A 139,508-nucleotide genomic window follows, 5' to 3' on the forward strand; every position below is an offset into this window, starting at 1 on the left:
AAACAGTGCAGTTGTAATTGCATTGTTCTTCTTTAATCCGAACAGTTGCCCAGCCAACACGTGTTTCGTCAGGAAAAGTACGCCACGACTTCTTCAGGGCTTCTGGCAACACTGAAAAGATATTTAATGGCCTCCTCTCTGCCGGCTGTAATTCAGCGACTCCAAGACGAATAGTTGACACTGTAGATCTCTTTGTTTTTAGGCCGGATTTGGCCCCGGGAATTCCCGTCCTGTGTCCAGTGCTATTACCTGGAGCACCAACCTTGGACATTCTCTATATTTTCTTTGCATATCTCGCTTTATTTAAGATCTTTGATCACAGGCCAGACTCGGCCCCGTGAATTTCCTGCTCTGCGACCAGTGCACTTATCTGGAGCACCCCCTGGTGCAATATTTCTTCATTACCGTTAGGATACTCGCCGTATGTAAGCCCTGAGTGTAATGCTCCCATATCGTGTGAATTATTCGATTTGAAATAAAGACTTTTGAAACACTATACCGATTCACTGGACTCCATTACCTGGTGCACACTCACCCTTCGCTACACTTAGGATCTGGAACACAGAGGCATCACTTGACGGCTGGTGATGGGGCTTGTAGAGCTGGACCTTTACTATATATGAAACTAGCGTGAGGTGCAGAAATAACAGTCTGCCGTTCAAGTTTCTTTCTTGTTGTACTGGTTTGAACTGGACTATGCATGGGGGCACGAAAGGTGCCCGTCATGCAAACTGAGTGGCACTGACAAGCGCACTCACCCTACCCCAATTCTCTAAATCCTGTCTGAGAGGAGGGCCCACCTCCCTGTGACAGGAGGACTATTGTTCTGCCTTCCTCTTCTCAAGCTTGGCCCAGCAGGAGAAGGGCAGATTCATGTCTCTCGTTGGCAGCAACCATTTTGTGCTGTCCGGGTGAGGAAGTCTGGTACCGGGAGCACTAAGAGCCTAAAGGAGGGCTCTTTCAGTGCTTGGAATCATACCTCCCACTCCGTTTATGGTGTGGGGTATGATTCCAACATGTTTGATACCAACCGATTGGATTAATTGCAGCCGTTTTCGAGATGGTCATCGCGTAATTATGTGGTCCCCCTTTATATAGTATGGACTCTGTAGGCTGTAGGGTTGTCCTGCTCATGCAGGGGCACCCTCACACTTAGAACCAAGCACCCTCACTTCAGGATTGATAAGGTCTGCTATAGGGGTGACATAGGTTTTAAGCGCAGTGACCCTAGATATAGGAAATATATATCTTTAGTAAGTGGTGCTAGCACCAGCTTACACAGGCTGCAATGGGAGGCCTGTAGTTCCATTTTGAATGGTCTCCCATGGGAGGCATAATGCATGCTTGAGCCCATGGGGGACCGCTGGGGCATCTATGCCCTGGGTACCTTAGTACCATATACTAGGGACTGATTAGGGTACCGCAGTATCCAATCTGGGATGTACCTAAGTACTGAACATAACTATTTAAGAGAGAAAGCAGATAGACTGGGCCTCTGATTAGCAGGATCCCAGTCAGACTAGTCAAAAACCAACATAGCACCATGCAAAAAGTGGAGGTAACCGTGCAGAAGGATCCCACCTTCCTACATTGAACCTTTACAAGGGTCACTGAACCAGAATCCTTTCTATAATACCTTCCGTCACAGCCCTACCAGAACTTCACAAGATGCTCTTACAACAAGCAGGGACAAGCTCTTGTTCCAGGATGTTGATATATGATCTGTTGGTCCTTGGTGCAAATGTAGAAGAGCACGACATGGCTTTAGAATCAGAGGTATCTGGCTTAAAAACCACTGGGGTGACATCGATCATTCTGTGAATGACTTAGGTCATAGAGTATAGGACACACCGTCATCGAGCCCACAGAGTGCCTACTGAAAATGATTGTGAGGCTCCCCGCCCTGAAAAGTAAGTGAATTGGAGATCTTTCTTGTGGTTCCAGTTTCTAAATCCCGTTTATTCACCACTTCACCAACATCACAGGTCTCACTCAAGAAAAATTAGGAATTTATGTAGGACCTCAAGACCTGAATGCTCAACCAAAAGGGGAACAGGCAGCATGATCCGACAGCGCCTCAAGACCCTCAACGGTGAAGCAGCCAGACTCTACAAATCCTGATTGATTGATTGATTGATTGATAAGTATGAGAAAGCATTTCATCTCCTGAAGGAAAATATTGTGTAGCCAAACCTTTTAGACTACTTGGCATTATCAATAGGATTATGGCAATGAAACACGCTTGTGGTCATGGTCTAAGCGTAGCTCTACTACAGGTAAGTAGGGCACGTGAAGAAAGAGTAGCCATGCATGTTCGAGATGAAAGGCATTTTCCCAAACTTGCCTTTGTGATAACGGATTTCCAATCAAATTGTCCCAAGAGACAATTGGTGGAGAAAGCGATCTTCCAGAAAGTCATCTAATTATTTTAAACAATTTTATTTATACATCCACAGAGAATTGAGGGCTCAGGTTCATGAACCAGAAATCAAAATGTACACATACGACATCTACATCTTTAAATAGCACAATCTTTCATTCAATCACATACCTGGCAAATTTGTACCTAAACAATTTTAGGTGCCCTAAGATCAGGTCATGTTTCGCCATGAACATCTGAGGTCGATGCAGATGATATCCCACTCATGCGTGATCGTTGGAGTATGAATGCTACGCGTGCTCATTGGACCTCCCTTATATGTCCTTTCATGATTAAATTTATATTTTAAATGGTAACCAAACATTTTTGACTTTGTGCATGCCATCATGTGCGATAGCTGTTAGTATTTTGATTGTCTAAATGATCCAGATTTTGAACCACACAACATGCAGGGGGGGTACGTTTTGGCTTCCAAACCTGGGCCCTGGACAGTCTGGCATCAAAGAGCCTGGTGTAAGTAGTTTGCTCACAGATGTTGTAAGGCGATAAATGTAGTACCCTTACAACAATTTTGCAGTTTCTAGAGCAGAGGTCTTCAAACTGTGGGGGCCGCAGATTTAATTTGCATGGGGTTTCAAATGAGTCTGCAGTTACTTGTCAAAGAAGATATCCCGGAAGTGGGCCAGGCCCTTGCAAACAACAGTGTGGGAGCTGTGCCACTGAGTGCCATGGGGCAGTGAGTGTGCAGGCAGGGTCAAAGATGTTGATAAAAAGATGTAAATATCGCGCATTTTATTGTTGTTTTTCACCTTCCGGTAACTTTATATAAAATAAAACGCATGCACCTCAAATGAAAATATGTAAGATAAACTAATGAAAGGCATAAATGCTTGTTTACCTTATGAAACCTCAGCTGGCTAATGCAATCACTGCAAAGGTCTGTGTGTGTGTGTAGCCAGAGAGTCACAGGATAAAAGCATGATCGGTGCAGTGAGGAATAGTGACTTGTTCATTTATAGCGCTGCAGGGTCTCAGCCTGTGACAGAAAGCACTGTGAATGTCATTATTTTACATTTGTCTTACACATTATAAAACAGGCTGCTGCAAAATAGTGTTTATGATAAAAACAAGTGCTTTAAAAATATGCACGTTAGTAATAAGCATTCAGACTATTTTAGTGCATTTTTTAAATATGTGTCCATTAACAGGGCACATTCCTTTTAATGGACACATATATTGCCTCTCAAAAAGAATAAAATATTTGTCACCGCGAAGCTTAAAGTGACTCCATTAATTAAAACCTATACGGCCTCCAGACAAGCCTTTATATTTGGTGATTACTAGGCCCGGGTGGTGAACTGAGCGCTGTTTGCGGAGTTTGCAGAGTTTTTGCCACTCTGCAGAGCTCTAAAAAACTTAGCGGAGAGGATTTTTTTCTTCGCTCGTGTTTGCCAATGTTAAGTTGGTGAGCGGGAGTGAGGAAATTCTTTCTCAAGACCACCTCCTGGAGAGGTTTCCCTACCCGGCGGTCGTTGATGGTCCCTGCCACTCGCGTTGAGGAACCTGGCGCTCCAAAAGAACTTCTACTTGAGTGGCAGAAAGAGGCAGAGCCCTCTTGCGCTGTGCATGGAGCTGTTCGTGCTGATTTTACTGTGCGGAACAAACACCCACCGCTAAACATCAGCGCAAACGACAGGATGTAAACACTCCATCGCTTGTGAAATCTCCGAGTAGCATGGCGGAGTTTTTTGGTCACTTCACGGAGTTCCACATAGAGTAACTCCGTGAACACCGCCCAGGTCAAGTGATTACCAAATGCACACATTTATATTTCGACAGCAGGAGCCCTGGTGAGAAGGTATGTTTCTTCTTTAGCGCTCTATCTCTCTCTGCTCCACACAGAAAAGGAGCCCGTTCCCCTACCCTCAGTGAGAGGCCACCGGGCCCCCGTTATGGCAGTTTTACTATGAAAAAGTATTCAGAGTGCATTTTCCTTGCTAACATTAGGGCCCAGGTCACCATTGCTGTGCATGGAACGGGGCCCAAACAACGGGTGCAGGTGTGTGTGGGGGGGATGATGTGTTTTTTTTGTTTGTTTGCTTGTGTTTTTACACACAATGGCAGAAAGCCTGCTTTGGGCTTCTGGCCTAGAAGTAATGGCCCCGTTGAGTGGGCAGAGTCGACAGCCTGCTGCACAGAGCTGCATGGATCATTTGTGCTGCAGCTGCAACAGAGACCGGGGGCACAGTAGTATAGTTGCAATACCCCTATTGTTAGTGCTGCTTCATAAAACATGGACCCAATGGGGGGTTGTTCTCAATTTGCTTTTGCCTGAACCTGTCTGACCTCCAGCCCAATGTCGTGACTGTGATAACTTATAACTATTGTTTGGTTGAAGACCGAATTGTTCTGTACATGATTCTCTGTCTAATAATTCCCCGCCTGCATATAGGTTGCCCAGTCTCATAGGACCCCCATAGCTCCATCCCTGAGATCCAACGTCTGAAAGCCCTGGTAGAAAATCACAATTATTGACGATTGGTTTCATGGGGTGCGGGAATGTGGTGGTTTTCTTTCTCCTTGTGAGGATGTTCCAATCCACGAGCGACGCCACGATCGAGGCAAGGGTGCCCGCTTCAGAAGGTCAACGGTTATGGGATCACCATAGCCAATGGGACAAGGGCGTAAGATTGCTCGGCTGCAACCTATGGAATTGTGGCAGGATGGCAATACCAGTCAAGTGTGGGGCGGAGCTGGACTGCATTTATATAGCTGTTGGCATTAAGCAGTCCCACCCCTCCGTTTGCTGTCTTTTTGTGGAACATTTACCTTGGCACCCAGGGAGACTCGTTTTTCCAAATCATCCAAAGTAGTAATTGTCATTTTTATAAAATGTACACGGTAGCCCCTCTAACACATAAAGAGTCAGGGAATAAAGCTAATTTTGATACTAGCCACTCGGACCAACCGCATGATCCCTCACTTCCCCCGCCTGTACAGGCCTTTATGCCAGACTTCTGGTAAAGGTGGTAAGTGTCTTCCCCCTGCCTTGTTAGGTAGACCCCCAGGTACTGCTCATGCTTATCATCCCCTTTGACCCCTAGACACCACTTTGCTTACGTTTCCTTTGAATCCTGAGACTTCTGTAAATTTGCCCAATTCCCGCAACAATGCTGGAATTTACGACTCCGCTTCTGTACGGAAGCATGATGTCACAGCAAAAAGGCCCGTTTTGCATTCTCTCTAAGTATGATTCCTTTAATAATATAATTATTCTTATTCTTTTCGACCAGGGGTCCCATTGACGAGGTGAATATCAACAGAGACAGAGGGCTCTCTTGTTCAGGGCTCTAGGCAGTGGTATTACCGAATCCTAACTTGTGCCACGGGATTTTTAAATCAAGTCAAGCTTTGTCCTACTGCAGTTTTTACGATAACTTTCGGCATGACTCTCCAATCTTCTCTGACAAGACCTTCTCTACATCTAGCAAAAGATGAAATATGTGTTCTTTCTTCCCCAGTATTGAATAGATTGTAGGCAAGTCTGGTGTAGTCAGTTGTATGTCTGTTGTTGATCAACTCTGATAGTTCTTCTGAAAGGAGTGAAGTCCATATGTCCAGACATGCCACGAGCATACATGTAAAACTGTGTATAATTACATTTAATACGGCTGTGGGCCTACATGATCCGCTTTCGATGGGTCTTTACCAACCTCCAGTATCAATGAAATGTTGAAATCTGTCATGGTGTTTATTGACTTTCCTGTCTGCAGAAAAGTGTTAAAGGCCATGGGTATAGGATGTGCCATCAGGTCTGAGTTTAATCCTTATGGACAGACACAGACTGGCCACCTGCACCTGGTATTTTGCTACTTTTAAGATTTTTAATTTCCATTTTAAATTCATCAGTGGCTATGGGTTCAACTATGAGGAAAAGTCAAAATTCCTTCCACCTGGGATTGACAGACTGTACAAAGACTAGGTGGTCTTGGGAGATCTCGGCAGGCCTGCTCGGGGCTCTATTGGGGTCTCTGCAAGACCAAGGAGGTTGTTCAGGAATCATCGGGTATCTGGGGGGCTTTCATGGTCTTCTGCGGGGCTAGAGGGGGATCGCACAGACCTTGGAGGGGGCAGGAGTCCTCTGCGTGGATTCATATGGTCTGTGTAGGCCACCATGGGCATGAGGCCTTCAAGCGCTCTGCACCGAACTCAGAAGTTCTCTTGAACCAGGACTGCGGGGTTTGGATAACGGGGGGTGTACTCTCTGGGATCTAGTGGTCTTTTCAGGGCTTCATGGGGGTCTGCGTGGCTTCAGAGGGTCTTTGTAGGTCTTCAGGTGCCTGTGGCTGTCTTCAACGGATCAGTGCAGGACTCAGGAGTTCTCTGAAGTCAAGACTTCTGACCAGATCTATCAAGGTTGTGCATGAACTTGCACCACGCAAGTTAACGCAAAGGTGACGTAAAACCTACGTGAGATTTATCAAGCCAGGCAAGGCCACCTTGCGAGGCCCTACATGGCTTGATAAATCTAGATGAATGCAATGCTGTGCAAATCGCTGCCATCCGTTACCCTGCATTAGGGAGGTGTTCATGGCTGGAGCATGGGTGTTGCCACGCATCCATCCATGGATTTTGGAGTATTTCCAGATTTACCATTAGTGGTGGACCTGTGAATGCATCACAATGCTGCACCTTCCCAGGAGAGGCTTTACTAGGAGAAATATATGTATTGCTCTTCGTTTTTACTCTTTCTATGTGCGGTGCTGCATTGTGCAGTACCACACATAGAAAGAGGTGGTGCTGCATTGTGCAGCACCACATGTAGAAAGAGGTGGTGCTGCATTGTGCAGCACCACATGTAGAAAGAGGTGGTGCTGCATTGTGCAGCACCACACGTAGAAAGAGGTGGTGCTGCATTGTGCAGCACCACACGTAGAAAGAGGTGGTGTTGCATTGTGCAGCATCACACGTAGAAAGAGGTGGTGCTGCATTGTGCAGCACCACACGTAGAAAGAGGTGGTGCTGCATTGTGCAGCATCACACATAGAAAGAGGTGGTGCTGCATTGTGCAGCACCACACGTAGAAAGAGGTGGTGCTGCATTGTGCAGCACCACACGTAGAAAGAGGTGGTGCTGCATTGTGCAGCACCCGTAGAAAGAGGTGGTGCTGCATTGTGCAGCACCACACGTAGAAAGAGGTGGTGCTGCATTGTGCAGCACCACACATAGAAAGAGGTGGTGCTGCATTGTGCAGCACCACACGTAGAAAGAGGTGGTGCTGCATTGTGCAGCACCACACGTAGAAAGAGGTGGTGCTGCATTGTGCAGCACCACACGTAGAAAGAGGTGGTGCTGCATTGTGCAGCACCACTCGTAGAAAGAGGTGGTGCTGCATTGTGCAGCACCACACGTAGAAAGAGGTGGTGCTGCATTGTGCAGCACCACACGTAGAAAGAGGTGGTGCTGCATTGTGCAGCACCACACATAGAAAGAGGTGGTGCTGCATTGTGCAGCACCACACATAGAAAGGGGTGGTGGAGCACCACACATAGAAAGAGGTGGTGCTGCATTGTGCAGCACCACACATAGAAAGAGGTGGTGCTGCATTGTGCAGCACCACACGTAGAAAGAGGTGGTGCTGCATTGTGCAGCGCCACACATAGAAAGAGGAGGTGCTCCATTGTGCAGCACCACACGTAGAAAGAGGTGGCGCTGCATTGTGCAGCACCACTCATAGAAAGAGGTGGTGCTGCATTGTGCAGCACCACACATAGAAAGAGGTGGATGCAGCACCACTCATAGAAAGAGGTGGTGCAGCACCACACATAGAAAGAGGTGGTGCTGCATTGTGCAGCACCACACGTAGAAAGAGGTGGTGCTGCATTGTGCAGCACCACACATAGAAAGAGGTGGTGCTGCATTGTGCAGCACCACACATAGAAAGAGGTGGTGCTGCATTGTGCAGCACCACTCATAGAAAGAGGTGGTGCTGCATTGTGCAGCACCACACATAGAAAGAGGTGGTGCTGCATTGTGCAGCACCACACATAGAAAGGGGTGGTGGAGCACCACACATAGAAAGAGGAGGTGCTGCATTGTGCAGCACCACACGTAGAAAGAGGTGGCGCTGCATTGTGCAGCACCACTCATAGAAAGAGGTGGTGCTGCATTGTGCAGCACCACACATAGAAAGAGGTGGTGCTGCATTGTGCAGCACCACTCATAGAAAGAGGTGGTGCAGCACCACACATAGAAAGAGATGGTGCTGCATTGTGCAGCACCACACATAGAAAGAGGTGGTGCTGCATGGTGCAGCACCACACGTAGAAAGAGGTGGTGCTGCATTGTGCAGCACCACTCATAGAAAGAGGTGCATTGTGCAGCACCACACGTAGAAAGAGGTGGTGCTGCATTGTGCAGCACCACTCATAGAAAGAGGTGGTGCTGCATTGTGCAGCACCACACATAGAAAGAGGTAGTGCTGTATTCCAGCACCCCATATAGAAAGAGGGGAATGCTTCTCAGGATTGCTTTTGTGCAGCAAGGTGTCCCTTCCTGCACAAACTCCATCCTGCCTGTACCGCAGGCCCCCTTGCACCCAGACACAAGGGCGCCTGCAGAGTCAGCCCTGCCAGGGCTGGGAAAGGACACGGATGCATTGTATGATGCCCTGTCCCTTTCACGCAGCGCACGCCAGAAAGGAGACTTGTTGCGCTGCCCGAAAGATTGATAAGTCTGCCCCTTCAAAGGCGAGGGGTGGGGGGGGGGGTCTTGAATCTAGCTGTCTTTACCAGACTTCCAGGCTCTCTGAAGACATCGGAGGACGCCCAGCTTGAGCCCCTGGCACCAGCGTAGGAATAGGGACTGCAGGTTCTGTTCTGATGGTGGTCTGTAAAAGGAATGGACTGTACCTGTGGTGGTCTGAACTGAAGAAGAAATGAGTGAAGGGTATCCATGATGGTCTGTAGAAATGATTGACAAGCTGATGCTCTATGCTTCATGGTCTGTACAGGAGATGGATGGGTTGTACCCATGGCGGTCAGAAGTGAGGTTGACTGGACCGAACCACTGGTGTTCGGTAGAAATGGTAGAAGGGCTTAGACATCATTGTTTCTAGATGGGATGGGTGGGCGGCACCCTGGGTGGTCTGTAGAAGTGAAGGATGCCTGCACTCATGGCAGGCTGTAGATGGGCCATACCGCTGATGTACTGTAGTAGGGATGGAAGGGCCTAGAAAAGGGGGTGCATAGTAGAGATGGGTGGGCGGCACCCTGGGTGGTCTGTAGAAGTGAAGGATGCCTGCACTCATGGCAGGCTGTAGATGGGCCATACCGCTGATGTTCTATAGAAGGGATGGACAGATCTATCCAGGGTAGTCTGCAGAGGCGCTAGATGGGCTGCTCCCACTGGTGGTCAGTCTATATAGACGAGGTGTGTTGACAACACCCAGGTGGTCTGTTGAAAGGATCGGCACACTGTGTCTATAGCTCCCTGTAGAAGTGATTCTGGCGCTGTTTCCCTTGCGGTCTGTAGAGGTGTTGGATACATGCGTCGTGCCGGTCTGCAGAGGGGCTGTGTCTGTGGGAGGGAGGCATAAAAGCCCCGTGCCAGTCGATGTCTCTGGAGGGGTGAATGTGTAATACCCATGGAGGCGTGTAGAACGGGTGGATGAATGGATGAATGTTGCTGTGCCAGTCTGTGGAAAGAATGAATGGGTGGTACCCGTGGAGGTCTGTAGAAGAGATGAATGAATGCACAGTGCCTATGCCAGTCTGTGGTGGGGATGAATAGACGGTACGAGAGAGGTCTGTAGATGGGATGGATGCTGCCCTCTGCCAAAGCCGGTCTGTATCAGGGGGTGGTGCTCGTGGATGTGTGTAGAAGGCATAGATGACGCCCTTTGCCCATGCTAGTCTGTATCAGGGGGCGGTGGGGGTCTGTAGAAGGTAAGGATGATGCCCTCTGCCCATGCCAGTCTGTATCAGGGCAAAAGACACACAATTGATGGACGGAATGCAGAATAAATCAAAACATTCACCCCCAGTCAAGTGATCTGGGTTAGATCCATCATTCTTTTGCTCAGCATGCCACCCCAGTTTAGACCTGGCCATATGCATCAGGGGGCGGTGGGGGTCTGTAGAAGGAAAGGATGATGCCCTCTGCCCATGCCAGTCTGTATCAGGGGGCGGTGGGGGTCCGTAGAAAGGAAGGATGACGCCCTCTGCCCACGCCAGTCTGTATCAGGGGTCGCTGCCCGTGGAGGTCTGTAGAAGGACGGATGAATATCTTTGGTGGGGTACCCACATATGTCAGGGCTATGACTGAATACTATCCACCCATACATAAAAGGCTCCGAAGATACCTCGCGGCCCAAGCCCCCATCTTCCCTCTGATGCAAGCCCTCCCCTTCGCCCCTCCCTCCTGCCTCCGCATAGGCACTGCACCCTGAAGCAGTACAGCTGTGCAGTGCCGAGGACCAGCCGAGCCCGCATCCCTCGACGTCTCCCCGCACCACCATGAAGCTTCTCCTGCCCGTCGCCTGCTTCCTGGCCGCGGTGATCTCTGGAGGTGAGACCCGGCCCCTTCCCCCAGCCCACTTTGGAGCTGTGTCCGGGCGCCCACCCGAGCCCCCCACGGCGCTATCATCCAAAGGCTGAGACCTCTCCCCATCGACCCCCTGCCCCCCAGAAACTGTGTCCGACGCCCACCCGTGCCCCCCACGGCACTATCATCCAAAGACTGAGACCTCCTCCCATCGCCCCCCACCCCGAAGCTGTGTCCGGGCGCCCACCCCTGCCCCCACGGCGCTATCATCCAACGGGGGAAACCCGCCGAACTCTGCCTATGTGTCCCGGTGCCCACCCGTGCCCCCACGGCACTCTCATCCAAAGCCCGAGACCTCCCCCATCGCCCCCACCCAGAAGCTGTGCCCGGCGCCCACTTGTGCCTCCCACGGCGCACTCATCCAAAGGCTGAGACGACCCCCCATCGCCCACACCCAGAAGCTGTGCCCGGCGCCCACCTGTGCCCCACACGGAGCTATCATCTAGAGGCTGAGACCTCCCCCCGTCGCCCCCCCACCCCGAAGCTGTGTCCGGCCACCAACCCATGTCCATAACCACGCTCTCAGCTAACGGGGGAAACCCTCTCAACCCTTCCAATGTGTCCGGGCGCCCACCCGAGCCCCCTACGGCGCTATCATCCAAAGGCTGAGACCTCTCCCCATCGACCCCCTGCCCCCCAGAAACTGTGTCCGACGCCCACCCGTGCCCCCCACGGCACTATCATCCAAAGACTGAGACCTCCTCCAATCGCCCCCCACCCCGAAGCTGTGTCCGGGCGCCCACCCCTGCCCCCACGGCGCTATCATCCAACGGGGGAAACCCGCCGAACTCTGCCTATGTGTCCCGGTGCCCACCCGTGCCCCCACGGCGCTCTCATCCAAAGCCCGAGACCTCCCCCATCGCCCCCACCCAGAAGCTGTGCCCGGCGCCCACTTGTGCCTCCCACGGCGCACTCATCCAAAGGCTGAGACGACCCCCCATCGCCCACACCCAGAAGCTGTGCCCGGCGCCCACCTGTGCCCCACACGGAGCTATCATCTAGAGGCTGAGACCTCCCCCCGTCGCCCCCCCCACCCCGAAGCTGTGTCCGGCCACCAACCCATGTCCATAACCACGCTCTCAGCTAACGGGGGAAACCCTCTCAACCCTTCCAATGTTTCCGGGCGCCCACCCGTGCCCCCTCCTCCCTCGGAGCTATCTCTAATCGCATGATACCACTGCCCTGAACCTGTGGATCGGACCGTACTCTACACCTGAGCCCAGGTGGCAGGCGCCCGTCCTTGCCATCTCTTCTGCAATCATCCCGAGGGTGAGACACGCACGTGCCGGCTGCCCATCCGTGTCCACACGATCACGACATGGGTGACATCTGCTGGGGCCGGACACCATCCTTCGGACACCCGTACCCCCTGCTGAGACCACCCACTCCTCAACAATCTACGGCGCCACCACCCACGCTGGAAATCCCAGGGTGAGGCCACCCACCCAGGGAAATCCACAACCACCCCACGGTGCGACTGCCCACCATTTGATGACAGACAGAGAGACCACCCTACTGTGCGACTGCCCACCCTGGATGGTCCACAGTGAGACCACCCTACTGTGAGACTGCCCACCCTGGATGGTCCACAGTGATACCACCCTACTGTGAGACTGTCCACCCTGGATAGCCCACAGTGAGACCACCCTACTGTGAGACTGCCCACCCTGGATAGCCCACAGTAAGACCACCCTACTGTGAGACTGTCCACCCTGGATAGCCCACAGTAAGACCACCATACTGTGCGACTGCCCACCCTGGATGGTCCACAGTGAGACCACCCTACTGTGAGACTGTCCACCCTGGATAGCCCACAGTGAGACCACCCTACTGTGCGACTGCCCACCCTGGTTAGCCCACAGTAAGACCACCTACTGTGAGACTGTCCACCCTGGATAGCCCACAGTGAGACCACCCTACTGTGCGACTGCCCACCCTAGATAGCCCACAGTGAGACCACCCTACTGTGCGACTGCCCACCCTGGATAGCCCGCAGTGAGACCACCCTACTGTGCGACTGCCCACCCTTGATGGTCCACAGTGAGACCACCCTACTGTGCGACTGCCCACCCTGGATGGCCCACAGTGAGACCACCCTATTGCGCGACTGTCCACCCTGAATAGCCCACAGTAAGACCAAGCTACTGTGCAACCACCCACCCTCGATGGCCCACAGTTTGACCACCCTATGGTGCGACCACCCATCCTGGATGGCCAACAATGAGACCATTTCACCGTACGACCATCCACCCTGGATGGCCCTCAGTGTGACCACCCCGCGGTGCAATTACCTACCCTGGAAGGTCACAGTGAGGCCACTTCACCGTGCGAACACCCACCCTGGATGGCCCTCAGTGACCACCCTATTGCACGACTGTCCACCCTGAATAGCCCACAGTAAGACCACGCTACTGTGCGACCACCCACCCTGGATGGCCCACAGTTTGACCACCCTATGGTGCGACCACCCATCCTGGATGGCCAACAATGAGACCATTTCACCGTGCGACCACCCACCCTGGATGGCCCTCAGTGTGACCACCCTGCGGTGCAATTACCTACCCTGGAAGGTCACAGTGAGACCACTTCACCGTGCGAACACCCACTCTGGATGGCCCTCAGTGACCACCCTATTGCACGACTGTCCACCCTGAATAGCCCACAGTAAGACCACGCTACTGTGCGACCACCCACCCTGGATGGCCCACAGTTTGACCACCCTATGGTGCGACCACCCATCCTGGATGGCCAACAATGAGACCACTTCACCGTGCGAACACCCACCCTGGATGGCCTGCAGTGTGACCACTCCACGGTGCAATTACCCACCCTGGGTGGCCTGCTGTCAGACACCCCCGCTCTGCGAGCACCCACCCCGGATGGCCCACAGTGAGGTTACCTCACGGTGCGACCACCCTCCCTGGATGGCCCGCAGTATGACCACCCTATGGTGCGACTGCCTATGTTGGATAGCACACAGTGAGACCACCCCACGGTGCACTTACCCACCCCGGATGGCCCACAGTGAGGCCACCTCACGGTGCGACCACCCTCCCTGGATGGCCCGCAGTATGACCACCCTATGGTGCGACTGCCTATGTTGGATAGCACACAGTGAGACCGCCCCATGGTGCACTTACCCACCCCGGATGGCCCACAGTGAGGCCACCTCACGGTGCGACCACCCTCCCTGGATGGCCTGCAGTATGACCACCCTATGGTGCGACTGCCTATATTGGATTGCCACAGTGAGACCACCCCACGGTGCACTTGCCCACCCCGGATGGCCCACAGTGAGGCACCCCCGCTGTGCGAGCACCCACCCTGGGCAGTCCATGCTCAGTCTGACACGATAGTACACGACCCCCTGACGGGGTATCCACGCCATGGTCAGGCACCACTTCTGACCGCCCCAGTAGCGAACACCCAGGGTGCCGTCATCCACCTGCGACCACCCAAACATCACCACCCTCAGTGGCTATCCTGCAATGCAGTTCCATCGATGGTTACCCAACAGCGGGACCACCCAAGCTGAGACTAACCCTTGGCACGGACACTGCCTTCCTGTAACCGACCTTCGAAAACCGCAGGGCAGTGTGGGAGAAAGAGTAGCACCCCGGGCTTTACACGGGTGGTACACAGGGCGGGGGGCAGGGAGGGGGTTAAATGTTTTTCTCGAAATTAAACCTAAATGGGAGAGAAGAGAGGGCTGCGAGTGAAAGAGGAGAGGAGAGGAGAGGAGAGGAGAGGGGAGGGGGGCAGAGGACAGGAAGGGAGGGGAGAAGAGGAGAGGAGGAGAGGGGAGGAGAGGGGAGGGGACAGCTGGGGGGCACAGGGAGACAGGAGGGAAAGGAGGCAGGGTTGAGGAGATAGAAAGGAGTGGATAAACAGCAAAGGAGAGGGAGAGTAGAATAGAGAGGGAGTGGATGGGGAGTGAATACATTATGAGAGGAATAGAAAAGGACTTCTAAAGGAGGGGTGCCCACCCGTGCCCCCAACAGAGAGGAGGTTAGAGAGTAGAGGGAGAGAAGAAGAGAGGTGGTACAGAGAGGAAAGGGCGAAGAGAGGAGAGGGAGAGAAGAAGAGAGGCGGTGCGGAGAGGGCACAGAGAGGAGATTAGGGAGGAGAGGGAGAGAAGAAGAGAGGTGGTTTGGAGAGGCCACAGAGAGAAGGGATGAGGAGAGGGAGGAAGAAGAGAGGTGGTTTGGAGAGGCCACAGAGAGAAGGGATGAGGAGAGGGAGAGAAGAAGAGAGGTGGTGAGGGAGAGAAGAGATGAGGAGAGGGAGTGAAGAAGAGAGGAGGTGAGGGAGAGAAGAAGAGAGGTGGTGCGGAGCGGGCACAGAGAGGAGGTTAGGGAGGAGAGGGAGAGAAGAAGAAATGTGGTACAGAGAGGCTACAGAGAGAAGAGATGAGGAGAGGAAGAGAAGAAGAGAGGTGGTGCAGAGAGGAGAGCCAGAAGAGAAGAGAGGAGGAGAGGGAGAGAAGAAGAGGGTTGGGGCGCAGAAGCCACTGAGACGTGGTTAGGGAGGAGAGGGAGAGAATATGAGAGGCTATAGAGCAAAGACATGAGGAGATGGAGGGAAGAAGAGAGGTGGTGCGGAGCGGGCACAGAGAGGAGGTTAGGGAAGAGAGTGAGAGAAGAAAAGAGGTGGTCCAGAGAGGCTATAGAGAGAAGAGAAGAGACGAGGAGAGGGGGAGAAACAGAGAGAGGGTACAGAGAGGCTACGGAAAGAAAAGATGATGAGAGGGAGAGAAGAAGAGAGGTGGTACAGAGAGGAGAGGGAGAAGAGAAGAGAGGAGGTGAGGGAGAGAAGAAATGAGGTGGTACAGAGAGGGTACAGAGAGAAGAGATGAGGAGGGGGAGAGAAGAAGAAAGGTGGTACTGAGAGGCTACAAAGAGAAGAGATGAGGAGAGGTAGAGAAGAAGCGAGGTGGTGCGAAGAGGCCACAGAGAAGAGATGAGGAGAGGGAAATAAGAAGACTGGTGGTACAGAGAGGGTACAGAGAGTAGAGATGAGGAGAGGCAGAAAAGAAGAGAGGTGGCGAGGGAGAAGAGAAGAGAGGAGGTGAGGGAGAGAAAAAGTGAGGTGGTACAGAGAGGCTACAGAGAGAAGAGATGAGGAGAGGAAAAGAAGAAGAGAGGTGGTGAGGAGAGGCCATGGAGAGAAGAGATGAGGAGAGAGAGAGAAGAAGAGAGGTGGTGCGGAGAGGCCACAGAGAGGACGTTAGGGAGGAGAGGGAGAGAAGAAGAAAGGTGGTAGAGAGAGGTTAGAGAGAGAAGAGAGGAGGAGATAGAGAGAGGAATAGAGGTGGCGCGGAGATGCTACAGAGAGAAGAGATGAGGAGAGGAAAAGAAGAAGACAGGTGGTACAGAGAGGCTACAGAGAAAAGAGATGAAGAGAGGAATAGAAGAAGAGAGGTGGTGCGGAGAGGCCACAGAGAGAAATGGGCACCTGGAAGAGGGGTATGAGAGAGAGATGCTGGGGAGGGTGAGAGGAGACATGTGGAGCAGGAGAGAGTCTGTGGTGAGAGAGGCAGGAAGGGAGCTCGCCATCCAAGCACAACATGACTTTACTCCCTCCAGCAGTGGGTAAATACATCACAAGTAATACCTCGAAGCCTGTCCCGCTTCCATCTGCAGAGCCCGGGCACATGGCACGCGGGGCTCCGGCAGTGGCATCCTAGCAGAGGGCACCAGGCTCCAGCAGTGGCATCCTAGCAGAGGGCACCAGGCGCATGGCAGTGGCATCCCAGCAGAGGGCACTGAACACATGGCAGTGGGATCCTAGCAGAGGGCACCGGGCACATGGTAGTGGCATCCCAGCAGAGGGCACCAGGCACATGGCAGTGGCATGCAAGCAGAGGGCACCGGGCACATGGCAGTGCCATCCTAGCAGAGGGCACCAGGCACATGGCACACGGGGACTCGGCAGTGCCATCCTAGCAGAGGGCACCGGGCTCCAGCAGTGGCATCCTAGCAGAGGGCACCGGTCACATGGCACGCGGGGCATCAACAGTGCCATCCTAGCAGAGGGCAGCGGGTACATAGCAGTGGCATCCAAGCAGAGGGCACCTGGCACATGGCAGTGGTATCCTAGCAGAGGGCACCGGGCTCCGGCAGTGGCATCCCAGCAGAGGGCACTGGGCACATGGCAGTGGCATCCTAGCAGAGGGCACCAGGCACATGCAGTGGCATCCCAGCAGAGGGCACAGGGCTCCGGCAGTGGCATCCTAGCAGAGGGCACCGGGCTGCGGCAGTGGCATCCTAGCAGAGGGCACCGGGCTCCGGCACTGGCATCCTAGCAGAGGGCACCGGGCTCCAGCAGTGGCATCCTAGCAGAGGGCACCGGGCACATGGGATTGGCATCCCAGCAAAGGACACCGGGTTCCGGCAGTGGCACCCTAGCAGAAGGCACAGGGCTCCGGCAGTGACACCCTAGAAGAGGGCACCGGGCACATGGCAGTGGCATACCAGCAGAGGGCACCGGGTTCCGGCAGTGGCACCCTAGCTGAGAGCACCCGGCACATAACAGTGGCATACCAGCAGATGAGAGGTGGGACAGAGAGCAGAGGGAGACAAGAAGAGAGGAGGAGAGGGAGAGGGAGAGAAGTAGAGAAGTGGTATGGAGAGGGAGAAGAGAAGAACAGAGGACAGGGAGAGAAGAAGAGAGGTGGAACAGAGAGGAGAGGGAGAAGAGAAGAGAGGAGGAGCGGGAGGCACAAAGAGAGGTGGTACAGAGAGGAGAGCGAAAAGAGAAGAGAGGAGGAGAGGGAGAGAAGAAGAGAGGTGGTCCAGAGAGGCTATAGAGAGAAGAGAAGAGATGAGGAGAGGGGGAGAAGAAGAGAGAGGGTACAGAGAGGCTACAGAAAGAAAATATGATGAGAGGGAGAGAAGAAGAGAGGTGATACGGAGAGGGAGAAGAGAAGAGAGGAGAGGGAGAGAAGAAGAGAGGTGGTGCGGAGATACCAGAGATAGGAGGTTTGGGAGGAGGGGGAGAGAAGAAGAAAGGTGGTAGAGAGAGGCTACAGAGAGAAGAGAGGAGGAGATGGAGAGAGGAATAGAGGTGGTGCAGAGATGCTACAGAGAGAAGAGATGAGGAGAGGAAAAGAAGAAGACAGGTGGTACAGAGAGGCTACCGAGAGAAGAGATGAGGAGGGGGAGAGAAGAAGTGAGGTGGTACAGAGAGGGTACAGAGAGAAGAGATGAGGAGAGGGAGAGAAGAAGAGAGGTGGTGAGGAGAGGCCACAGAAAGAAGAGAGGAGGAGAGGCAGAGAAGAAGAGAGGTGGTACAGAGAGGAGAGGGAGAAGAGAAGAGATGAGGAGGGGGAGAGAAGAAGTGAGGTGGTGCGGGGAGGCCACAGAGAGGACGTTAGGGAGGAGAGGGAGAGAAGAAGAAAGGTGGTAGAGAGAGGTTAGAGAGAGAAGAGAGGAGGAGATAGAGAGAGGAATAGAGGTGGCGCGGAGATGCTACAGAGAGAAGAGATGAGGAGAGGAAAAGAAGAAGACAGGTGGTACAGAGAGGCTACAGAGAAAAGAGATGAGGAGAGGTAGAGAAGAAGAGAGGTGGTGCCGAGAGGCCACAGAGAAGTGATGAGGAGAAGGAGTGAAGAAGACAGGTGGTACAGAGAGGCTACAGAGAGAAGAGATGAAGAGAGGAATAGAAGAAGAGAGGTGGTGCGGAGAGGCCACAGAGAGAAATGGGCACATGGAAGAGGGGTATGAGAGAGAGATGCTGGGGAGGGTGAGAGGAGACATGTGGAGCAGGAGAGAGTCTGTGGTGAGAGAGGCAGGAAGGGAGCTCGCCATCCAAGCACAGCATGACTTTTCTCCCTCCAGCAGTGGGTAAATACATCACAAGTAATACCTCGAAGCCTGTCCCGCTTCCATCTGCAGAGCCCGGGCACATGGCACGCGGGGCTCCGGCAGTGGCATCCTAGCAGAGGCACCAGGCTCCAGCAGTGGCATCCTAGCAGAGGGCACCAGGCACATGGCAGTGGCATCCCAGCAGAGGGCACTGAACACATGGCAGTGGGATCCTAGCAGAGGGCACCAGGCACATGGCAGTGGCATCCCAGCTGAGGGAACTGGGCACATGGCAGTGGCATGCAAGCAGAGGGCACCGGGCACATGGCAGTGGCATCCTAGCAGAGGGCAACAGGCACATGGCACACGGGGACTCGGCAGTGCCATCCTAGCAGAGGGTACCGGGCTCCAGCAGTGGCATCCTAGCAGAGGGCACCGGTCACATGGCACGCGGGGCATCAACAGTGCCATTCTAGCAGAGGGCAGCGGGTACATGGCAGTGGCATCCTAGCAGAGGACACAGGGCACATAGCAGTGGCATCCAAGCAGAGGGCACCTGGCACATGGCAGTGGTATCCTAGCAGAGGGCACCGGGCTCCGGCAGTGGCATCCCAGCAGAGGGCACTGGGCACATGGCAGTGGCATCCTAGCAGAAGGCACCAGGCGCATGGCAGTGGCATCCCAGCTGAGGGAACTGGGCACATGGCAGTGGGATCCTAGCATAGCGCACCGGGCACATGGCAGTGGCATCCCAGCAGAGGGCACCGGGCACATGGCAGTGGTATCCAAGCAGAGGGCACCAGGCACATGGCAGTGGCATCCTAGCAGAAGGCACCGGGCACATGGAACACGGCGACTCGGCAATGCCATCCTAGCAGAGGGTACCGGGCTCCAGCAGTGGCATCCTAGCAGAGGGCACCAGTCACATGGCACGCGGGGCATCGACAGTGCCATCCTAGCAGAGGGCAGCGGACACATGGCAGTGGCATCCTAGCAGAGGACACAGGGCACATAGCAGTGGTATCCAAGCAGAGGGCACCGGGTTCCGGCAGTGGCGTCCTAGCAGAAGGCACAGGGCTCCAGCAGTGGCACCCTAGAGGAGGGCACCGGGCACATGGCAGTGGCATCCCAGCAGAGCGCACCGGGTTCCGGCAGTGGTATCCCAGCCGAGGGCACCGGGTTCCGGCAGTGGCACCCTAGCTGAGACCACCCGGCAGATAGCAGTGGCATACTAGCAGATGAGAGGTGGTATAGAGAGGAGAGATTGGAGATGGAGAGAAGAAGAGAGGTGGGACAGAGAGGAGAGAGAGAAGGGAAGAGAGGAGGAGAGGAAGAGAAGAAGAGAGGTGCTATGGAGAGGGAGAATAGAAGAGAGGAGGAGATGGAGAAAAGAAGAGAGGTGGTACAGAGAGTAGAGGGAGAAGAGAAGAGAGGAGGAGAGGGAGAGAAGAAGAGAGGTGCTATGGAGAGGGAGAATAGAAGAGAGGAGGAGATGGAGAAAAGAAGAGAGGTGGTACAGAGAGGAGAGGGAGAAGAGAAGAGAGGAGGAGAGGGAGAGAAGAAGGGAAGTGGTATGGAGAGGAAGAAGAGAAGAGAGGAGCAGAGGGAGAGAAGAAGAGAGGTGGTACAGAGAGGAGACGGAGAAGAGAAGATCGGAGGAGAGGGAGAAGAGAAGATCGGAGGAGAGGGAGAGAAGAAGAGAGGTGGTACAGAGAGGATAGGGAGAAGAGAATACAGGAGGAGAGGGAGAGAAGAGTAGAGGTGGTACAGAGAGGAGAGGGAGAAAAGAAGACAGGAGGAGAGGGAGACACAAAGAGAGGTGGTACAGAGAGGAGAGGGAGAAGAGAACAGAGGAGGAGAGGGGGAGAATAAGAAAGGTGGTGCGGAGGGGAAAGGGAGAAGAGCAGGGAGGAGGAGAGGGAGAGAAGAAGAGAGGTGGTATAGAGAGGATAGGGAGAAGAGAAAAGAGGAGGAGAGGAAGAGAAGAAGAGAGGTGGTACAGAGAGGAGAGCCAGAAGAGAAGAGAGGAGGAGAGGGAGAGAATAAGAGAGGCGGTACAGAGAGGAGGGGGAGAAGAGAAGAGAGAAGGAGAGGAAGAGAAGAAGAGAGGTGGTACAGAGGCCACAGAGAGAAGAGATGAGGAGAGGGAGAGAAGAAGGGAGGTGGTGCAGAGAGGCTACAGAGAGAAGAGATGAGAAGAGGGAGAGAAGATGAGAGGTGGCACAGAGAGAAGAGATGAGGAGAGGGAGAGAAGAAGAGAGGTGATACAGAGAGAAGAGATGAGGAGAGGGAGAGAAGAAGAGAGCTGGCACAGAAAGGAGAGGGAGAAGAGAAGAGAGAAGGAGAGGAAGAGAAGAAGAGAGGTGGTACAGAGGCCACAGAGAGAAGAGATGAGGAGAGGGAGAGAAGAAGAGAGGTGGTACAGAGAGGCCACAAAGAGAAGAAAAGAGAGGAGGGGAGGGAGAGAAGAAGAGAGGTGGAACAGAGGGCTCACAGAGAGGAGGTTGGGGAGGAGACGGGGAGAAGAGAGGTGGTGTGGAGAGGCCACAGAGAGAAGAGATGAGGAGAGGGGGAGAAGAAGAGAGGTGGTAGAGTAAGGAGAAGGAGAAGAGAAGAGAGGAGGAGAAGGGGAGAAGAAGAGAGGTGGTACATAGAGGAGAGGGAGAAGCGAAGTGAGGAGGAGAGACAGTAGAAGAGAGGTGGTGCGGAGAGGAAAGGGAGTAGAGCAAGGAGGAGGAGAGGGAGAGAAGAAGAAAGGTGGTACAGAGAGGAGAGGGAGAAGAGAAGAGAGGAGGAGAGGAGAGGGAGAGAAGGGAGGTGGTGCGGAGAGGCCACAGAGAGAGGTGAGGGTGGAGAGGGAGGGAAGAAGAGAGGTGGTACAGGGAGAAGAGATGAGGAGAAGGAGAGAAGAAGAGAGGTATTGGAGAGAGGCCACAGAGAGGAGCTTGGGGAGGAGAGGGAGTGAAGAAGAGAGGTGATACAGAGAGGCTACAGAGAGAAGAGATGAGGAGATGGATAGAAGAAGAGAGGTGGTGCGGAGAAACCACAGAGAGGAGAGGTGAGGAGAGGGGGAGAGGGTGAGAAGAAGAGAGGTGGTGCAGTGAGGCCACAGAGAGAAGAGGTAAGGAGAGCGAGAGAAGAAGAGAGGTGGTGCGGAGAGGCCACAGAGAGAAGAGTTAAGCAGAGGGAGAGAAGAAGAGAGGTGGTGTGAAGAGGCCTTAGAGAGAAGAGAAGATGAGAGAGAGAGAAGAAGAGAGGTGACGAGGAGAGGCCACAGAGAGAAGAGAGGAGGAGAGGCAGAGAAGAAGGGGCAGATCAACAAGGGCTTTATCTCTGCTTTTTTGGCTTTAAAAGCCAAAAAAGCAGAGATAAAACTAGCCCCCTATCAACAACAGGGTGCTAACACGCAAATTCGCATGTTAGCACCCTTTTACTCTATGCTTCCCCTTGCATCTCTAATGAGATGCAAAGGGGGCGTTCCAGAGTAAAATAATAGGAGAAATGTCGCTAAGCGACATTTCTCCTATTATCAAGAATATCGCTAACCCTGTTAGAGACAAAAAAAAGCAGCGCTAACCACGGTTAACGCTGCTTTTTTACGTCTGGTATTTTTCTGACTTAGCCATGATATCCTATGGAAGGAGGATATCATGGCTAAGTTTGCCTGTCCCTATCAACAAGGTAACGTGAGATTACCCAGCGATAATCTCACGTTAGCCTGTTAGCGTGAGGATTTTTATCGCTATTGAGATAAGCGTTGCTAATAGCACGCTATCTCAGCGATAAAAATTCACGCTAGCCGGCGATAATTATCCTAGAGCTAAGTGCGCTTAGCGATAATTATCGCCGGTTGTTGTTGATATGCCCCTATGAGAGGTGGTACAGAGAGGAGAGGAAGGAGATGGAGAGTAGAAGAGAGTTGGTGCAGAGAGGCTACAGAGAGAAGAGATGAGATGAGGGGCTGTGAGAAGTTGGCCTGGCATATGCTGGTCACTAGTTATAGTGGCCACCTTGCACAAATCCAATTCGACTCTTATGGTAGATAGGTTTAAGACAACCTTTTAAAGAAAGCTATCCTAGTGGTAGCTGTGGAGAGCAGCCTTCAGGCTAAGTCTCAGAGGAATGTAAAGCAGCTTGTTTTACCTTAAAATCTCTTGAATTACCAAATGAAAGGACACCACACAGGTATATATACCAAATATATATGTATTTATTACTAGACACACTCTACTAATCTCTTAATGAGATTAGAATTCAAGAACATATGCAAATATCAACGTTTCACAATAAGTTAAGCACTTTTATGGCTGGGGCCCTAGGGGCGTACCAGACCATATACTAAAAAAGAGGTTTAGGAAAGTCGACTTGCAAGGGGACAAGGCCTAGGGCCTGCAGAATCGCTGGGGCTTCACTAATCCACCCAAGGCAGGTAAGTAAAAGACCCACGGGTGACACGTGCAGTGTGAGAACACAGCCGCGGGTTCCCTATTGACTTCAATGGAACAAGTCGCGGTTGGATTTTTAAAGTTTTAGGGTACTTCGAAGGAGTCTACAAGCAAGCCACTTACAAGGTAAGTAATTTGAGGGCCAACATGCACAGGAGCACTCAAGTGCACGAGTTACCTCACCCAGGGAAGCTGGGTGCATAGGTGTCTTTTGGTGTCGGGTCGCGTCGTCGTTTTCTATGGAAGCCGAAGAAGATTTGCTGCTTGTGAAGACTGGAGAAGTGTCTGGTGGAATTCAAGGCTGGATTCAAGATGTAGAAGACCTGAAAGCAGAAGGGACAGTGTTCACAGTCACTTGCCAGTGACCAGGGGCCAGGAAGATGGATGCCCACGGAAGTCGGGTGATTTCAGGTGATCAAGGGTGTTTAACTCTCCAGCCACGAGGTCCAGGAGGCATCGGCGATGACCAGCAGCTGGATTCGGAGTGTGCCACAAAGTCTGCAGGTTACTGAGGTGTCGGCAACCGGATTGGAGCCAACAAGCCTTGGCAACAGCAAGTCTTGTGGAAACTGAAGAAAGTCAGCGGTGCAGACCAGCAAGGTATGAGGGACTCATCCAGCAAGGGTAAGGGCAGGCCTGGAGCAACCAGGGGAGCCCTTTGGTTTGATGAGAAAGTTTTCAGGGGGCCCATAAGCCAACAGGCAAGGGATCACGAAGATGCCTCGTGAGGATTCACTTCACAGGAGCCCACATCACTCGGGATGAGGTAGGCCTCTGATTTTTTAGGGAAATCCTGCTGGAGGCTTGGACCACGTGTCCAATGCACAAGTTCATAGAACGTCGTGAAGGGGTTGCACTCGACAATAGTGCACGGTACCCGGGTATTGCTGTTCCTCGTCACTCGTGGGGTCCACTCACCTTAGCACTGCTGGGGACTCACAGTGGCCATCGAGAAGTCAGGAAATCCACTTCCAGGGCTGCAGGGACTTCGGACTCTAGCGGGAGTGGGAAAGTTTGCGACTGTTGATTCAAGCTTTTGGTGCCTGCCAAGCAGGGGAGTCACTCCTTGACTCCAAGGGAGATTCTTCAGTCTTCCAAAGGTAGTGGAACGTCGAAGGACCAGGATTCTTCTTGTAAAGCGTCAACCAGGGATATCTAACTTGCAATGGCAAGGTTCCCCTAACTTATACTAAAGGAAAGGGAGGGACTAGCTCTATGACCACTCCTCTGGGAGGGTCAGGGTATCAGGTGGTTACACCCACTTCCCTTTGTCCAGTTTCGCGCCAGAGCAGGGACAGGTAGCCCCTGAACCGGTTTGAGCTGGAATATGCACAGAGGAGCCTACTGCTCCCCCAGTGCAGGACTTCAAAGCACTGTAGGAGTTCACGCACCCAGCCCCAATACACTAAATCCTGTCTGGAAGGCGGTGACACCTCCCTGTGACAGGATGCCTATTGCTGGGCCTCCTCCACTGCGAGTTTCAGTCAGCAGCAGGAGGGCAGCCCAGTGTCTGTGCTAGTGGCATCCATTTTGTGATCAAAATAAAAAAGGAATTCACTTGATCCAACAAATCCAATATCCGTGTACAGTATCTGACAATACAATTTTAAAGTAGTATATCCACAATCTATATTACAAAAACATTTTTTTTTAAAGTTATCCTTAATAGTCCAAGACAATTAGAATTACATATCATATCACAATGATCTAAATAATAACATTTAAAACAATTCGTTTTTTATTTTTAAAACATACAGTACATGTTAATCAAGAGCAAATTAATTAACAACAAATCACAATTATGACCAGCATAATAGAGACAGACACGTATGCAAGACACAGCTTTTGTTCTTTACGGGTGCGCATCACATCAGACTCAAAAACACAGCTCATAATACATTCATTCAATCAGTATTTGACCCGCCTATGTTAGTCCTTGGATTGTGCCTTCAACAGCGTCGACGCGTTTCGATGGCTTCAAGTTATTCGTACCATCTTTTTCAAGACAAAATAATTCTGTCTCCCTCCTATGTTAATTCTATTTCCTCAATTTCTGATACACTCGATGCGTGCTTGTGGTTCTAATTTACCACTTTGTAAGCAGAATTATTCGTGGGTCCAACGTCCTTATTTTTATATTTGTAAGGTACTCCGCCCCGCAGCAATCTTTTTCTGTTTTTTTAAATATCCTTCCCGTATTGAATTGTTGGAAGTTGTTTTTAAATGTCACCGCAACGCGAGGCTTTTATTCCTCTTCTTTACCGTGCAGATCTGCAGCAGATCTCACGGCGCGCTCACCTCACGCAGCACTTGTGATGCCAGGGCTCTTTCAGATTTGTACCGTGTTTCCACAGTGGGTACATGTCTATCCCTCTAGAAGGGTGGGATCATACTCCCACACCAGTTGCTGGTGTGAGGGTATGATTCCAAGCTGTTTGACACCAAACACAACATGTTTTGATGCAGTCATTCCAAAGTTAGCATTTACCGGTAGGTTATAATGCACTTAAGAGTATATGGTTTAACCGCATCCACAAACAGCCACAGAGAATAGACTCTGCCAGCTGCAGAGGGGCCCTGCTCATGCAGAGGCACCCCCTCAGATTGTAAACCAAGCACCCTGCCCTCAGGATTGATAGGGCCTGCCTTAGGGGTGACTGATAGGTTTATATGTGTGTGTATGGTGAGATATAGGGAACCTATACCTCAGTGAGGAGTGCTAACACTACCTCACCCAGGCTGCAGTAGCAGGCCTGTGGTGTCAGTTTTAGTCTGCTTCCCAGGGGTGACATAATACATGCTTCAGCCCCTGATAGGCCTGTGAAGTACCTATGCCATAGGTACCTAGGGTACCATATACTAGGGGCTCATAAGGCACCACAGTATCCATCACTAGTGCATCTAATATGCACTCCAAGTTGTTTAAAGAGAGCAGAGAGACTGGGGCCCTGATTAGCAGGGTCCCAGTCAGACTATAGCCAGAAACCAGTGTATACATCAGAAAAAAAGTGGGGGCAACGTAAAAGGCAGATCCTACTCTCCTACAGGGGGAGAAGAAGAGAGGAGGTAAAGAGAGGAGAGGAAGAAGAGAAGAGAGGAGGAGAGGATAGATTAGAAGAGAGGTGGTGCGGAGAGACCACAGAGCGAACAGATGAGGAGAGGTAGAGAAGAAGAAAGGTGGTACTGAGAGGCTACAGAGAGAAGAGATGAGGAGAAGGAGAGAAAAAGAGAGAAGGTACAGAGAGGAGAGGGAGAGGAGAAGAGAGGAGGAGAGGGAGAGAAGAAGTGAGGTGGTGGGTAGAGGTCACAGAGAGGAGGTTGGGGATGAGACGGGGAGACAAGAGGTGGTGTTGAGAGGCCAAAGAGAGAAGAGATGAGGAGAGGTAGAGAAGAAGAGAGGTCATACAGAGAGAAGAGATGAGGAGAGGGAGAGAAGAAGAGAGGTGGTACAGAGAGGAGAGGGAGAAGAGAAGAGAGGAGGAGTGGGGGAGAAGAAGAGAGGTGGTACAGAGAGGAGAGGGAGAAGTGAAGAGAGGAGGAGAGGGAGAGAAGAAGAGAGGTGTTACAGAGAGGCCACAAAGAGAAGAGAGCAGGAGAGGGAGAGAAGAAGAGAGGTGGTACAGAGAGGTCACAGGGAGGAGGTTTGGGAGGAGACGGAGAGAAGAGAGGTGGTGTTGAGAGGCCAAAGAGAGAAGTGATGAGGAGAGGGAGTGAAGAAGAGAGGTGACACAGAGCGAAGACATGAGGAGATGGAGAGAAGAAGAGAGGTGGTGCAGAGAGGCCACAGAGAGAAGAGATGAGGAGAGGGGGAGATGAAGAGAGGTGGTACAGAAAGGAGTGGGAGAAGAGAAGACAGGGGGAGAGGGGGAGAAGAAGAGAGGTGGTACAGAGAGGAGAGGGACAAGAGAAGAGAGGAGGAGAGGGAGGGAGGGAAGAAGAGAGGTGGTACAGAGAGGAGAGGGAAAATAGAAGAGAGGAGGAGAGGGAGGGAAGAAGAGAGGTGGTACAGAGAGGAGAGGGAGACGAGAAGAGAGGAGGAGAAGGAGAGAATAAGAGAGGTGGTGCGGAGAGGAAAGGGAGAAGTGCAGGGAGTGGGAGAGGGTGAGAAGAAGAGAATTGAAACAGAGATGAGAGGGATAAGAGAAGAGAGGACAAGAGGGAGAGAAGAAGTGAGGTGGTGCAGAGAGGCTACAGAGAGAAGAGATGAGGAGAAGGAGAGAAGAAGAAAGGTGGTACAGAGAGGCCACAGAGAGAAGAGTTGAGGAGAGGGAGAGAAGAAGAGAGGTGGTATAGAGAGGAAAGGGAGAAGAGAAGAGAGGACGAGAGGGAGAGAAGAAGAGAGGCGGTGCGGAGAGGGCACAGAGAGGAGGTTAGGGAGGAGAGGGAGATAAGAAGAGAGGTGGTTTGGAGAAGCCACAGAGAGAAGGGATGAGGAGAGGGAGGAAGAAAAGAGATGGTACAGAGAGGACACAGAGAGGAGGTTAGGGAGAAGATGGAGAGAAGAGAGGTGGTGAGGAGAGGGGCGGAAGAAGAGAGGTGGTACAGAGAGGAAAGGGAGAAGAGAAGACAAGAGGAGAGGGAGGGAAGAAGAGAGGTGGTACAGAGAGGAGAGGGAGAAGAGCAGAGAGGAGGAGAGGGAGAGAATAAGAAAGGTGGTGCGGAGGGGAAAGGGAGAAGAGCAGGGAGGAGGAGAGGGAGGGAAGAAGAGAGGGGTACAGAGAGGAGAGGGAGAAGAGAAGAGAGGAGGAGAGGGAGGGAAGAAGAGAGGTGGTATAGAGAGGAAAGGGAGAAGAGAAGAGAGGATGAGAGGAAGAGAAGAAGAGAGGCGGTGCGGAGAGGGCACAGACAGGAGGTTAGTGAGGAGAGAGAGAGAAGAAGAGAGGTGGTACAGAGATGCTACAGAGAAAAGAGATGAGGAGAGGGAGAGAAGAAGAAAGGTGGTTTGGAGAGGCCACAGAGAGAAGGGATAAGGAGAGGGAGAGAAGAAGAGAGGTGGTACAGAGAGGAAAGGGAAAAGAGAAGGGAGGAGGAGAGGAAGAGAAGAAAAGAGGTGGTATAGAGAGGGAGAAGAGAAGAGAGGAGGAGAGGGAGAGAAGAAGAGAGATGGTACAGAAAGGCTACGGAGAGAAGAGATGAGGAGAGGAGAGGGAGAGAAGAGAAGAAGAGAGGTGATACATGGAGGCCACAAAGAGAAGAGATGAGCAGAGGGAGAGAAGAAGAGAGATGGTACAGAGAGGCCACAAAGAGAAGAGAAGAGAGGAGAGGAGAGGAGAACAGGGAGAGAAGAAGAGAGGTGGTATAGAGAGGTCACAGAGAGAACATTAGGGAGGAGACTGAGAAAAGAGAGGTGGTGACAAGAGGGGCGGAAGAAGAGAGGTGGTACAGAGAGGAGAGGGAGAAGAGAAGAGAGGAGGAGAGGGGGAGAACAAGAGAGGTGGTACAGAGAGGAAAGGGAGAAGAGAAGACAGGAGGAGATGGAGGGAAGAAGAGAGGTGGTACAGAGAGGAGAGGGAGAAGAAAAGAGATTAGGAGAGGGAGAAAATAAGAAAGGTGGTGCGGATAGGAAGGGGAGAAGAGAAGGGAGGAGGAGAGGGGAGAAGAAATGAGGTGGTACAGAGAGGAGAGGGGAAGAGGAGGTGAGAGAAAGAAGAAGAAATGTGGTACAGAGAGGAGAGGGAAAAGAGAAGAGAGGCAGAGAGGAGAGGGATAGAAGAAGAGAGGTGGTGCGGAGAGGCTACAGAGAGAAGAGATGAGGAGAAGGAGAGAAGAAGAAAGGTGGTACAGAGAGGCCACAGAGAGAAGAGATGAGGAGAGGGAGAGAAGAAGAGAGGTGGTACAGAGAGGAGAGGGAGAGGAGAAGAGAGGAGGAGTGGGGGAGAAGAAGAGAGGTGGTACAGAAAGGAGAGAGAGAAGAGAAGAGAGGAGGAGAGGGAGAGAAGAAGAGAGGTGTTACAGAGAGGCCACATAGAGAAGAGAAGAGAGCAGGAGAGGGAGAGAAGAAGAGAGGTGGTACAGAGAGGACACAGAGAGGAGATTGGGGAGGAGACGGAGAGAAGAGAGATGGTGTTGAGAGGCCAAAGAGAGAAGTGATGAGGAGAGGGAGAGAAGAAGAGAGGTGACACAGAGCGAAGACATGAGGAGATGGAGAGAAGAAGAGAGGTGGTGCGGAGAGGCCACAGAGAGAAGAGATGAGGAGAGGGGGAGATGAAGAGAGGGGGTACAGAGAGGAGAGGAAGAAGAGAAGACAGGGGGAGAGCGGGAGAAGAAGAGAGGTGGTACAGAGAGGAGAGGGAAAAGAGAAGAGAGGAGGAGAGGGAGAGAATAAGAGAGGTGGTGCGGAGAGGAAAGGGAGAAGAGCAGGGAGTGGGAGAGGGTGAGAAGAAGAGAAGTGAAACAGAGAGGAGAGCGATAAGAGAAGTGAGGGAGAGAAGAATTGAGGTGGTACGGAGAGGCTACAGAGAGAAGAGTTGAGGAGAGGGAGAGAAGAAGAGAGGTGGTATAGAGAGGAGAGGGAGAAGAGAAGAGAGGATGAGAGGGAGAGAAGAAGAGAGGCGGTGCGGAGAGGGCACAGAGAGGAGGTTAGGGAGGAGAGGGAGAGAAGAAGAGAGGTGGTAGAGAGATGCTACAGAGAAAAGAGAAGAGGAGAGGGAGAGAAGAAGAGAGGTGCTTTGGAGAGGCCACAGAGAGAAGGGATGAGGAGAGGGAGGAAGAAGAGAGGTGGTACAGAGAGGACACAGAGAGGAGGTTAGGGAGGAGACGGAGAGAAGAGAGGTGGTGAGGAGAGGGGCGGAAGAAGAGAGGTGGTACAGAGAGGAAAGGGAGAAGAGAAGACAGGAGGAGAGGGAGAGAAGAAGAGAGGTGGCATAGAGAGGAGAGGGAGAAGAGAAGAGAGGATGAGAGGGAGAGAAGACGAGAGGCGATGCGGAGAGGGCACAGAGAGGAGGTTAGTGAGGAGAGCGAGAGAAGAAGAGAGGTGGTACAGAGATGCTACAGAGAAAAGAGATGAGGAGAGGGGAGAAGAAGAAAGGGGGTTTGGAGAGGCCACAGAGAGAAGGGATAAGGAGAGGGAGAGAAGAAGAGAGGTGGTACAGAGAGGAAAGGGAAAAGAGAAGGGAGGAGGAGAGGAAGAGAAGAAAAGAGGTGGTACGGAGAGGGAGAAGAAAAGAGAGGAGGAGAGGGAGAGAAGAAGAGAGATGGTACAGAGAGGCCACAAAGAGAAGAGAAGAGAGGAGAGGACAGGGAGAGAAAAAGAGAGGTGGTATAGAGAGGTCACAGAGAGGAGGTTAGGGAGGAGACGGGGAAAAGAGAGGTGGTGAGGAGAGGGGCGGAAGAAGAGAGGTGGTACAGAGAGAAGAGGGAGAAGAGAAGAGAGGAGGAGAAGGGGAGAACAAGAGAGGTGGTACAGAGAGGAGAGGGAGAAGAAAAGAGAGGAGGAGAGGGAGAAAATAAGAAAGGTGGTGCGGATAGGAAGGGGAGAAGAGAAGGGAGGAGGAGAGGGAGAGAAGAAGAGAGGTGGTACAGAGAGGAGAGGGGAAGAGAAGAGAGGAGGTGAGAGAGAGAAGAAGAAAGGTGGTACAGAGAGGAGAGGGAAAAGAGAAGAGAGGAGGAGAGGAGAGGGATAGTAGAAGAGAGGTGGTGCGGAGAGGCTACAGAGAGAAGAGATGGGGAGAAGGAGAGAAGAAGAAAGGTGGTACAGAGAGGCCACAGAGAGAAGAGTTGAGGAGAGGGAGAGAAGAAGAGAGGTGGTATAGAGAGGAGAGGGAGAAGAGAGAATGAGAGGCAGAAAAGAAGAGAGGCGGTGCAGAGAGGGCACAGAAAGGAGGTTAGGTAGGAGAGGGAAAGAAGAAGACAGGTGCTACAGAGATGCTACAGAGAAAAGAGATGAGGAAAGGGAGAGAAGAAGAAAGGTGGTTTGGAGAGGCCACAGAGAGAAGGGATGAGGAGAGGGAGAGAGGAATAGAGGTGGTACAGAGAGGAAAGGGAAAAGAGAAGGGAGGAGGAGAGGAAGAGAAGAAAAGAGGTGGTACAGAGAGGAGAGGGAGAAGAGAAGAGAGGAGGCGAGGGAGAGAAGAAGAGAGGTGGTATAGAAAGGCTACGGAGAGAAGAGATGAGGAGAGGAGAGGGAGAGAAGAGAAGAAGAGAGGTGATACAGGGAGGCCACAAAGAGAAGATATGAGCAGAGGGAGAGAAGAAGAGAGATGGTACAGAGAGGCCACAAATAGAAGAGAAAAGAGGAGAGGAGGACAGGGAGAGAATAAGAGAGGTGGTATAGAGAGGTCACAGAGAGGAGGTTAGGGGGGAGACGGAGAGAAGAGAGGTGGTGAGGAGAGGGGCAGAAAAAGAGAGGTGGTACAGAGAGGAGAGGGAGAAGAGAAGCGAGGAGGAGAGGGGGAGAAGAATAGAGGTGGTACAGAGAGGAAAGGAGAAGAGAAGACAGGAGGAGAGGGAGGGAAGAAGAGTGGTGGTACAGAGAGGAGAGGGAGAAGAGAAGAGAGGAGGCAAGGGAGAGAATAAGAAAGGTGGTGCGGAGAGGAAAGGGAGAAGAGCAGGGAGGAGGAGAGGGAGAGAAGAAGAGAGGTGGTACAGAGAGGAGAGGGAGAAGAAAAGAGAGGAGGAGAGGGAGAGAAGGAGAAAGGTGGTACAGAGAGGAGCGGGAGAAGAGAGGAGGAGAGGAGAGGGATAGAAGAAGAGATGTGGTGTGGAGAGGCCACAGAGAGAAGAGATGAGGAGAGGGAGAGAAGAAGAGAGGTGGTACTGAGAGGCTACAAAGAGAAGAGATGAGGAGTGGGAGAGAAGAAGAAAGGTGGTACAGAGAGGAGAAGGAGAAGAGAAGAGAGGAGGAGAGGAGAGGGAGAGAAAAAGAAAGGTGGTACAGAGAGGAGAGGGAAAAGAGAAGAGCAGAGGCGAGGGAGAGGGAGGGAATAAGAGAGATGGCACAGAGAGGCCACAGAGAGGAGGTTAGGGAGGAGAGAGAGAAGAAGAGACATGTTACAGAAAGGGTACAGAGAGAAGACATGAGGAGAGGGAGAGAAGAAGAGAAGTGGTACAGAGATGCCACCAAGAGAAGAGTTGAGGAGAGGGAGAGAAGAAGAGAGGTGGTACAGAGAGGAGAGGGAAAAGAGAAGAGAGGAGGAGAGGGAGAGAAGACGAGAGGTGGTGCGGAGAGGGCACAAAGAGGAGGTTAGGGAGGAGAGGGTAGAAGAGAAGAGATTTGGTACAGAGAGCCTACAGAGAGAAGAGATGAGGAGAGGGAGGGAAGAAGAGAGGTGGTGCGGAGAGGCCACACAGAGAAGGGATGATGAGTGAGTGAGAAGAAGAAAAGGATCACTGACGAAATTTCGAGAAGGAGAATATCGAATTGCCAAAATATCGAAGTAAAAATATAGAATGCCAAAATATCGAAGCCCTATCTCCAAACAGGTAAGTACAAAAATATAGAATCCAAAATATTGTTGTAGAAATTATACTTAGTCAAAATATCGAATTTTTTAAATGTCTTAAAATTAATGTAAAATTAATGAAATAAAACATAGAATTAACTGAAACATACTTAAAAACACTTAAATAACTTTAAAATGAATAAATAAATATTGTAAGTAAAAAATAATAATAATACATATATATTAACATATTATTAATTAAAAATATGCAATATTTTTTGTGTAGGATAGCGGGCGGGTAAGATTTACTATTACCACTCCAGTAAGTGCAATAGTAGGGAAAGCATTGGATAGCGGGAGGGTAAACATTACTATTCCCACTCCAGAGAGTGCAACAGTAGGGAAAGCGTTGGATAGCAGGAGGGTAAAAATTCGTATTCCCACTCCACACAGTGCAATAATAGGGAAAGCGTTGGATAGCGGAGGGGTAAAAATTAATATTCACACTACAGAGAGTGCAACAGTAGGGAAAGCGTTGGATAGCGCAGGGGTAAAAATTAATATTCACACTACAGAGAGTGCAACAGTAGGGAAAGTGTTGGATAGTGTAGGGGTAAAAATTACTATTCCCACTCCAGTGAGTGCAACAGTAGGGAAAGCGTTGGATAGCGTAGGGGTAACAATTACTATTCCCACTCCAATGAGTGCAACAGTAGGGAAAGCATTGGATAGAGTAGGGCTAAAAATTACTATTCCCACTCCAGAGAGTGCAACAGTAGGGAAAGCGTTGGATAGCGGGAGGGCAAAATTTACTATTCCCACTCCAGTGTGTGCAACAGTAGGGAATAAGTCAGATGGTGTAGGGGTAAAAATTACTATTCCCACTCCAAAGAGCGCAACAGTAGGGAAAGCGTTGGATAGCGTAGGGTAAAAATTACTATTCCCACTCCAGAGAGTGCATCAGTAGGGAAAGCGTTGGATGGCGGGAGGGTAAAATTTACTATTCCCACTCCAGTGAGTGCAACAGTAGGGAATACGTCAGATGGCGTAGAATAAAAAATACTATTCCCACTCCAGTGAGTGCAATAGTAGGGAAAGCGTTGGATAGCGTAGGGGTAAAAATTACTATTCCCACTCCAGTAAGTGCAATAGTAGGGAAAATAATAATTTAATATTTTATTACAAATAAATAAATTATTAATACCAAAAAAAGTATTAAAATTAATTACCAATCAACCAATATGTAATAATTAATTAATTATAAATACCAATATTTTTTTATCATTAATCACCTATTAATAATTAATTAACAACCAATTAATTTTCAATACCAAAAATTAATAAATAAAATTAATACCAATTAATAATTAATTAAGAATAATTTAATTAGCAATATACAAAAATGATTTCAATAATTAATTATTTACAATTAAATTAATTCCCACCATATTCCCCTATAAACCCACAACCCGCTACAAATAATAAATTAATACAATTAACATAATTAGCAATTAAACAATTAATACAAATTAATTACCAATTAATGCAAATTATTTACCAATTAATAATTAATAAACAACCAATTAAATTTCAATACCAATTAATAATTACCTAACAACAATTAAATTACTTCCCACCCTATTCCCCTATAAACCCACAACCCGCTACAGAAGTAAAACGCAAAATTAAATTAAAAATAATTAATAATTCCTAAAAATTATTATTTAATGTACTATAATTAAATTACTTCGCACCCTAATCCCCTATAAACCCACAACCCGCTACGGAATTAAATTACATAAAAATTAAATAACATAAAATTCATTACTTTAAAAATACTCAAACATACATTCCAAAATTAATACATACTTTTAACACATATACTAACACTTAAAACACTATAAACAAATTCGATATTTTTAACAACTATATTATGACTGTCGCTATTACTTACTTCTATATTATTTAAATCGATATTTCTTACCTGATTTTCGATATTCTTCACCACTATATTTTGGCAATTCGATATTCTGTCCATTCTATATTAAAAACTCGATATTCTGTCCTGGAGATATTTTTAATTCGATATTATGTCTGTTTACCGGAGAGAGGTGGCACAAAGAGGAGAGGGAGAAGAGAAGAGAGGAGGAGAAGGAGGGAAGAAGAGAGGTGGTACAGAGAGGAAAAGGAGAAGTGAGGGGAGGAGGAGAGGGAGAGAAGAAGATAGGTGGAGAAGGTAAGAAGAAGGGAGGTGGTGCACAGAGGAGAGGGAGAAGAGAAGAGTGGACGTGAGGGAGAGAAGAATATAGGTGGTACAGAGAGGCCATAGAGAGGAGGTTAGGGAGGAGAGGGCGTGAAGAAGAGAGGTGGTACAGAGAGGCTACAGAGAGAAGAGATGAGGAGAGGGAGAGAAGAAGAGAGGTGTTGCGGAGAGGCCACAGAGAGAAGAGATGAGGAGAGGGAGAGAAGAAGAGAGGTGGTACAGGAGAGGAGAAGGAGAAGAGAAGAGAGGATAAGAGGGGGAGAAGAAGAGAGGTGGTACAGAGAGGAGAGGGAGAAGAGAAGAGAGGAGAGGGAGAGAATAAGAGAGATCGCGCGGAGAGGCCACAGAGAGGAGGTTAGGGAGCAGAGGGAGAGAAGAAGAGACGTGGTACAGAAAGGGTACAGAGAGAAGAGATGAGGAGAGGGAGAGAAGAAGAGAGGTGGTGCGGAGAGGAAAGGGAGAAGAGCAGGGAGGAGGAGAGGGAGAGAAGAAGAGAGGTGGTATAGAGAGGAGGTGGAGAAGAGAAGAGAGGAGGAGAGGAGAGGGAGAGAAGAAGATAGGTGGTACAGAGAGGGGAGGGAGAAGAGAAGAGAGGAGGAGAGGGAGAGAGGAAGAGAGGTGGTGCGGAGAGGCCACAGAGGGGAGGTTAGGGAGGAGAGGCTATAGAGAGAAGAGATGAGGAGAGGAAGAGAAGAAGAGAGGTGGTACTGAGAGCCTACAGAGTGAAGAGATGGGTAGGAGGAGAGAAGAAGAGAGGTGGTACAGAGAGGAGAGGATGAAGAGAAGAGATGAGGAGAGGGTGAGAAGAAGAGAGGTGGTACAGAGAAGCTACAGAGAGAAGACATGAGGAGTGGGAGAGAAGAAGAGAGCTGGTGCAGAGAGGCCACAGAGAGAAGAGATGAGGACAGGGAGAGAAGAAGAGAGGTGGTCCAGAGAGGAGAAGGAGAAGAGAAGAGAGGAGGAGAGGGAGAGAAGAAGAGAGGTTGTACATAGAGGTCACAGAGAAGAGGTTAGGGAGGAGACGGAGATAAGAGAGGTGGTGTAGAGATGCCAAAGAGAGAAAAGATGAGTAGAGGGAGAGAAGAAGAGAAGTGGCACAGAGAGAAGAGATGAGGAGATGGAGGGAAGAAGAGAGGTGGTTAAGAGAGGAGAGGGAGAAGAGAAGAGAATAGGAAAGGGAGAGAAGAAGAGAGGTGGTACAGAGAGTAGAGATGAGGAGAGGGGGAGAAGAAGAGAGGTGGCACAGAGAGGAGAGGGAGAAGAGAAGATATGAGGAAAGGGAGAGAAAAAAAGAGGTTGTACAGAGAGGAGAGGGGGAAGAGAAGAGAGGGGGAGATGGAGAGAAGTAGAGAGGTGATACAGAGAGGGATGGGAGAAGAGAAGAGAGGAGGAGATGGAGAGAAGAAGAGGGTTGGTGCGGAGAGGCCACAGAGAGGTGGTTAGGGAGTAGAGGGAGAGAAGAAGAGAGGTGGTACAAAGAGGCTACAGAGAGAAAAGATGAGGAGAGGGAGAAAAGAAGAGAGGTGGTACAGAGAGGAAAGGGAGAAGAGAAGGGAGGAAGAGAGGTAGAGAAAAGAGAGGTGGTACAGAGAGGAGAGGGAGAAGAGAAGAGAGGAGGAGAGGGAGAGAAGAAGAGAGTTGGTGCGGAGAGGCTACAGCGAGAAAAGATGAGGAGAGGGAGAGAAGAAGAGAGGTGGTACAGAGAGGCTACAGCGAGAAAAGATGAGGAGAGGGAGAGAAGAAGAGAGGTGGTACAGAGAGGAGAGGGATAAGAGAAGAGAGGGGGGAGAGAGAGAAGAAGAGAGGTGGTACAGAGAGAAGAGCGAAAAGAGAAGAGAGGAGGAGAGGGTGAGAAGAAGAGAGGTGGTACAAAGAGGAGAGGGAGAAGAGAAGAGAGGAGGAGAGGGAGAGAAGAAGAGGGTTGGTGCAGAGAGGCCACAGAGAGGTGGTTAGGGAGGAGAGGGAGAGAAGAAGAGAGGTGGTACAGAGAGGCTATAGAGAGAAGAGATGAGAAGAGGGAGGGAAGAAGAGAGAAGGCACAAAGAGGCTACAGAAAGAAAAGATGAGGAGAGGGAGAGAAGAAGAGATGTGGTACAGAGAGGAAAGGGAGAAGAGAAGGGAGGAGCAGTGGGAGAGAAGAAGAGAGGTGGTACAGAGAGGAGAGGGATAAGAGAAGAGAGGGGGGAGAGAGAGAAGAAGAGAGGTGGTACAGAGAGAAGAGCGAAAAGAGAAGAGAGGAGGAGAGGGTGAGAAGAAGAGAGGTGGTACAAAGAGGAGAGGGAGAAGAGAAGAGAGGAGGAGAGGGAGAGAAGAAGAGGGTTGGTGCAGAGAGGCCACAGAGAGGTGGTTAGGGAGGAGATGGAGAGAAGAAGAGAGGTGGTACAGAGAGGCTATAGAGAGAAGAGATGAGAAGAGGGAGAGAAGAAGAGAGAAGGCACAAAGAGGCTACACATAGAAAAGATGAGGAGAGGGTGAGAAGAAGAGAGGTGGTACAGAGAGCAGAAATAGAAGAGAAGAGTGGACGAGAGGAATGTTTGCCAAACAATTCAATTTTGAAATCAAAGGCTTCACAGTCCTTATTGTCCGTATTCACTTTAATATAAGACTTAAAGCTGGATTTAAGGATAAGAAGGGAGGTGGTGCGGAGAGGACACTGAGAAAAGTGAGGAAAGAGAGAGAAGAAGAGAAAAGGTACAGAGAGGCCACAGAGAGAAGAGTTGGGGAGAGAAGAAGAGAGGTGGTACACAAGGGGAGGGGTACAAGAGAACAGAGGAGGAGAGGGTGAGAAGAAGAGAGGTGGTGCGGAGCGGGCACAGAGAGGAGGTTGCGCAGGAGAGGGATAGAAGAAGAGAGGTGGTACAGAGAGGCTACAGAGAGAAGAGATGAGAAGAGAGGTGGTGCGGGGAGGCCACACAGATAAGAAATGATGGGAGGGAGAGAAGAAGAGAGGTGGTACAAAGAGGGGAGGGAGAAGAGAAGAGAGGAGAGGGATGAGAAGAAGAGAGGTAGTACAGAGAGAGGAGGGAGAAGAGAAGAGAGGAGGAGGGGGAGAGAAGAAGAGGGGTGGTGCGTAGAGGCCACAGAGAGGATGTTAGGGAGGAGAGGGAGAGAAGAAGAGAGGTGGTCCAGAGAGGCTATAAAGAGAAGAGAAGAGATGAGGAGAGGGGGAGAAGAAGAGAAGGGGTACAGAGAGGGTATAGAAAGAAAAGATGATGAGAGGGAGAGAAAAAGAGAGGTGGTACAGAGAAGGGAGTGAGAAGAGAAGAGAGGAGAGGGAGAGAACAAGTGAGGTGGTGTAGGGAGGCCACAGAGATAACAGATGAGGAGAGGGAGAGAAGAAGAGCGGTGGTACCGAGAGGCTATAGAGAGAAGAGATGAGGAGAGAGGTGCTGCGGAGAGGCCACAGAGAGAATAGATGAGGAGAGGGAGAGAAGAAGAGAGGTGGTACAGAGAGGCCACAGAGAGAAGAGATGAGGAGAGGGGGAGAAGAAGAGAGGTGGTGAGGAGAGGCCACGGAGAGAAGGGACAAGGAAAGGGAAAGAAGAAGAGAGGTGGTGAGGAGAGGCCACAGAGAGAAGAGATGAGGAGAGGGAGAGAAGAAGAGAGGTGGTACAGAGAGGCCACAGAGAGAAGAGATGAGGAGAGGTAGAGAAGAAGAGAGGTGGTGAGGAGAGGCCACGGACAGAAGGGACGAGGAGAGGGAGAGAAGAAGAGAGGTGGTGAGGAGAGGCCACAGAGAGAAGAGATGAGGAGAGGGAGAGAAGAAGAGAGTTGGTACAGAGAGGCCACAGAGAGAAGAGATGAGGAGAGGGAGAGAAGAAGAGAGGTGGTGAGGAGAGGCCATGGAGAGAAGAGATGAGGAGAGAGAGAGAAGAAGAGAGGTGGTGAGGAGAGGCCATGGAGAGAAGTGATGAGGAGAGGGAGAGAAAAAGAGTGGTGGTGAGGAGAGGCCACGGAGAGAAGAGATGAGGAGAGGCAGAGAAGAAGAGTGGTGGCGAGGAGAGGCCATGGAGAGAAGGGACGAGGAGAGGGAGAGAAGAAGAGAGGTGGTGAGGAGAGGCCACAGAGAGAAGAGATGAGGTGAGGGGGAGAAAGAGAGAGGTGGCAAGGAGAGGCCACGGAGAGAAGAGATGAGGACAGGGAGAGAAGAAGACAGGTGGTGAGGAGAGGCCACAGAGAGAAGAGATGAGGAGAGGGGAAGAAGAAGAGAGGTGTCGCGGAGCGGCCTCAAAGAGAAGAGATGAGGAGAGGGAGAGAAAAAGAGAGGTGGTGAGGAGAGGCCCCAGAGAGAAGAGATAAGGAGAGGGAGAGAAGAAGAGAGGTGGTACAGAGAGGCCACAGAGAGAAGAGATGAGGAGAGGGGGAGAAGAAGAGAGGTAGTGAGAAGAGGCCACGGAGAGAAGGGACAAGGAAAGGGAATGAAGAAGAGAGGTGGTGAGGAGAGGCCACAGAGCGAAGAGATGAGGAGAAGGAGAGAAGAAGAGAGGTGGTACAGAGAGGCCACAGAGAGAAGAGATGAGGAGAGGGAGAGAAGAAGAGAGGTGGTACAGAGAGGCCACAGAGAGAAGAGATGAGGAGAGGGAGAGAAGAAGAGAGGTGGTGAGGAGAGGCCATGGAGAGAAGAGATGAGGAGAGAGAGAGAAGAAGAGAGGTGGTGAGGAGAGGCCATGGAGAGAAGTGATGAGGAGAGGGAGAGAAAAAGAGAGGTGGCAAGGAGAGGCCATGGAGAGAAGAGATGAGGAGAGGGAGAGAAGAAGAGAGGTGGTACAGAGAGGCCACAGAGAGAAGAGATGAGGAGAGGGGGAGAAGAAGAGAGGTAGTGAGAAGAGGCCACGGAGAGAAGGGGCAAGGAAAGGGAATGAAGAAGAGAGGTGGTGAGGAGAGGCCACAGAGCGAAGAGATGAGGAGAAGGAGAGAAGAAGAGAGGTGGTACAGAGAGGCCACAGAGAGAAGAGACGAGGAGAGGGGGAGAAGAAGAGAGGTGTTGTGGACAGGCCACGGAGAGAAGATATGAGGAGAGGGAGAGAAGAAGAGAGGTGGTGAGGAGAGGCCACAGAGAGAAGAGATGAGGAGAGGGAGAGAAGAAGAGAGGTGGTGAGGAGAGGCCACGGAAAGAAGAGATTAGGAGAGGGAGAGAAGAAGAGAGGTGGTGAGGAGAGGCCACGGAGAGAAGAGATGAGGAGAGGGAGAGAAGAAGAGATGTGGTGTGGAGAGGCAACAATGAGAGGAGATGAGGAGAGGGAGAGAAGAAGAGAGGTGGTGAGGAGAGGCCACGGAAAGAAGAGATTAGGAGAGGGAGAGAAGAAGAGAGGTGGTGAGGAGAGGCCACGGAGAGAAGAGATGAGGAGAGGGAGAGAAGAAGAGAGGTGGTGTGGAGAGGCAACAATGAGAGGAGATGAGGAGAGGGAGAGATGAAGAGAGGTGGTGAGGAGAGGCCACAGAAAGAAGAGATGAGGAGAATGAGAGAAGATGTGAGGTGTCACGAGAGGCCAAAGAGAGGTGAGGAGAGGGAGAGAATAAGAGAGGTGGTACGGAGAGATCACAGAGAGAAGAGATGAGTAGTGGGAGAGAAGAAGAGAGGTGGTGAGCAGAGGCCACATAGAGAGGGGGTGAGGAGAGGGAGAGAAGAAGAGAGATGGTACAGAGAGGCCACAGAGAGAAGAGGTGAGGAGAGGGAGATAAGAAGAGAGATGGTACAGAGAGGCCACAGAGAGAAGAGGTGAGGAGAGGGAGAGAAGAAGAGAGTTGGTACAGAGAGGCCACAGAGAGAAGAGTTGAGGAGAGGGAGAGAAGAAGAGAGGTGGTGGGGAGAGGCTACAGACTGGACATGGGAGAGAAGGGGCATGAGAGATCAGGGTGAAGAAAGGGAGACATTCTGCAGAGGGAAAGGGGGGTGATGATGAGAAGAGGGTGTGGTGGCAAGATGGGAGTATCTGTTGCTCTTTCTTAGCTCCTGCCCTCTGACCTTTGAACCCTCCTGAGTGGGTTATGTAGCAGAGTTATTTCATCATGTATGTCCATATTGCTGAGTAGTGAGTACTCACAGCCACTATTGAAATACAGAGTAGTGAGTGCTCGCAGCATGTTTTGAACTACAGAGTAGTGAGTGCTCGCAGCATGTTTTGAACTACATAGTAGTGAGTGCTCGCAGCCTCTGACTGCAGTACTGGTCCTGTGAGTATTCCTTTAGCATGTGAACATGTTGTGTGCTTCCCTACTGATTTTCTGCTGCTTCCCTACTGATTCACTGCTGCTTCCTTACTGCTTCCCTGTGCTCCCCTACAGATTCTCTACTGCTTCCCTTCTGCTTCCCTATGCTTACCTACAGATTCTCTCCTGCTTCCTACTGCTTACCTGCTGCTTACCTACTGCTTCCCTACAGCTTCCCTGTGCTTCCCTTCTGAATCTCTGCTGCTTCCCTACTGCTTCCCTGTGCTTCCCTACTGATTCTCTGCTGCTTCCCTACTGCTTACCTGTGCTTACCTGCTGCTTACCTACTGCTTACCTACTGCTTACCTACTGCTTCCCTGTGCTTCCCTACTGATTCTCTGCTGCTTCCCTACTGCTTCCCTGTGCTTCCTTATGGATTATCTGCTGCTTCCCTGCTGCTTCCCTACGGCTTCCCTACTGATTCTCTGCTGCTTCCCTACTGCTTACCTGTGCTTACCTGCTGCTTACCTACTGCTTCCCTGTGCATCCCTACCGATTCTCTGCTGCTTCCCTGTGCTTCCCTACTAATTCTCTGCTGCTTCCCTTCTGCTCCCCTGTGCTTCCCTACTGATTCTCTGCTGTTTCCCTACTGCTTACCTATTGATTCTCTGCTGCTTCCCACTGCTTACCTGTGCTTACCTGCTGCTTGCCTACTGATTCCCTACTGCTTCCCTACGATTCTCAGCTGCATCCCTACTACTTCCCTGTGTTTCCCTACTGATTATTTGCTGCTACCCTACTGCTTACCTGTGCTTCCCTACAGATTCTCTGCTGCTTCCCTACTGCTTCTCTGTGCTTCCCTACTGATTCTCTGCTGCTTCCCTACTGCTTCCATGTGCTTCCCTATGGATTATCTGCTGCTTCCCTGCTGCTTCCCTACTGCTTCCCTACTGATTTTCTGCTGCTTCCCTACTGCTTACCTGTGCATCGCTACTGATTCTCTGCTGCTTCCCTTCTGCTTCCCTGTGCTTCCCTACTAATTCTCTGCTGCTTCCCTTCTGCTTCCCTGTGCTTCCCTACTGATTCTCTGCTGCTTCCCTACTGCTTCCCTATTGATTCTCTGCTGCTTCCAACTGCTTACCTGTGCTTACCTGCTGCTTGTCTACTGCTTCCCTACGATTCTCTGCTGCTTCCCTACCGCTTCCCTGTGTTTCCCTACTGATTCTTTGCTGCTACCCTGTGCTTCCCTGTGCTTCCCTACCCCTACTGCTTCTCTGCTGCTTCCCTTCTGCTTCTCTGTGCTTCCCTACTGCTTCCCTATGGATTCTCTGCTGCTTCCATTTGCTTCCCTACTGATTGTCTGCTGCTTCCCTACTGATTATCTGCTGCTTCCCTACTGCTTCCCTACTGATTCTCTGCTGCTCCCCTACTGCTTCTCTGTGCTTCCCTACTGATTCTCTGCTTCTTCCCTACTGCTTCTCTGTGCTTCCCTACTGCTTCTCTGCTGCTGCCTCCCTACTGCTTCCCTACTCCTTCCCCACTGATTCTCTGCTGCTTCCCTACTGCTCCCCTGTGCTTCCCTATGGATTCTCTGCTGCTTCCCTGTGCTTCCCTACTACTTCTCTTCTGCTTTCCTGTGCTTCTCTATTGCTTCCCTACGGATTCTCCGCTGCTGCCTTGTGCTTCCCTGCTGCTTCTCTGCTGATTCTCTGCTGCTTCCTTGCTCCTACCCTGCTGCTTCCCTACTGATTCTCCGCTGCTTCCCTATTGATTCTCCACTGCTTCCCTGCTGCTTCCCTACTGCTTCTCTGTGCTTCTGCACTGATTCTCTTCAGCTTACCTGCTGCTTCCGTGTGCTTCCCTACTGTGTCTATGCTGCTTCCCTTCTGCTTCTCTGTTCTTCCTTACTACTTCCCTACTCCTTCCCTACTGATTCTCTGCTGCTTCCCTACTGGTTCCCTGCTGCTTCCCTATTGCTTCCCTGTGCTTCCCTACTGCTTCCCTGTGCTTCCCTACTGCTCCCCGGTGCTTCCCTACTGTGTCTAAACCTCTTCCCTATTGCCTCTTTGTGCTTGAAAGGAAATGAATGAAAATGGGTTTTTATAGAGCGCTTGTTTGCCGTGGCGTCTTAGCGCTTGCTACCGTTAAGGTTAATCCGGAAATCAGACCCCCGAAGGGGTGCACGCAAATCGCCAAGTTTTTAGCCCCTTCCTAAACTGTTGCAGATCATTTTGTGTTCTAAGATGCAAAGGCATTGTGTTCCAAAGCTTTGGGGCCAAGTATCGAAAACTTCTGCCCCCCCATTTCAAAGTCTTTACTCTTGGGACCATAAGCAAGTATGCTGACGCGGAACGGAGACATCTCTGTGGAGTATATCGCTTACAGTATTGACCAATCTGCGTAGGTCCCCTCCCATGCAGACTCTTGTGTAACATACACATTGACTTAAACTGGATCCTAGCAGGTATGGGCAACCAATGTAGTTGTTCTCGGGTAATTAAACTAATAGAACTACATTTGGGTAGTTCTAATAATAACCGGGCCGCCACGTTTTGCAGGGTCTGAAGTTTATGAATAACACTTTTCCCTACTGATTCTCTGCTGCTTCCCTACTGCTTACCTGTGCTTCCTTGCTGCTTACCTACTGCTTCACTACTGTTTCCCTGCTGCTTCCATGCGCTTCCCTACTGCCTCCCTACTGCTTCTCTGCTGCTGCCCTGTGCTTCCCTACTGCTTCCTTACTGATTATCTGCTGCTTCCCTGCTGCTTCTCTGCTTCTGCCCTGCGCTTCCCTACTGCTTCACTACCGTTTCCCTGCTGCTTCCATGCGCTTCCCTACTGCTTCTCTGCTGCTGCCCTGTGCTTCCCTACTGCTTCCTTACTGATTATCTGCTGCTTCCCTGTACTTCCTTAGTGCTTCCCTCCTGATTATCTGCTGCTTCCCTACTGCTTCCCTGCACTTCCCTACTTCTTCCCTACTGCTTTCCTACTGCTTCCCTAATGCTTCCCTTTGCTCCTCTACTGCTTCTGTACTGCTTCTCTGCTGCGTTCCAGTGGTTCCCTGTGCTTTCCTACTGTTTCCCTACTGATTTTATTACAAGACCGGAGACTACCACTGTGCAATAACCTTTATTGCTTCCCCCACATGTAGCCCTTTAAAGATCATCAAAATACATCACAAAGCATTAGAATGTTGAGACAATGTATGCATATATGTATACATGTATCTCCAGTGCACGCAGTCGCCATTCTCTTTTAATAGCTGCTCCCTTACAGATAAGTCCATGCTTGCTTATATCTCATCTATGATTGTATATAACTTTTGGTGAGCCGCGGTCCGTGCAGGTAACAGCGGTGGGGCAGTCTAAGGGGGGATTTCGAGGGACGATGCAGAGGGAAAACTAATTATTTATTACACACTGCCCCACCGCTGTTACCTGCATGGACCGCGGCTCCTGGTGGTAGTTTTATTACTGTATTGTTTTGGTGCCTTGTCTTAATGGGCGTGAGATTACCCTTTCCAATTTATGGATGTGACCAGTAAGTGAAGTCAGAATGTGGCATTTTTTATGTTAGTACCTTTTAGTACCTGAGCGCTCCATGGCGGAGGCCGTGCTTTACAAATCTGTTGGTGTATTTATCGGCTTGTTTCACCTACAGCCGCGGGGGCCAACTGATTCCTGACGCGGTGCAGGAGCCGTTAGTGAGCCACTCCCATCTTTGGGGAGCGTGGTATCGGTGCGGATGTATGGGGAACGGCTCCGCTTTCGCTGCCTTACTGAGTGCAATCGCAGGAGTGGACCGCTGGTACACCGGAGTGGTTTTCCGTTTTAATTTGGGAAACGCGAGATCGCGAGAGCATTGGCTTTGCAATCATGCTTGCTATAAAGAGAGAGGACTAGGCATCCGCCATGTTTGGTTTTGCAGGTTGCTTGGTAACATGCCTGTAAAGAAAGCACGATACCTTAGCAGCTCGGGGGGCATTTCTTACCTTCATCCGGAATGCAAAGGGTTTAATCAACTTTTTCCCCTTGTCGAGAATACGGCAGCACTTGGGCTCCCCCTGCGGCCTTATTGAAGGTAGATTTATCAGCTTTGGATAAAACCTGACTGAATAGGGGCTTATATAGTATTATTTTTTTTAACTCTTCCTTTTAAGAGATTATAATGAATATGACCAGCCCTCATGTTCAACCAGCAGTTAAATAGGTCAGGGACTCTATTAAGAAATTCTTGTTAGAGAAGCTGAGATCCTCTGTTAAAGAAGAGGTGGACGTCACACTTGCTAAAAAGAAGAGGTACACTTCTTCGGAGAAAAATAATTTTTCCTTCTCCGAGAAGAACTCTCTTTCTACCTCTAATACCTGCATTAGGGGTAAAGTTTCCCAGAAGAAGAAACATCTTGCAAAAGCTGAGACTAACACCTATGGTAGACATGGCCTAAGCATTACAATATATGATGGTGCTTGCAGCAACACGAGAGGAAAATGCCACCTTGACGGGGCACTGGGAAAGGCTGTCCGTTGCGGCATGATGAGAAAGAGTGACCTAGATGGCACAAAAGAGTTGTGTGATGGGCAGAGCTCCTTGGCGGAGGAGGAAACTATTGAGTATGAGGATTTAGAGTGGGAAGAGTATGTTTTTGATCTTCAGGAGAGCTCAGACCTCTTTGAAAGGGGTTTCCAGCGATAATCTCACGTTAGCCAGTTAGCGCTACGATTTTTATCGCTGATGAGATAAGCGTTGCTAATAGCACGCTATCTCAGCGATAAAAATCGGCACTAGCCGGCGATAATTATCCGAGCGCTAAGTGCGCTCAGCGATAATTATCGCCGGTTGTTGTTGATATGCCCTCAAGTTCCTTGTTTACAGACATTTCAAGATGAAAGGGATCCATCTGTTAAGGGACATTTTGCAGGAAAAAGATTGGTTGGTGAAATTGAATTTAATGGCTGCATATTTCACAATACTGATGACAAAGGACAGTCAGAAGTATTTACGATTCAGGTAGCGAGGTGTCCTATACCAGTGTCTTTGCCTACCCTTTGGGCTGTCCTCAGCTCCATGATGTTTCACCAAGGTGGTGTGCCCAGTAGTGGCCTTCCTGATAGAGAGAGGCGTCCATTTAATAATCTATTTGCACAACATTTTGCTAATGTCCGTGGGCAGGTGAGTTTTGTTGATACATCTTGCTTGGATAAGCGATCTCTGAGAGAGTTTGGGGTTTATAATAAACATAAAAAATTCAGTTGTGGTCCCCACACAGAACATGGAATCCCTAGGTTTCCAGGTGGATACTCTCTTATCCCAACTAATTCTACTGCAGAAGAAGGTTGCAAAGATAAGGAAGGCGGTCAGGGTGGTTTTGTAAAGGGATCTGATCACTTTGAGGGACCTGGCAAGAGTGCTGGGGCTGCTGTGCTCTTCCATTGAGGCCATTTCCCCAGAGCACTTACATTACAGAGCGCGTCAGAGGCTGAAGGCTTTGAGTCTGAGGAAAGGCTTATGGTATGGAGACCCAATCTCCTTGTCAATGGATGTTCGAGAGGATCTCAAATGGTGTTTGAAACATTTAGAGGCTTGGAATGGCAGAGCTATCATCGGGAATGTTCTCGTATTGGTTCTAGAATGAGATGCCAGCAGAGTTGGCCGGGGGAGCATTTGAAAAATTTGGAAACAGGAGGAAGATGGTCGAGGGAGGAACAATCGTTTCAAATAAATTGTTTAGAGATGTTAGGAGGTTTAAATGCGTTGATGAGCTTCAGAGAGTGCGACAGTGAATCTTTTAGACAACTTTACAGCCATTTCATATATAAATCATCTGGACAACTCAAGATTGAACATTTTTGCAGATTTGGCAAAACAGATATAGTATTTCTGTTGGAATCACAAGATACTTTTGGAGCAGAATACATTCCTGGCTAGGAAAATGTATGGGTGAATTGGAATTACTCATTCCTCAGGGACCCCAGTGACTGGAAGCTGAATCCAGAGGTTTTTGGTTTGATTTAGAGGTTATGTGGTCCTGTTCAGGTGGACTTGTTTGCCAACAGATTGACATACAAGGTACCCAGTTATTTCAGCTGGAGACCAGACCCTGGGGCAATGGCAGGAAATGCCTTTCTCCAGGATTGGAGAAGAGAGGGAGGTTGTGCTTTCCCCCCTTCTCAATCATCCAGAGAGTGTTGATGAAGGTCAGCTCAGATATATGCAGTATCATTCTGGTAACACACTATTGAAAGTCTCAGGTTTGGTTCCCAGCCGTGATGGAACTTGCGGTAGCAATATCCCGTCTGGTTCCAGTTTCTTTAGGGCTTCTGGTGGATTTAGAGGGAGAGGAAGACACTTTGGTTTTAGAAGGGAATATGAACCTTCTTGTTTGGAAGCTTTCAGGGGTACCAGTAGATGTTTAGGTCTTACAGGAAAGGCTAAAGACCTATTGGATGAGCACTGGGCCCTGGGCACTAGGAAGAGATACAAGGGAGTATGGAAAATGTGGTCTTGTTGGTGCATGGAAAGCGGTTTTGATCCTCTGGAGGTTCCTCTAGCCGAGGCATCAAATTATTTAGCATATTTGTTTAACTCTGGTCTCTCATATAGGACTAGTAGGTGTTTTGGCGAGTTGTCTCTGCCGGACATGCATTAGTTAATCATTTTTTTACTTGAAGTAATGAGTTATATTAGATGATAGACAGAGCACTGAAACTTTTCAGACACTCACTCCAAGTAACAGATCTGGGTTGAATCTATCATGGTTCTTTACCTCACTTTGCAAATACGTCTTGACCCTGTTCGTCATGGGAACAGTCCAGCCCAAACTGCCAAGCCACGTCTTCCCTGGATCAGAAAAAAAGCATCCTGGGACCGGTTTCATGGTAACACGCCTCATCAGCCAGGCTAGCTTGAATCCAGTGTGAAAATGAGCAAGGGACCCGTGCTGGGTATATCCTGCCAACTTAGAGCAAACAGTGTAAATGCAAGGAGATGATGGACGGAGTGCCGAACCTTTTCAGACACTCACCCCCTGTCATAGATCTGGGTTAAGCTAAAGAACAATAAAGAATTCAACCCAGATCCATGACTGGGGGTGAGTGTCTGAAAAGATTCAACGTTCCATCCATCATCTCTTTGTGTTTGCTTTGTTTGCCCTAAGTTGGCAGGGTATGCCCAGACGTGGGACCCATGCTCACTTTGACACTGGATTCAAGCTAGCCTAGCTGATGAGGGGGTTACCCTGAAACTGGTCTCAGGATGCTTGTTTCTGGTCCAGGCAAGACCTGGATTGGCAGTTTTGGGCTGGACTGTTCCCATGAGGAACAGGGTCAAGACTGATTTGCATATGGCTGGGTCTGAACTGAGGTGGCGAAGTGAGCTAAAGAACAATAAAGAATTCAACCCAGATCCATGACTGGGGGTGAGTGTCTGAAAAGATTCAACGTTCCATCCATCATCTCTTTGTATTTGCTTTGTTTGCCCAAAGTTGGCAGGGTATGCCCAGACGTGGGACCCATGCTCACTTTGACACTGGATTCAAGCTAGCCTAGCTGATGAGGGGGTTACCCTGAAACTGGCCTCTGGATGCTTGTTTCTGGTCCAGGCAAGAGCTGGATTGGCAGTTTGGGCTGGACTGTTCTCATGAGGAACAGGGTGAAGACTAATTTGCATATAGCCATGTCTGAACTGGGGTGGCGGAGCGAGCTAAAGAATGATGATGGATTCAACCCAGATCTGTGACTAGGGGTGTGTCTTTAAAGAGTTTCAGTGCTCCATCCATCATCTCTTTGTGTTTGTTTTTATTTGCAGTCAATTTGCATTGATGCATTTTGGCAGAAGATGAAGGATATATTGTGTTTCGTCCAGCTTAAAGAGGATGATGCCAGGTGCACTGGATATGTGTATATTGTCTTACAATTCTAATGCTCTGTGATGTATTTTGATGATCTTTAAAGGGCTGCATGTTGGGGCAGTAATAAATGCTATTGCATAATGTTAACCTCAATAGTCTTTAATGAAATCAAGATTCTCTTTGCATGTTAATTGAAGAATTGCCATTCTCTGCTGCTTCCCTACTGCTTCCCTGTGCTACTACTATGATCCGTTTCTGCTTCCCTAGTGTTTGTCTGCGCATCCCTACTGATTCTCTGCTGCTTCCCTACTGCTTCCCTGTGCTTCCCTACTGATTCTCCGCTGCTTTCCTACTGATTCCCTACTGCTTCCCTACTGCTTCCCTACTGATTCTCCGCTTCTTTCCTACTGATTCCCTTCTGCTTTCCTACTGATTCCCTACTGCTTTCCTACTGAGTCTCTGCTGCTTCCCTACTGCTTCTCTGCTGTTTTCCTACTGATTCCCCACTGCTTCCCTGTGCTCCCCTACTGATTCCCTGTGCTTCCTACTGATTCTCAGCTGCTACTTCGCTGTGCTTCCCTACTTATTCCCTCTTGATTCTCTGCTGCTTCCCTGCTGCTTTCCTGTGCTTCCCTACTTCTTCCCCACTGATTATCTGCTGCTTTCCTACTTCTTTCCTACTGATTCCATGCTGCTTCCCTACTGCTTGGCACACCACCTTCGTAGATGTTGGCCTGTACTGCATTCAAGACAGTTCATTGATACAGGAACAAAACGATTGTTTAAGATGTGGTCTCACGCTTTTGTTCACAAGAAATAGTTGTGAGTGTGATGTTAAGATCACAGTTTGGATGTTGTTTATAGTACAAGCCTAACCAATGACTGACCTGGACACATATGTGTGGGCTCAAATTCAGCCTCTACATGTGGCTTAGGGAGTGCTAGATGTAGGCACTTAGACTTAGCACAATTGTATCGTTTGCAGTGTGTTTGTTGTGGCTTTGGACTTAGGCAGGCCAGGCTGTGGGACGTGCCTTGGGTCATGGTTTTAAATTCACTTCTGTGAGCATTACCCATCCACACTGCAGCTCACATGTGACTTCTGACATTGAGTCCATGTGCCTGCTTCTGCGTGTTTTATTGTGGGTTTACTAAAGGTCAGCTACAGGGGAAGGACATTAATAGTCCCACCACTGGCAGTAGAGCACATGCACACCTAGAGTTGTTTATTATCACTGTCTGAGTCCAAAAATGGCAGAAATCCAGTCAAACATGGGTGATTCACTAGGAAAAATGCACTCTCCTACAACTGTTCTCACACCCATAAATAGCTTTCAATAATGACGCCGGGATACTCTTTTCAGTAGCTGTGTGCTTTAGAAATCTCATTACATTAAAATTAATTTATGTGATTGACATAAATGGCATGAATTATGCACATCATCCAGTAGATAGTCTTGCAATCAGTCAATCAGTTTGACGTCCTTGCCGCTAATTACTTCGGGCCTTATTTAGAAATTGGCAGATGGGATACTCTATTAAAAAGTGACGGACATGCCATCCAATGGATAGCATGTTCCATTAGCAATGACGCACTTGTAAAGTGGCGGGTGGGACAGCTACCATGTTGTGACATAGTTTCCTGTCCATCAAACATTAAGTAAGGTATCAAGGTTTTGCATTGCCCTTCCACCACGCACGACAACGCTGGCCTACACAAAACCTAGAATTGGATTTACCAAGCCACGCACAGCCACCTTGGTAAATCTGGAGTGATGCAAGGCAGCGCAAGTCACTGCTTTGCGTTACTTTACCCGGGAAAGGTGTTCCCACACATCCACCTATGGATTTTGACGCATTCCCAGATTAGCCAAGACAGATAAACCTGGGAATACATCAAGATGCTGCACCTTCCTAGGGGAGGCACAATAAGAAGAAAAATGTGTATTTCTTGCAGTGAGGAGAAATATCTTTATTTCTCCTCGTCGTTTCTTCTTTCTAAATGTGGTGTATTCTGCAGCACAGTTAGACAGAGGAAAATGCCTCTGAGGAAAAAAAGTCCTGCCTACAATGCAAGCACCTTTGCACCATGCTGCCTTCAGCAGTTTATGCATGTGCCCTGATCCATGCTGCCTTGAGCAGTTTATGCATGTGCCCTGATCCGTGCTGCCTTGAGCAGTTGCTGTATGTGCCCTTTTCCCATGCTGCCATGTGGCAAGGGTGCTTGTGTTAGTACTAGGCAGCACATAGTGCACCAGCACAAGGAGAGCACAGGAATATGCCATATAATATTAAATATTGTGCATTATGGAAAGTCAGCTGCAGTGCATTCAGCCGTGATATGAGGGCCTAGTACTGCACTTAATTTATTAAGACTGACGGAGAGAGTGAGCTGGGCTCCACCCTAAGGACCCAGACAGAGTGCCTTGAAAGTGCAGAACAGGCACAGAAGCAGAAGGAGGCACAAGGGATTCCCTCGGCAAGACTCAAGTCCACTGCTTATGTTTGTCTCTCTCCTTTATGTCCCCCGCTTTGTGAACTGAGTGGTCTTTGAATGAGAGATTACCTCATTCAAAGACCACTCAGGGACTAGTTTTAAGGTCCAACCAATGTTAGATACTCACCAGTGAGCAGTGGGTTAGTCCATGATTGGAAGCAATTCCTCTTCAGAGTGGCACCTTATACCCTTAGAAGAGATGTCTACTCCATGGCCATCATTTAGGGGTCGCCAGGGGTCGCAGCTACAACCCCTGGCTTGCCCCTTGCTACCCCTGGCACTGCTTTGCGACCTCTTGCCTCAAAAGTGGAAAAATCAGTGCCTGGAACACATAGGCAGCTCTTCCTAATGAATGCTGGTTGAGGCTTCATTTGCCTGGTTTTCTGTCAAATGTTTGTTAGTGTAATAAAAATGGAGGACACTATCTGGAATATGATCCTATCTGGAAGCTAAGGTAAGTAAAAAATGCTGTTAAATGTATGTTTAAGCATACTTGCACGTGTGAGTGTGTTTATATGGTTGAGAGTGTGTGAATGTGTTAGTATGTGTAAGTATGTATGCGTGAGTCAAAGTGAAGCTCAAATGGGGTGCGATGTCACTTCCGCTCCCCTGACATTTTGGTGAACTGACGTCCATGGTTCCCCCGCCATACCCTGTTCTACAGCATTGTGAGTTGTCTACATGTGTATGTGGGCACCTGCAGAACATACCGTGAGAACAGGACATTGGTAGGGTGTGACAGCATCTCTCCGAGGATTGCATATCAAAGGGTACTGGACCTCGTGGTGCTTTATCACATGTTTATGTTTTTTAAAGTGTGCAAAATGCATTGATGCATAAATGTTACTACCTCATGTACAACTTACCTCAGCACCCAGGTGGCTGTTGCTTTAGAATAAATGGGTGTGTGCGTGAGTGTGTGTGTCTGCACATTCATGCATGTGTGCGTGTGAAGAGAGGGTGTGCTTGAGTATGTGTGTTTGTTGTGTGCATTTGTATATGTGCATGCTTGTGGTGTGTGCATGTAGGTATTGTGTAAGGTGTGGGTGTGTCCATGTATTTGTGTTTATGCCGGGTCACTGGAGTGTATGTGTGTGTCCTTTTATCCAAGGTTGGGTGTATGAGGGTGCTTGCTCCCCTCTTCACGGCCATCCCATGTCAATGTGTCCTTGTCCTGTAACCCAGGTTGCCGTGGTTCCTCCTGGCATCACAAGGAAACCATGTGTTTATGCGACTGATTCCTTCCAGGGGTGTCTGCATGGTTGAGCTTAGCAGCTGAAGCCATGAAAGGCCCCACTCCAGCCAGTTTATGTCCGCATTCAGACACATTTTTCAACTACTGGTGCAGTGCAGTGCCGCACTGGGAATGTACAGTATTTAAGGCATAAGACACATTAATTTACGGCATACGGCACATTCCTGACTCCCCCCTCACCCCAGCGCTAGCACACAATGAGCTAGCACCAATCTAGGCACCCTTGCACCATGGTGCAGGATTGTTTTTGTGCAGGAAGGGACACCTTCCTGGGGAGGCGTATCTTTTTGGCACATTCCCAGGTTTACAAGGTCTTCTAAATCTGGAAAATGCGTCAAAACCCATGGCAGTTACTTGGAAACACCCACACAATGCCCGTGGAACGCCTTCCCAGGCCAGAGTAATGCAATGGAGGGATTTGCATTGTGTTGCATTACTCCAGATCTTTGGAGCCACCCAAAGCCAAGCAAAGTGGCTTTGCGTTCCATCAAAAATCTGACTAAAGATTTGTGCTGCTGTTGCACCACATTGTGTGGTGCAAGAGCGATGCAAGGCAGGTCATAAATATGGCCCTAGTTTCTAAGGTACCAGCTGAGAGGAAGCTAACAAACTCAACTTTTCACCATGAGACCAACTCAAATTTTCACCATGACATCCAGTCAGGCATCCTACAAGTGCCCCTTGGAAGCTAGATTCCTCTCCTTAGACCCAAGTACATACCAGGCCCATTCACCCCCCTAAGTTCAGAAGCTGAGGGGCTCATCCTAGCCTGCAGTACGTGTGCGTTGACCTTCCACAGCACTGGTCCTTTGGAAGCCTGAATACCTTCCTAGCTGGGGCAGCAGGAGCAAGGTTGTGGTTCAAGGCCGGGATGTAAGTGTCTCCTTGCCAGCTGCTTAGTGGCCTGGCAGCCGAGCCGCCTACAAACTAGAGAGATGAATATAGAACCTGAAGTGCCACTGACATGAGAGGGCAGAAGGTGCTCCAGGACTGCCCACATCCAGTACCCCAGAGACCGAGTGAGATACAAGCAGCGGCAGAAACCAGATCCAGCAGCCTAAGTGAACTCAATGGTCATGCAAGTAAAGGACTAGTGACCCAACCCCGAGCAGTGGCTTTCCCAGGTACAATGCATGCAGCTCATCCTGCCTGACGGTGGCTTGACATTCCTCCCTTGATGGGCTTTGAGAGTAACACAAAACACCAATTGGCTCCCTGGTTCATGTCAAATTGAGTGATATAATTCAAGTAACCTTCAAATCTGTCCTAAAAGGACCTCTGAGCCCATGTTGCTTTCCAAGTTGGGGAAGAAACTTGTCTTTTTCGCAGTGTTCAACAACATCAGCCCTGACCTATGAGCTTGGACAGGAGCTCAGCTGCTAACTTAGGTGAAGTTCGAAGGACGAGTACAGAGAAAGGGATGGAGGGGTTAATGAAGCTTAACAGCCTCCCTCTAAGAGCCAGTTTCAGACACTAGGTCTAAGGACCAAACACCAGCTACTGAGAAGGAGATAACTTCCTTGTGAGCTGAGTACCAGCCTGAGCTCATCTGAATGAATCACTTGGACTGTGGGGCCTTCTACCCAAGGCAAGGTGCCTTGTCAACTCTAGACTTCTGCTGCCCAGCCCTACCTAAGATTAATCATATTGTGAGGGAGACCAACCTGTCTTGTTCTCTCTCCATGCTTGTCCTGTGAGAGAGGTTCCCATGGTGTGGGATGCACGTGCAAAATGAAACCAGGGAGCTCCAAGCCCCAGGGTGACCTGCTACTGCTACCTTCTGGAGAGCTCTACCCCCATCTAAACACCTGCTTTTTCTGCTCATCGCCTTATGGTGCTTGCAGGTTTTCCTGCTCCTTCCCGCTGCCGCCAATATGACAGCAAAGGTTCACTTGTGTCAACTGTAAGTCAACAGCGGAATGAGGACCAAACAGGTGACCAAATAGGTGAATATACTGGCACTCTTTCCTTGATGAAAGCTTGACTACCGGGAACTGCCCCTCTTCACCACCAACAAGTGACTTGTATCCAAAGCTAGAGTCAATCAACAAACTTCTCCAACATATTTATGAGAACCTTATGCCTCCATACTGGATAAATGTGTAGCGGTGAATGCCTTGGAGCTAGGACACTACCCAGCCCTGATGAAGGCCACTGATCCCACTGGGCACAGTGAACAACCAGAACATGTTGGCATTAGACAGTGGATGAGCAGAACACTAATTTCGAAAAGACATTCCATCGTTCCTTTTTAACTATGCCCAGGCAATCCACAAATAAAATAGATACCATTTGGAGTTACCCTGAGGTATTTGTTTCATCTGGATCCCTGCAAATATCTAGTTCATAGTTATACGGATGTCCATCAAAAGGACAAATCTTTCCCGTTGAACCTTACCCACTAGGAGGGAAGACGGGCACCAGCGATGAAACATATCACAGAAAAATGTGGATGAGATATCCTACCTCAGAATCTTCTGATGCAGATGATGAACTAGGCACCACTTGTGTGAGATTTTATAGGGCTAGAGAGGCTGTGCAACAGTTCCTTGGTCCTCTCACTTTCTGCTTTTTGTGGTAACTGGACAGTAGGTGAACCCAGAAGGTACAACCAGAGAAACATTTGACCCCAAACTCCTTTCTCAGATAGAGTTGATTGCAGCAGATTTATTGGAAGGGATTTTAAAGGAGTCATCACTGGAGCAGTCTAACACACAACATTATGACGCAGATGTGACAGATGTAACGTAGTAAGCAAATACAAAGATAAGAGCTGCATTTAATAGACCTTGGTGGCTCTTCTGGACCTGGAGGACCAATGCTCTTTGCTGCAGAAGAGTAAGCGCACGCATTAGATTATTCTACTCGTTGTAGCTCAGTGCTAGACCATTGATCACCATCGAACTTTCCAAACACGAACTACACTATACTCTCTGGGATTCTTTCAAATTTTAGAACGCATATGGACAAAGTTATAGGAGCATCTTACATCCAGTATTAACAATTGTTGCCAATACAAGTTACTAGTGTAGTATCCTGTGCTCATGTGAGCCATTTATCCATGTACCATGGTCCCATGAGCAATTTCTGAACATACCCTAGTCCTGTGCTCTGCTGAGCAGTTTCTCCTCATACCCTGGTCTCATGAGCAGCTTTCCCTGTAACCTAGTCCTGTGCTCATGTGCCTTGTTTCTGCATTTACCCTAGCCATGTACTGACGTGAGCCATGTACCATGCTTGCATGAACACTTTTGCATATACCCTGGTCCTCTGCTCATGTGAGCAGTTTCGTCATGTACCCTGGTCCCATAATTGCCTTTCCATGTACCCAGGTCATTTGCTCATTTCAGCAGTTTGACCGTGTATCCTGGTCCCATGCTGCTGTGGGCAGTTTTTGCATGTACCCTGGTTCCATGCTGCCTTGAGCAGTTGCTGCATGTACCCTGGTCCTATGCTGCCTTGAGCAGTTGCTGCACGTACCCTGGTCCCATGCTGCCTTGAGCAGTTGCTGCATTCACCCTGGTCCCATGCTGCCTTGAGCAGTTGCTGCATGTACCCTGGTCCCATGCTGCCTTGAGCAGTTGCTGCATTCACCCTGGTACCATGCTGCCTTGAGCAGTTGCGGCATTTACCCTAGTCCCATGCTGCCTTGAGCAGTTGCTGCATTCACCCTGGTCCCATGCTGCTTTGAGCAGTTGCTGCATTCACCCTGGTCCCATGCTGCCTTGAGCAGTTGCTGCATTTACCCTGGTCCCATGCTGCTTTGAGCAGTTGCTGCATTCACCCTGGTCCCATGCTGCCTTGAGCAGTTGCTGCATTCACCCTGGTCCCATGCTGCCTTGAGCAGTTGCTGCATGTACCCTGGTCCCATGCTGCCTTGAACAGTTGCTGCATTCACCCTGGTCCCTTACTGCCTTGAGCAGTTGCTGCATTTACCCTGGTCCCATGCTGCCTTGAGCAGTTGCTGCATTTACCCTGGTCCCATGATGCTTTGAGCAGTTGCTGCATGTACCCTGGTCCCATGCTGCCTTGAGCAGTTGCTGCATGTACCCTGGTCCCATGCTGCCTTGAGCAGTTGCTGCATTCACCCTGGTCCCGTGATGCTTTGAGCAGTTGCTGCATGTACCCTGGTCCCATGCTGCCTTGAGCAGTTGCTGCATGTACCCTGGTCCCATGCTGCCTTGAGCAGTTGCTGCATTCACCCTGGTCCCATGCTGCCTTGAGCAGTTGCTGCATTTACCCTGGTCCCATGCTGCCTTGAGCAGTTGTTGTATGTACCCTGGGCCCATGCTGCCTTGAGCAGTTGCTGCATTCACCCTGGTCCCATGCTGCCTTGAGCAGTTGCTGCATTCACCCTGGTCCCATGATGCTTTGAGCAGTTGCTGCATGTACCCTGGTCCCATGCTGCCTTGAGCAGTTGCTGCATGTACCCTGGTCCCATGCTGCCTTGAGCAGTTGCTGCATTCACCCTGGTCCCATGCTGCCTTGAGCAGTTGCTGCATTTACCCTAGTCCCATGCTGCTTTGAGCAGTTGCGGCATTCACCCTGGTCCCATGCTGCCTTGAGCAGTTGCTGCATTCACCCTGGTCCCATGCTGCTTTGAGCAGTTGCTGCATTCACCCTGGTCCCATGCTGCCTTGAACAGTTGCTGCATTCACCCTGGTCCCTTACTGCCTTGAACAGTTGCTGTATTCACCCTGGTCCCATGCTGCCTTGAGCAGTTGCTGCATTTACCCTGGTCCCATGCTGATTTGAGCAGTTGCTGCATTCACCCTGGTCCCATGCTGCTTTAAGCAGTTGCTGCATTCACCCTGGTCCCATGCTGCTTCAAGCAGTTGCTGCATTCACCCTGGCCCCATGCTGCTTTGAGCAGTTGCTGCATTCACCCTGGTCCCTTACTGCCTTGAACAGTTGCTGCATTCACCCTGGTCCCATGCTGCCTTGAACAGTTGCTGCATTCACCCTGGTCCCTTACTGCCTTGAACAGTTGCTGCATTCACCCTGGTCCCATGCTGCCTTGAGCAGTTGCTGCATTTACCCTGGTCCCATGCTGCTTTGAGCAGTTGCTGCATTCACCCTGGTCCCATGCTACCTTGAGCAGTTGCTGCGGTCACCCTGGTCCCATGCTGATTTGAGCAGTTGCTGCATTCACCCTGGTCCCATGCTGCTTTGAGCAGTTGCTGCATTCACCCTGGTCCCATGCTGCCTTGAGCAGTTGCTGCATTTACCCTGGTCCCATGCTGCTTAGAGCAGTTGCTGCATTTACCCTGGTCCCATGCTACCTTGAGCAGTTCTGCAGTCACCCTGGTCCCATGCTGATTTGAGCAGTTGCTGCATTCACCCTGGTCCCATTCTGCTTTAAGCAGTTGCTGCATTCACCCTGGCCCCATGCTGCTTTGAGCAGTTGCTGCATTCACCCTGGTCCCATGCTGCCTTGAGCAGTTGCTGCATTTACCCTGGTCCCATGCTGCTTTGAGCAGTTGCTGCATTCACCCTGGTCCCATGCTACCTTGAGCAGTTGCTGCAGTCACCCTGGTCCCATGCTGCTTTGAACAGTTGCTGCATTCACCCTGGTCCCATGCTGCCTTGAGCAATTGCTGCAGTCACCCTGGTCCCATGCTGATTTGAGCAGTTGCTGCATTCACCCTGGTCCCATGTTGCTTTGAGCAGTTGCTGCATTCACCCTGGTCCCATGCTGCCTTGAGCAGTTGCTGCATTTACCCTGGTCCCATGCTGCTTTGAGCAGTTGCTGCATTCACCCTGGTACCATGATGCCTTGAGCAGTTGCTGCATTCACCCTGGTCCCATGCTGCCTTGAGCAGTTGCTGCAGTCACCCTGGTCCCATGCTGCCTTGAGCAGTTGCTGCATTCACCCTGGTACCATGCTGCTTTGAGCAGTTGCTGCATTCACCCTGGTCCCATGCTGCCTTGAGCAGTTGCTGCATTCACCCTGGTACCATGCTGCTTTGAGCAGTTGCTGCATTCACCCTGGTCCCATGCTGCCTTGAGCAGTTGCTGCATTTACCCTGGTCCCATGCTGCCTTGAGCAGTTGCTGCATTCACCCTGGTACCATGCTGCTTTGAGCAGTTGCTGCATTCACCCTGGTCCCATGCTGCCTTGAGCAATTGCTGCATTTACCCTGGTCCCATGCTGCTTTGAGCAGTTGCTGCATTCACCCTGGTCCCATGCTACCTTGAGCAGTTGCTGCAGTCACCCTGGTCCCATGCTGATTTGAGCAGTTGCTGCATTCACCCTGGTTCCATGCTGCTTTAAGCAGTTGCTGCATTCACCGTGGCCCCATGCTGCTTTGAGCAGTTGCTGCATTCACCCTGGTCCCATGCTGCCTTGAGCAGTTGCTGCATTTACCTTAGCCCCATGCTGCTTTGAGCAGTTGCTGCATTTACCCTTGCCCCAGGTTACTTTGAGCAGTTTTTGCATACTCCCTTGTCCTGTGTTGCCTTGAGCATTTTTTGCATATTCTTAGGAACTATGCTGCCTTGAACAATGTTTGCATTTATCCTGGTCCCATGCTGCATTGAGCAGTTGCTGCATTTACCCTGGTCCTGTGCAGCCTTTAGCAGTTTGTGCATGTACCCTGTTCTCATGCTACTGTGTGTAGTTCTTGCATGTAGCCTGGTCCCAGGCTGCCGTGAGTAGTTTTTGCATGTACCCTCGTCCCATGCTGCCATTATCAGTTTTTCCATGTACGCTGGTCCCATACTGCCATTAGCAGTATTAGCATGTACCCTGGACTCATGGTGCCATGAGCAGTTGTTGCATGCACACATGCTGCCTTCTTGAGCAGTTTTTGCCTGTACTCTTGTCCTGTTCTCCTGTGAACACCTTCCCAAGGTATTTTGGGCGCATGCTCTATTGGCTTTTATATGTGCTTCAACAGCTCTGCTTTTGGACTCAGCTCTTGGACTGTAATCTCAGCAGAGGTACAGGGCAGGGGTGACTGTGATGATCCAGGGTAGCGGCGGGTGGCTGCCAATCCCCCACCTCAACTCCCACTATGTCGAGCAAGAGAAAACAGGAATCCTGAGATTCCTTGTTCTACTTTGGGGTTCCTGGTCAAAAAATAAGGCAGAAACCCAGTAGGAGGCGATGGGGTGAATGAGATCCCTGCAACTCTGCAATCAAACCACGGCTTGTGTATCCACCCACTCTATTTACTAATAAAAATGGAGTAGAGACAGTGGATTTGTCCACGGTGCTGAAGCCTGTCCGTGGACAGATATTTCAGTGGCAGTATATGTGGCTCTGTCCATGGTGCTGAAGTCTTGGAATTTGCCCTATCTTTCAACAGCAGGTCAAGTGGACATGTCCAAGGTGCTGAAGCATGTGCGTGAACAGCAATTTCAGTGGCAGTACTTGTGGCTCTGTCCATGGTGCTGAAGTGTGCCTGTGCACGGCTCTGTCAGTGGCAGTGGCAGTCGATCTGTCCATGGTGCTGAAGTCTGTCCGTGGCCATCTCTTTCAGTGGCAGTACGTGTGGATCTATCCAAGGTGCTGAAGTCTGTCCGTGACCTTCTCGTTCAGTGGCAGTACTTGTGATCTGCCCATGGTGCTGAAGCCTTTCCGTGGACTTCTTGCAGTGGCAGTACCTTTGGATCTATCCATGGTGCTGAAGAGTGCCTGTGCACGGCTCTTTCAGTGGCAGTGGCAGTCGATCTGTCCATGGTGCTGAAGTCTATCCGTAGATAGTTCTTTCAGTGGCAGTACCTGTGTCTCTGTTCATGGACAGCTTTTTCGGTGGTAGTACCTGTGGATCTGTTCATGGACAGCTCTTTCAGTGGCAGTGGCAGTCGATCTATCCATGGTGCTGAAGTGTGTCCGTGCACAGCTCTTTCAGCCGCAGGCATTGTGGCACTGCCCATGGTGCTGAAGCCTGTCCTTGGACAGTTCTTTCTGTGGCAATACCTGTGGTCCTGTCCATGGTGCTGAAGTACACTTCTCCTGAATCTAAATGTTGCAGTTAACACGTGTGAGAGTATACTCACTTTAGCGACCCCGGAAGGATGGAAGGCTGAGTTGTTCCTACTAGATTTAAACTCAGCAGGTAAGGCTGCAGTTGCTAAGAGAGGGACTTGTCCCCTGCGACAGGCCCCCCTACCCTAGTGCCTCACAGAAATAGGCTGCAACCGGGGCCCTACCTACAGGCTACGAACGCTGGTTGGTTCAAGGCACTGGATCCCAAGGTGGCTCCAAAGATGAGCTTTGCTAGAGTTTGGCACACTACCTACCCCTGCCTAGCAACACGTCACCTCTACGTCACTGTAGACTTTGCACAGCATCTTTGGCGTCTTTTAAACAGATGCCATTTTTTTACATACAATTTTTTTTATTCCTAGACAATTGAACTTCGGAAACAATTTTTAGCCCTGGCGAAAGACAAATTTATCTTCTGGCCAAAACTTATGTCATGAAATGAAAAAATACACAGTTTTTCTATTGATAATACAGAATGACCAATTGGAAAATAGTTACCAGGACTCGGTAGCAACCCCCCTATCAAGTTGGGGACTGGCTTTAGGCCCAGTTGGGCAGTTGCACCTGTCCGCTCTAATGTGCTTTTTCATTCTAGCTAGGCCGAGCTCATTCTAACACGGAAGTCAAGTGTATAACATTGTCAGAGGTGGATTAAAATCAGGAGATTTACAGACTTTTTTATGACAACGTGCAGCATTGACTGACATAAAAGAAGCGCTCAGAAACTGCAGCTCCTCAGAGGGCTTACTCTAGCACTCGTAGGCGCTACACTGGTGAGACCGTGGTGCCCGGGTTTAGGATCAGAGGCAAATCTACCCCTAGAAGAGGGGGTACTCCAGTGTTTAATACTGACTTTACTGTTCGACCCTTGCTCTTTTGATTATATTATTGTAAATTGATTATTGGTTGGCTATTATTATAATCTGACAGTTTCATAGAGTTTTCTGTGTATAAAACGTAATTCAAAGCAAACCAGTTCAATTTGAAATCCTCAGATATTCAGTCATAAACTCTGGCACTCATTCGCTGCCCCCTCGCCGCCTCCCTCGCCACAGTCCTGAGAATGAGGGCGTTGGTTCATCCAATGGACAGGCTTTTACATACCCCAGCTAAAAGGGGAGCTTACAGACCCACACAGAGCAGGTACTCACTCATCCAGGGAGAAAGACAAGACACGGTTCAGGCCCCGTTCTTCAAGCTCTTAGGCGGGGGCGAGGCCTGAGGTAAAAGTTAATATAGATATGTGTCTTTTTTAGTGTGACGAGGAAGACTGCGACTGGGAGTAATGAACAGTTAACCTCATTCATATACTTTCACTCTCCAACATACTCACTCACAAATGCCCTCATTCCTACGCCTGCGGTCCCTCTCACAGTCACTCACTGAATGACTCACCCGCAATTTTAAAAGATTGCTTATCCTTAGAGTATGGAAAAACTATACCGTGGTTGAACCAAATTAAATTTCAAGTAAGGTATCTGGGCCGACCTGAGTTATTTGAGAATCCAAGCACTATAGTAAGGGGGGATTTAAAATGGGCGAAAGACACCTATAAACAGAGGGCTATGATAATAAGGGAGGAAAGAGAATTACTCAAACCCACTGTAAAGGCACACCAGCTGATCACTACATCTAACAGTTTAGAGCCTTACCTGGGTATTGTCAATAAGATGGACCATCGTTTTTTATTAATCAAGTTCAGATTGAACAAATTCCATCTTTTATTGACTGACTCCCCTGGTTGGACTAAGGAGAAGGATTTGGGGATCTGTTTGTGTGACAGATTCTCCATAAAAGACACTATGCACTTTATCTTTTTCTGTGACCACCTGTCTTTAATCCGTAAAAAGTACATCATTCCTCTCTTAAAAAACAAAGGTTTCAGACAGGCGAAACCAGCCCTCATGTATCTTCAGATGTTGGGTTCTCCTTGGGAGATATTTAATATTGCCACTTTTTTAGTAATATCAATGAGATTGAGGAAAAAGATCACATGGTTATAGTGTATATCATTTTTATTGTCTGAGTAAATATTTATTGTAATTTTATGTCAAATGTTTTTAAATGGTTGTACTGTTTTATGTTCGTCGTACTTTTATGGTTTTTGCTATGAACCGAATAAAGTAATTTTGACTGACTGACTCACCCGCTGCTCTCTGCTTTCCAGGGTACTCCCTGATGTGTGACACCTGCACCAATGCAAATGGAGACAGTTGCACGGGACCCCCGAACACCTGTGACGCGGCCCAGGACCGGTGCATCTCTACCCTGACGGAGACGATGACGTGTGAGTATGGGCGCGCCTTCTAGCTGTGCTGTGGTACCACACTCTTCCCCCCCCCACACCTCTGACACCCTGCCTGTGCTCCAAATCTTCTTCCAGTTTCCGCTGGCTCTCCTTCCTGTCTCTGTCACTCTGCCTGCGCCTTCCTCCCATCCTCTGTCACCCTGCCTGTGCTCCTCTTTCTGTCTCTGTCAGACTGCCTGTGACTTCCTCCCGTCCTCTGACACCCTGCCTGTGCCCTCCTTCCTGTTCCCGTGTCTGTGCTTTCTACCGACCTCTGCTCTGACACCCTGCCTGTGCTCTCCTTCCTGTCTCTGTGCCTGTGCTTTTCTCCCATCCTCTGACACCCTGCCTGTGCTCTCCTTCCTGTCTCTGCCTGTGCTTTTCTCCCATCCTCTGGCACCCTGCCTGTGCTCTCCTTCCAGTTTGTCACTCCATATGTGTTTCCTCCTATCCTCTGCCACCCTGCCTGTGTATCCCTTCCTGTCTCTGTCACTCTGCCTGTGCTTTCCTCGCTTCCTCTGTCACCCTGCCTGTGCTCTCCTTCCTGTCTCTGCCTGTGCTTTCCTCCCATCCTCTGACACCCTGCCTGTGCGCTCCTTCCAGTCTCTGTCCCTCTGCGTGTGCCTTCTCCTATCCGCTGGCACGCTGCCGGTGCTCTTCCCTTCTACTGGCACCATGCCGGTGCTCTCCTCTGTTGACTCTCTGCCTCTGCTCGCATATGACACCCCGTGACCGCTTTCCTATGCCCTGTGACTTCTTGTATATGCTCCCTTCTTCTGAGACTTTGCCTCTGTCCTCAGACACCCCGCCTGATGTCTCCCCCTCTACTGACAACTTGCCTCTGTTGTTTGACAACCTGCCTGTGCTCTCATTGAGCACCCTGCCTTTCCTCTCCTCTGACCTCTGGCACTCTGCCTCTGTTCTCCTCCGACACCCTACATGTGTTCTCCTCTGCTCTCTGACATCATGTCTCTGCTTTCCCCACTGTTGGCACTCTGTCTGTGCTCTCATCTGAGACCCTGCCTCTGTTCTCTTCTGCCCTCCGACACCCTGTCTGATCTCTCCTCTTTTGGTGACATCCTGCCTCTGCTGCCTGACAGCCTGCCTCTTCTCTCCTTGGACAGCCTGTTTCTGTGCTCCTCTGCTTTGTGACACTCTGCCACTGCTCTCTGACACCCTGTCTGATCTCTCGTCTTCTGGTGACACCCTGACTCTGCTGTCTGACAGCCTGCCTGTGATTTCTTTGGACACCCTGTTTTCCCTTTCCTCTGCTCTCTGACGCTCTGCCCGTGCTCTCCTCTTATACCCTTCCTCTGTTCTCCTCTGCTGTCTGAGCTCTCCTCCTCTGGTGACACCAGGCCTCTGTTGTCTAACATCTTGCCTGTGCTTTCCTTGTGCACTCTGTCTTTCATCTCCTCTGATCTCTGATACTGAGCCTGTATTCTCTTCTGCTGACACCCTGCCTCTGTTCTCCTCTGATACCCATACCTTTGCTGCGCCTGAGCTTTCCATGGAGACCCTGCCTCTGTTCTCCTCTGATACCCATACCTTTGCTGCGCCTGAGCTTTCCATGGAGACCCTGCCTCTGTTCTCCCCTGATACCCATACCTTTGCTGCGCCTGAGCTTTCCATGGAGACCCTGCCTCTGTTCTCCCCTGATACCCATACCTTTGCTGCGCCTGAGCTTTCCATGGAGACCCTGACTCTGTTCTCCTCTGATACCCATACCTTTGCTGCGCCTGAGCTTTCCATGGAGACCCTGACTCTGTTCTCCTCTGATACCCATACCTTTGCTGCGCCTGAGCTTTCCATGGAGACCCTGCCTCTGTTCTCCCCTGATACCCATACCTTTGCTGCGCCTGAGCTTTCCATGGAGACCCTGCCTCTGTTCTCCCCTGATACCCATACCTTTGCTGCGCCTGAGCTTTCCATGGAGACCCTGCCTCTGTTCTCCCCTGATACCCATACCTTTGCTGCGCCTGAGCTTTCCATGGATACACTGCCTCTGTTCTCCTCTGATACCCATACCTTTGCTGCGCCTGAGCTTTCCATGGAGACCCTGTCTCTGTTCTCCTCTGATACCCATACCTTTGCTGCGCCTGAGCTTTCTATGGAGACCCTGCCTCTGTTCTCCCCTGATACCCATACCTTTGCTGCGCCTGAGCTTTCCATGGATTCCCTGCCTCTGTTCTCCTCTGATACCCATACCTTTGCTGCGCCTGAGCTTTCCATGGAGACCCTGACTCTGTTCTCCTCTGATACCCATACCTTTGCTGCGCCTGAGCTTTCCATTGATTCCCTGCCTCTGTTCTCCTCTGATACCCATACCTTTGCTGCGCCTGAGCTTTCCATGGAGACCCTGTCTCTGTTCTCCTCTGATACCCATACCTTTGCAGCGCCTGAGCTTTCCATGGATACACTGCCTCTGTTCTCCCCTGATACCCATACCTTTGCTGCTCCTGAGCTTTCCATGGAGACCCTGCCTCTGTTCTCCCCTGATACCCATACCTTTGCTGCGCCTGAGCTTTCCATGGATACACTGCCTCTGTTCTCCTCTGATACCCATACCTTTGCTGCGCCTGAGCTTTCCATGGAGACCCTGCCTCTGTTCTCCTCTGATACCCATACCTTTGCTGCGCCTGAGCTTTCCATGGAGACCCTGCCTCTGTTCTCCCCTGATACCCATACCTTTGCTGCGCCTGAGCTTTCCATGGAGACCCTGTCTCTGTTCTCCTCTGATACCCATACCTTTGCTGCGCCTGAGCTTTCCATGGAGACCCTGCCTCTGTTCTCCTCTGATACCCATACCTTTGCTGCGCCTGAGCTTTCCATGGAGACCCTGCCTCTGTTCTCCCCTGATACCCATACCTTTGCTGCGCCTGAGCTTTCCATGGAGACCCTGCCTCTGTTCTCCCCTGATACCCATACCTTTGCTGCGCCTGAGCTTTCCATGGAGACCCTGACTCTGTTCTCCTCTGATACCCATACCTTTGCTGCGCCTGAGCTTTCCATGGAGACCCTGACTCTGTTCTCCTCTGATACCCATACCTTTGCTGCGCCTGAGCTTTCCATGGAGACCCTGCCTCTGTTCTCCTCTGATACCCATACCTTTGCTGCGCCTGAGCTTTCCATGGAGACCCTGCCTCTGTTCTCCCCTGATACCCATACCTTTGCTGCGCCTGAGCTTTCCATGGAGACCCTGCCTCTGTTCTCCCCTGATACCCATACCTTTGCTGCGCCTGAGCTTTCCATGGAGACCCTGACTCTGTTCTCCTCTGATACCCATACCTTTGCTGCGCCTGAGCTTTCCATGGAGACCCTGACTCTGTTCTCCTCTGATACCCATACCTTTGCTGCGCCTGAGCTTTCCATGGAGACCCTGCCTCTGTTCTCCCCTGATACCCATACCTTTGCTGCGCCTGAGCTTTCCATGGAGACCCTGCCTCTGTTCTCCCCTGATACCCATACCTTTGCTGCGCCTGAGCTTTCCATGGAGACCCTGCCTCTGTTCTCCCCTGATACCCATACCTTTGCTGCACCTGAGCTTTCCATGGATACACTGCCTCTGTTCTCCTCTGATACCCATACCTTTGCTGCGCCTGAGCTTTCCATGGAGACCCTGTCTCTGTTCTCCTCTGATACCCATACCTTTGCTGCGCCTGAGCTTTCTATGGAGACCCTGCCTCTGTTCTCCCCTGATACCCATACCTTTGCTGCGCCTGAGCTTTCCATGGATTCCCTGCCTCTGTTCTCCTCTGATACCCATACCTTTGCTGCGCCTGAGCTTTCCATGGAGACCCTGACTCTGTTCTCCTCTGATACCCATACCTTTGCTGCGCCTGAGCTTTCCATTGATTCCCTGCCTCTGTTCTCCTCTGATACCCATACCTTTGCTGCGCCTGAGCTTTCCATGGAGACCCTGTCTCTGTTCTCCTCTGATACCCATACCTTTGCAGCGCCTGAGCTTTCCATGGATACACTGCCTCTGTTCTCCCCTGATACCCATACCTTTGCTGCTCCTGAGCTTTCCATGGAGACCCTGCCTCTGTTCTCCCCTGATACCCATACCTTTGCTGCGCCTGAGCTTTCCATGGATACACTGCCTCTGTTCTCCTCTGATACCCATACCTTTGCTGCGCCTGAGCTTTCCATGGAGACCCTGCCTCTGTTCTCCTCTGATACCCATACCTTTGCTGCACCTGAGCTTTCCATGGAGACCCTGCCTCTGTTCTCCCCTGATACCCATACCTTTGCTGCGCCTGAGCTTTCCATGGAGACCCTGTCTCTGTTCTCCTCTGATACCCATACCTTTGCTGCGCCTGAGCTTTCCATGGAGACCCTGCCTCTGTTCTCCTCTGATACCCATACCTTTGCTGCGCCTGAGCTTTCCATGGAGACCCTGCCTCTGTTCTCCCCTGATACCCATACCTTTGCTGCGCCTGAGCTTTCCATGGAGACCCTGCCTCTGTTCTCCTCTGATACCCATACCTTTGCTGCGCCTGAGCTTTCCATGGAGACCCTGTCTCTGTTCTCCTCTGATACCCATACCTTTGCTGCGCCTGAGCTTTCCATGGAGACCCTGCCTCTGTTCTCCTCTGATACCCATACCTTTGCTGCGCCTGAGCTTTCCATGGAGACCCTGCCTCTGTTCTCCTCTGATACCCACACCTTTGCTGCGCCTGAGCTTTCCATGGAGACCCTGCCTCTGTTCTCCCCTGATACCCATACCTTTGCTGCGCCTGAGCTTTCCATGGAGACCCTGCCTCTGTTCTCCCCTGATACCCATACCTTTGCTGCGCCTGAGCTTTCCATGGAGACCCTGCCTCTGTTCTCCCCTGATACCCATACCTTTGCTGCGCCTGAGCTTTCCATGGATACACTGCCTCTGTTCTCCTCTGATACCCATACCTTTGCTGCGCCTGAGCTTTCCATGGAGACCCTGTCTCTGTTCTCCTCTGATACCCATACCTTTGCTGCGCCTGAGCTTTCTATGGAGACCCTGCCTCTGTTCTCCCCTGATACCCATACCTTTGCTGCGCCTGAGCTTTCCATGGATTCCCTGCCTCTGTTCTCCTCTGATACCCATACCTTTGCTGCGCCTGAGCTTTCCATGGAGACCCTGACTCTGTTCTCCTCTGATACCCATACCTTTGCTGCGCCTGAGCTTTCCATTGATTCCCTGCCTCTGTTCTCCTCTGATACCCATACCTTTGCTGCGCCTGAGCTTTCCATGGAGACCCTGTCTCTGTTCTCCTCTGATACCCATACCTTTGCTGCGCCTGAGCTTTCCATGGATACACTGCCTCTGTTCTCCCCTGATACCCATACCTTTGCTGCTCCTGAGCTTTCCATGGAGACCCTGCCTCTGTTCTCCCCTGATACCCATACCTTTGCTGCGCCTGAGCTTTCCATGGATACACTGCCTCTGTTCTCCTCTGATACCCATACCTTTGCTGCGCCTGAGCTTTCCACGGAGACCCTGCATCTGTTCTCCTCTGATACCCATACCTTTGCTGCGCCTGAGCTTTCCATGGAGACCCTGCCTCTGTTCTCCCCTGATACCCATACCTTTGCTGCGCCTGAGCTTTCCATGGAGACCCTGTCTCTGTTCTCCTCTGATACCCATACCTTTGCTGCGCCTGAGCTTTCCATGGAGACCCTGCCTCTGTTCTCCTCTGATACCCATACCTTTGCTGCGCCTGAGCTTTGCATGGAGACCCTGCCTCTGTTCTCCCCTGATACCCATACCTTTGCTGCGCCAGAGCTTTCCATGGAGACCCTGCCTCTGTTCTCCTCTGATACCCATACCTTTGCTGCGCCTGAGCTTTCCATGGAGACCCTGTCTCTGTTCTCCTCTGATACCCATACCTTTGCTGCGCCTGAGCTTTCCATGGAGACCCTGCCTCTGTTCTCCCCTGATACCCATACCTTTGCTGCGCCTGAGCTTTCCATGGATACACTGCCTCTGTTCTCCTCTGATACCCATACCTTTGCTGCGCCTGAGCTTTCCATGGAGACCCTGCCTCTGTTCTCCTCTGATACCCATACCTTTGCTGCGCCTGAGCTTTCCATGGATTCCCTGCCTCTGTTCTCCCCTGATACCCATACCTTTGCTGCGCCTGAGCTTTCCATGGATACACTGCCTCTGTTCTCCCCTGATACCCATACCTTTGCTGCGCCTGAGCTTTCCATGGAGACCCTGTCTCTGTTCTCCTTTGATACCCATACCTTTGCTGCGCCTGAGCTTTCCATGGATTCCCTGCCTCTGTTCTCCCCTGATACCCATACCTTTCCTGCGCCTGAGCTTTCCATGGAGACCCTGCCTCTGTTCTCCTCTGATACCCATACCTTTGCTGCGCCTGAGCTTTCCTTGGATTCCCTGCCTCTGTTCTCCCCTGATACCCATACCTTTGCTGCGCCTGAGCTTTCCATGGATACACTGCCTCTGTTCTCCTCTGATACCCATACCTTTGCTGCGCCTGAGCTTTCCATGGATACACTGCCTCTGTTCTCCCCTGATACCCATACCTTTTCTGCGCCTGAGCTTTCCATGGATACACTGCCTCTGTTCTCCTCTGATACCCATACCTTTGCTGTGCCTGAGCTTTCCATGGATACACTGCCTCTGTTCTCCCCTGATACCCATACCTTTGCTGCGCCTGAGCTTTCCATGGAGACCCTGTCTCTGTTCTCCTCTGATACCCATACCTTTGCTGCGCCTGAGCTTTCCATGGATTCCCTGCCTCTGTTCTCCCCTGATACCCATACCTTTCCTGCGCCTGAGCTTTCCATGGAGACCCTGCCTCTGTTCTCCTCTGATACCATACCTTTGCTGCGCCTGAGCTTTCCATGGATTCCCTGCCTCTGTTCTCCCCTGATACCCATACCTTTCCTGCGCCTGAGCTTTCCATGGAGACCCTGCTTCTGTTCTCCTCTGATACCCATACCTTTCCTGCGCCTGAGCTTTCCATGGAGACCCTGCCTCTGTTCTCCTCTGATACCCATACCTTTGCTGCGCCTGAGCCTTCCATGGATTCCCTGCCTCTGTTCTCCTCTGATACCCATACCTTTGCTGCGCCTGAGCTTTCCATGGATTCCCTGCCTCTGTTCTCCCCTGATACCCATATCTTTGCTGCGCCTGAGCCTTCTATGGATTCCCTGCCTTTGTTCTCCTCTGCTCTCAGATATGCTATCTTATCTCTCCTCTTCTGCTGACACCAAGCCTTTGCTGTCTGACACCCTGTTTGTGCTCTCTTTGTACACCCTGCCTCTCCTCTCCACCCTAGCACTCTGCCTGTGCTCTCCTCTGACATCATGCCTCTGCTGTCTGACCCCCTGCTTGTGCTCTCCCTAGACACTCTGCCCTGCCTCTCTTCTGTTCTCTGACACTTTGCATAGACTCTCTTATGCCGACACCTGTCTCTGCGCTCCTCTGATCCCATGCCCGTGCTCTCCTTGGACACCCTGCCTTTCATCTTTTCTGCTCTCTGACACCTTGTGTAGGGCCTCTTCTGTCCACACCTGTCTCTGCTCTCCTCTGATCCCATGCCTGTGCTCTCCTTGGACACTCTGCCTTTCCTCTCTGCTCTCTGAAACCTTGCATAGGCCCTCTTCTGTCCACACCTGTCTCTGCTCTCCTCTGATCCCATGCCTGTGCTCTCCCTAGACACTCTGCCTTTCATCTCACCTGCTCTCTGACACCTTGCATAGGCCCTCTTGTGTCCACACCTGTCTCTGCGCTCCTCTGATCCCATGCCCGTGCTCTCCGTGGACACTCTGCCTTTCCTCTCGGCTCTCTGACACCTTGCATAGGCCCTCTTGTGTCCACACCTGTCTCTGCTCTCCTCTGATCCCATTCCTGTGCTCTCCGTGGACACTCTGCCTTATATCTCTTCTGCTCTCTGACACCTTGCATAGGCCCTCTTGTGTCCACACCTGTCTCTGCTCTCTGATCCCATGCCTGTGCTCTCCGTGGACACTCTGCCTTGCCTCTCCTCTGCTCTCTGACAGCTTGCATAGGCCCTCTTGTGTCCACACCTGTCTCTGCGCCCCCCTGATCCCATGCCCGTGCTCTCCTTGGACACTCTGCCTTTCCTCTCGGCTCTCTGACACCTTGCATAGGCCCTCTTCTGTCCACACCTGTCTCTGCGCTCCTCTGATCCCATGCCTGTGCTCTCCTTGGACACTCTGTCTCTGCTCTCATCTGATCCCATGCCTGTGCTCTCCGTGGACACCCTGCCTTTCCTGTCTGCTCTCTGACATCTTGCATAGGCCCTCTTGTGTCCACACCTGTCTCTGCTCTCTGATCCCATGCCTGTGCTCTCCGTGGACACTCTGCCTTGCCTCTCCTCTGCTCTCTGACAGCTTGCATAGGCCCTCTTGTGTCCACACCTGTCTCTGCGCCCCCCTGATCCCATGCCCGTGCTCTCCTTGGACTCTCTGCCTTTCCTCTCTTCTCTCTGACACCTTGTATAGGCCCTCTTCTGTCCACACCTGTCTCTGCTCTCCTCTGATCCCATTCCTGTGCTCTCCTTGGACACCCTGCCTTTCATCTCCTCTGCTCTCTGACATCTTGCATAGGCCCTCTTCTGTCCACACCTGTCTCTGCCCTCCTCTGATTCCATGCCTGTGCTCTCCGTGGACACTCTGCCTTGCCTCTCCTCTGCTCTCTGACACCTTGCATAGGCCCTCTTCTGTCCACACCTGTCTCTGCGCTCCTCTGATCCCATGCCCGTGCTCTCCTTGGACACCCTGCCTTTCATCCCCTCTGCTCTCTGACACCTTGCATAGGCCCTCTTCTGTCCACACCTGTCTCTGCTCTCCTCTGATCCCATGCTTGTGCTCTCCGTGGACACTCTGCCTCTCCTCTCTGCTCACTGACACCTTGCATAGGCCCTCTTCTGTCCACACCTGTCTCTGCTCTTCTCTGATCCCATGCCCGTGCTCTCCTTGGACACTCTTCCTTTCCTCTCTGCTCTCTGACACCTTGCATAGACCCTCTTCTGTCCACACCTGTCTCTGCTCTCCTCTGATCCCATGCCGGTGCTCTCCTTGGACACTCTGCCTTTCATCTCCTCTGCTCTCTGACACATTGCATAGGTCCTCTTCTGTCCACACCTGTCTCTGCCCCCCTCTGATCCCATGCCTGTGCTCTCCGTGGACACTCTGCCTTGCCTCTCCTCTGCTCTCTGACACCTTGCATAGGCCCTCTTCTGTCCACACCTGTCTCTGCGCTCCTCTGATCCCATGCCTGTGCTCTCCTTGGACACTCTGTCTCTGCTCTCATCTGATCCCATGCCTGTGCTCTCCGTGGACACCCTGCCTTTCCTGTCTGCTCTCTGACATCTTGCATAGGCCCTCTTCTGTCCACACCTGTCTCTGCCCTCCTCTGATCCCATGCCTGTGCTCTCCTTGGACTCTCTGCCTTTCCTCTCTGCTCTCTGACACCTTGCATAGGCTCTCTTCTGTCCACACCTGTCTCTGCTCTCCTCTGATCCCATTCCTGTGCTCTCCTTGGACACCATGCCTTTCATCTCCTCTGCTCTCTGACACCTTGCATAGGCCCTCTTCTGTCCACACCTGTCTCTGCTCTCCTCTGATCCCATTCCTGTGCTCTCCTTGGACACCATGCCTTTCATCTCCTCTGCTCTCTGACACATTGCATAGGTCCTCTTCTGTCCACACCTGTCTCTGCCCTCCTCTGATCCCATGCCTGTGCTCTCCGTGGACACTCTGCCTTTCATCTCCTCTGCTCTCTGACACATTGCATAGGTCCTCTTCTGTCCACACCTGTCTCTGCCCTCCTCTGATCCCATGCCTGTGCTCTCCGTGGACACTCTGCCTTGCCTCTCCTCTGCTCTCTGACACCTTACATAGGCCCTTTTCTGTCCACATCTGTCTCTGCTCTCCTCTGATCCCATGCCTGCGCTCTCCGTGGTCACTCTGCCTTGCCTCTCCTCTGCTCTCTGACACCTTGCATAGGCCCTCTTCTGTCCACACCTGTCTCTGCTCTCCTCTGATCCCATTCCTGTGCTCTCCTTGGACACCCTGCCTTTCATCTCCTCTGCTCTCTGACACCTTGCATAGGTCCTCTTCTGTCCACACCTGTCTCTGCCCTCCTCTGATCCCATGCCTGTGCTCTCCGTGGACACTCTGCCTTGCCTCTCCTCTGCTCTCTGACACCTTACATAGGCCCTCTTCTGTCCACATCTGTCTCTGCTCTCCTCTGATCCCATGCCTGTGCTCTCCGTGGACACCCTGCCTTTCATCTCCTCTGCTCTCTGACACATTGCATAGGTCCTCTTCTGTCCACACCTGTCTCTGCCCTCCTCTGATCCCATGCCTGCGCTCTCCGTGGTCACTCTGCCTTGCCTCTCCTCTGCTCTCTGACACATTGCATGGGTCCTCTTCTGTCCACACCTGTCTCTGCTCTCTGATCCCATGCCTGTGCTCTCCGTGGACACTCTGCCTTGCCTCTCCTCTGCTCTCTGACACCTTGCATAGGCCCTCTTTTGTCCACACCTGTCTCTGCTCTCCTCTGATCCCATTCCTGTGCTCTCCTTGGACACCCTGCCTTTCATCTCCTCTGCTCTCTGACACCTTGCATAGGCCCTCTTCTGTCCACACCTGTCTCTGCTCTCCTCTGATCCCATGCTTGTACTCTCCGTGGACACTCTGCCTCTCCTCTCTGCTCACTGACACCTTGCATAGGCCCTCCTCTGTCCACACCTGTCTCTGCTCTTCTCTGACCCCATTCCCGTGCTCTCCTTGGACACTCTTTCTTTCCTCTCTGCTCTCTGACACCTTGCATAGACCCTCTTCTGTCCACACCTGTCTCTGCTCTCCTCTGATCCCATGCCCATGCTCTCCTTGGACACTCTTCCTTTCCTCTCTGCTCTCTGACACCTTGCATAAGCCCTCTTCTGTCCACACCTGTCTCTGCTCTCCTCTGACCCCATGCCTGTGCTCTCCTTGGACACTCTTCCTTTCCTCTCTGCTCTCTGACACCTTGCATAGGCCCTCTTCTGTCCACACCTGTCTCTGCTCTCCTCTGATCCCATGCCTGTGCTCTCCCTAGACACTCTGCCTTTCATCTCACCTGCTCTCTGACACATTGATTAGGTCCTCTTCTGTCCACACCTGTCTCTGCCCCCCTCTGATCCCATGCCTGTGCTCTCCGTGGACACCCTGCCTTGCCTCTCCTCTGCTCTCTGACAACTTGCATAGGCCCTCTTCTGTCCACACCTGTCTCTGCGCTCCTCTGATTCCATGCCTGTGCTCTCCTTGGACACTCTGTCTCTGCTCTCATCTGATCCCATGCCTGTGCTCTCCGTGGACACCCTGCCTTTCCTGTCTGCTCTCTGACATCTTGCATAGGCCCTCTTCTGTCCACACCTGTCTCTGCCCTCCTCTGATCCCATGCCTGTGCTCTCCTTGGACTCTTTTCCTTTCCTCTCTGCTCTCGGACACCTTGCATAGGCCCTCTTCTGTCCACACCTGTCTCTGCTCTCCTCTGATCGCATGCCTTTGCTGTCTGTGGACACTCTGCCTTTCCTCTATGCTCTCTGACACCTTGCATAGGCCCTCTTGTGTCCACACCTGTCTCTGCACTCCTCTGACCCCATGCCTGTGCTCTCCTTGGACACTCTGCCTTTCCTCTCTGCTCTCTGAAACCTTGCATATGCCCTCTTCTGTCCACACCTGTCTCTCGTCTCCTCTGATCCCATGCCTGTGCTCTCCCTAGACACTCTGCCTTGCCTCTCCTCTGGTCTCTGACACTTTGCATAGACTCTCTTCTGCCGACACCTGTCTCTGCTCTCCTCTGACCCCATTCCCGTGCTCTCCTTGGACACCCTGCCTTTCATCTCCTCTGCTCTCTGACACCTTGCATAGGCCCTCTTCTGTCCACACCTGTCTCTCTTCTCCTCTGATCCCATTCTTGTGCTCTCCGTGGACACTCTGCCTTGCCTCTCCACTGCTCTCTGACACCTTGCATAGGCCCTCTTCTGTCCACACCTGTCTCTGCGCTCCTTTGATTCCATGCCTGTGCTCTCCTTGGACACTCTGTCTCTGCTCTCATCTGATCCCATGCCTGTGCTCTCCGTGGACACTCTGCCTCTCCTCTCTGCTCACTGACACCTTGCATAGGCCCTCTTTTGTCCACACCTGTCTCTGCTCTCCTCTGACCCCATGTCCGTGCTCTCCTTGGACACTCTTCCTTTCCTCTCTGCTCTCTAACACCTTGCATAGACCCTCTTCTGTCCACACCCGTCTCTGCTCTCCTCTGATCCCATGCCGGTGCTCTCCTTGGACACTCTGCCTTTCCTCTCTGCTCTCTGACACCTTGCATAAGCCCTCTTCTGTCCACACCCGTCTCAGCTCTCCTCTGATCCCATGCCTGTGCTCTCCTTGGACACCCTGCCTTTCATCTCCTCTGCTCTCTGACACCTTGGATAGGCCCTCTTCTGTCCACACCTGTCTCTGCTCTCCTCTGATCCCATGCCCGTGCTCTCCTTGGACACTGCCTTTCCTCTCTGCTCTCTGACACCTTGCATAGGCCCTCTTCTGTCCACACCTGTCCCTGCTCTCCTCTGATCCCATGCCTGTGCTCTCCATGGACACTCTGCCTTTCCTCTCTGCTCTCTGACACCTTGCATAGGCCCTCTTCTGCCCAAACCCGTCTCTGCTCTCCTCTGATACCCAGCTTCTACGTTTCTCTGATTCACAGCTAAAGGCAAGGCCCACAGCTTCGCCAGGGGCTGTGGGAGGGCAAAGGACTGCGGCCGTCTGTCCAGTCTCAGCAACGAGCAGGTGAAGGTCAGCTCCAGCAGCAAGTGCTGTGCCACGGACCGCTGCTCCGCAGATGCAGTCAGTGGTGAGTGCTCCCTGCTCGCAGACGTCTCGGAGATTTATGTGGCACTGGCGCATGCCTGTTGTGTTAACTTAGTGAGAACATGAAGCGTCATAAGTTTCTAGCTGTCTGTGAACGTCGTTTGCTTTTCTTCCGCTGCATGTGACCCCTAGCTGTGTGTGCTTCTGTGTTCTTTGTGCCTATGTGTGTACATTGGTGCTCCAGTAGATCTGACTGTGTGTAGGAGAGTAGGATCTGCACTTATGTTGCCCCCACTTTTTTTCTGATGTTTACACTGGTTTCTGGCTATAGTTTGGCTGGGACCCTGCTAATCAGGGCCCCAGCCTCTCTGTTCTCTCTAAACAACTTGGAGTGCATATTAGATGCACTAGTGATTGGATACTGTGGCACCTTATGAGCCCCTAGTATATGGTACCTTAGGTACCAAGGGCATAGGTACTTCACAGGCCTACCAGGGACTGAAGCATGTATTATGCCACCCCTGGGAAGCAGACTAAATCTGACACCACAGGCCTGCTACAGCAGCCTGGGTGAGGTAGTGTTAGCACTCCTCACTGAGGTATAGGTTCCCTATATCTCACCTTGCACACACATATAGACCTATCAGTCACCCCTAAGGCAGGACCTAACAATTCTGAGGGCAGGGTGCTTGGTTTCCATGTGAGGGGGTGCCTCTGCCTGAGCAGGGCCCCTCTGCAGCTCTCAGAGTCCATTCTCTGTGGCTGTTTGTGGATGCGGTTAAACCATATACTCTTAAGTGCATTATAACCTAGCAGTAAATGCTAACTTTGGGATGGCTGCATCAAAACATGTTGTGTTTGGTGTCAAACACTTTGGAATCATACCCCCACACCAGTAACTGGTGTGGGAGTATGATCCCACCCTTCTAGAGGGATAGACATGTACCCACTGTGGAAACACGGTAGAATCCTGAAGAGCCCTGGCATCACAAAATGGATGCCACCAGCACAGACACTGGGCTGCCCTCCTGCTGCTGACCTAAACTCGCAGTGGAGGAGGCCCAACAATAGGCATCCTGTCACAGGGAGGTGTAACCACCTTCCAGACAGTATTTAGTGTATTGGGGCTGGGTGGGTGCACTCCTAGAGTGCTTTGAAGTCCTGAACTGGGGGAGCAGTAGGCTCCTCTGTGCATATGCCAGCTCAAACCGGTTCAGGGGCTACCAGCCCCTGCTCTGGCACGAAACTGGACAAAGGGAAGTGGGTGTAGCCACCCACTCCCCTGACCCTCCCATAGGAGTGGTCATAGAGCTAGTCCCTCCCTTCCTTCTAGTATAAGTTAGGGAACCCTTGCCATTGCAAACTAGATATCCCGGGACGACGCTCTGAAGAAGAATCCTGGACCTTCGACGTTCCACTACCTTTGGAAGACTGAAGAATCACCCTTGGAGTCAAGGAGTGACTCCCCTGCTTGGCAGACACCAAAACTTTGCATCAACAGTCGCAAACTTTCCCGCTATCGCAGGAGTCCGAAGTCCCTGCAGTCCCAGAAGTAGATTTCCTTACTTCTCCAAGGCCATCGTGAGTCCCCAGCAAAGCTGAGGCAAGTGGACCCCACGAGTGACGAGGAACAGCAATACCCGGGTACCGTGCACTATTGTCGAGTGCAACCCCTTCACGACGTTCTACGAACTTGTGCTTTGGACCACGTGTGGATTTCCTCCGAAGATCAGAGGCCTACCTCATCCCGAGTGACCGTGGGCTCCTGGTGAGTGAATCCTCCCGAGGCGTCTTTGCGATCCCTTTCCGGTTGGCTTGTGGGTCCCCAGAAGACTTATCTACAGAACCAAAGGGATCCCCTGGTTGCTCCAGGCCTGCCCTGACTTACCCTCGCTGGGTGAGTCCCTCAGACCTTGCTGGTCTGCACCGCTGACTTTCTTTTCCACGAGACTTGCTGTTGCCAAGGCTTGTTGGCTCCAATCCGGTTGCCGACACCTCAGTAAGCTGCAGACTTCGTGGGACACGCCGAATCCAGCTCCTGGTCGACGCCTCATGGACCTCGTGGCTGAAGAGTCAAGATACTCGTGATCACCTGAAATCACCCGACTACTGTGGGCATCCAGCTTCCTGGCCCCGGGTCACTGGCAAGTGACTTTGAACACTGTCTCCTCTGCTTTCAGGTCTTCTATCTTCTGAATCCAGCCTTGGATTCCACCGGACACTTCTCCTGTCTTCACAAGCAGCAAGTCTTCTTTGGCTCCCATTGAAAACGACGCCGCGACCTGTTAGACCTAGCACATTGGCGTGAGTCTCCCTTCCATTTTTCGCTGTTGCCTCATATGTTTTTGCTGGTGGTAGTTGCTCAGGGCACTGTGCCACTGCTGTCCAGTGCCACAGTTCAAGTGCTCCCTTTTGTAAATTGATGTATGATTTGTGATTCCATGATTGGTTGGTTTGGTTTACCTGTCAGACCCTAGTACAGTGCACCAGAAGTGCTCCAGGGCTGTACTTGTCTACCACAATTCTGGCTCCACCTCCTGTGGGGCGTCTAATGTTTCTGCCCTGCACTATGAAAGGAAAGGAGAAGTCTGGTAACCAAAGTGCTCAGGAACTGGTTTGGACTGGGCAAAGGTCGCTCTGCCTTCAGAGGACAAAGGATTTCTAGGTATAAATATTGGGACCCTGATCCCAAGAATTTAGATCACTTTGGGAAAACAAGAAGAACCTCTGATGAGGGAGGAACGAGAAGAAGCTGAGGAGGAAAACTATCCCTGAACCTGGGGGGTTGGCCTGCAGTGGTTGCCTTACTGCCAAAGAGAGGAGAAAGGAACTTTGTGTGTACTTTTGCTCAACTTGTGAAGGATCTTCAAGAGCTTGGAAAAGAGCTTGCCTCCTCCTGAAGTCTCAGGAACAACAGACTTCACCCCCCAGCTCCCCAGAGTTCTTTGGAAGTGCCTTCTGCTGTTGTTGGGCCTTCTGAGGGACTGCGTGTCGCAAGGAGCTGGAAGCGCGTCTCAAGAAGGAGAAGCGTGCCGCCGTCGGAGCTGTTGTCGTCGCATCTCGTAAAGTGTGTCGCCGCTGCAGCATCGCATCGAGCGGAAGCGTCTCGCATCATCCAGGAAGTGTTTCGCAACGCCGAAGAAGCGTGTCGCCATTGCAGCCATCGTAGCTGACGCATTGCACCGCATCAAGAGAAGAGTCTCGCATCGAGGAAGAAGCGTGTCTCCATCGCAGCTATTGTAGTTGTCGCATTGCACCGCATCAAGAAAGCGCCTCGCATCCACGGAGAAGCGTGCCACCGTCGGAGCGGCTGTCGGCGCATCATGTAAAGGGGTGTCGCCGCTGCAACATCGTATCGAGCGGAAGCGTCTCGCAAACGTCGGAGAAGAGTGTCGCTGCCAAGGCCGCTGTCATCGCATCGCGTAAAGTGTGTCGCCGCTGCAGCTGAAGCATCGAGTCAGGTCATCTCGCAACGTCGGAGAAGCATGCCGCATCTGGAAGATCTTCACGTCTTTATTTCTTTGCACCAAAAACTTCATCGCATCAACATCGTTGCAACACTTTCGTTGCCCTGCGTGTCGCATCTAAAAGGTACATTGACTTAAAGTGTCGCATTTATGATCTTAAGAGAACTAAGCAAAATTCTACCATCTAAAGTAACAGTATTGTGTGTTTTTGTCGCTTATATGGTCTTGTGGTAAATCTATATAAAGAATACTTATTTTTGATATACAACCTGTGTGGTGTCCATCTGTAGTGTTGAAACTTGGTTACTGTATGTGTTCACAAATGCTTTACACACTGCCTCTGAGATAAGCCTGTCTGCTCGTGCCAAGCTACCAAGGGGGTGAGCAGGGGTTATTTAAGGAGTGTTCCCTCTTACCCTGACTAGAGGAGAGGGTCCCTATTTGTCACAAGTGCATACCTGTGCCAACTAGAGACCCCCAAGTCTAACACGACCCAACACCAAAAGACACCTATGCACCCGGCTTCCCTGGGTGAGGTAACTCCAGCACTACGGTGCTCCTGTGGGTGTTGGCTCTAGAACTACTTACCCTGTAAGTGACTTGCTTGTAGACTCTCCTGAAGTACCCTAAAACTTTAAAATTCGAACCGCGACTTTCTCCATTGAAGTCTATTGGGATCCGCGGCTGTGTTCTCACACTGCATGCGTCTCCCGTGGGTCCTTCACTTACCTGCCTTGGGTGGATTAGTGAGGCCAAACACACAATGTATATGAGGGTCCTAGGGGAACTAGTTTAAGGACTATGGCACCTTCAATCCCCAGAAGACACAGAAAACAACTAACAGAAGGTATTAAGTCCAAACACAAAGAACAGAAAGCCACTTGATGCTATAAACATAGTGAAAGCCTCTTCAAATAGTTAGTACATCACTATGTCAGGAGTTAAGAGTCCATCAGCCCACCCTTATTGGCGGAGCATCGTCATCTCAGACTCTAAGGGGTCAAGGTCTGGGCCCGCAATATCGGTCCAGCCGGCCCTGCCGGGTACCTGACCTAATGATCCCAAGGTAGAGAAAAACTCCTGCCACAGTGTGTAATCCAACTTTGTGGGGACTCAAAAAATGTGCAGTGCTCTAAAGTGAAAGTGTAATAAAAATGACTACGTGGGCAAAAAATATGTTTATTAAGGATTGACCAGGTGTCATATCTAAAAGACCAAATAGTCTTGAAAAAATTGACTATTTCCTGACTTGGTCTTGTGAGGTCGACATGTTTCAGCTGAAGTGGTCAACTGACCCGGCTTTCTTCAGGACCTAAATTGATGGAAATCAAGGCTACTGCAGGATTAACATATTCAGTGAAGATAATGTGAAGAACAAACATCCTTTAAAATCATTAAAGTATAATCATCAGGTAAGTATATGGCGATAGCCACCCCACCAGACAAGCAACCTTTTTGCTTGGGTATAAGAACTTTGTCTTCTTTCCTGAAAGGAGTTAGGAGAATCAAACCATTAGAAAGGTATATCACATAACCGTATACAGCATCAATGACTACTATTCTGCTGTGCCATTTGTGCACTGCACTTGTTATCAAAAACCCAAAACGTGGTTACAAGTAAGTAAAGTTTTGAAAACATAGATTCAACTCACCCAGCTTTCTGTGGGAGGAAAGCCTCACCTCACCCGGCTGACTGCTCGGTGAAGGAGGCACCGCTCTGTTAATGTAAGGACAGAAAAGAACAAGTTGCACACAGATACTCGTCCATCTGCACTCCCTACAATGCAGACCAGCGAGTTTACCTAATTGTCTTCTCCGGAATCCGAGAGCGTGTATGCTCTCATTCAGCTGACTCTCACTCCAGTTCCAGTGCGTGTTTTCCTCCCGCCTTCGGCTTGCCGCTTTGAGACAGCTCGAGGTTTCTGAACCCCTGCCTGCTACAAACCTCAGAGGTTGTCGGATTTATCTGCACACTCCACAGTTCTCTTCAAGGTTTATACTAGACATCGGAGTGGAATGGTAGCTCCTGGGGAATGATTACGGATGCCCGGAGGTTTAATCCCGGGCATTTTTTGGTGTTTAATTTGACGATTTGGAGACCGGCGACCCCAGGGATTTAGCACGCTCATGAGCGTGAGAGAGACGCTATATTCTCTCAAGTAGTCCGGATCCCGCATGCGTATGGAGACGAGTGTCGCTATACTCATGCATGCGCGTTCGGATGCACGGGCTCGTAGAGAAGACCAATACCAGCACCTGTTTCTCAAATGAATAATTGTCCCAATTAGAGCGGATGTTTAAGGAGTCCCCTCCTTCCTGCCGTCACCTCCCAGACCGCTCGCAGTCTGGCTCGAAGTACCGACGGACAGGTAAGGAGAGGGGAGCTTCTGGTTCTGCAAATAGTAGACTAATACATCTGGTTTGAATCCACTGTGGCGTTTTGGGAAGGAGACAGTGCATTTGGATTATCTCCCTTTGAATAAATAAATAGCGTGGCAGTGCTCTCTCCAAGACCTGATGGCACAAGTCTGTAGAGAGAGGTTGATACTTTTAAACCACATGGAGGGTGGCAGTTCTCCTTGCCCCCCCCTCATTTGACTGCACTGAGTTGCTTAATAGTGGTTTATCCTCCTGTTTTTTGGTATGAGGGTCTCTCCTTATGGACTGGATTTGTAAGACAACAACTTCCCCGCACACCTGGCCTGTCATGCTCGTGGGGCAGGTTCCCTAAAGTCGAGGTTTTATTGGTTTTGGGGCATTAAATACATTGTAGGGAGTGCAGATGGACGAGTATCTGTGTGCAACTTGTTCTTTTCTGTCCTTACATTTTAACAGAGCGGTGCCTCCTTCACCGAGCAGTCAGCCGGGTGAGGTGAGGCTTTCCTCCCACAGAAAGCTGGGTGAGTTGAATCTATGTTTTCAAAACTTTACTTACTTGTAACCACGTTTTGGGTTTTTGATAACAAGTGCAGTGCACAAATGGCACAGCAGAATAGTAGTCATTGATGCTGTATACGGTTATGTGATATACCTTTCTAATGGTTTGATTCTCCTAACTCCTTTCAGGAAAGAAGACAAAGTTCTTATACCCAAGCAAAAAGGTTGCTTGTCTGGTGGGGTGGCTATCGCCATATACTTACCTGATGATTATACTTTAATGATTTTAAAGGATTTTTGTTCTTCACATTATCTTCACTGAATATGTTAATCCTGCAGTAGCCTTGATTTCCATCAATTTAGGTCCTGAAGAAAGCCGGGTCAGTTGACCACTTCGGCTGAAACATGTCGACCTCACAAGACCAAGTCAGGAAATAGTCACTTTTTTCAAGACTATTTGGTCTTTTAGATATGACACCTGGTCAATCCTTAATAAACATATTTTTTGCCCGCGTAGTCATTTTTAATACACTTTCACGTTAGAGCACTGCACATTTTTTGAGTCCCCACAAAGTTGGATTACACACTGTGGCAGGAGTTTTTCTCTACCTTGGGATCATTAGGTCAGGTACCCGGCAGGGCCGGCTGGCCCGATATTGCGGGCCCAGACCTTGACCCCTTAGAGTCTGAGATGACGATGCTCCGCCAATAAGGGTGGGCTGATGGACTCTTAACTCCTGACATAGTGATGTACTAACTATTTGAAGAGGCTTTCACTATGTTTATAGTATCAAGTGGCTTTCTGTTCTTTGTGTTTGGACTTAATACCTTCTGTTAGTTGTTTTCTGGATTAGTGAGGCCCCAGCGCTTCTGAAGGCCCTGTCTCTTCTCAAGTCGATATTCCTAAACCTCTTTTTTGTATATGGTCTGTGTTAGAATCGGGGGTCTATGGTTGGCGCAGGTATGCACTTGCGACAAGCAGGGACCCTCTCCTCCAAGTCAGGGCAAGGGATTACTCTCAGCAAATAACCCCAGCTCACCCTCTAGGTAGTGTGGCGCAAGCAGGCAGGCTAAACTCTAGAGTACATATGGTTAAGCATTTGTAATGTCCCACAATAATCAGCAACCCACCACACAGAGGCACACGACTGTTTCTGTAAAAATATATCTCTTTATATAGATTTCTTAAGCATGCTTCAGTTACAGTCTTTTAGGCTTTAAAAACGGTTCCAGTTACTTGTTACAATGTTCCAATTCGGTATTAGGATGCCACAGTTCTTATAACTGCAAGGCTGGGCGCTGGCTGCACTTCTTTGAGGTCTGTGCACCTTGTAGCACTCTTTGTACACGTCGTACCACTTTACCAGAAGAGCCCCACTACACCCCCGCCTTCCCGCGTGAGCAAGTGTACGGGCCAATGATTTCAGGGCAGTACGCGCCGTACGGTTCTCCTACAATGAGGCGTACAGCTCTCCTTGCTTCTTCTTGGGGGTTCGAGGCGAACCACCAGTCTTAGAGGGGGGCGTCCCACGTCGCGGTGCGGTCCTGCTTTTCGGAGGGCAGCGATGCATTGAGGGGCGCCTCTTGACTTCGACGTCCGTCGCGATGTTGAAGAGGGAGGGGGCGGCAGCTTGAGGTGAATCCAGCGGCGAGGCGCTATCAGCAGGGCGTCGTCCTGGAGGGGCAAACTCAGGTGCAGGCGGTCTTTACGGTGTACTCTACGGCTCGGTGGCCACAGACTCACGTTGCTTGGACCGGACGGTCCATTCTTGCGGTGCGAGCTCCGGCTTGAGGGGGCAGCAGTTCGCGGTGCTCAAGCCAGGCGGGGCAGGCCGTTACGGTGCTAACTGCGGCACAGTCATCCAGAGGTCACTTTGCTTGGCGAGATGGGGGCGCACAGGTTCTCAGAGTGCGGGACAGATTCCCAGTCGCACTCAGGTCTCCGGAGTCAGCGCTGAAGGGGGGAATACACCAGCAGCAGCTTCCTTCTTCAAGGTAGAGGCAGCGCCCACTGTTCCTGGTGCGCAGTTCAGGGGGCAAGTTCACAAGCAAGCCCTTGGAGATTGTCTAAGATGCACAAGTGAATTAAAAGTCTTTCAGTCTTTTCTTCTTCTCTCCTTCTTGCAGCAAGGCACCCACCACAGGCCAGTCTCTCAGGCTAGAGACAGTAGTCCTCCATGTAGCTTTCCCAGGTCCTTCTCTTCAGGCAGAGTTTCTTCTTGGCGTCGACAGGATCTAATTTCTTAGGAGCCAGGCTCCTTCTTTTATACACAGTTTCTTTTGTTCTTTGTCGCCAGGGGGCCTGTGCCTGGCTCAGTCCGGTTTTGGAGCACTTTGTTGTGGTGACTCTGCTCTTTCCTTTCAGCAGCAGGGCAGAGACATCAGCCGCTGCACAGGGGGCGGAGCCGGCATTGTGGTGGCAGAGCACAGGTCTATTCAGAGTCAAAGGTGTACTCCTCCCACCCATCCTGGTGTAATCTCTCTACCCACCACCTGGCAGCCAGCCTGTCTCCTGGAATTCCCCAGCCCTGGCCCTCACTGAAACTAGGCAGAACACACACACACAGCAGAGGCGGACTGAAATGGCTAAGCAAGTAAATACTAACTTTCTAAAAGTAGTATTTACAAACACTGGATATTAAAATAAACTTTACTAAAAGAAGTATTTTATTATTCTGAGTTCAGGCATACTAAACTTGACTTTCTACCATGCACTCTGAGTCCGCTGGGATTATAGAGTGTAATAATTCCAGCAGCCCATTCTGGCCTATGGAGAGCAGGTAGCCTTTCAATAGTGAAAAACGAAAATGGCTGTAATTCACTATTAGGACATGCCACACACATCAGGGCATGTCCCACCTTATGCTTTCAATGCACCCTGCCCTTGGGCCTACCATAGGGGTGACTAATATGTAGTTAAGGGAAGGTTTAGGGACTGGCAAGTAGGTGCACTTGTGCAGTCAGCATGACAGTACCAGACTGCACGCAGGTTCTGCAATGGCAGACCTTAGACAGATTTTACTAGGCCGCTTCTGTGGGTGGCACAACCAATGCTGCAAGCCCACCAGCAGCATTTGTATTTACAAGCCCTGGCACTCCTGGTGCACTTTACTAGGGGCTGATAGTAAACCAAATAAGCCAAACATGGAAACCAATCAATGTATACACTTTTCATAGGGAGCACTTGCACTGTGGCACTGATTGGCAGTGGCACAGTGCCCTGAGCAGCTAACACCAACAAAACACATGAGGCACATCAGCAAAAAGTGGAAGGGAGACTCACGCCAAGGTGCCAGGTCTAACACGTGTCCCCTCCAGCTGAAATGTGGGGGGAACTACCCTACCCCAGGGAGTTCCTCTTCACTAAGGCGGAAAAACCTGGACAGACCGTCAGCATTGGCGTGATCTGTGCCAGGGCGATGTTCCACCGTAAAGTCCATACCCTGTAGGGAGATGGACCACCTCAACAATTTTGGGTTCTCACCCCTCATTTGCATCAACCATCTGAGGGGCCTGTGGTCTGTCTGAACCCGGAAGTGAGTCCCAAACAAGTAGGGTCTTAGCTTCTTCAGGGCACCAGACCACAGCAAATGCTTCTCGCTCGATTGCACTCCACCTTTGTTCCCGGGGAAGTAACCTCCTACTAATGAAGGCTACCGGTTGGTCCCAGCCCTCCTCAGTCATCTGTGAGAGAACAGCCCCTACACCATGCTCTGATGCGTCTGTCTGCACTAGGAATTCTTTGGAGAAGTCAGGAGCCAAGAGCATGGGCACCGTGCACATGGCAGTCTTCAGGGTGTCAAAAGCTTTCTGACAGGTGTCAGTCCAGATCACTTTCCTGGGCTGCTTCTTAGAAGTCAGCTCTGTCAAGGGAGCAACAATGCTGCCATACCCCTTGACAAACCTCCTGTAGTACCCTGTGAGTCCTAAAAAGGCCCTCACCTCGGTCTGGGTCTTTGGGGGCTCCCAAGCCAGGATGGTTTCAATCTTGGGTTGGAGGGGCGCCACCTGGCCGCTCCCCACTTGGTGTCCCAAGTACACCACGGAACCCTGACATTTGCTTGCCTTGATCGTGAGGCCTGCCTTGCGCAGTGCCATCAACACTTCCCAGAGGTGGTGCAGGTGTTCTTCCCATGTGCCACTGAACACTGCGATGTCATCCAGGTAGGCGGCGCTGAATTCGTTCAGCCCAGCCAACACCTGGTTGACCAACCTCTGGAAGGTGGCAGGGGCATTCTTCATCCCAAATGGCATAACCCGGAACTGGAAATGCCCATCTGGTGTGGAGAATGCTGACCTCTCTTTGGCCCCATCAGTCAAGGCGATCTGCCAGTACACAGACGTCAAATCAAATGTGCTGAGGTACCGTGCAGCCCCTAACCGATCGATGAGCTCATCAGCTCTGGGGATGGGGTGCATGTCAGTCCTGATGACTGAAGTGAGTCCTCTGTAGTCCACACAGAACCGGAGTTCGGGTGTGGCACCCGGCGCTGCAGCCTTTGGGACCAAGACCACTGGGCTGGCCCAAGGACTGCTGGAGGACTCAACCACCCCTAAAGCAAGCATCTTTGAGACCTCCTCTTTGATGCAGTCTCTAACCCTGTCAGTCACTCGGTAAGCCTTGTGCTTCACAGGCAAGCTGTCTCCTGTGTTCACATCATGGACGCACCAATCTGTGACACCAGGAACCAGGGAGAACAGGTCAGGAAACTGCCCCAGCAGCTGGCGGCAGTCATCCTGTTGCTCAGGGGTCAGGGTGGGTGAGAGGTTAACTCCATCCACTGACCCGTCTCGCTCTGAGGCTACCAGGAGGTCAGGAAGAGGCTCGGATTCCTCTTCCGCCCCATCATCTGTGGCCAAGAGCATGCCCACTTCGGACCTCTCCAAGTTGGGCTTTAGCCGATTGACATGTAGGACCCTCAAGGGGTTCCTGGGAGACTGCAAAATCGCCAAATAGGTGACAGGACTCTTGCGCTCCACAATCTCAAAGGGTCCGGTCTACTTGTCTTGGAGTGCACAAGGCTCCACAGGGGCCAGGACCCACACCTTTTGTCCAGGTTGAAGCTCAACCAGAGTGGCATTCTGGTCATACCACTGCTTCATTTCCTCCTGGCTGGCTTCCAGATTTGCCTCAGCAAGTTGCTTGAAATGCCTAGTCTGGTTCCTGAAGGCCAGCATGTAACTGTATACATTCTGGGGAGGTTTCCTGGGAGATTGCTCCCAGCCTTCCTTGACCAGACTGAGAGGTCCTCGTACAGGGACTGAACCCTAGAGACTTCTGTGGCACCTCACGGTACGCAAAGAGAAGACATGGTAAGAGGATGTCCCACTTACGCCTTATGGGTTCCTCAAGACCCATAATCATGCCTTTTAGGGTTCGGTTGAATCTCTCAACCAACCCGTTTCCTTGGGGGTGGTAAGGGGTGGTGAACTTGTAGGTTACACCAAACTCTTGCCAAAGGGATTTCATATATTTTGATATGAAATTGGTGCCCCTGTCAGACACCACCTCTAGAGGGAATCCCACTCGGGAGAAAATTCCCATCAGTGCCCGTCCCACCACGGGGGCCGTCACTGTCCTCAGAGGGATGGCTTCAGGGTACCGGGTGGCCTGGTCCACCAAGACCAGGATGAACCTGTTGCCCATGGCTGTCTTGGGGTCCAGTGGCCCCACAATGTCAATTCCCACTCGCTGGAATGGGGTACTGACCACAGGGAAAGGTTGGAGTGGAGCCTTTTGCTTCCTTCCACTCCTACCACTTGCCTGGCAAGTCTGGCAGGTCCTACAATGAGCATATGAGCTCCTGTGCATTTGAGGCCAATAAAAGCGGGTGACAAGCCTCTCATAGGTCTTGTCCTGCCCCAAATGCCCTGCTAATGGCACATTGTGAGCCAGCCCCAGTAGGAAGGCTCTGAACTTCTGGGGTACCACCAGCGCACGGGCTGACCCAGGTTCAGCAACCTTAGGCTCTGAATACAGGAGGTCATTCTCCCAGTAAATGAAATGTGTACCGGACTGATCACCATTGGCCTGGGCTGAAGCCTGCTCCCGCATACCCACGAGAGAGGGGCATTCTCTCTGCTCTCTGCAGAATTCCTCCCTGGAGGGGCCTCCTTCTTGCTGCCAATGGGTCAGCTCAGGCAGGTCCCCCAGTTCGGCTATCTGTTCCCTGGTAGGCTCCATGGCATCCCCCTCAAGGTCTGCTTCCTCCTGCGTCCTCCTGGGCAGTGGGAACTTTAGGGGCCGGTTTCCCACGCCTCCTGCGCCCCCTCCCTAAGGCCGGTTCCTGGGCCTCTCCCTCAGGCTCCAGGATCTCTTGAACACCCGTACTGGCTGCCATTGACCGGGTGGTCACGCACGCCCAGTCGGGTAAACCCACCATCCGCAGGTGATCTGTCTTCTCCACCTTTTCCCAAGGGGAGTTCTCCAAATCATTTCCTAGGAGACAGTCTACAGGCATGGCAGTTCTCACAGCGACTTGCAGAGTACCAGAGACCCCCCCCCACTCAAAGGGAACTTGAGCCATTGGACAACGACTCTCCGTGTTGTCAGCATTGACAACCCGACAATAGGCATGGGGTACAACCTGCTCTTGAGATACCAGGTGCTGCCGGACTGCAGTCACACTGGCGCCTGTGTCTCGAAGAGCCTCTACCTTCCTCCCATTGACGGTCAACACTTGCCCATATTTCTTAGTGTTAGAGGGCAAGTAGGTTAAAGGGACCATTTCACTGTCTCCTAGTGAGACTAGAGTCATCTGAACGGGGTCCCACCCACCTTGGACTTCTACCTCCTCCCCAAAGGCTACTGTAGCCATCTGCTTGGGTGTAGCACCAGTGGGTGCTGGTTTTACATACTGGCGACACTTGGGATCACTGGCAAAGTGACCCATTTCACCACATTTATAACATTGTAGGGGCCCCTTGGGAACAGGTTTAACTGTCGGGCCCCTGTCTGCTTCGGGGGTGGAGGAGGCTGAGAATCTTTCTGCTGGTTCCCTTGGGTATTACTTTGGGGGCCTTTTGGGAACCCTTTCTGTTTTCCCTTGTCCCCCCCACTCTTCTGCTGGGGACCCTGCCCACCCCTGGCGGAGTCTCCCACGTGACCCTTGTGGACCCTGGAGCTGACCCAGCGGTCCGCCTCTTCAGCAAGCTTCCTCGGGTTAGTCAGCTTGCTATCAATCAGGTGTTTGCGGAGCTCAGGAAAACAATTAAGGGACAAGTGCTCCCATGCAATTAAATCAAAGAGACCTTGAAAATCATTCACTTTGCTACCCTTCACCCAACCATCCAGTGCTCTGCAGAAAAAGGTTACATACTCGACATAGGTACTCCCAGAAATCTTGGTACACCCCCTGAACCTCTGTCTATATAATTCAGGAGTTAGCCCATACCTGGTCATTAAAGCTTCCTTCATGTGGGGGTAAGAGTTATAGGCGTCAGAGGGCAAATCTAAGAGTGTGTCCCGACCCTCACTGAGGAACCGCCCCCACAATCCCGCTCCCCAATCTTTCTCAGGGACCCGGTGGGAGGACATTGCTACCTCATAGGCCTTGAACCACTGCCCTATGACATAATTCTTAAAATACTCTTTTACTACATCTTTTGGCATGTACACCCTTGACTCTACCTGCACCGGCGTTGCGCTGCCACCAGAGGGAGGGTTTTCCAAACTTTTGGCTTTTAGCTCCAGCTCCCTCATTTTCATTTCATGCTCCATCTGAATTTTCCTTTCTTCCAGAGCCGTCTTCTTGCTTTCTAGCTCCAATTGGCCATTTAATTTCAGCTCTGCCAATTTCATTTCATGATCCTCTGGCGACAGGCCTCTGCCAAAACTATGAACGCTCTCTGCTGGTTCCACTGGTACAACTTACTCAGGTGCATTCCTTGATTCAATCCAGGCTTTCAGCGCCTTGTAGAGATCTGGTTTGATCCTGCATCCTACATGTGGAACCTTGAACTTCCTGCAGAAGTACTTGAGTTCGGATTACTTGCAGCTGTTCAGTTTTGACTCATCCCATTCTACCTATCCTACTTCAGAGGTTTCAGATACTGTTTTCTCTATGCAGTTTGAGCCAGGCATGACTTCAAACACAAGGGATCTTCTTTTTTTGCAAAGCAAAAATTAAATGTCTGTGGCTCAAGCTACTGGACTGTACTTACTGTGCAATGGTAAATAATCACTGTACAGACATCACAAATGCAAATCCGTGATCCCCACCACTGCCACCAATGTTAGAATCGAGGGTCTCTGGTTGGCGCAGGTATGCACTTGCGACAAGCAGGGACACTCTCCTCCAAGTCAGGACAAGGGATTACTCTAAGCAAATAACCCCTGCTCACCCTCTAGGTAGTGTGGCGCGAGCAGGCAGGCTAAACTCTAGAGTACATATGGTTAAGCATTTGTAATGTCCCACAATAATCACCAACCCACCACACAGAGGCACACGACTGTATCTGTAAAAATATATCTCTTTATATAGATTTCATAAGCAGGCTTCAGTTACAGTCTTTTAGGCTTTAAAAACGGTTCCAGTTACTTGTCACAATGTTCCAATTCGGTATTAGGATGCCACAGTTCTTATAACTGCAAGGCTGGGCGCTGCCTGCACTTCTTTGAGGTCTGTGCGCCTTGTAGAGCTCTTCGTTCGCGTCGTACCACTTTACCGGAAGAGCCCCACTACACCTCATGCTTCCCACGTGGAAACGCGTACGGGGCCGATGATTTCAGGGCAGTACGCGCCGTACGGTTCGCCTACAATGAGGCGTACAGCTCTCTACGATGCAGCCGTACGCTGCCTGCACGCTGGGATTTGGAAAGCGCACAGTTCTCTACGAGGCAGCCGTACGCTGACTGTATGCTGGGATTGGGAAAGCGCACAGTACCTTGCTTCTTCTTGGGGGTTCGAGGCGACCCAGCAGTTTTAGAGGGGGGGCGTCCCACGTCGCGGTGCGGTCCTGCTTTTCGGAGGGCAGCGATGCGTTGTGGGGCACCTCTTGACTTCGACGTCCGTCGCGATGTTAAAGAGGGAGGGGGCGGCGGCTTGAGGTGAATCCAGCGGCGAGGCGCTGTAAGCAGGGCGTCGTCCTGGAGGGGCGAACTCAGGTGCAGGCGGTCTTTACAGTGTACTCTATGGCTTGGGGGCCACAGACTCACGTTGCTTGGACCGGATGGTCCGTTCTTGCAGTGCGAGCTCCGGCTCGAGGGGGCAGCAGTTCGCGGTGCTCAGGCCAAGCGGGGCAGGCCGTTACGGTGCTAACTGCAGCACAGTCATCCAGAGGTCACTTTGCTCGGCGAGAAGGGGGCGCACAGGTTCTCAGAGTGCGGGACAGATTCCCAGTCGCACTCAGGTCTCCGGAGTCAGCGCTGAAGGGGGGAATACACCAGCAGCAGCTTCCTTCTTCAAGGGAGGGGCAGCGCCCACTGTTCCTGGGGCGCAGTTCAGGGGGCAATTTCACAAGTAAGCTCTTGGAGATTGTCTAAGATGCACAAGTGAATTAAAAGTCTTTCACTCTTTTCTTCTTCTCTCCTTCTTGCAGCAAGGCACCCACCACAGGCCAGTCTCTCAGGCTAGAGACAGTAGTCCTCCATGTAGCTTTCCCAGGTCCTTCTCTTCAGGCAGAGTTTCTTCTTGGCGTCGACAGGATCTAATTTCTTAGGAGCAGGGCTCCTTCTTTTATACACAGTTTCTTTTGTTCTTGGTGGCCAGGGGGCCTGTGCCTGGCTCAGTCCGGTTTTGGAGCACTTTGTTGTGGTGACCCTGCTCTTTCCTTTCAGTGCATAGGACAGAGACATCAGCCGCTCCACAGGGGGCAGAGCCAGCATTGTGGTGGCAGAGCACAGCCCTATTCAGAGTCAAGGTGTACTCCTCCCACCCATCCTGGTGTAATCTCTCTATTCGCCACCTGGTAGCCAGCCTGTCTCCTGGAATTCCCCAGCCCTGGCCCTCACTGAAACTAGGCAGCACACACAAACACACAGCAGAGGTGGACTGAAATGGCTAGGCAAGTAAATACTATCTTTCTAAAAGTAGTATTTAAAAACACAGGATATTAAAATGAACTTTACTAAAAGAAGTATTTTATTATTCTGAGTTCAGGCATACTAAACTTGACTTTCTACCATGCTCTCTGAGTCCGCTGGGATTATAGAGTGTAATAATTCCAGCAGCCCATTCTGGCCTATGGAGAGCAGGTAGCCTTTCAATAGTGAAAAACGAAAATGGCTGTAATTCACTATTAGGACATGCCACACACATCAGGGCATGTCCCACCTTATGCTTACAATGCACCCTGCCCTTGGGCCTACCATAGGGGTGACTAATATGTAGTTAAGGGAAGGTTTAGGGACTGGCAAGTAGGTGCACTTGTGCAGTCAGCATGACAGGACCAGACTGCACGCAGGTTCTGCAATGGCAGACCTTAGACAGATTTTACTAGGCCGCTTCTGTGGGTGGCACAACCAGTACTGCAAGCCCACCAGCAGCATTTGTATTTACAAGCCCTGGCACTCCTGGTGCACTTTACTAGGGGCTGATAGTAAACCAAATAAGCCAAACATGGAAACCAATCAATGTATACACTTTTCATAGGGAGCACTTGCACTGTGGCACTGATTGGCAGTGGCACAGTGCCCTGAGCAGCTAACACCAACAAAACACATGCGGCACATCAGCAAAAAGTGGAAGGGAGACTCACGCCAAGGTGCCAGGTCTAACAGTCTGGTACGCCCCTAGGGCCCCAGCCATATTTGTGCTTAACTTGTTGTGAAATGTTGATTTGTGCATATGTCCTTGACTTCTAATCTCATAAAGAGATTAGTAGAGTGTGTCAAGTAAAAAAAAAAAATATTTTATATATATACCTGTGTGATGTCCTTTCATTTAGTAATTCAGGAGATTATAAGATAAAACAAGCTGCTTTACATTCCTCTAAAGACTTAGCCTGAAGGCTGCTCTCTACAGCTACCACTAGGATAGCTTTCTTTAAAAGGTTGTCTTAAACCCATCTACCATAAGAGTCGAATTGAACTGGTGCAAGGTGGCCACTTTAACTAGTGACCAGCATATACCAGGCCAACTTCTCACACTGTATATCTATTCACCAGACAAACTTATACACACTGTTGGACTTGGCCCTTTTTGCAGGGTCATCCCTAAACTTTTTGCCTTCCTCCGGTATTTTTTCTGACCTGGTGTTGGCTGTTTTATGACTCTGGGCACCTTGCCACTGCTGACCAGTGCTAAGGTGCATATGCTCTCCCTATGGTAAAATGTATACATTGATTGATATTCATGATTGGTTTATTGGATTTACTGTCAGTCCCCAGTAAAGTGCACCAGGAGTGCCAGGGCTTGTGAATGCCAATGCTGCTGGTGGGATTGCAGCACTGATTGCGCCACCCACAGAAGCGGCCTTGTAAAATGTGTCTAGGGTCTGCCACCGCAGACCCTGCGTGCAGTCTGGTACTGTCGCGCTGACTGCGCAAGTGCCCCCACTTGCCAGTCCCTAAACCTTCCCTTAACTACATATTAGCCACCCCTCTGGTAGGCCTAAGGGCAGGGTGCATTGTAGGCATAAGGTAGGACATGCCCTGATGTGTGTGGCATGTCTTAGTAGTGAATTACAGCCATTTTCGTTTTTCACTATTGAAGGCTACCTGCTCTCCATAGGCCAGAATGGGCTGCTGGAGTCACTACACGCTGTGACCCCAGTGGACTCATAGAGCATGGTAGAATGTCAAGTTTAGTATGCCTGAACTCAGAATAATAAAATACTTCTTGTAGTCAAGTTTATTTTAATATCCTGGGTTTGTAAATACTACTTTTAGAAAGTTAGTATTTACTGACCTGGCCATTTCAGTCCGCCTCTGCTGTGTGTGTGTGTTCTGCCTAGCAACAGTAAGGAGCAGGGTTGGGGAATCCCCAGAGACAGGCTGGCTGCCAGGTGGTGGGTAGAGAGATTACACCAGGATGGGTGGGAGGAGTACACCTTGACTCTTGAATGGACCTGTGCTCTGCCACCACAAAAGCCGGCTCCGCCCCCTGTGGAGCGGCTGATGTCTCTGCCCTGCTGCTGAAAGGAAAGAGCAGAGTCACCATAACAAAGTGCTCCAGAACTGGACTGAGCCAGGCCCAGGCCCCCTGGCGCTAAAGAACAAAAGAATCACTGTATAAAAGTAGGAGCCTGGCTCCTAAGAAATTAGAATCCTGTTTTACTACAAAGAACCTCTGCCCTACTAGAAGGAGAAGAAGTTGCTGGAAGGACTGGCCTGCTGCTTGCCTTGCTGAGAAAGGAGAGGAAGAGACTGGCTGAAAAGACTTTGCTGCTTTGTGCTTTAAACATTCTCCAAGGGCTTGATCTGAGCTTGCCCCCTGAACAGAACCCCAGGACCAGTGGGTTCTTTGTGCCTTTGCTCGTCCTGAAACTCGAGCCATGTGTGCATCCCGCTTGAGGAAGACTGCGCCCCTCATCGCCCCTCCTAGGGCCGTGACACTCGGGAGCTTGCCTGCCTTTGCCCCCCTTGAGAGCCTCGCTCCGACCGGAGTCGCTCTCTGCCCCGGGCTAGGCCGCCGGCGCCTCTGCCACCGCCTGCTACTGGAGCGCGCTGAAGCGCTATCGCCCCTCCCGCCGGAATTCCTATCCGACGATCGTGATCCCCGCCGGGTCCCCAGCTGCACGGACCGTGCCCTGTGACCCCGCTTCGCGATCTCGACCTGAGATCAGGCCGCACCGCCCCCGCTGAGGAGACCCCCGCACTGCCGTGCTGAGGGTCGTGGGCCACGCCTGCCTGACTACACACACCCGCTCAAGAGGATCCAAAGGTGCCCCCATCATCGCTGAGTCACACCCTCCCATGCCGACTCCCAAAAGCAACTACACGTTCCTTAAGAGCTCCCGTTTCGGGCTCGGGGCCCGCAACGCCTTATTTCCCCGTCCGCAGGAGTCGATCGTGCCAGAGGGCCGTGCTGTCTTCAAGAGTCTTCCTGGGTGAGTGAGAGCGAGTGTCTATCTCCGTCTTCATCCCTGGGATCTCGGGCCCTCTGACAGACGCTCCGTAGCCCCCACCGCACCACCAGCCCGTCTCACCTCCCGGCCTGCCTCCGAGCCGCTGGGAAGAGCCGTACGCGGCGCAGGTGTGCTCACGCCCGATGCGTGAGCCGCGGTACGGCCAGGGCCGATTTTCTGTAAGTACTGGAACCACAAGTAACATTTGCAAGAGACTACAAAGTATCCATTTGAAATTACAAACAAAGAACATTTGCCTGTTTAACAACCTGGTGGCATAAAGAAAAACGTTATTGGTCTTGTGATAAGTCTGCTGAGATATATATACCTATTTTTACATAAAGAAGCATATTTTTCTACATATCCAAGTCTGGTGTCCATTTCTGGGGGGATTTATGTATTTACTGTGTGTATGATTGCAACTGCTTAACTGACTAACGCCTGGAGAATAGCTTTGGCTGCTCACGCCACGCACCTAGAGGGTGAGCAAGGGTCATTCACAAGGGGTTATCCTGCGCCCTGACGTAGAGGAGAGGATTCCTGCTTGACACAAGGGCAACCTTGCGCCAACCAGAGACTCCCAAGTCTAACACAAATATGTAATAAGTGTGGGTGCAGTGGTATAAAAATCCATTTCCCTTAAACCCAGACACATCTGCACACGGCCCAGAGCCCTCATTGCGTCCTCTCAGCCCAGTCTTTTATCATTTAAGTACAGCAGCATGTCATCTGCATACAGCGAGATACAATTTGTTGTCTTTGGTGCTTATGCAACTACATGGTGGCCAATGTCAAGTTATGCATTCCAGTGGCTAGAACACCAGGGCACCAAACAACAGGGACAATAGACATCCCAGCTGCGTGCCCCACCCTACTGTGCATGCCCTGGATATTCTACCGGTTCGAACTTGGGGTGTAGGGTTAATGTATATCAATTCTGTCCAGGAAGGACTGCAAAACTTCTAAGCTGACCTATATCACTTTAGTAGCTGGCCACTCAGGCTCATGCATGAAACATGTCCCCAAAATATTTACTCAACCATATTAATCATGTTACAGTGATTGAAATACTAAACTGTTCATGAAATTAAGTATATGAACTGTATTGAGAAAGTGATCTAACAGGACTATTTTGCGTGTGTGTCTATTGTTAAACTTTGTGCTAATTTATAACAATGAACTTTTTTGAAAAAGAGAAAAAAAAAATTCTTTACTAATAATAAACCTGGTTTTATGAAACAATATGGTTGAGTAAATATTTTGGGGACATGTTTCATGCATGAGCCTGAGTGGCCAGCTACTAAAGTGATATAGGTCAGCTTAGAGGTTTTGCAGTCCTTTTTGTCGTCTCCCCCTCCTCTAGGACCTCACAGTACTTAGGGGGCACCTTTCTACTAATCGGTTTATCAATTCTGTCCAGACCTTGAAGCCTGCCCCCGTGCACATCTCTTTCATCACCACACATTTTAACATCCACCGTAAGGTATAAGAGGCTTCCTCGAGATCTAATAAAAGTATTAATACACTTGGAGGCAAGTCTGTGGAATGATCTATTCCTTACAGTAATCTTCCTACTATAGAGTGTGTTTGACTCTGTGCATGGCTCCGACTACATCCGTGGGTAAGTGGAGTAGACTGCCTGTATGACACGGTCGGTGGATCTGTCCATGTTATATGCGTGTACACCTGTCTCTTCACATGTCTGACATACGTATTCTTACTCCATTCCTGCCAGTTTGCTGTGAGTTTGCCAATGGGATCACTTGTAGGTTTCCGTGTGTGCCCGGGCCTGTGTCCTGGAGTTACCAGGTCACTCTCATTCCTAGTGAGCGGCACCAAGGGAGAGGTGTGGCGCAGTGGCCAGAGCAGCTGACTCCAAAGTGCAGGGCTCACTGTCTCACCCCGGCGCTGCGTCAGCTCAGCTCAGCATTATGTGACTCTGTGCAATAGCTCAGTTAATCGCCCCTACAGCCCTGATGGGGCTGGGTTTCACATTCTAGATTTACTTGGGAACCCCTGGTCTATGGATCGTTGGTCCCTGCTTAGGAGTGTAGAGGGGTGAAATGTCTTATCTAATTAGATTTCACACGGGCAACAACTATGACTCTGAGGAATCACTGACCCCAGGTTCTAAGTTTACTTAGTTTATTACAAAGCCAAGAACAACTGGACATACAAACACCTCAAGATGAGGGTGTAGAAATACATCAGAACTAATACAAAGCCAAACCTACAGGCACAATGTAGTCTGTGAAGCATACAAAGAATAACCAATTCTAGAATCAAGACACAGAAGATAACTGTGCCGACATCAAGAGTCTTCTTCATTGGAGGTTCGGAAGTAAGAAGCATTAGTCTGTCCCTACACTACCACCTCCCTACTTAGCATTTTCCAGGCAAGTTCAGAAAAAGGTGTCAGCGCGTGAAGACTTCCTAAGAAGTGCACTCACGTTGAATGGGTCAAGTAGCATAAAGCTGCGCAGCTCGTTCTAAGATGCTTCTCTCTCCAGTCAGATCTCCTCTCCTAACCCGATCCCCCGGGGCCTGTACCGAACCCCAACAACAAAATCTCAGGCCACACCCATCATCACATCACACGATCGTCCCATCCTGCTAGACACCTCCTCGTAGGTAACTTTCCAGTTGGTGTCGATATTCCCAGCCTCTGGCTCGATGACCTTGATTCCCGGGCCTTCTCCAGTGAGAAAGAACACCGTCCCACATTATCAGCGCCGCTTGTTCAAATGTATCCTCTCCTCCCTGAGCCTAAATCCTAAAACAAAAGCGTTATTCTAAATAACAAAGATGAATTTCTCCACCTGCAACAGAAATGTGAGAAAGAAAAGATTCTTCATGCACATGAATATTACGAACAACGGTTTTTAGAGATTCAGGGTAAAATACACGAGGCCTACAAATCGGCTAAAATAAGAATCAATATGAATCTTCATTAATCACACGCATACATGAACAATATTACTGTGCACGTTTAAATCAGTGCGTTACATGTCAGTAAGTCAATTTCTCATTAATCATGTGTAAATTAGACCATTAAACTTCATCATGTATAGCACAATTACAACGTTACTTTCTCCATGTTGCACAAAATATCTCTATCACTTCACTTTACACGTTATTGCATTACACATCCTAATAACCAAATGTTAACACAACATGAGAATACATGCAGGTGCAAACTACTTGTGATCATAATGCACCCCTACAAATTGGAAAGCACCATCGCGCTCCATCAGCCCCAAGCTCCTGTATATCCTTAGGGGTGAAACGTCGCACTTAACAAATCTGAAATTACAATAACAAGGGCACCTCTGCTCCCACCCCACCCCTCAGTAAGACACATAGGGATGTGGCTTTACGGCAAGAGCTGCCGATTTTGGAGCTGGGGAACCAGGTTCGAGGCTCGGCGTCAGCTCAGCTTCCTGTGACTCTGGGCAAATCACTTAACCTCCCCGTACCTACCAAAAATTAATGTGTCCTTGTGCAATGTAACTCGTGCTCATGTAAAGCACTCCAATACCTTCGGGTCGAGTTTGCGCTATATAAATCGGCAACAAGAAAAAAGGATGTGGCCTGATGGCTAGAGCCTCCGACTTTAGAGCTGGCGAACTAGTTTCGAGCCTTGTCGTCGGTTCAGCAGCCTGTGATTCTGGGCAAATGAATTAATCTCCTCAAGCCTACCAAAAAAATATGAATGTGTCCTTTTGTAACGTAACTGGTGCTCATGTAAAGCGCTCCAATACCTGAGGGTCGAGTTCGTGCTATATAAATCTGCACACAAAAAAAGGACAGGGGCATCGCTCCTGCATTCAGCTGCAGCCCTGCTGGTCTCGGCCGCCATCTTTGATTCATGGCTCGTGAAGGCAGGAAGGAGACGAGCTGCTGACGCAGGCAGGCACGCACGGTTCTGGCCAACAGGGACTTTCAGTCACTGGCCGTGACATCACTTCCGCATTAACACAACGGTCAGGACTAAAACTGGCATTAAATCGATGTGCACGTGAAGGAGGTGGGCAGAAATGAAACAGCAGCTTACTTTGCATCCAGTTGAAATGCTTCCGGGTCTGGTTTACAGATGAGTAGAAATGTATTCCATGAATCATGTGTTCTGTCCTGTGGTGGAAATGACAGCGATGGAGGAGATTATGCCACCATCACCCCAAGGAGGACTGCAGTTACTTACCACCCATGTGTAAACCAGGCTCTCAGACACACCACTCACAGGTGCACTTACCGCGCTAGTAACGGTGCTGCAGATAGGCAGTCATTCAAGCGAACTACGGCAGAATGTTGCCCGTATAATCTAGATTAAGATGATTGGGTAGGCTCAGGCCAGACACAGCAGAGCTATACTTCAGATATTACTGAGGCAGGTAAGACAGCAGAGCCATCGCCCAGGATACACAGGCTGGGCCCATACACAGCAGAGCTACACTTTATATATTACTGGGGCATATAACAAGTCAGAGCTATCACCCTAGCTCATGCACAGCAAAACTATACTTCTGATATTATATAGCAGAGCTATACTTCAGATATTACTGGGGCGGGTAGAACAGCAGAGCTATCACCCAGGATACACAGGCTGGGCCCATACACAGCAGAGCTACACTTTATATATTACTGGGGCATATAACAAGTCAGAGCTATCACCCTAGCTCATACACAGCAAAACTATACTTCTGATATTATATAGCAGAGCTATACTTCAGATATTACTGAGGCAGGTAAGACAGCAGAGCTATCGCCCAGGATACACAGGCTGGGCCCATACACAGCAGAGCTACACTTTATGTATTACTGGGGCATATAAGAAGTCAGAGCTATCACCCTAGCTCATGCACAGCAAAACTATACTTCTGATATTATATAGCAGAGCTATACTTCAGATATTACTGGGGCGGGTAGAACAGCAGAGCTATCACCCAGGATACACAGGCTCAGCCCATACACAGCAGAACTATACTTTTGATTTTACTGGGCGGCGTAGGTAATACAGCAGGCCTATCACCCAGGATACACAGTCTCTGGCCAGACACAGCAGAGTAATACTTAAGATATTACTGGGGCAGATTAGACAGCAGAGCTATCGCGCAGAATACACAGGCTGAGCCCATACACAGCAGAGCTACACTTTATATATTACTGGGGCAGGTAACACAGCAGAGCCATCACCCCAAATCATACACAGCAGAGCTATACTTCAGATATTACTGGGGCGGGTAGAACAGCAGAGTATTAAAACCCAGGATACACAGGATCAGGCCATACACAGCAGAACTATACTTTAGATATTATGGGGGCAGGGAACACAGCAGAGCTGTCACCCCAGAATCATACACATTAGAAGTATACTCCGATATTTCTGGGGCACCTGAGGCAGCAGAGCTATCACACAAGATACAAAGGCCATACGCAGCAGAGCTATCCTTCAGGTAACACAGCTATTATTGGGACAGGTAAGACAGCAGAGCTCCACCCCAGGATACACAGGCTCAGTTCATACGCAGCAGAGCTATCCTTCGGGTAACACAGGAATTACTGGGGAGGGGAAGACATCTGAGCTGACCCCAGGTTACACATGCTCAGGCCGTACACAGCAGAGCTATCCTCCAGGCAACACACCTATTACTGTAGCGGGTAAGACAGCAGAGCTACACCCAGGATACACAGGCTCAGTTCATACACAGCAGAGCTATCCTTCAGATAACATGATAACACAGGAATTAATGGGGAGGGAAAGACATCTGAGCTGACCCCCAGGATACACACGCATAGGCCGTACACTGAAGAGTTATCCTTCAGGCAACACAGCTGTGACACCGTGTGTACAGAACCCACGTCTGGGTATACCCGGAATGTTCCTATTGGAGCAGGGTCAGAACTGATTGGATATAGCTGGGTCCAAATTGAGGGGATATGGTGTGCAAAATAACAATGGATTGGAATGCAGCCTGAGTAATTACCCGAAGCTCAGATTAATTCAAGCATTCCATCCATCACCTTGTTGTATACTTACGTGTGTCCCCCTAAGTGGGACAGGTACGTGGGTCTCATGTACACTGTGTCACTGGAGCCAAGCTGTGCCTGGCTGATGTGCTCATTACTGGAGTGAACCAGTCCTGGTTTGTTTTTGCTCCAGTTCTGGGAGGACCTGGCTTGGCAGTTCGGGCTGGACTGTTCCGACTGCTGCAGGGTAAAGATTGATTTGCATTTAGCTGGGTCCAAACTGACGTGGAATGGTGTTCAAAATAACAATGGATTGGGATGCGGCCCGAGTAATTATCAAAGGCTGAGATTAATTCAAGCGTTCCATCCATCACTTTTTTTGTTAGGTCTCACCTGAGCCAGCGCTTATAGCGCTGCTCTGGTGAGAGTTTTAGTAAGCAGTTTTGGAAGTGCTAACCTAGTGGCTTTTTTCAGGCCTCCAGCTTGCGTTCGCGATGTCGTGCACGCGCACAGCTGCTATCCTGGTTTCTAGCATTCCTTTCCTCGCATGGCCGGCTTTCCTCCCCCTCCCTCACCCGCTCCTCCCCCACTAATGTGGGGCTCGCCCAGGCCTGCCATCCGGTAATCTTAGCGCACATTCCCAGGACAAATGGCCGGCTTTCCTCCCCCTCTCTCACCCGCTCCTCTCCCACTAATGCGGGGCTCGCCCAGGCCTGCCATCTGGTAATCTTAGCGCACATTCCCAGGACAAACTTCTGCTGACATGTCTCACAGCCCTGAAGCTGATGCACGCAGGCCATCATCCCCGGGGACGGACGGAGCTATAAGGAGACTTTGTTTCGAGATGGGGAAGGTGTTTGAAGAAAGTGCGTTTGTTTACTTTCCTTGATTGTGGTATCTTAGCGCACATTCCCAGGTCAAACTTCTGCTGACATGTCTCACAGCCCTATCACTGTAAAAAGTTTGAGCACGTTGCCAGTGCAGTGTTGATGCATATGGTGATGCAGCGTTTACATATATATATATACGTACATATGTAACCTCCCAGTTGCTGCTCTCTCCTCCCCACCCAGCCCCCGCCCCCTCCTCCTCGCTCTCTCCCCTCCCTTCTTCTAATGTTAATGTTAATAGTGCTTATAAAGCGCGAACAATCATCCTAAGGAGGATATCACGGCGCTATAGTGTCAATAGTGAGTGGTAGGCAGATAACAGGGTCATTATTTTAATCAGGCTTGGGGAAGAGAAATGTTTTCAATTGCTTCCTGAAGGACAGATGGCTGTCCGTTAATCTAAGATTCACAGGCAGCTCGTTCCAGCTGGTCGCCGCCAGGTGGGAGAAGGCCCATCCTTGCTGTTTTCACACAGGTAGTTCTTGCTCTTGCTGTTGTTTGGGAGCGTAAATTCCTGGATGGGGCGTAGAATTTGATTTTGTTTTTTAAAATACGTGGGCCTGTATTGTACAGTGCTCTATGCGTTATGCACAGTAGCTTAAAAGTAGCTCTTTGTCTCATTGGCAGCCAGTGCAGCTCTCTCATGCAGCTCTTGGCTGGGTCGTATTTTCTTTTGTTGCAGATTGCCATTGCCGCAGCGTTCTGTACGACCTGTAATTTGGAAAAGAGATAGTCAGCCATTCCCACGAACAGGGAGTTTCCATAGTTCAGCCTGCTCATTAGTAGAGACTGGACCAGGATCTTTCTGCACTCAGTAGGAATCCATGGAAAGACTCTTCTGAGCATTTTCAGTAATGCAAAGCCTTTACCACAGATTATTGATGCATGGGTTTTCATACTCAGAGTGTTGTCTAGTGTCACACCTAGATTCTTAACCGTCATTGTCGGGCTGGGGGGGTGCCCAAGGTTGTGAGCCACCAGCTGCTGTCCCATAGCTGTGTATGTCTGCCGAGCAACAGTATTTCGGACTTATCTGCATTTAGCTTAAGACAATGGCTATGCATACAATTGGCTAGTTCCGTGAGGCAATTTAGTAACCTGTCCTTTGGGTCATCCTCCTCATCCAATGTGATCATCAGTTGGGTGTCGTCTGCATAGGAACAGATATTGACACCCCACTTTCTTCCTGTTTCAGCCAACGAGGAGACAAACACATTGAACAGAGTCGGACTCAGTGAGGCCCCTTGTGGGACCCCATACTTGATGTTCCGGGGAGGGGATGAAAAATCACCCATCCGTACTGATTGTGTCCTATCTTGCATAAAAGACTGTAGCCACCCTAAAGCATTTTCCCAGATGCCTTTTGCTGCAAGAATTTCCAGTAACCGATTGTGTGGTACAGTATCAAATGCCGCCGAGAGGTCCAATAATATCAGAGCGACCGTTTTCCCCCGATCTACCTGGGTTCTGATGTTATCCATCACTGCCAGGAGTGTTGTCTTGGTGCTGTTATTGGTCCGGAACCCTGTTTGAGAGATATCTAGTAGATCATTGGCTTCCAGGAAATTGGTCAACTCGCTGTTGACTAGCTTTTCTAATACTTTAGATAAATAGAGTAATTGTGATATAGGCCAATAGTTTGCCGGGTTATGAACATCAGAACCTGCTTTTTTTAATAAAGGGGTGACTGTGGCGTTTTTCCAGATTTTTGGAAATTCAGCGGAGTTTAGAGAGAGGTTAAATGCTTTTGTTACGGCCGGGCAGATTATTGGAGTTAGTTGCGAGAAGATATGATGTGGACATGGGTCCTATGGGGAGCCTGATTTTACTTCTAACATAACTTTGCCCACCTCCTCCTCTGAGAAGGGGCCGAACCTGAGACAGCTAGCCTGAATTGTGAATGGCACATGGGGTTCTGTATGTTCCAGTTCAATATTGGAGAAAGAGGCATAAATTGTGTCTATTTTCTCACAAAAATATTCATTTATTTTGTTGCAGCCTTCTTGCGAAGGAGTGAAATCTAATGAGAGACTCGCAGGGCTACATAGTTCTTTCAATGAGTTTTTATTTTCTGTTATTCTGCGTGAGAAATATTCTTTCTTCGCTTTCCTAATAGCTTTGTTATAAAGTGTAAGTTCTCTTTTGTATGTGGCTCTCGTTTCTTGGGTTTTATTGAGTCTCCATTTATGTTCACATAATGTGCATTTCCTTTTCAATGACTAGTTCTGATCCGAACCATTTCTCTGATATTGTGGATCTACATTTGTGTTTGGAGTGTGGTGCTGAACAATTTTCCAGTGCGCTCCTAATGTTGTTCTGGAGTAGTTCTATTTCGTTGTTAGTGTTAGTAATTCCTGTGTTTACATGTGTGAAATGTTGCTGGAATTTTTCTACAGAAAAGTTTTTCCAGCTCTTTGTTCTTTGTTCTTCTCTGCTTTCTGTTTTTGGTTTCACTCTCCTGTCTCCCTACCCTGCTCTGCCACCCCACTCTCTCTGCTGTCCCTCCCCCTCCCTTCCAATCAGTCATGGGGCTCTAATTTGCACCTGCAACCCATCTGATCACAGCTCTGAGCTGTAGTATTGCATATGGTGGACTTCAAAACCAGGCGTCATCCGGTATCTTGAATGTGAACAGCCCATGGCATTCTGTGGAAGCCCCTTTCCCTAAGGTTGTGTAGGCGGAGTTTCAAGTAGATACTTGAATACAGCATGCCTCGCAGAGCAGTGCATGCACTGCCCAGGCTTGACCTAAAACCACGCGAATACACAGCATAACCTTTGCCTTCATGTTCAGAGAGTACTCAACATGATTACAAGTTAAGCTGCAAAATACATTGGACAATGGTGGTCCGTGCACATTTTTGGAAAGATTGTGTAATCCAACGTGTTTGTGCAAGCTGGAGAAACCAATGGCTGAAAGCAAGCCTGACACTTGTTCTACTGGCCAGATGGCTTGCTCATTGTTTCCAGTTTCCAGCATACAGTGGGCCAACGTGGATACGCTGACTGTCATTGAAATATTAAAATGCATTGCCTATTTAGCAGATTAATTGAGTTGCTTAAAAGGGGTGCTTTTCAGTGTCTGGCCACTTTTCTGTCTCGGGGCACGTGAACAAATGTACGAGCTTCAGAGTGGAAAGCAATGCATTACCTATTACTCTAATAGCCTCGCTCTCCTGGGAACGCAGACCTGGTCTTGATTTTTAGATTTCATTTTGTTTAATCATGGATTTATAAATGTAGACGTTTATTAATGAGTGAATACTTTTCGCAAGACACAATTACAGTGTGTCACGTGCTAAACAATGTTAGAGAGCACAAGAAACAAAAAAATAACTAATTGGGGTTTGTATGAGACAATTAAGTGTTGGGTTTGTCATGAGTTTATCCCTTAGAGCTTCAAACGCCCGTATATCAGGGCAACAGGACAGGGCATCATCTCGTATAGAATCGCTCCTGCGAAGAAGGGATCGTTACCTTCAATTCTTGAGCACGCGGCTGAGGTTTTCAGCAATTATACACAAGCATTGCCCACGAAAGTCATCACGATCGCTGTGAAAGTGATCGCAATGACGCGCTAAAACACGCAAGGGATGCGCGTGCAAGCACGCGTGTTTCTTGCTCGTTCTAGCAAGCTGGATAACAAGCATTGGCATAGCCAATAGGTCTCGCCTTTGGGACCTTATAAGTGTTTAGTTATCCAACGCATTATTCTTGGTGCAACAACATCAAGTGTTGCATGGCTAAACACTTATAAGGTCCCAAAGGCGAGACCTATTGGCTATGCCAATGCTTGTATACTTTGGCTCCTCAATGTCATCAAAGAGTGCAAGGCCAAATTGTTTATGGCTCATATGTGCGACAAACTCCAGGTTCAATGCCGGTAGCTGTCCAGGTCAGTCACGTTCCTCTCTGTCCTCCAAGTCCTTTAGAGAGGTTAAGAGGAAACACATGAAGAAGAGGAGATGACACAATGACACCCCTTGACAGTACCTCCTCCTCGGAGCTGGAGCTCATGGACTTCAACTGATGGGCCCCCACTGGTGGCCCCACCGTCTCTGGCTCCCATCACAGAGCCTAATATGGTCCCCTTACTGTGTCTGTCTCTACCATGTGTTGTGCCGGCAGCAATGCTGGCCTATCGAGAGCTTCCAGCTCATTTGCTTCACAATATGATGAGTCTATTTTGGCTAACTGCAGACCCCTTTGGTGCACCTCCAAGCCCTATGTGTCCATTTGGGGCTTTGTTCGCGTTGCACCCTGCAGGTCCTCCCCTCACACCATTCCCCCTGAGGGACTCCTCCAGGCTGGCTCCAGTCTCCCCAGAGTTCCCCTGAGGGACTCCCATGCGGTAACTGGCGCCATCCTGGCACTGAGGCCCTCGCCAGTGGTCCGTCCAACAGTGCCAACACTAATGTCCGCTCTGGTGCCATCACCAGGGCTGGTTCCTCTGTAGACACACGGAGGAGTCTCAGCCTGAACCCTCTGCATCAGCGTCACTGACAGACCCTCGATTATATTTTCCTTTCTGACTCATCCAGATGCAGCAAGGGCTACCTCATCTTAAAAATAAAACACAACACGTTGGGAAGCCTTAAGTCCAACTAGCATTTAATAAAATAAAGCAAGAAGCAAAGTAAAAGATCAAAAGACAATCGCCATTTCAACTGACCAGGGCCCTCACTAGGAAATGGTCAGTTGGAGCCAAGAGCTTGAATTCCTAGAAAATCAACACAGTATATGTACATTTTCTCTCAATATGAATCAATGCAGCACAGTCGCATGGCGGAAACTAGTTACTCTCAACAAAAACCTATCTAACATGCCGGTGTCAGGATCTTCCCCTCAAGGAATGGCAAAATGGCTTTGAGGAGAATTTTTCATAATTGCATGCTATGTTCGCCCCGCTTTCCTTACTAGGCTTGAAAAGAAGGTTACGTTGTTTGGAGAATGTCCAAGTACAATGCTGAGCTTTATAGGTCACAGGAAGCTTCAAAATAATATAAAACAACATGCATATATGAATAAAAGATTGGCACATTCAAGATAACACATGTCACTGCTACTACATCACTTTAAAAAGAATAAAATACACATTGCACAGGCAAATCTAAAGTTTGTTTTAACACTCATGAAGATGATAACAGCAAAGAGGAAGCCATTTTGCTGCACCCCCATCTTCAGGCATGGCGGCCTGCCTGGTATTGCAGGATGCTAGTGGCTTGGAGACGGAGAGGCCCTGAAGTCGCTTCTTTTCACGTCATGTTGAGAAAGGCGGCACTTACTGTCCTTACTGGCAGTTGAAAACTGGTTAAACATTCCTACTGAGGTCCTTCAGTCCACTTCAGGGGAATAGGAATGCGTACTACCTATTAACAAGTCACTATTCAACCCACTTAAGGCAGCTAGGAATAAACCCACCTCTGCCCCAGCCATGAATCGCATGATTGAAGGAGGGAGAGACCATCCCCTGGAGATCCAGCCTTTCTCTTTGTCCATCCATCACCCAAAAATGTGACGGCGCGGGTCTCATTGTGCACAAAACAACATTCAGGTGCTTTCCTAACACCTCAGTAGACAGAGAATCAAAACAAACTGGAAGCAGTAGGCAAGAAGGTGTTCTCAGCAGGTAGTTTAGCCTTTTGGTTGATGAATGCCACTTGCCTACCCACACCTTGAGAGATGGTGATCATGGACATGACAAATCTTTCAGAGCACCTCCAGGATCATTTTGCAGAGGTAGTAAAAATGACCAGATCATAGGAGCAGGCCAGGATATAACAGACTCTGTTGCCAGTGCCATGGGCTCATCAGTAGCCATGTGAAGGCATTCATGGCTAAGATGAATGCGCTTTTCGGGTGATGTGTGGGCAACACTAATGGACATGCTATTCAATGTTGGACGTCTGTTTGGGGACAACACCAATTCGGCCTTAGATAGGTTCAAAGCAGGGAGAGGGATAGCCCAATTTTTGTGTCTTCAAAAATGTAGTGCTTTGCCAAAAGATTCTCCTTTCACCAGTGTCAGCCATCCCAGCAGGCACAGCAACTCAATCGTTCCTACAACATTACAAGAGCAGAAGTAAAGGAAAGGACCTGGAAGCCCAGCAGCCCTCCTCCTCCTTAGTCCCACCTGGGAAGCCACTTTAGGTCCCATTGAAGGACCTTGTGCAGCCAGTTGCCGCGAGTGTCATCCTTTCTACAGGCCTGGAACGCCAACATTTTAGACCCATGGGTCTTACAGAAAGCAGAACAAGCTCCTCCACATGTGCCGCCGATCCAGTCTCTTCCATTGGAAGATCACGTGCGGATACTGCAGCAGGAGGTGGCAGTCCTGCTGCACTGGAGTTGGTCCCAGAACAGAAATTGGGCAGGGGTGCTATTCCTGGTGCTTTCTGATCCCCAAAACGTTTGGTCATCTCCATCTGATCCTGGACCTCAGGTTCTTGAAGTTTTTATCTGCACAAGGAAATGTTCAGGACACTATCACTAGCCCAGGCTCTTCCAATTCTAGGAAGTATATTTCTACTTAACAATCCTGCAGTCATACAGCGGGTACTTCCGGTGCATCATAGGCCACACCCATGATCAGTTCACATTCCTTCCATCAGTTTTAACATCAGCATCTGAGTCTTAATCAAGGTGACGGTGGGGGTGGAAGCACATCCATCAGCTATGGTCACTGATCTAGGGTGATTGGCTTGGTAAGGCTGACTCACCACAGCTGGTGTCAGACCATCTTCAGGCAACAGCGTGTCTGTTGTACGTCTTGGGATTTTCCATCAACGTGCCCAAGCCTGATCTTTAGCCCTCCTATTCATAGAGCCAGTAAAGGACATAACATTCTTGATAGCCTTTCCTCGCCCCTAGAAGATCCGGGACATTTGGGATATGACTCAGAGGGAGAAAGCTCAGGTTCCAGTCCTGATAGTTCTTCGCCTGCTGGGTCTACTGGCTTCCTGCAGCCTACTGTTCGAGTGCACATGCTTGCACATGAGAGCTCTCCAGGGATGGCAGTGGTTCCAGCATGGCGTAAACCTGCCAGACTTCACAGAGATCTCTCAGGGCACAGCAGTGGACTTACGCTGGATTTAGGTGGAGGGCATCCTGCTAAAGATATTTCTTTTTACCCTGTCCAGCAGTGGCCAGGGAAGTGACCGACACATCCATCTGGAGGAGGAAGAGATCAAGGGCCTTTGGTCTCTAGAGGAGCAGACTCTTCATATCAAACTGCTCGAACTGTGGGCAGTTCGCCAGGCTTTTAAGCCTTCATTCTCTCCCTTCACAGTCAGTGTTTCCAAACCCTTATGGACAATATGATGGCGATGTGTTCTCATTTTAAGGCTTTCGGTATTCACAGAAGGCATTTAGGAGTCCTAAAGTTAGGACTCCTAACTTCTGTGAATACCGAAATGAGTAAGTGCCTGCTGTGAATACCAAAATGAGTAAGTGCCTTCTGTGAATACCAAAATGGTAGTAAGTTTAGGATTTTGTCTTAAGTTAGTTCTGTGAATCGGGCCCTTGGACTCTAGCTGATGGTCAACCGCCTGGCAGGCTCTATGCACACCAGAGCTGACAGCCTGAATCTGCATCACTTTTTCAACCACGAGAGACACCTCCACCCAGAGGAGTTCCAGATCATCCTTGCCTTGTGGCGCACTTTTCAGGTAGAGCTCTTTGCCACGTGTAAGAACACACATTGCCTACAGTTCTGTGTTCTCCAGTATCTGTAGCAGGGAGCCTCGGGGATGAATTTCATTTGAGGTGGTGTTTTCGTCCTCATCATGCATTTCCTCTCCTACCCTTGATTCCTCGGTTCTTGAGGAAGCTGCACCAAAACCAGGTCCAAGCCATTCTCATCACTCAGGAGAGGTCAAGGAGGGTGTGGTACACAGACCCTATGCAGTTATAGCTGTTCCTCTGGCTTCACCTGTCACTCACAGCATCCCTTTGCCTTCTCACCCTGGCAAAGGGAAGGATGCTACACCCACAGCTGCTGCCTTCATGCCTGGTGATGAAACGGGGCCAAGGATCTCAAGTGTCCTCTGCCACCAGAGGTGATCGATATCATAAAGGCGTTTCCCCTCCACAAAATCTGCTTAATGAGGAAGGTGGAATCGTTTTATCACATGGTGTATGGAGCAGAATTGGATCCATTAAAGGCACATATTTTGGAGGTTTATGTTTCGCTTTGTCACTGGCACAGCAAGGTTGCTCTACTTAGTACAAATTAGAACAAAAAAGTATGCTACAATGGCAAAGTGGTAACGGCTCGCTGCTCCAGAGATACACATGTGTAAGAGAGTGAAAAGAAAAAGGCACCTGGTGAAAATACTTCGGTAGCTCCTACAATTTCAAGGTGAGTTGCCGGGTGGTATGTGGGCACTGACTCCCGTATTTAAGGGTATTGTACTATGCAGGCCAAAACTGAAAGATTCACCAAGGATTCTCACAGTTCGTCACGGATTCTCAAGGTGTCATCATGGCAACAACTAGATAAGGAGAGTAGCTACCCTCCAAAGACAGAATCAGCTGAGCTATGCATTGTAAACCTGGGTGTGGGAAGAACATGCGCCTACCTATTAGCTCCATTAGCATTCACTTCAAGTGTTCTCTTCGGGCCAGGTCTACAAACATTAGACATACTGATCTCCACATTGCGATTATCTCTGAATCAGAATTAGGAAATCCGAATTTTTTCCCCAAATAGTGATTTCAAGTAGGTCGCAAATCAACGTACCTCATGAATATTTAAGAGGTAGGTCGCATTTTGCGACCCTGTAGGAATCGCAGCCATCACAGGGATGGTGGCCTGATGAGGTCAGCAGACTACTATGTCTCTGTTTGCTTTTTAATAAAGCAATCTTTTTATTTTAAATGCAGCCTGTTTTCTTTCGAGGAAATCCGGATGCATTTAAACACGAAAAAAAACCTTTGACGTTTCCTTTTTTAAGAGTAGACAGTGGTCCGTGGGAGCAATGCCTGTTCTTAAAAAATATTTTTTCAAAATTTCAAAGAGACCCCTTTCCATTTGTGAATGGGTTACCACCACTTTTAAAATGGTGATAAAGTATTACTGTTTTGCCTCCGGAATTCGGTTGCAAAAATGACATACCATACTGATTCGGTATTCGGAAACTATGCCCAAAACACAACCCTTCCAAATACTGAATCTCAAATGCAAATTGCAATTCAGGATCAAGTTACTGAATTGCATTTTACATTTTGTATATTTGAAAAAGCATTTTTTCGGTCGCAAATGGCCAATTCTGTGAATCGGGCCAATGGTGACCAGAAAAATGATTTGTACATCTGGTCCTAAATGCCTATACTGTTAGAGAATTGACGCTGAAAGTAAGTAATGTACTGATTGCTCAAAGGTTGCCAGGGATATTGGGCTTCCCCTGTTTGTTTCTCTTCCCCTTTCCATCTGGGGCAATATATCACCTTTGCCACCTTTTATCTGCAACCCCATCACACTCAAGAAGGGGAGAGATTACACCGGTTGCGTTATTCCATCGACCAGACTAGGCAGATCAGGTCTGACGACCATCTCTTTGTTGGGTACGAAGGCAGCTGAAAAAGCCTGGCAGTCCAGACGAGGACCTTGACACGATGGATCATCTCCCGCATCAAGATGTGTCGTGCCTCAGCGAAGAAGGAGCCGCTCAAGGGAGTCCATACCCACTCCACTAGAGTGAAGCCTCAAACATCAATACGGACCAGAAGTGGCGGACGTTTCGCTTGCGGTGGCGTGGGCATCTCTTCACACTTTCATTACTCATTGCTGCATGGATTCAGAGGTGGGAAGAGATGGACATTTCATATGTTCTGTGCTCCAGGATTTCCTTGTCTCTCCATTCCTTCAGGCCCACCACCTGGGATGAGATACTGCTTTCGTATCTATTCAAAACACGGGATGGGGATGTCCAAAGGTAAAATTATCCATCAGAAGAAAAAGTTACTTACCATCGGATCTTTTTGGTGGCTACCGTACGTACCTGAAGATTCTTCACTTCCTCCTCTCCTCTCTGTGGGTGCTTCAGGCTGAACAGTCTTTTTGTTAAGTGCTATCTTGCCAGATAAACAGACTGGAGCACAAGCAAGTCCAGTGATTTCACATATTTTTGAAACAGAAGAAACTACGACTGACTCCTAGTTTAGCACTTAAATCCCAATGTCTCAAAATGATATTCAATTCCTGTGCACAAATCTTCCGGAGTTCGCCGTAGAATAACTCCACTGAGGGCCAGATGAAGAGGATAGAAACAAAAGAGGAAGGTGCACCAGTAAAAAAGTAATAGTAATAAATATAGCCAGACACTCACCAAAATAGAGTTATTTTGTTGAGTGTCTGGCTATATTTATTACTATTAATTTTTGTGGCTTGGTGTCTTTCTTATGTACTGCGTATGAATTCCATTATAATTCCATTACCCTCTAAAAATTTGACCTTGCCCAAAATTAATGAATTATGTGTGGGAATATTTTTTGGGATTTGGAATGAGATAGGGTATGCATATATGCTATTAGTTTGGCATGTGTTCATATTACATTTGTGTCTGCTTTTTATATACGTTTCATTGTTTTCCACTTAAATGTTTTTTATCTGTTGTCTTTATATGTTTAGGTTATACTTCTGGTTCTGCTTTTTTGTGTTGATTCTTCTTTGTGGTGATATTATTTATAAATCAATATTTTTGTTGTATTTGTAGTTTATATATGTTGTATTGTTATTTATGTGTTGTCATGTTGCTTGTTTCAACCCTGAAGAAGTTCTTGTGTAGAACGAAACGCATTGGCTGACTTTTATCTTTTTGTACTACAAGAATAAAAGAAATTCTAAGGACCTCTTTTCAGATTTGAACTTTTTTACTGGTGCACCTTCCTCTTTTGTTTCTATCCATTTCACACATTTTTGGTCAAGTGAGGAAGCTGGTATAATTGTTGCTAGTAGGTCCTTCATCTGTTAAACCATGCACCCATTTCTGCTTGAGATAAAGGGGTGTCACAAGACCAGACATAGAGCTGCAAATGGCTAAGACTGAACCTTGAGAGATTTCACAGGGGACTTGCAAGAGAACTCCACAGATGATCAAAATACATAACAATCTATGCACGTTTAAGTTTTCTGCACCAATGCTCCATAAATGGTCATAGAAACAGGAATTCCATATGAATAGAAACAGGAATTCCATAAGAATAGAAACAGGAATTCCATCAGAATAGAAACAGGAATTCCATAAGGATAGCTCTCCACTCAAAGGCAAATGTAAGGGCATACAGAGACAGGATTGTGAAGGAACCAGGCGTGGGTCTAGGGGGGAGGTGCTGACAGGAACAGAGGTCCCCAGTTGACAGAGCAGGGGAACCAAGGACTAAGACGTCCCTGCATGCTGCTGCACACTCACCTTTTTCTTCTCCTTGTTTTGTCTTTTAATTCCCCAGTGCCACGCAGGGAAACCCAAGCGAATGGGCTGCGGTGCCCGGCCTGCTTTGCACCAGGCACAGAAGAATGCACGGGTCAGAACACGGTGCCCTGCGCAGGAGTGGAAAACCAATGCATCAAGTACGGCATGCCTGTGCAAATGGGTAAGTGTGCCAGGGGTTCATGGAAGTGGGCATGGGGGCACTACCATGGAGCGAGATGGGACAGTGCTCTCTACAGTTGGAGGGACAAAGCAGATCTTGAGGGGCTAGTGAGCAACTGTCAGGGGGCTCTTAAGAGCTTGAGGGGCAAAAAGGAGCTGCAGACAGTGAACAGCAAGCACTGAGTACCGTAGAACTAAAGAGGGCAGTGAAGAGCTGAAGGGGCAGAGAGGAGATGGCAGGGAACCTTAGGACCAGACAGGACCATGTGGACACCAAGGGGGATCACAACTCTGTTATAATCCAGAAATGCATCCTTGCCCCCTCTGCAGAAACAAACTACTCATTGTCCTACACGTTGAACTGGTGCATTGTCACACTATCTCGTCCCTCCCCAAAGACCCATCACTCTAATGCATTCCACCTATCAGAGTACTCTCTTTTGCCACTTTCTTCTGCCTGCATCCTTTATCCTTTGCTGCTAACCGACTTCCCCCTCACGTCTCACGTGAGGCATGAAGAACATGTTTGGCCCTCATTGTTCTGACCAGCAGGGGCTCACCTGTCCTTTTTAGTACTAGAGACATGTTTGATGAGCTGGCTCCAGGGGTAGAGGAGGTTGTTAAGAAGAAACAACTGAAGGGTGGGATGAATCACACCTGCGAGGGTAATTTTCGGGATGGCAGAAGGTAGACAATAGAAGGAACTATGGGCCTTATGTGTGAAGTATTTTTGCAATTGTAAATGACCTGATTTGCAACATGGGGCTGTTTTCAACTGCAAACATGCTTTTCCAAATGTGCAAACATCCAAACTGCGATTCTCCAGAATGGCATTTTGGGTGTAGAAATCGCTGTTCGGATGGGGCGTGTTTAGGGCGTCCATTCCAAATAGCAATGTCCAGTGTTATGTATCAGGGTTTTGTGACGGAAATGTGGCTCCGAAACCTTGGTATTTGACCTCCCAGTCAAATTTGGAGGTAATGTATTTATTAACATCATGACTTCACAGGCCATACCAACACACAATAGGTAACCAAAGGAGAGAGGTGATGGGGCATACTATCACCCATAGCAGTCATGATCCTTTTATTAACATATGACCTCACAGCCCATACCAACATGCATAGGTAACCGAAGGGGAGAGGTAATGGGGCATACCATCCCCATCAACCCAACCAATAGGGAGCTCCTTTTTCTTTTTCTAACGTTGACCTCACAGGCCATACCAACATAGATGAGAACCAAAGGGGAGAGGTCGTGGGGCATACTATCACTCATAGCAGTCCTGATCCTTTTATTAACATATGACCTCACAGCCCATACCAACATGCATAGGTAACCGAAGGGGGGAGGTAATGGGGCATACCATCCCCATCAACCCAACCAATAGGGAGCTCCTTTTTCTTTTTCTAACGTTGACCTCACAGGCCATACCAACATAGATGAGAACCAAAGGGGAGAGGTCGTGGGGCATACTATCACTCATAGCAGTCCTGATCCTTTTATTAACATATGACCTCACAGCCCATACCAACATGCATAGGTAACCGAAGGGGGGAGGTAATGGGGCATACCATCCCCATCAACCCAACCAATAGGGAGCTCCTTTTTCTTTTTCTAACGTTGACCTCACAGGTCATACCAACATAGATGACAACCAAAGGGGAGAGGTCATGGGGCATACTATCACCCTTCACCCCTATGGCATGGTGCACTCCTGATCCTTTTACTAACACCATGACCTCATAGGTCTTACCAACACATACGTAACTGAGGGGGTGAACTAATGGAGCACACTATCACCCATCACCCTTAGGGCATGGAACACCCTTGGTCCTTTTTATTAACATTGACCTCACAGGCCATACCAAAACACATTGGTAACATCATAGCTGCCAAGTTTCCCAGACCTATGTAAGATGGGCTGATCCAGCCCAGAATTTCTCTTTGAATTCTGGGATTTGTGGTCCTGATTTATAATGGAATAAATAAGAATACAAGTCCCAGAATTCAATGACAAAACCTGGACTAGAGCCGAACATCACACATGAACCTACCATGCAGATAACACTGGGGAGTACACAAGGCATTGTATGCAGGCATGAGCATTGGGTAGCGACCCAAGGCCCTTAATGATCTGGAAGACCCCTCAGGTAACCCAGAGAACAAATGTGAAAACATTCATGAGCAGACACCATGCACTGAGAAGCAAGAAGGGTACGTGGGTGAAGCAGGTGACACCAACGAGTAGGCAGTGGGTAACGAGGAGCAGGCAGGCTACAAGGAGGGTCAAGCAAGTGACACTAAAGAGTAGGCAGTGGGAAACGAGGAGAAGGCAGAAGACAATGAGGGTCAAGCAGGTGACACTAAAGAGTAGGCAGTGAGTAATGGGGTGCAGGCAGGGGACACCAAGAATGCTGTGCAGCATGTCGCATGTGAAGGGCTGGCACAGGGCACAGAGGTTCAGACAGTACTTACACAATGTCACACACAGGTGTTCTCAGGGGGCTGACAGTACATGTGTTTCCTTCTAGGTGGAGAGCCTCCATACGCCATGCGCGGCTGCGCTAATGTTGCCATGTGTGAGTCCAAAGGCAAGCTCTCCTTCCCAGGCTTCACAGTAGAACTGAAGAAATTTGAGTGCAGCCATGGCAGCCATTTGCAGCACAGCTTCTCCCTGTCACTTTTAGTAGGGTTCCCGCTACTCTTCAGGCTGCTCTCCTAAGCGCCATCCAGGACCGAACGCTGGGCCCGAGCTTGCCAGACTCAACACAGCCTGCACTGTTGGACCGTTGCCTTTTCTCATACATGCTTCTACACACATATAGCATGCTGAAGATACTCACTGCCCTCATACGTGCAGGGCGGGCACAGCGAACATGGCTGTTGTACTCTTAACCAAGACTTGAGTTCTATGCTGAAAATGAATGATAGTGACACAAATTTCCTGCTTGGACTTGGAAGATGAGTAGGTGTTCTCAGTCCCAAAGCCATCATTATAATTGGAACTGATTTCCTCATCCTGCCCAGTGAAGGGATTCAATGGAAGTGGCCAGTGGGAAGTAAACACCCTCTACTGGATGTCTGCACTGTAAAGCCACTGATTCCATTGGTTGACAACTGATATCCTATCATGTCTATTGAGGATTGTTTCTGCAATAGGAAGCCAAAGCCTAAATAGGAGTTGGGGTGATATTGTCTGCCGTCCAGTTGTGGCCATCATGCACTTTAATTTCAATGACCTTAGACAATATTGAATTGCTCATTGGGGCTCTTCTCATTCATGATGAAGCTGAAAGACAGATTCATATAGGGACAACATCCATGTTTCAAGTAGAGGTTCGCTCTGGTCAAAGAATTCAAATGTCTAATTGGTGTAGATGATTAGCTCTTATATCAGTAGGGATCTTCTCGTTACTAAGAATTCAAATGCCCGATTGGCTTAGATGATTTGCTCTAATGTCAATTAGGGATCTTCTTTGTATCAAGAATTCAAATAATGTCCAACTGGTATGCTTGATACGCTACAATATCCAGTAGGGATCTTCTCTTTATTAAGAATCCAAATGTTCAATTGGTATAGACAATGCAGTTTAATGTCCATTAGTCATCTTCTCAGTATTAAGAATTCAAATGTTCGATTGATATGTACGATACGGTCTAATATCTATTAGGAATCTTCTTTGCACTAAGTATACAAATGTCTGATTGGCATAGACGATGTGCTGTAATGTGTAGTAGGGATCTTCTCTGTACTAAAAACTTAAATGCCCGACTGGTATAGATGAGCGCTCTTAAGTCCAGTAGGGATCTTCTGGTATAGTGAACTGCTCTGAAGTCTGGTCAGGATCCTCTCTGCACTAAGAATTCAAATGTCTGATTAATATAGATGATACACTGTAATGTCCATTAGAAATCTTCTCTGTAATAAGTATTCATATGTCCGATTGGTATAGATGATATGCTCTTATTTCCAGTAGGGATCTTCTTTGTACTAAGAATTCAGATGTCCAATTGGTATAGATGATACGGTCTAATGTCCAGTAGGGATCTTCTTTGTATTAAGAAGTCAAATGCCTGATTGGTATAGATGATCCAGTCTAAAGTCCAGTAGGGATCTTCTTTGTATTAAGAAGTCAAATGCCCGATTGGTATATATGATACGCTCTAATGTCCAGTAGGGATCTTCTTTGTACTAAGAATTTAGATGTCTGATTGGTATGGATGATACGCTCTAACGTCCAGTAGGGATCCTCTTTGTGCTAAGAATTCAATTGTCTGATTGGTATTGATAATACGCTCTAATGTCCAGTAGGGATTTTCTTTGTATTAAGAAGTCAAATGCCCGATTGGTATAGATGATCCAGTCTAATGTCCAGTAGGGATCTTCTTTGTATTAAGAAGTCAAATGCCCAATTGGTATAGATGATACGCTCCAATGTCCAGTAGGGATCTTTTTTGTACTAAGAATTTAGATGTCTGATTGGTATGGATGATACGCTCTAACGTCCAGTAGGGATCCTCTTTGTGCTAAGAATTCAAATGTCTGATTGGTATTGATAATACGCTCTAATGTCCAGTAGGGATTTTCTTTGCATTAAGAAGTCAAATGCCCGATTGGTATAGATGATCCAGTCTAATGTCCAGTAGGGATCTTCTTTGTATTAAGAAGGCAAATGCCCAATTGGTATAGATGATACACTCCAATGTCCAGTAGGGATCTTCTTTGTACTAAGAATTTAGATGTCTGATTGGTATGGATGATACGCTCTAACGTCCAGTAGGGATCCTCTTTGTGCTAAGAATTCAAATGTCTGATTGGTATTGATAATACGCTCTAATGTCCAGTAGGGATTTTCTTTGTATTAAGAATTCAAAAGCCCGATTGGTATAAATGATACGCTCTAATGTCCAGTAGGGATCTTCTTTGTACTAAGAATTCAGATGTCTGATTGGTATAGATGAGATGCTCTAATGTCCAGTAGGGATTTTCTTTGTATTAAGAATTCAAAAGCCTTGACTGGTATAGATGATACGCTCTGATGACCAGTAGGGATCTTCTTTGTATTAAGAAATCAAATGTCCGATTGGTATAGATGATAGACTCTAATGTCCAGTAGCGATCTTCTTTCTATCAAGTATTCAAATGTCCAACTGGTATAGATGATAAGCTGTAATATCCATTAGGGATCTTCTCTGTGCAAAGATTTCAAATGTTTAATTGGTATAGACAATGCAGTCTAATGTCCATTAGGGATCTTTTCTGTAATAATAATTCAAATATCTCATTAGTATAGATGAAACACTCTAATGTCCAGAATGGATCTTCTCTGCAATAAGATTTAAATATCTGATTAGTATAGATGATACTTTGTAATGTCTATTAGGGACCTTCTCTGTAATAAGAAATCAAATATCTGATTATTATAGAAGATACGCTGTAATGTCCAGTGGGGATCTTCTCTATAATAAGAATTAAAGTATATGATTAGTATAGATGATGCGCTATAATGTCCAGTAGGGATCTACTCTGTAAGAAGAATTCAAATGTCTGATTAGTATAGAAGAAACGCTGTAATGTCCATTTGGGATCTTCTCTGTAATAAGAATTCAAATGCCCAGTTGGTATAGACGATATCCTCTAATGTCTACAACAAGGGTTTTCTCTACAGTACAAGGCTGAAGGTCCCATTGGTTTTATTCTCAATACAGTAAATTGTCCACCTCTCTTTACAGAACCCATGATAAGATACACTCTCTGCATCTCTACCTTTGAACCTTTTAGCTAGGTTCACTCTGTGCAAAGTCAACATACATACAGACATACGAAGCTGAAGGCCCTATTAGTAGAGAGATAATATTCTGTTATCCTTTATATTGGTCTTCAATTTTCTATGAAACTGAAGGCTAGATTGGTATAGAGACATTATCGTCTTAGAGACAATATCATCTTAGGTTTAGCTGAGAGTCCAAAGGTTCAGTTTGTATAGTGACAATATCATCTTGTGTTTAATACTGGTGATCACTGCACTATGCATTGAAAAGCCCAAATAGTATAGACATGATATTGTCCGTACGAGTCATCTCTGTACAACAAAGCCAAAGATTCAGATGGAATGGAATCAGCATCCTTTAAAGTTCATGAGCTCTGACTTTGGCGCTGAGAAACCATTGGCTTGATGAGTTTAGAGACAATATCATCACAAGCACATTTGGCGCAATTACTGCACAAAAAGCTCAAGTGTCTTCGGCTGGCTAAGGGATAACTTCACATATGTATTAGGGGTCACTTCTGCACTAAGAAGCCTGGGACCTGATTGGCCTTGTCCAGCAGGGGTAATCAGAGGTCACCTCTGCACTGAGAAGTCAAAGGCCTGATTGGTGTAGGAATGATATTATGTGAAGTCCAGCAGGGAAGAGGGGTCACTCCTGCACAAAGAAGCCAAAGGTCTGATCGGTATACAGCTATTGCGTCATGTCCTGCAGCGGTCAGGGGTTAACTCTGCATAAAGAAGCCAAAGGTTTGATTAGTCTAGAGACAATATTGCATGATATCCTGCAGGAGTCAGGGGTCATCTCTGCACTAAGAAGGCATTGGTTTGATTAGTATAAGATGGTTTGATTAGGATAAGAGTTATATTGTGTTATGTCCAGCAAGGTCAGAGGTCACCGCTCCACAAGAAGGCAATGGCCCAGTTGGTACAGAAACATTCTCCCCTCAAGTGCGTTATGTGAGATCTTAGCAGTGGGATGACGCAGCCTCATTCAGGAAGTTCCTCTGGTCCATTCCTGGTGATCTTCAGATGAGGAGGAAATGGCTCTGTTGTAAGGAAATTATATCTTCTCATATCTATGTGTGGTCCATAGATGGTTTAGCAGGATAAGGATGTAGTAAAAAGGGCTTGTTTATTTGGAAATAGATGAGCCCTTCTCAAGCCCTGTGATCGCTGAACTAAGACAACAAGGCTTTTGATCGCATTGAGACGATACCTTTCCTCTCAAGCCTCTCAGAGATTTCCATGGCCAAGGTGCCAGCTTCTCTTGCTATGAAAAAGATAGAGTTTCAGGGCCATCTGGGACTATCTTGCTCTGAGACAACAAGGTTTTATTGCATGTAGAAATGGTCCTATCATGTCCACAGTGGTTACTTCAGCACTTATCCAGACCTCATTGATGTAGACCTATCATCTCCTGTTCATTAAATTTGACCAAACCACTGAAAAATAATGTCTCAATAGTTATCGGGACAACAGCTGTTGATGTTCACCAGGCTTGTTCTTGGCACTGAGTCGACAAGGGCTTGAGTGGAATTCAAGCAACATTCTGCCACCTTTAATCTCCGGTGATCCTTGCAGAAGGACCCCAAGGCTTCTATTGACACAGAGAGACAGTATCCTTTGCCATTGATTGCATGAGATCTTTGTACTATGAATATGAGAGGTTTATTGGTACAGAGTGATATCCTTGTAGGTCTATTACTGGTCTGTTTAATAATTGAATGGCTCAGGGTGCAATGTGAATTGGAGGTCCGCAGTGTGGTGCTATATCAAGGACACAACATGTTACTGGAAAGATCAGTTAGAGGTTACCCATTCAGTGAGATGCCCAGGTCTTCACAAATAAATGGGTGGCAACTTCCCACAGCCCACAGAGGTCCCCTGTCTGCTGAGATGCAAAGGGTTGGATGGGCACAGTGATGGCAACTGGTAATAACTGGAAAACCCATCCAAGGTGACCTTTAGAGGGCAATAAAAATCTGTTAGTTTAGAAATAGTGTCCTCTTGCCAAATTAGAGTCAACCCTCACACTGGAAGGCAGCACATTTTATCCCTAGCGAATGCTCTACTGAGGAGCCAAGCACTGGAACTGTCACTAGACGATCTTCCCTGTGATGGGTGTGAATTAATAGAAAACGGAAACGGAGAAACCACATTGGAGGAAACCAAATCATGGAAATACAATTTTAAGGAAAAACAATTTTGAGGAAAAATACAAAAAATCAAAAATTAAAGGAAACATTTTAAAAGAAAAATAATTTTAAGGAATAATCCCAAATTACATTAAACTTGGGTGGAGTTTAGGACGACTGTGGGGTTTTGGGTTCAGGGATGGGTATTGTTTAGGGTGGCAAGGGGTTTTTAGGGGTCAGGAATAATTGGAGTTTCAGCATCAAAGCAGGTTTTTAGGGTTCGGAGATGGGTGCAGTAAAGAGGTGGTGAGGATTTTTTAGGGTCCATGGATGAGTGGTGTTTAGGTGTGTGAGGTGTGTTTAGCTTTCAGGGATGGGTGGAGTGTAACAGTGTTGAGGGGTTTAAAGGTTCATGGATGGACGAAGTTTAGGGCTGGTGAGGATTTTTGAGGTAAAAGTATGGGTAGCAGCTGGGGTGGTGAAGAATTTTTTATGGTTCAGTATGGGGTGGAGTTTACAGTGAAAGAGGAGTTCTTATGGGTTATGGACAGTTGGTGTTTTAGGGCGGTGATGGTTTTATAGGGTTCGGGGAGGGGTGCAGTTTGGGTGTACTGAGGTGTTTTAAGGGGTGTGGGATGGGTGTGGATTAGCCCTAGAAAGGGTTTTTAGGGTTCATAAATAGGTGGAGTTAGGGGTAGTGAATTATTTTATTGTTCGGAGATGGTGGATTATTTGGGTAGAAAGGGCTTTTAGGCTTTTGGGATGAGTGTAGTTTAGGTATGGTGAGGGGCTTTGAGGGGGGCAGGGATTGATGGTGTTTAAGGGGTGTGATGGGTCAGCGATGAATGGTGTTTATGGGTGGTGATGGGTCAGTGAATTCAAAGTAGCCACAGTAATTGTTTGACAGTGTAAAGGATACACATCTGAAATAATGTCCTTGAAGTAAAGCACAGAAATAAATATCTCAGACAAAACTGTTTCTGGAAGTTAGACCTGCACCCATTGCCTTTGTCCTTAAAATAAAAGCATTCAAAAGCCAATTTCGACCAAAAAGACATTCTATGAATTGGTTTCTACAAAAAGGTAAATAACATTCATTCTGAAAATTTCTTTTAAACAGTTTAGCTGAAATGGTTTCTCAATAATGGTATTCCATTAAATCGTTTTTCTATGAAATCACACACAACCTGTGCTCCGAACCTTCCCTCCCCTGCCACTTCTTTAAGAGGGCGTCTTTCTGCTGAAAGACAAGAGCGCCCGATGGAGATTCTTTAATGGTATCTGTAAGTAAGTGCTGACTGAAATCTGCCTACCACTTTTTGAAAGGAGAAAATGAGGACTTTACACTGAACTGCACTTTATGTCAGGAGTCAGTTCACCCTAAATAGATCCCTTTCCTGACAGGCCAAGGGCTTTGTTGGAAAGCGATAAGTCTTCATTCAAGCATTTTATGGTTCTTGATGAGAATTCAAGTCTTGTAATGTTGAGGTTACATCATCAGAGGTCTCCAAGGGTTGCCATGAGCAGAGGTGACATAATGTTATCCTATGGTCAGTAGACTACAAGTTGGATGTGCTCTGCGTGAGGTATTTAGGTGACATCTGGACCTGGCAAGCTTTGAAAGATTCCAGAAGGTTTATCCACTCCTGGCACCCTCATAACAACTTCCTAAGGGCCCGTCTGTCTTCTGTAAATAAATAGGAGTTTGTGCTGCCTGGAATAGTCAGAAGCCAAGGTCAGCAACTGTGAATTGGACACTTGTTTCTCTGACACTTGAAAATAACAGAGTCTGTTAGATTGGCAGAGGGCACAGGGGTAGCATGGAGGGGTGTTGCATTCACCCCCTCTGTGACTAGATTCTTAGCAGGGCACAGACTCTGGCTTCAGTGAAGGAGGCTGTTTTCTGCTTCTCCAGGAGGGTGCTGCTGGACCAGGGGACAGAGCCCATCAGTTCGGCAGAGGACTCTCGCTGGAGCTGATAGTAGGGGCCCTCAAACTCCTGAGGGTCAAGCCCTTCACAGGCCCCGACACACTACTACGTTTCATTGGCACTTTATGTTTTTGCAAACCATTACTTCAACCTGCTCACAATTTAGGAAAGAGTTTGCTGATGGAAATGTGGCCCGTGACCTGCGTGACGTATATTGTTCACTTTTAATAAACTATAGAAAATAACATGTATCTTGTATGTAATAAAACATTTGTCTTCTTTGCTGCATGATCGAATGCCTCCTGTGTACATCATTCACAAACAAATAAATTATAATATAAAAGAAAATCCGTCTTATTTGCTGTAATATCATCTCTGCCTACAGACTGCATGTCCTGTTTGTGAAAAATTGTTCGATTATATCACGGGTGAGACCCCCCGCTGCGGTGTCTCGTAAGAGTAAGGACCCGGGCATACCTCCCTTTCAGTCCAGTAATGGTCAGTCACAGATCACTCCTAAGAGGGCTCTTACTCCAGTCAGAAACACTGCATGGATCAATCCTTAGATCTCTCTCACTCCAGTGAGAAACACTGCATGGATCACTCCTTAGATCTCTCTCACTCCAGTGAGGAGCACTACACAGATCACTACTTTGATCTGTCTTACTGCAGTGAGAACCAGTGAGAGCATGGATCATTCTTTAGATCTCTCTCTCACTGCAGTAAGGACACAGATCACTCCTTAGAGCACTCTTACTCCAGTGAGAACCACTGCATTGATCACTCCTTAGATCTCTCTCACTCCAGTGAGAAACACTGCATGGATCACTCCTTAGATCTCTCTCACTCCAGTGAGGAGCACTACACAGATCACTACTTTGATCTGTCTTACTGCAGTGAGAACCACTGCATGGATCATTCTTTAGATCTCTCTCACTCCAGTGAGAACCACTGCATGGATCATTCTTTAGATCTCTCTCACTCCAGTGAGAACCACTGCATGGAGCATTCTTTAGATCTCTCTCTCACTGCAGTAAAGACACAGATCACTCCTTAGATCTCTCTCACTCCAGTGAGAAACACTGCATGGATCACTCCTTAGATCTCTCTCACTCCAGTGAGAACCACTGCATGGATAGTTCTTTAGATCTCTATCTCACTGCAGTAAGGACACAGATCACTCCTTAGATCGCTCTCACTCGAGTGAGAAACACTGCATGGATCACTCCTTAGATCTCTCTCACTCCAGTGAGAACCACTGCATGGATCATTCTTTACATCTCTCTCTCACTGCAGTAAGGACACAGATCACTCCTTAGATCTCTCTCACTCCAGTGAGAAACACTGCATGGATCACTACTTTGATCTGTCTTACTGCAGTGAGAAACACTGCATGGATCATTCTTTAGATCTCTCTCTCACTGCAGGAGGGACACAGATCACTCCTTAGACCTCTCTCACTCCAGTGAGAAACACTGCATGTATCACTACTTTGATCTGTCTTACTGCAGTGAGAACCACTGCATGGATCATTCTTTAGATCTCTCTTTCACTGCAGTAAGGACACAGATCACTCCTTAGAGCACTCTTACTCCAGTGAGAAACACTGCATGGATCACTCCTTAGATCTCTCTCACTCCAGTGAGGAGCACTACACAGATCACTACTTTGATCTGTCTTACTGCAGTGAGAACCAGTGAGAGCATGGATCATTCTTTAGATCTCTCTCTCACTGCAGTAAGGACACAGATCACTCCTTAGAGCACTCTTACTCCAGTGAGAAACACTGCATGGATCACTACTTTGATCTGTCTTACTGCTGTGAGAACCACTGCATGGATCATTCTTTAGATCTCTCTCTCACTGCAGTAAGGACACAGATCACTCCTTAGAGCACTCTTACTCCAATGAGAAACACTGCATGGATCTCTCCTTAGATCTCTCTCACCCCAGTGAGGAGCACTACACAGATCACTACTTTGATCTGTCTTACTGCAGTGAGAACCACTGCATGGATCACTCCTTAGATCTCTCTCACTCCAGTGAGAAACACTGCATGGATCACTCCTTAGATCTCCCTCACTCCAGTGAGGAGCACTACACAGATCACTACTTTGATCTGTCTTACTGCAGTGAGAACCACTGCATGGATCACTCCTTAGATCTCTCTCACTCCAGTGAGAACCAATGCATGGATCATTCTTTAGATCTCTCTCTCACTGCAGTAAGGACACAGATCACTCCTTGGAGCACTCTTACTCCAGTAAAGAGCACTACAGAGATCACTACTTAAATCTCTCTCATCTCTCTCACTTCGGTGAGGACCATTGGTGTAAATCACTCCTTAGATCTCTGTCACTCCAGGAAGGACCATTGCATAGATCACTACTTAGATCTCACTCACCTCTCTCACTCTAATGAGAACACCTACATAGACCATTCCTTAGATCTCTTTCATCTCTCTCACTCTAGTAACCACTCCAGCGATGACCACTGCATAGATCACTGCTTAGATCTCACTCATCTCTGCCACTCCAGTGATGACCCCTCCACTTCTTTAAACATAATCTACAGCCTTATATACCTGCCCGCAATCTTCGTTCATCCCACTCCCATAACCTGATAATTCCGAGGTTTAAAAAATGCGCCTGGGGTGGAAGAAGTTTTTTGGTCGGCACGACCAGACTTTGGAATTCCCTTCCTCTAAGGTTAAAACAAGAAACGCACCAGTTGGCCTTCAGGAAGGCCTTGAAGACCTGGCTGTTTAACCTCTGACGTGGCCTTGAACCGTCCAGTTAATTCTGTTTGATGAGCTAGCGCCTTGACACCCTCGGGTGAATGGTCCCGCTTTATAAATTTCCTTTTCATTTCATTTTTTCATTTAATCGCTGCCTCTCCAGCGACGACCACTGCATAGATCCCTGCTTAGATCTCTCTCATCTCTGCCACTCCAGCGACGACCACGGCATAGATCCCTGCTCATATCTCTCTCCTCTCTGCCACTCCAGTGACGACCACTGCATAGATCACTGCTTACATTTCACTCATCTCTGCCACTCCAGTGACGACCACTGCATAGATCCCTGCTTAGATCTCTCTCATCTCTGCCACTCCAGCGACGACCACGGCATAGATCACTGCTCAGATCTCTCTCATCTCTGCCACTCCAGTGACGACCACTGCATAGATCCCTGCTTAGATCTCTCTCATCTCTGCCACTCCAGCGACGACCACGGCATAGATCCCTGCTCAGATCTCTCTCATCTCTGCCACTCTAGTGACGACCACTGCATAGCTCACTGCTTAGATTTCACTCATCTCTGCCACTCCAGTGACGACCACTGCATAGATCACTGCTTACATTTCACTCATCTCTGCCACTCCAGTGACGCCCACTGCATAGATCATTCCTTAGCTCTCTCTTACTCCAGTGATGACCACTGCATAGATCTCACTCCAGCATGGGACCCTGTGTAGGTCACAAGACAGGTCTCTCTCATCTCTCTCACTCCAGTGAGAACCACTGGGTAAATCTCCCTCACACTAGTGAGGACCATTGAATAGATCTCTCCTACTCCAGTAAAGATATCTATAGTGCTTCTCCTAGGGACCAGCCGGCCAGTACATATTCCATATCAATGGTCAGGGGAATCATTTGCTTCCTATCCCATCCCCCGTCCCGGCTGTGAGCTATGATGGACTGTAAACCCCATCACCCAGGTGCAGCTGACTGCAATCACTGATAAACCCTGTGATAACACATGGGAGCCTGCAATCCTTGCCCATCTCTAGTTTTCTTATTACAGTTGAGTTGCAACATCCTCGCTTTTAATAAAGAAATAACAAAGCTGGTCAATGGTAATACGTTATTACAGTTGAGTTGTGACATCATACCACCTGCTGTAAGCAGCCAAGGTGAAAGGGAAGATTCAGTTTAAATGATAAAACAGAAAACTGGTTTCTAATCGTATGGTCTGTTTTTTCCTAAAACAAACAGTGATCAGCAGAAAGAACCTATTCATTTATCTAATTATGGCACACATTTATTTTTGGCACATTATTGATTATTGCAGGAAAGACAGAGTCCCTCTGCATGTTTCTACACATTCTGAGCTACAGAATATTTAATCTTACCTACATTCAACCGATTCTCATATTTTGCAGGAAATCACTTTAATGCTTTTTGGTTTGTTTAATTTTGCACTACAGATTCTGTTCTTATTCTTCAGCAGCCACACTATCACTTTCATACGAAAGTGCAAGAGATCAAGAATTGAAGCAGTTTGTGAGGAGGGTGGTGTGTGACCTTATATGATTATGAATAAATGCCCTTTGTCATGCATTAAAAAAATATTGCAAGTCACCTCAGAGTTTATGAAGAGAACTCAGTCTTTGGCCTCACTCCTCTATGTGAAGTATTTAAGTATCAGCAAAACCGACCTCCAGGGTCAGAATCTGAATAATAGGTCACATGTGACTATGCCTAATACATGCCAGGACCCTGCTGTCAGCCATGTGTCTTTTTAATATTAACCCTTTCCTATTCTATGAAAGTGGTGAATCTCACACGTGTGACTCAGTTCTGAGGGCACACACTTGGCAGGAAGTGACACTCATCTGGAGGCTGCCGCTCTCTTCCTTGAAACTGCCCACATACATCTGTATTTAAGTTATTGGAAATATCCTGGGCAGGCTGTCAGAACTCCATTGATAAAAAGTGCCCTTTACTACCCCCCCCCCCCCCTCACTATCAGAGAACATGTTTGACTTGTGCTGCTGCCCATTCAGATGCAGCAGGTGATGTGGCAGCGCCTGCCCACAGCTCATGAACCAAGATGGCTTTACTCAGAGAGCAGCCTCCAGAGTTATCTCTCAAGTTGCACATCTTGCCTTCTCAGCAGCCCCCCACAAAACAAAGCATTCAAGGGGGGTCCATTATCCTCCAGTCAATCTGATTTCAGTCAATGTCTAAGGTTCACATAATCCCAGGCCCCGCCCCCTTCGAAGCATCAATGCTCTCTCCTGGCTATCCCCAGACTTGAGGGCGGTCGGTGCCTGTTCAGGGTCCAAGTCTGGAACCCCGTTCCTATTCACCTTAGAACCAACAGAGACCTGCTAAGCTTCAGGAGGCATCCGAGGACACACCTTTTCGAGTAATCAGTGCACATACCTCCTCATGAATCCTGTCAGCGCTGGGAAGCCTGTTTCTGAGCAGCTAGGCGCTCTACATGAAACAGTAACATAACATAACTGAAGTAATGAGGATCCAGGAACACTTTGTAGATCGTAAGTGTTTCTTTCATTCATATAAATGAACACCCACAACCGGACGCTCCCGCCGCATACCAGGATCTCTGACAACTGAATAACGTTGTCAGAATCCTGGCATGCAACGTTCAGCACCAGATCATGGAACATAGTTTAAACAAATACATAACACATAACAAACGCCCTCGAGCCAAGCTTCCGGCACGAGGATGCCGGTCTGCGTACATACTACCATAACTCCGTGGGTTTAAGGCCCTCAGCCTCAGTGGGAGTGACGAGGATGGCACCCCTCAGGAAGATAAGTCAACAATGGCCTCCAGATCATTTCAAAACCCACTTCCCTGTCCCCAGTGTTACCGGTTGATTTCTTTATTGCTAGGAGGTCCACAGACAGGCGTGCCAGGGTCTTAGGAGTGGAGGCTGGGGTTACCTCCAGTATGACGCCTCTGTGACCTTGGCCTCCCTTAAATAATTCTATAAACCCCCCCCCCCCACAGCTCTGTTTTAATATTGTAGGGTGGGTGGTCTACTTACTAGTCGGATGGACATGTCCTGAGGGATGGGATATCCCAAGATAGTCTTAAGAGCCCCACTCATGTCGGGCCAACATTGGTAAATAAAGGAACAGTCCCACCAGACATGTCTTGTGTCCGCTCTCTCATCACATCCTCTGCAGTATCTTGGTATAAAATCTATGGAGTAGAGCCAGGTAATAATGCCAGCCCAGGAGAAGTGCACAGTGGGCTTCTCTGCCAGATGTGCTGTGGCCTGCCTGATGGAAATGCCTGCAAACCATGAGGCAGTGTGTGCCAGACAGAGGGACCCGGGGCAGCTCCTGCAACCTCTGACTTTGTTTGGTGTGGTCCAGGGGTGTAGTGTTCAGAAGTGCACAAGATTGTGTGATGATCAGGCCTTTAGATCCTGCAGCCTGCTTTATCCAGGGTTCAAAGAGGGTAAAGACCTGAATGAAGCACCCAGTGCCCTAACTGTGTGTAGAGGAATCTCTCCATCTTGCCCATTTCAAACATTTATTTCCACTCACCAAAACATTTAATCTCCATTTTAAAATGAATCAGAAATCATGCACCAATCACCATTATGTCAAGATCTGGGCGAGCCCGGGGAAAGAGCTGGTGGAAATGCAGGACTGTGTGTAGGGAAGGATATGTAGTTGTGTCACCATATATTTATTGTGTTCCGCGCTGTAAGGGATGTGACACAGGGGTCTATTTGGGCGGCAAGTCCATTGGCCTTAGGTGAGTGACTGTCAGATCCCATTCGGGGCGCCACGGGACATGTGGGGGATGCCAGGCCTCAGGCGTGGGTGCTGGGGCCATTTGCCTCTGATGTCCTGTGTACTGTCCGACTATAGGTCTGCAAAACTGGGCCAAGTGCAGCCCCTTCAGTAGCTGACTCTCAGTGGAAGTGATGGCAAGAAGGGACCGGATTCTGGCAGTAAGGGGGTGCACAATCTAAGAACTCAACTATCACCCCAAAAGCTGATTGTCCAACCAAGTACTTTACTTCAGTAAAAGAAAAGTACTTTAATGTACACACTTGAGATGTATAATGATAATAACACTTTTATTTGATTTGTTAAAATCATAAAAAGAGTGGGACTTACCACCATGATGAAAACAACATAATTCAGATACAAAATAAAAATTGCAGTAAAACATATTTAGTAGTCGTGACCCTAACATGATATGGTACCAAGGTACGACAGGTTATTGTAGCAGCAATGTAAAAATGTCCGTGCTTTCTATTGTAAACAAAGTACTAATGCCAACGAAAAATGGGGAAGGAGAAAAGGGCAAAATTGCCACGAATAACCTTCTTTCCAGTTTCTTAAGTCACTGTGGCTGTCTATCCCAGAACATTTACTGGTATGAACGTGTTTATGCCTCCTTTTTAAAGAATAAGACTTGTCATAGAAAGAAGCTTTGAAAGAAAGGGAGGGCCATACTATCAAGGAACGGCGATAACATTATCGCCGCTTTAGTGGCAGGATCTGCCGCTAAAGCGGCGATAATGGGCTTGATAATATGCCCTTGTGAATTCCCATAGAAGCCAAGGTTCTGGTGTGAACATGGGCTTCTATGGGAATATTATCAAGCCCATTATCACCGCTTTAGTGGCAGTTTCCTGCCGCTAAAGCGGCAATAATGTTATAGCCGTTCCTTGATAATATGGCCCGGAGTACAAAAAAAGATCTAAAAAGACTTAGGCCCCCTGCTTTATGGCCTTCTTCCAAATTCCTATTGTGTTATTTCTTTCTTTCCAAGTTTCTGTGCTGTTTCTTTCTTTTCCAGTTCTTGTGCTGCTAGTGACAAGAATTTAACAGTCTTGCAAGACAACTGGACTGAGGAACCACTGAGGCGTTTTATGACGGCCGCTCTGCAAGTCTGGATTTGGGTTTGTCTTAAGATTGGCCTTAAGAGTGACGTCCTTAAATTATGTAATACCGGGCAGGTGCATAATAGATGTAATAGTGACTCTGCTCCGTTACTGCAGGGGCGGCAGTCCAGGGATGGCCAAGTCTGTAGACATTTTGGAGTCAGATCTTTTTTCGAAAAAGAACCCAGTCTCAGTGGAGTCAGTTTCCGCTTGTAGTGGTCTCTAGAGCATTCTTGCAGGTAGGGTTTTGGTTTCATTTGCTTGTAAGTTGACATCACCGACCATGCATGACTTTTACCGGCAAGTGAGGCTTTATCGGTTTGTAACGATAATTTTTTTGTGGATTTTTTTGTGATTTTTTTTTAAAACAGTGTATGACATAGATGTTTGCCAGACTTCCTCCAGGTTTAGTGATAGAAGTGTGTAGTGAGTTCTCTCTGAATACGTACAGGCATTGTTAAGTTAGCATAACCACGTTAGATGTTAGAAAGCCATCTTTTTGCTTTTGCACACGGCACTGCGTTTACATGTTATTTCTTAAAACAAACTGCTGACTCGAGACTTGCTTCACACAAGCGCGATCTGTTGTTACTATCCCAAGCTCTGCGCAGCGACCTTGGTCTGTACATGGTGTGACAAACAGTCTGGGTTATTACACAATGCATGTTTTTCACTCTAGGTTGATCGGCCCACTATTTAGCCATAACACACGCGCAGCTGCAAATGCCTGAAAATTAGTGCTTTTAGTATCACAGACATCATGTTTATTATTCAGACCGAAGACGAGCCTTCCTGCGAGAAGACTCCTGATGCTCCTGTGATGTGATTTCACTAAGCTGATCTTTGAGGTATGGGGTCCCCTATTCAAGCCTAAGAGACCTTCTATTAGCATAATAATAATATTAACTTCTTAGTAAAGGGAAGGTGGTAGTATCCACTGTCATTATAATATGATCACCCCTTTTATATTCTATGGTATTGTAACTATGTTGCTGGTTTTGATATTAATCATTTGTCTGCTTGTATTAGCCAAAGTACTGCATCTTAGGACACGTGGTCTATAAAAATAAATCCCTTTTATTTACAACGTGTCTCTGTTGATTATTGTTGTGGACTGATGTGAGAATAATATACGAACAGGTATTTCCGATTCCCACCATTCCTGAGTATGTACTGAGTCGCTTGTTCTGGGTTGTCTACACATTGGGACCGCCGAGCTAAATCTCGGATAACGAATGGGACACTTATGCTAGCCGGATACTGGGTTCTGGGTTCTGAGGTGAGTTTCTGGTACACCACAATTCACTGAGGTCCTGGGGTTCTTCGCATAGTTCTGTGTATCAGCAGAATCCCTGCAACATGGCGCACCTAACGTTTGGTCTATGAGTTGAAACGCCTTAGTAGTGCTTACATTTAGTCCACAGCACCCTCATTCTTGTTTCCGGATAACAAGTCTGACGGATTTTAAACCTACCTAGTTCTATTGATATAGGTTCCTTCAAGCTTGATTATTAAAAAGGTTATTGAACCCTTGTGCTACTGAATACTTGAAGTGTAGCTTGTCCTTATGGCAATTAATATTGCGGCGCATAGCCGTGCGGCCCTGAAACGTCACTTGACGCAGTATGGGGTGCCGGACGCGGGCATGGACGTCATCTTTGTTGTGGGAGCCGATGCGGCTCACCCCTTTGAGTTGTTCTACTCTTGGGTGACGATTCCGGCAGTCAGTGGTAATGATAATACATTTCATTCTTACACTGCCACTGCCGTGCCTGCCGCCTATGCGCCTTATAGGACACAGGAGATACCAATATCTGCTTGGCAACATCAGATTTGGTTTAATGGCGCCCTCCCCCATGTGGTTATACCGCCGAGAATGGGCCCTTTATCAATTGCGGGGGCCACTTGGCCGGTACTAGCCGGATTTACGCCTCATCCCCGTTACCTCACGGTGACGGTGGATGAATTGCGTGTACTACACACTGCCCTTATAACAGTATATAGGGCGTTAGTGCAGTATGTGTCGCGCACTGTACAGGCGGGGGCGCCTGTTAGTGCGGGACAACCTAGTGATCGTCACGCGGTGGTCATTAGTCCTGTTATGGTCAATTCTGTTGTGGGCAAGCGCCCCCTCACAAGGGATGATTATCCTTTTTGGCTTGCTGAAAAATTTGACCAAATAGAGGCGGTTTATCCGCATACAACTCCTGTGGAAAAACACAGGATCCTCACCATTAGTTTGCCTAAAGACTTAGTTCCCCATATAGATGACTGTGTATCCTGGGGTAAGATTTTTGCTGCGACGTACGCGCAGTGCTTCGGCACTCCGTCTATGTTACAGCTGCCCTCCATCATTAAACAGGTCCAAGAGGACCATGGAGCGGAGTCTGCGATAGAATTGGGGATGCGGCTCCTCGGAGATTTTGGCCTGGTGGCTACCATGATAATGGGAAACCTTAAGGGTGATGCGTTGCACTTTCAGGTTCGTAATGAACTGAAGAAAGTTGCTGAAGAGGACAAGCCGCAGGAATTTGCTAAAATAATTGCAGAAGCATATCGTGATTTGGGTCGTAGCTCTTTAGGAGTTAAGCCTGTGATCAAGAATCCCGATTCTAAGCAGCAGGGTAAGGCAGGAACTTCTGGTAAGGATGAACGACCCTTTTTTCCAAAACAAAAGTGGCCGTTTAAACAACAGGGTAAGCAGCAGCAGAAACAGGGCTCTCGGCCTGCCTCTCCCGTACAGTCAAGTAGTGAACGCACTTATGATCTGCGAGATCGTGCTACTATTAAGTCTCCTGATAGATTTCAGGTTTCTGAACCACGCTCTCCTCGTTCTTCACAGGACACATCGGCTACACAGTCTGGTGGCGGAGGCGGTGGCAAAGGTCGGGGTGCTCCACAACAGCGTGACCAACCCCGACAGACTGAGGGTAAAGGCAAGCAGGACGAGTTTGCTCGACAAAGACCCCCGTTTCAGAAGAAGAAAGTGGCGGCTCTGACGGCAAAATATGCCTCAGATAGTGCGGACACAGCTTCAGAACCGGACATGGGCGCTGACGCTACTAGACAGCGCGGCGGAAATTACCATAGTCCGTCAAGCTCTGCGTCCATTTCTGGCGGCGACAGCAACTGATGTATTGGTTACTGTTGAAACAGCTGACACCAGAGTGGCTCCCCCTGATAGACTTTTTGAAATAGTCTTATTAATAGAGGGTGACATACAACGTACTATAAAAGGGATTTTTTGGGATAATCTGACCACCACCTATGATATCCTCCTAGCGGAGGCAGATTGGCCCCCGGCCTTCATTTTGGAAGCTCCTAGAGGGGAGGAGAAAATCCTCCCGTCCTTTGCGCACACGGTGCCTAAGGACCAAGCTGAAATGTACGCTGGTGAGTGGGCGCTGGCACTTGCGCCAGCGGTGTATCGTACTCAGGTGGGTTGGGACCGGTTGTCCCCCTGCCATGAGATTCCATTGCGGTCTATGCCCCAGCCACAGCCCCAATATCCCATGCGTCGTGAAGCTAGACCTCACGTCGCGGCGATCCTTGAACAATTGGAATATCAGGGTGTAATTGAAACATGTGTGTCCCCTATGAATAACCCTTTATTCACTGTAACGAAGCCTGACGGCTCGTACCGTTTAGTTTTGGATTACCGGCACCTAAACTCTCATTGCCGGACCTGCGCGGTACAAAATACACATAGCTCGGCTCTAGTCGACAGTCTCGTGCGTAAACGGTTTAAAACGACACTTGACATTTCCAATGGCTTTTTTAGCCATAACCTGTCCACACTGAGTAGCCAGTGGACAGCGTTTACTTCGGGCGGTAAACAAAAACAGTTTACGAGATTAGCCATGGGCTACAAAAATAGCCCTGGCGTCTTTTCCGCTCGCGTGGTTTCTCTCTTAGAAAGAATAGACCCCGAGGCATACTCCTATGTTGACGATATCTACCTCACGGATGACGAGCTGTTGCCGCATCTGTCTCGAGTCGACAATATTATAGTGAGTTTTGCTGACTATGGCTACAAATTCAATTTTGCGAAGTCTCACATCGCGGAATATACAGTGTTGTTTTTGGGCTACGAGCTCAACAATGAAGGTAAGGGGTTAGCTCCCCACTTTCTGGAGAAGTGCGCATGCTTGAGTGCGCCAACGACACTAAAGAAATTACAATCTCTGCTGGGTTTTCTGAATTTCGGCCGTACGTACATTCCTGATTATGCCCAGCGTATCAAGCCGCTTTACGCCTTGGTACAACCCACATTTTCGAAGTCTAGCTGGCAGCTGGAACATTCTAAAATTTTACAGTCTTTACAGGCTGACCTTCTTGCTTCACAATATTTACTGACACGTGATAACCGCACCAACCTGGTAATAAGAATAGTGCCAGGCGCCGTGGGTTTCACGTATTTGACGTTTAATGAGGGCGATACAGTCCCCATTGCGTACAAATCCCACTTGTACACCTCTGCTGAATTACGTTTTTCCGCGGTCGAAAAAGTTCTGACTGCTGTACAGATGGCGATCCTTAAGGAACGCGCACTGTCGCATGGGAAACAGATTCTGGTTGTAACACCCTATCCTGCCTTAGAAGCAGTGACAAAGGCAAGTGTACCAAATTCTAAAGCTTTGCATCCTCGGTGGATACAATGGGCCACAACACTGACGTCGCCAGACGTCACTTACATCTTTGATGCCTCATTACAGACTCAAGAGTTCTTGCAGTATGAATTCGTTCATCCGGCTCCTCTGTCTTTGCGCCCGCTCGAAGAATACCATTGTGTCATATACACTGACGGGTCTGCGCAGCCCGCAATTGGATCAAAGCACGCCTACTCAGCGGCTTGCGCAATTGTCGTAGGTACTTTCGTAAATGGTGAATTCCAATCTGATGCAGTGCATACGCAGTCATTGGGCGATTGTACCGCGCAATTGGCGGAGCTTCGGGCTCTAGTGCTTGCACTGGAGTTTGCTGATCCCCGAGTCACTACTCTAATTGTGAGTGATTCTTTCTACTGTGTCCAGTCCTATAATGACAATTTGCACTTCTGGTCTCAGAATGATTATCGAGACACAAAAGGTGGCACAATTAAGCATAAAGCGCTTTGGGTTCGAGTGGCGGACTTTAAAGAACGTCTCCCACTCGTGAATGTAATTCACACTCTTGGTCACCAACGACTTGGTGTCCATGCTGTCGGCAACGGCTTGGCTGACGAGGCAGCAAAAACAGCAGTGGCTACATACTTAGTGGCAGCAGTAACCAGATCAAAGAGTAAGATTGATGATGACATCTTGGCAGCTATTGCTGCTACAGAAAAGGGAGGCGATTACCCGAAGGGTTTTCCTTCTCGTTACATTTACCATTTAAGTCCTGATAATGTCCCATTAGTGAGGATTAACGACGTTGGTGACAGAATTATTCCCAACGCGGACTGCAGACCCGCACTGATTCTGGCTGCTCATGAGGGGTTGGCGTCAGCCCACGCCGGAGTGTCAGCCACTATATCTCTGCTACAACAACGTTACTGGTGGTTTGGTTTATATAAACAAGCGCGCGCTTATGTTCTTGATTGTGACATTTGCCAACAGATTAAACCTTCTACTGTTGCGCGCCCATCACAAACGCAGTTGTACATATCCAATAAACCATTTGGTTGTGTTTATTTGGATCACTGCGGTCCTTTTTCTTCTGATACTGCGTACAAGTACATCTTGGTTGCAGTGGATTCGTGCACACGTTTTCTGTGGGTATGGCCACAAAGGAGTGCTGACTCGCGGACTGTCATCAGAGATTTGCGTGTCTTTGTGGGAACTTTTGCGTGTGGTACCTTCCATTCTGATCAGGGCCCTGCGTTCGCCTCTAAGGCTTACAAGGAGGCTATGAGAAATTTGGGGGTCCTAGTCAAATTTTCGTCCCCCTACCGACCTGAGGGTAATAGTGTGGTGGAGCGAATGAACCGTGACTTAAAGCAATCATTGACAGCCCGTGTTTTAGGCACAGGCCGGAACTGGCTGGCCCATTTGTATAACGTTCAACGTGCACTTAATAATCTCCCTAGAAGGTCTCTGGGTGGGCGGACCCCGTACATGATGCTCTTCGGAATCAGAATGTTTGTACCGGACCTTGATGGTCTAGACATGGCGGCGTCGACCGCACCCTTTGACGTAGATGATCACTGTGCTGTTTTACAGACTCTACAAGAAGCCAGAGACACTCTATCGAAGGAACACATACCCTCCGCATCTGAAGTTGAAGTTCAGGTTCCGGTAGTCGGCTGGCTACCCCGAGTTGGAGATCTGGTCCGTGAGAAGGTGGAGAACAAGAAGGAGTTCGGCCCCTCTTATCGTGCACCAGTTCCAGTGCTTGGAGTGCAGGGTACAAGAACAGTCATTTTACCTCCACTTCCTGGTCGCAAAGAAAACAGGTACATCTCTATTGACAATGTCAAACTTCAGCGAGTGGCCGATACTTCTTAGCATGACTCCAGCAGTTTCATGCCAGACGATGCAAAGAAATTCAATGTTGACTCTTGCTTCTAACACCTTGCCTGATGTTGCCATCGAGATGCAATCGGTTACTGATCCCCTGTTGATACCATCGGCTGGTGGTTTGCCCGAAGAGACTGAGTATGCTTATCCTACACGTGGTCCCTCGCCTGTTTTACACTCTACAGCACTTGGCCAGTCCCGTTTCTCCTTTGACACTAACTCATTGCCCTCAAGCCCCCCATCGAACCTTGCAGTTTTTTTCAGCTGGTTTAAGAGACATTTTTTGATTGCCCCTTGGACATACATTTGGCTGTTGCTTTTCAGTGTTTTTTTATTTATGTCCATTGGATTTGTGATAGTTTTTTTCCGTCTTGTGGATGGCCACTATCTGAGTGAGAGATCGACAATTAGACTTATCAATGGAACTTTGGCCCCCCACTCCTCGTCCCACATCATGAAGAGGGACCAGACTTTTGTGAATATTACTGCCTGGCCCGTCTTGGATGGAATCGCATGGGATGCTGTTAAATTCCAAATTCATGGGCCTACAGAGGTCATTAATGTACCTAATGTATTTCGTGTTTCTATGGGTGATGTGGTTAGGCAGAACATACGTTCTGATGATTGGGATGTACACGCCATTGAATCACTGTTTTCTGATTTGAAATATTATGCCGCTTTTGATGCTGAAGATTTATACGAAAATGCGGCTAATTATGCGGAACAGTATTGTTTTCAACATTATGGCAATCATTTCCTGCATAAAGCTAATACATTTAGAAATTTTGTAAATTATACCCAATGGGAACACTGTCCTACTCCCGAATTCGGAAGTTCACAAACACTAATTAACAAGTATTCATATTTTACCGATTTCAGTGTTTCCAACCCTGCAGCGTTTTATTTTAAGGTGCTGCCTGAGTCTGCCGCAAAGGTTAGACTGACACACACGAAGCTACTTTATTCTAAGTCCTTTATGGACGAGTTGTCAATCAAAGGTTATGATGTATGGAAGGCTACTATTGATCTAAAGTCGGTTTGGGGTTCCAAGCCGTGGCAGGTACAGGGTACAGAGGCTTTACATCGTGCCTGTCTTATACCAAATCATATTTTATTTTTGAATTCATCCATCTTCCAAACCACCTGTTTTGGATTGGCTACTTCTAAACAATTAAAATCTCCTTCTGTGCCGGATCTGGGCGCTTATCCCAATTGGGATAACCACACAGATCTGTCCCTTGTTGCTTTGCACTCCTTAGTTTCAAATACATCTTTCAATATTTCGAAAGTTGATAGTGAGGGTTGGTTAATTTGGCAAAGCAGTTCAGATATCTGTCAACGACGTTTTCTGGGACTGAAACCGGGGTATACTCAGGAACGCGTAGACCCTCGGTTTGAGTCGTCACATACTGTAACTACATACTCTGTGGAAAAGTTATGTCAATCTTGGCTGCGACATTCCACTTTGGCGTCTGTCAAAGATCATTTATCACAATTACATGACAAAATAGATTTGAATGATTTTGTTAAGGGTCCTGTGGGTGGCAGAACAAAAAGGTGGGCGTATGCTATTTACAACGAAGTCTGGAAGTTGTCGCAGATTGAGGCAGCTTCCAGGTTGAGAGCTATTGACCAAGCAAACATGGAGAAGGTTTTAGCTGTTATCGATAATAGCATTAGCACTCTCTCTTCTAGGATTTATACATTAGATAATATTGTTTCTTCTGTGGTTGATATTGTGCATGATGATATGTCTGTGTTATATCATGGTCAAAACCAGTTGCGTTCTGTTATGCAGTTTGCATGGACATTGCAGACGTTAAAGGCGGGGAGAGTCCCTTGGGACTATCTTAACACTACATCGTTATTTCTTCCCTTTAACCTTACTGACAAGCAGCGATTTATGTCCATGAAGGATGCTACATATTCATTGTTACATATTGAAAAATTAGAACCATTGCCTTTTTCTGT

At 49.1% G+C, this 139,508-nt stretch overlaps 1 protein-coding gene across 1 annotated transcript; it reads left to right on the top strand.

Moving 5' to 3' along the window:
- Window positions 1–10,829: 10,829 nt before the first annotated feature.
- Window positions 10,830–121,542, top strand: PINLYP (phospholipase A2 inhibitor and LY6/PLAUR domain containing). The gene is made up of 5 exons (XM_085615655.1): window positions 10,830–10,948; window positions 62,786–62,905; window positions 75,633–75,779; window positions 113,394–113,537; window positions 116,071–121,542. The coding sequence occupies exons 1-5, from the start codon at window positions 10,897–10,899 to the stop codon at window positions 116,259–116,261; spliced, it is 654 nt and encodes a 217-aa protein (XP_085471781.1). The 5' UTR covers window positions 10,830–10,896; the 3' UTR covers window positions 116,262–121,542.
- Window positions 121,543–139,508: the final 17,966 nt, after the last annotated feature.

Source organism: Triturus cristatus, chromosome 7, assembly GCF_964204655.1.
Source record: "Triturus cristatus chromosome 7, aTriCri1.1, whole genome shotgun sequence".
NCBI classification, from domain to species: Eukaryota; Metazoa; Chordata; class Amphibia; order Caudata; family Salamandridae; genus Triturus; species Triturus cristatus.

Bases quoted from the DNA above. Each gene is read 5' to 3' on its own strand.
- PINLYP (XM_085615655.1), top strand. From the start codon at position 10,897: ATGAAGCTTCTCCTGCCCGTCGCCTGCTTCCTGGCCGCGGTGATCTCT. The intron at 10,949-62,785 runs GTGAGACCCGGC...TCTGCTTTCCAG, and splicing joins GGCCGCGGTGATCTCTGGAG to GGTACTCCCTGATGTGTGAC. The intron at 62,906-75,632 runs GTGAGTATGGGC...TCTGATTCACAG, and splicing joins CCTGACGGAGACGATGACGT to CTAAAGGCAAGGCCCACAGC.